This window comes from Aedes aegypti, chromosome 3 (genome assembly GCF_002204515.2).
Source record: "Aedes aegypti strain LVP_AGWG chromosome 3, AaegL5.0 Primary Assembly, whole genome shotgun sequence".
NCBI classification, from domain to species: Eukaryota; Metazoa; Arthropoda; class Insecta; order Diptera; family Culicidae; genus Aedes; species Aedes aegypti.
The window spans coordinates 70,012,565-70,156,743 of record NC_035109.1 but is presented as its reverse complement, the minus strand read 5'-3'; the positions used below and the strand labels follow the sequence as shown (position 1 = coordinate 70,156,743).

The window sequence follows — 144,179 nt, the reverse complement described above, 5'->3', positions numbered from 1 at the left end:
AGTAAACACAGAATCGTATAAAAGTTCAAATCTGGAGGCGATATACGCACATTTTCCATAAGGCTGCCTTCCAAATGCATGTATACGGTCTCCAATTGTGTACTACTAAATGCTATAATATACGATCGTGGGGTTACTTTGTGCATGACTTGGGGTCGCTTTGACCCTGAATTCAAATCAGGATAACCTCTCCAAATTTAAATGGTTTATCTTTATTGCAGTTTTGGAAATACAATTTAATTCAGTTTTACCAAGTCAATTCAAAATTCAGGGAGAAGTTATTGTGAAAAATGTGTAGAATGGAGATCCGTTTGAGACTGAAAGCCGAAATCTACAGTGAAGGAATAAACAATTACTTGCACAAAATTCATATTCGAGCTCTTTACTACATTTGACCATTACAACACAACTTTGAAACCATTTTTACTCAGCATTTTGCTTTCAATCCTATTTCACGACTTCAATGTGAAAATGCTGATTTGTAATTCTACTAATTCAGCCAATTTCACCGGTTTTAAACGTACACCATATGAAAAAAAAGCTTTGAAAAGACGAACCATAACAGCTATCACAAAATTGCGCTTGGAAAATCAATCTATATTGTATGTAAGTTCGAATATCCGCCATAGTGAAACATTTCATGTTTGATAATAGCGCTAGCGAGTAGATCGAAACGCTACCTGAAAACTAAAGAGCATATTCAACAATAAATCATGGGTGGCATTGAGTTCCATGTACATGGATAAACATCTGATTGCCAAAACTTGATTTACAAGCCATGAGATTCATAAGTTGGTTTAAAGGGCAGGAACCGTCATCAATTCGAGAATTTTCAAAAGCAGATTTTACGTTCGAAATCATGAAAGTTTACATGAAAATGTGTTCATTGTATTCTATTCTCCAACCGGAACACAGTGAACGCATTTTTGTCGAAAAAATGACAGTTACACGCTATGTCGTCCAAACCAGCAGCAAATTGAACGTATCTCGGATTTTTTTCCGCTAGAGTTCAGTATGTGGGTATTATTTTCATAATCGGAAGGTTTTAAAATATTTCATCGATGAAATTTTGATTGTTTCCACTTTTGAATTCATGATTCGCCATAAGCGTAACATCTAGAATGACAACACTAAGCAGTGCGCTTTGCTTGAATTCATTCACCGTAACAAGCACCCATGTTTTAACACAACATATTAGTAGTGTAGTAAAGTGCGTGGCTATCTTTTAATATAGGGTGTCCCAGAGAGTATGGGCACGACTTTGATAATGAAAATCATAGTACTTTTTGAATAGTTTGGAATTCAACCGCTAGGTGATGCTAATAAAAATTATTCTTCAATCTCCAGTTGCTGAAAAGCTATAAGGTTAATATCTACAGCAAAGTTTTTCAGTCATTTTGCGATGGAATCTTATTGGAGATTGATCCGATAAATGGCGCTACAGAGATCTCTCCATGACTTCGAATTCATACTCTTGATAACAAGTTTTAGAACCATAGTAGATAAATAAAACAACGAAAAAAGATGATATTTAAGTTTTTTTATCTCAGATATAATTTTTTTTTTAGTGATTCGATTATCCGAATGATTCGATTATTCGGAGTGAAAAAAATCGATACTCCGGGTAATTAAGTCCGACCTGTATTTGAAAAAAAAAAATAAAATTTCACTGAAACGCGCCAACGTATGATAAACTCATAAATTGGTCCACAAACAAGTTCCAGCTCTTCAAAGAACTCTGGGGTCATATTAGTTCCATAATACATCCAAATGGTAAAACAAATTAGATATGGCTCAAAACGCCCCAAAAAGGATCTAGCCTTTCTTATGCCTTCCCTAATTGTGTATAGCAACAATTTTCCCACCACCATCCATTTATTGAATTGCAACCACAGCACCACTAAATGCAATCTCTGTCTATGTGGGAGTGGGATACATCAAACTGTGTACACACCTACTAAACGTCCTCTTACGAATCACAGAATTGTCACCTTCCAGTCACCGAAAACCACGTAATTCCGCAAACAATTTGATACAAGTGCAATTAAAATTTCAATTTCTGTTAAATTGCTACAAATTTCCCTCACATCCCAAAGGACGTCGTTCAAGCGAAATATTTGCCTTATGCCGTGCCTTTTCCCTTGAAAACCTTACGACAAGGAAAAACATCCCACTAGAATGGAGTGAAAGTAGAAGAATTGGGGGCATTGTGGACACTGTTATGGTAATAAATCTTCGAGGTGTTTCGTGAAATACGCGTATTTGTAAGAGGATACAAACTATATTGGAATTATACAGTTCTAAATTTGGTTTTCATTTTCTCATTTTTATGATTTGAGAGATGTTTGAACAAACAGATGGTATCGTCTTAAACTCTGTTCAGTCTTTCATTGACCATAATACTCCTTCTTCCCTCCAAGTCACAGAAGGAAACAGTTTTGCAAAAGCTGTCTATACGCTTCGACATCTCGGGAAATATCTATTCTACAAGTTACCTATACCAGTGATTCTCAACCTTTTTGAAGCTGCGACCCCCTTTGAGGTTCTACAAACATCTCGCGGACCCCTAAAATTTAATGATCTTGAAATCATTGTTTATGGAAATCTGTAGAAGATCACACGACGATTCAACAGATAGCCTATGTAAGCAAAGTTCATAAATCACTGTGATCACTTGGATGAGTCCATTGAGAACTGAACTAGAACTCCGAATAAAACCTTCCTTAAAGACACTTATGCAGCTCTATGGCCTTTTTTTCATGGTAAAGTTGACTGAACTTGGAAAAATATGCGCTTTAGGCGGCATCCACAAATTACGTAACGCTCGAAGGGGGGGAGGAGGTGGTAGGCTCAAGCGTTACGACTCATACAAAATTTTAAAAATTTCCGTACAAAAAGCGTTACGGATGGGGGGAGGGGGTCGAAAATTTCCAATTTTAGCGTTACGTAATTAGTGGATGCCGCCTTACAAGACAATTTTCTGCAAAATATTCAGTATAAACTGTTTGAGCGGGAAAGTAATGGTGCGTTAATCCTGGTCACAGCACTAATTAAAATCTATCCTTCATGACTCGATACTGAAGGTACCATCGGTAGAGTGTTAGAACACAAAAACCAGTGCATATGCAGGGACCATCAAGGTAGCCAAGAAAATCAACTTTTACTATGACTCTTTAAATCGATATCGATTAAGGAAGAGTTGATTGTATACTGCCAAAATAAGTCAAGGTGCCTGGAATAAAATACGCTTCCCTACTTGAAGAGAACAAATCTAACAAAAATACGGCCACCAATTAGCAAACAAATTCTCAGGAGTTAATTGAATATATTCTCAAAGTATTTCTCACAGATTTCACAAAAAATCCAAGAAAATCTTGTCAATCAATGTTTCAGATATTGCCAGGTATTCATCAAAAATCATCTTTGAAAACTGCTGAATATTTTAAATGACTTAATAATAAGTTTTTTTAAGAGCCAATTATCGACGGAGATGAACCAGCCATAGGGCTGAAAATCTCCTTAATAAAGATAATAATAATAATAATAATAATAATAATAAAGAGATAATTATTGGTGTTGTGAGGAATTCGTATATAAATTTCATCAGGAACAATTCGATAATGTTGTCGGATATCCGTTAAGAATCTTTGCAAAAATCACTACGTCGTTATTAGTCAAAAATCTCGTAAAAAAATCCTGATGATGAAAATTTCATATTGTTTTAAATCCTGTCAATTATCGCCAGGGTCACGAGAATTTTTTTTAGATCCCGATAGGAAGCTAAGGATTATACCACAGACATTTAAAAAATAATATATGATTACCTCTAAGTACGCGCATTAGGTATATCGGGTAACCCCGTTGGTTTGACCACATTTAATTTGAACAATTTTAAATTTGTACCCCGCTAATTTGCACATCGTTCAGATTAAAAATGGTTCAAACGTCATTTAACTCGTGGAACGGAGTAAAGTGAAAAGGAACGCTGTGGAACGGAACGCAGAATCAAAACAAAACAGCGAAAGAGGTAACCAGAAACACGTTTCTAGGGTGACTAGATGTTCAAATTGAAAACGAACCCCGTTGGTTTGCATGAGGTATCGTTCAAATTAACGGGGGTGTACAGTACATGGCTTTCAAAGTCTTATTTACAAAGTGAAATTGGAAGTATTTTATCAGTAATTGTATGGTTAATATAATATAATAAATATAATATATCAAAAATCTACAGCCCATTTATAATTCTCATTTGAAAAACAAGAGATAGGTATGATATTACTGACATTTATACATCAATCTAGGAAAAACTATCCTTATTGGCAATGGCTTCGCGGACCCCCTGAGAAGTCGTCACGGACCCCTGGGGGTCCGCGGACCACCGGTTGAGAAACCCTGACCTATACAATCGTCGTTCCAGTAGGCATCGACGGCCGGTACCCCTTGACAAGTAAGACGTCGGATAAGCTTTCCTTACGGTATCCATACGGCTCTGCCCTCCCCCTTCTTGGCACGTTTTCATTCTTTGGCGGCTGAGGGCTGCTTTTTGCCAAATGAAACGAATGTTGTCATCGTCAAGCCGAATTCTTTGACGGTCTTCTGTTTGCTTCCACCACCTCCTTTGCCCAATCTATCTATATGTGCATTAGACATGCTGCCTGCCGAACGATTATGTGAGTTCCACAACTGGTTGCGCTATTCTCCATTGGCAATCTACACAATATAGAGATTCGTGATGTGTGTCGTGCAGTTTTGCTACACATCGGTATACGGCGTAGGAAGTAGTAGATACTCTGTGATAGTCGTCAACATCATCGTTCTCGCTGCGGCCCCCGGAAGACAGACTGTGTTCTCCCCCATCGAGGCGAACGGCACGGCACAGCATCCTTCGGAAGCGAAATGACAATCGGCGAAGACACGGTATATCAAGAAATTTATGGCAATGTCACCTTGCTGTCTGTCTATTCGATTGTTTGCCGGCTCTAACCGGATGGTGAACAGTGGGAGATTGTCTCGCAAGTTGATCAAAATTAGTATTATCACTATTCCTCATTTATAACTGATTTATTCTTATTTTGACTTTCTGTTCGATTTATTGTTAACTCCTTCAAGACACTACTTTGCTACTTCAAGACACCATTTTTGCTTTATGCTTTGTGATACTATCACGAGACTTTTTAACTGCTTTTCATTTCATTTTTCCTATTTTTATTTCTTCTCATTTATTTTTTCATTTTTGTTTCTTCTAAATTCCATTTAATTTCTTCTTAATTTCATATGAGATGCACATTTAATAATTTTTGATTCTATCCATTTTTTCCTTTTTGTTTGTTGATTCCTTGACACATTGATTTAATGATTCCTTGATTCCTTGATTCCTTGATTCCTTGATTCCTTGATTCCTTGATTCCTTGATTCCTTGATTCCTTGATTCCTTGATTCCTTGATTCCTTGATTCCTTGATTCCTTGATTTCTTGATTCCTTGATTCCTTGATTCCTTGATTCCTTGATTCCTTGATTCCTTGATTCCTTGATTCCTTGATTCCTTGATTCCTTGATTCCTTGATTCCTTGATTCCTTGATTCCTTGATTCCTTGATTCCTTGATTCCTTGATTCCTTGATTCCTTGATTCCTTGATTCCTTGATTCCTTGATTCCTTGATTCCTTGATTCCTTGATTCCTTGATTCCTTGATTCCTTGATTCCTTGATTCCTTGATTCCTTGATTCCTTGGTTCCTTGATTCCTTGATTCCTTGATTCCTTGATTCCTTGATTCCTTGATTCCTTGATTCCTTGATTCCTTGATTCGTTGATTCGTTGATCCCTTGATTCCTTGATTCCTTGAATCCTTGATCAATCCAATCCAAACCGAAATCCAATCCAAATCCATTCCAAATCCAATCCAAATCCAATCCAAAACCAATCCAAATCCAATCCAAATCAAATCCAATCCAAATCCAATCCAAATCCAATCCAAATCCAATCCAAATCCAATCCAATCCAAATCCAATCCAAATCCAATCCAAATCCAATCCAAATCCAATCCAAATCCAATCCAAATCCAATCCAAATCCAATCCAAATCCAATCCAAATCCAATCCAAATCCAATCCAAATCCAATCCAAATCCAATCCAAATCCAATCCAAATCCAATCCAAATCCAATCCAAATCCAATCCAAATCCAATCCAAATCCAATCCAAATCCAATCCAAATCCAATCCAAATCCAATCCAAATCCAATCCAAATCCAATCCAAATCCAATCCAAATCCAATCCAAATCCAATCCAAATCCAATCCAAATCCAATCCAAATCCAATCCAAATCCAATCCAAATCCAATCCAAATCCAATCCAAATCCAATCCAAATCCAATCCAAACAGCCCTGTCGTCCTGCTTAGTCGCGCTTCGTCGACGACTAAGAAGCTTTTTCAGATATTTTTTTTTTAATTTTCCTCCAAATTCATAAAAAAAATGTAGGTAATGTAATAGAGCTGTAAAGAATCAGTTACAATCTGATGCCTTATAAGACATCAATCAAAATTGTCAAGCTGTATCAACGCCGTGGAGTAATTTTACCTTTTCCAGCTTTGATCTGGCGCATCTTAACGCCCTGTATCACACCAAAAGAAATTGACAAGATGAATCAACGCCCTGGAGTATTTGTGTGACGTAGAACTGCTAGTTCTTAACGCCTTCTAGGACAACAATTGTAACTTAAAAACTGAATCAACGCCCTGGAGTAACTCGACCTTATCCTATTCAGATTAGGTGCATCATAACACCCTGTAGGACATCAATAGAAATTATCAAGATAAATCAACGCCCTAGAATAATTTGACCTTGTGGTCTTTTTAACGCCCTTTATAACATCAGTTGAAAATTCCAAGCTGTATAAAAGCCCTGAAGAAATTTTACTTTATTTTATTAGGATGAAATTGTCAAGATGTATCAGCGCCCGACATTAATTGAAAATTCCAAACTGTGTTAACGCCCTGGAGTAATTTGAGCTTTTTTCACGTAGATCAGACCATCTTAACGCCCTTTGAAATGTAAGCTATATCAACGCCCTGAATAAATTACACCTTACCTCTCTTAGATCTGATGCATTCTAACGCCCTGAATGACATCAATAGAAATTGATAAGATGTATCAACGCCCAGAAGTAATTTAACCTTGTTTCATGTAGGTCAGCTGTATCTGAGCGCCCTATAAAACAGCAATTAAAAATTACAATATGTATCAACGCACTGGAGTAATTTGACCTTGTCTTACGTAGATCAGCTGCTTCTTCACGCTCTCTAAACAACAATTGAAACCTCCAAACTGAACCAACGCCCTGGAGTAACTTAGTCTTGTCTCATGTAGATTAGGATATCTTAATGCCCTTTAGGACATCAATTATAAATTTCAAGCTTTGTTAACGCCCTGGAGAAATTTTACCTTATCAAATTAGATCAGGTTAACGCCCTGTATGACATCAATCGAAATTGTCAAGATATATCAACGTAGAACAGGTCATCTTAACGCCCTTTAGGATAAAAATTGAAAGTCCCAAACTTAATCTATGCTGAAACAGCAGTTTTCTTCCACACCGCTCCTTCATTTTGTCAATTCTGATAAACGGACGTTTGTGTTTTTCTAGATTTCTTGATCGATTCTTACTAGTGCCTTAAGCTGAATCAACGCTAAGGAGTAATTGGACCTGGTGCTGAAATTTTTCTTTATCCCATTGGGATCAGAAATTGTAAAGATGTATCAACGCCATGGACTAATTTGAACTTGTCTCCCGTAGATCAACCGCATCTTAACGCCCTTTAGGATATGATTTGAAAATTCCAAGCTTTATCAACGCCCTAAGAAACCTTGTGTCAAGTAGATTCGGTCATCATAATGCCCTTTAGGATATCAATTGAATATTCCAAACTTCATTAAGGCACCTAACAAAATTTTACCTTATCCTTCTTCAATCAGAGGTGCATCTTAACACTTCAGCCGTCGCGCTGTTGTACATTGTACAACACTGTTGAAAAAACCTCGCTTTTCGTTCACAACAGCAGCGTGGTGATTCTGAAAATCAAACAAAGCCAAACCTCAAATCTTGAAGTACACAAATCTGAAGAACCGATCATCTGTAACTAATATTTTTAGTTTTCAGCTAGAACCGATATTTGGTTCTCCAGATTTGTGATCTTGAACATTTGAGGTCCTGCTTCGATGATCTTCACATTAACGCCCTGTTGACTTCAATAGAAATTGTTAAGCTGTATCAACGCTCTGGAGTAATTCAACCTTGTCTCATGTAGATCAACCTTAACGTTTTATAGGCTATCGATTGAAAATTACAACCTGCCCTGAAATAATTTGATCTTATCTTACGTAGGTCTTTAGAAAGTCAAATACATCTCAACATCATGTAGAATATCAATCGAATTTTTCAAGCTCTACCAACATCTTGAGGTAATTTGCCTTTAACTCACGGAGTTCTTTAAGAGCTTTTAAGCTTGTTTACGCCTCATAAGCTTATAAATGTTTATTGTTATGGTGCTAATTTTCGATTGTTTTACTACAGGGCGTCAACAGTATGCACCATTGATATAAACACGTGGCCATAAAAGGGGGCGAATATAAATATATAAATTAAAAAAAATTTATGGACCAAAAATCACGAATTGGAGGGATGGAGTTGTAAAATTCAAAAATTAAATGATATGGCTAATGGACAGTCCCTTATAACATTGTAGAGTCCTTGGAGATCCACTTGGAAGTCAATGAACGATATGCTTAAATAAATCTTGAAGGCAATTGCAAAATTGCAATCAAAAGGCAATTGATGGAGAATGCTTCGTAAGTATACAAAAGAAGTCCACACAGATTCCAGTGAATTAAATCTAGTATTATCTGAGACAACTCACCTTGGAACTTCTTCAAATGCTAAAAGTTCCAATAGTGGAGGTATTAAGCACGACTCAACTACATTTAACCGCTCGAAATTCAAGAAGCGCAATGAACATACACAGAGCCGTAGCGTGCCCTCATGGCGCCCTTGGCGAACCTTTATATGGGCGCCCCTAAGCCTAATTTTGTTTTATTTGGCAAAATACCTACAAGTTTGTAGAAGGAATAAGTCTTAGTGAAGTATACCAGATATATTTCATAAGAGATACTTTTTTGAATTCTAGAGGAATAAAATCTTCAAAAGATATCAAGGTGCTCCAACTAATCAAGACTCATCCATTGATTTACAGGAATTGAGGCAAATGCCTTTGGGTAAAGAAAGAAGGAAGTCTTGTTTTCCTGGAAAATTGAGAGGAATAAAATCAAGATTTTTTTTAAGGAAATATAATTTTTTTCGGAAGATTGGTTAAAAGCTTTATTTTAAAAGAGTTACAAAAAAGTAAATGGATAATATGGTCATTAGTGAATAGAAATCTCTTAAAATGTTACGCAGAGTTCCTCATTGATGTTTAACCAATTTTCACTCTTAATAGTATAAAATGTTTTTGTAATGTGAATAATTTACGGACGATTGCACTTCCATATGATGTTTCTCTAGAATGACTCAAATCAATTGATCATTGTCATGATAGGAGAGAAGATCCATCAAAAACAATTTTAGTGTGTGTAAAATTATCGACAAAGAATGTTGACAGGCTGTTAAACTTGTTTAGGACTCACTTAAAATATTCTCGAACCTTGTTATCACAGAAATAATATTGTAACCTAAAACTTGTTAGCGTATAATCATCTCAACTATTTAACATTTTCGTAAAAACAAAAACTGACAATTGCGAAACATGCTGATCACATTTCTCATGTTAAGAACAATACCTAAATTTACAGCTTTACTCACGTTTCTCAATATTGCAACTAAATTCTCTAAAAAAATCTGCTTAGGATTGTAAGACAATCTCTAGATTGGATTGATTGAAAATTATACCTTATGAAAATTATGAGCAAAAACTTAAAAATATTCTGCCCAAACCCCTAATTTGGATTTGGAACCCCTAATTACCTTTGATGGGCCTACTCAGGTTTTTCTGTAAAAGTTATGTTTCGTATTCTATGACAATCTTGTAGAGGATTATGTGAATACCATGGCAAAAAATTCGCAAGAATCCTTCCCAAAGTTATGTGAAAATCTGGCTAAAGTTTTCGAGAATCCAATTGCCCATTCAAATTTTGTTAAGTATTCTGTAGAATTCTTTCTTAATTGTTCAAAATTTTTGATCAATTTTATTTGATAATTTCTTCTAGGATTTTATTAAAGTTAAAATTGTGACTAAAGGCCGATTTGCTGCTGACAAGAAAAGTAATCGCCTATCTCGATGCGTGGGAAATTTCTTCTCAGAAATGATCAAAAAAAAATCACGTTTCTTCGATCGCAGTACGCAGTAGAACCATTAGCTGTAGAACACTAATGTCGCGACTGTTCGTGTGACCAACATCTAGTTTGCCACGCTCTGACAGCTTGAGTACCCGGTCTATAAGTGTCAAATCAATTTTTTCGACCAAAATAAAACATTCTCTACAACATGGCACTAAACAATCAATCAAAAACTTCAACAGTTAGTAATAATAAAATAACTCTATTTTTTGATAACAGCGCCACTAGCGTTCTTCTACTCATATTTCTATTCAGTACGCAGATGAGAAGAAATGTCATTTCAAATGGAGCTCTCTGTAGGAAATTTCTTGACCCATTCAGTCAAGGAATCTATTTACTTTCCTTGAGCGAAACAGCATACTTTAGCCACAGACAAACAGACGTAACAGCTTGAACAATTATCAATTTAAAACATAGTCATGTGAACATTTAGGCCCAATGCTAAAAATACTTTGTTTGGCCAACCGTGAACTAGGTGGCGGTAGTGAGCAAACGTCAAACTCGAACAAAAGCGATGCGCGCGCCACGAGTGGCCAGTTGGCCAACTACCAAATATTAGAATTGGGCGCTATTCTGCTGTGCGATGAAAATAATTAGAGTGTTATGTCTGTTTGTCTGTGCTTTAGCTTAAGAATGCAATCTTATTTAAAAGTCCCTTCCGTTTTTTCAAGTCAGTTAAGCATTTTGGCGCCCCCTTAAGGCTGGCGCCCTTGGCGGGTGCCAACCTGGCCAACCGCACGCTACGGCACTGAACATACATACTATTATTTTTTTTTTATTTGTGCTCCTATAGTTGTGGTATCCGTTGGAACATTTTATTTTTAACTACCGCAACAAGTGAGAAACGTTTAAGCAGTTTAGGGGTATTTAATCAATTTTGATGCAATTTGCTTGTTTTTTTTGTATATTTCGTGTAACAACAAGCCAATACCCCAGACAACCAGAAGTCGCATTACATTACATTTATGTAATGACTCGTTTATTCATACAAAATTCATTACATCCGCACTACACGGCCGATGGAACCGTCTGCTGAATGATGAGTATCCACGCATAAAATGCTATTTTTAGAGTTCGTTTGTACATTTCGGTTTCATCCTGTTTACTCGTACAAAGTAAGTTGAATCAATCCACAGCAGCTGTCAAAATGTACCAGTTATGGCTATAGTGGTTCCCTATTTTGACCTAAGCGAATTTTTGAAAACTTTCAAATTTTGAGTATTATTTAATATCTTACTGCTTAAACACACAAAGTGTCTAAAAATTTGAAAATAGTTAAATTATCACGTATGACGAAACAGGGAATCATTATGTCCGTAACTGGTACACCTACCTTATATGTTTGACTGTGAAATTTGTCGTCGCTCCCTAGTCAGGTAACACAAAATTGTCTACGATTCGCACAAATTCGATCACTTCGGGACCAACACATCAGTTTCGTAATCTTATCTCATGCTAGAAAATCTGCTCCTGGGATGATTTATTTCATTTTTTTGCTCCGATTCTGGCCGCCCGAGAGAAAATATTTCTTAAAAATATATGGGAAGCCCTATAAATATGACAAAAACGTTAAATATAAGCTTTCAACCCATATTATGTATGAAAAATATAGAAACATTTGATCGCTTTGATAATCTTATTGGTCAATACAAGCCCACAGAACCTCAGTTTCAGTTAGAGATATAACTTCGGTTCCTAAATTGTCCAATCTCATTGTTTTCTTATGGGAGTGGCCAAACTATGAGTACCCTGGCCAGGTTCCTTTTGCAATTCAGAGGCATTCAGAGTTCTGCAATATGTGACTAAAAACATACAAAACCACATGAGCGATAATTTAACACCTGAAACACGCAACATGAAAAGGTATGAGGTATCAGAAAACTTCATTTATTCAAGGATACACCGAATATAGTTTGTGCTCATAACATGAATATCTCTATTAATCCACATTTTTGGATTATGCGAAGGGAAATCATCGGAAAGCTGTTGATAGTTTGGGAGATTTTTTTATTGTTTTTGCAAATTAAATTTTACCAATAACGTGATGCCACAAAATAATGTTATGAATCTCTTGGCATAGGTTTATTGGTTCAGTCAAAGATGGAATAGTAATGGAAAATTATTTTCACTCATAGTATAATGATTCTAAAATATATTCTCAGACTTCAATTATATTTTAAAGATATACATATAGCTATTTAAAAAGATTCGAGACCTTGAATTTTTCAAATATAATTTGACACAATTCTCATTTTCATCAAAATATTCTTTTGAAAGTGAATTACCGAACATGCGAAAAATTGTGTAATCGGCCCGTCAAGATATTTCAGAATATTCCGGGGACAAGAAGACCAATAACACTGCGGAACACGTTTTTGTCTACAGCATCAAAATACCTCTATTAACTTAATTAAGGGTTGATGAATCCATTGTCGTTTACAGAAATATCATAGCACGTCTAGTTTTTGAGATACTGGTTGTTGAAAATGCAAAAATTGACTATTTCAGCAAACTTGCATGCAAGTTTGCCAGCTTGTATGGTTATTTATTTGCTCAATTTGCCACAGAATTCAAACTTTATGCGTATTACAATGTTTATCATCAAAGTTTATAATACTTTTGATGCGGAAAAGTTATTTTTTGATGGTTTAGAAAAGTATTGTATTTTGCCATATAAGAGAAACGAATAATTTTGTATGGAGACCGCAAGCATGTTAAAAAATCGGTTTCATCTAAATTCAATCGTAAAATTTCAACCAAAATATATCTAAAATGAAAGTTTTAGTCCTCTTTTGCATGCTCGGTGGATGAGATCACAAAAAAAGTTTGATAAAATACACTTTAAATTTTAGGTAAACATCAATAAAACCAATGTTTCATAACACTTTGGCGACGTGTAGCTAAAAACTGTGACGCGCTGGGAAATTTCTGAGAACGGCATCAGATTCAGCGACCCTAAATCTACTAGAGTCACATAATTTGATCCTTGAGACACGCAAAAATGTCATTTTTGTTGCGTTGTGTAATTATATACGACACATATTCTAAATAAAAAGAAAAGACCATTGAGAACTTGTTAAAAAAAAATCTGCAAAAATATCAAAAAACAAAAAAAAAAGTTATCGCAATTCAAACATTTTTTATGTTCAGAAATGAAGCTGCAGGTAGAGGAGTTTATAATTAATTATATTTGATCACCTCTAAGAAAATCCTACGGTAATTCCTAGAGTTATCTCTGCGCAAACCCTATTCAGAAGATGTTTTAGGTCACTTATAATATTTTGATCATGCTTGCAAAAGATAAAATAATGAAAACTGCAATGGTGAGGTATCGTAATGGTGCTTCAATAAAAACTAACAAATTTTGAGTTGTGACCAATCCCAGTTTTTCACTTATAATAGTTTTCGTCATTTATTTGAACGTCAGATGTTGAGAGAATTTTTCGTACAAATCGGTTATTTATTTTCAAAGAAAATTTAAAAGTTAAGTATGATGTTCTAACCATTTCAAGTTATGATCAACAAATTTAGGTGGCCACCAGTAAACACTGGTAACATAGCAGTCATCTAAAATTAATCGGTTTATCCATGCAACCACAAGATTCCATTGAATTTTAAGTTCGATTAACAGCGTTTCATAATTGATCCTTTAAAATTAAAGATAAAAACGTGGCACTGATCTTTTGGAGATTTTTTGCACACGGTAGAGATGATCTCCTACACGGTAGATGTGGTAGATTTTAGGACAAAATTCTTGAACTGAACAATGTTCAAATTTATGTACTTGATCTCTTTGTTTCACATTTCAATTGAATTGGAACACAAACTGAACTCGTGCAATTGCATATTGACTCTAGTGTGTTTGTAAATACCATTCAAGTAAATATTTGTGACAATTTCTCAATAAGATGACCTCATCAACGCCTGGGTGTAGATGCGCCCTATGGATTATAGTAACGCCCCCTCAAGCAGGGACGACTAAGAAGCTCAAATTTTACGACGACAGGGCTGAATCCAAATCCAATCCAAATCCAATCCAAATCCAATCCAAATCCAATCCAAATCCAATCCAAATCCAATCCAAATCCAATCCAAATCCAATCCAAATCCAATCCAAATCCAATCCAAATCATCCAATCCAAATCCAATCCAAATCCAATCCAAATCCAATAAATCCAATCCAAATCCAATCCAAATCCAATCCAAATCCAATCCAAATCCAATCCAAAAATCCAAAAAAATCCAAATCCAATCCAAATCCAATCCAAATCCAATCCAAATCCAATCCAAATCCAATCCAAATCCAATCCAAATCCATTCCAAATCCAATCCCATCCAATCCAATCCAAAATCCAATCCAAATCCAATCCAAATCCAATCCAAATCCGAATCCAAATCCCAATCCCAAATCCAATCCAAATGCCAGATCCAAATCCAATCCAATTCAATCAATCAATCCAAATCCAAATCCAAATCCAAATCCAAATCCAATCCCAAATCCCGATCCCAAACCAATTCCAATATCCAATCCAAATCCAATCCAAATCCCAATCCAAAGTCCAATACCAAATCCCAATCCAAATCCAATCCAAATTCCCCAAATCCAAATCCATCCAAATCCAATCCAAATCCATCCAAATCCAATCCAAATCCAATCCAAATTCCAATCCAAATCCAATCCAAATCCAATCCAAAATCCAATCCAAATCCAATCCAAATCCAATCCAAATCCAATCCAAATCCAATCCAAATCCAATCCAAATCCAAATCCAATCCAATCCAAATCCAAATCCAATCCAAATCCAATCCAAATCCAATCCAAATCCAATCCAAATCCAATCCAAATCCAATCCAAATCCAAATCCAATCCAAATCCAATCCAAATCCAATCCAAATCCAATCCAAATCCAATCCAAATCCAATCCAAATCCAATCCAAATCCAATCCAAATCCAATCCAAATCCAATCCAAATCCAATCCAAATCCAATCCAAATCCAATCCAAATCCAATCCAAATCCAATCCAAATCCAATCCAATCCATCCAAATCCAATCCAAATCCAATCCAAATCCAATCCAAATCCAATCCAAATCCATCCAATCCAAATCCAATCCAAATCCAATCCAAATCCAATCCAATCCAATCCAAATCCAATCCAAATCCAATCCAAATCCAATCCAAATCCAATCCAAATCCAATCCAAATCCAATCCAAATCCAATCCAAATCCAATCCAAATCCAATCCAAATCCAATCCAAATCCAATCCAAATCCAATCCAAATCCAATCCAAATCCAATCCAAATCCAATCCAAATCCAATCCAAATCCAATCCAAATCCAATCCAAATCCAATCCAAATCCAATCCAAATCCAATCCAAATCCAATCCAAATCCAATCCAAATCCAATCCAAATCCAATCCCAAATCCAATCCAAAATCCAATCCAAATCCAATCCAAATCCAATCCAAATCCAATCCAAATCCAATCCAAATCCATCCAAATCCAATCCAAATCCAATCCAAATCCAATCCAAATCCAATCCAAATCCAATCCAAATCCAATCCAAATCCAATCCAAATCCAATCCAATCCAATCCAAATCCAATCCAAATCCAATCCAAATCCAATCCAAATCCAATCCAAATCCATCCAAATCCAATCCAAATCCAATCCAAATCCAATCCAAATCCAATCCAAATCCAATCCAAATCCAATCCAAATCCAATCCAAATCCAATCCAAATCCAATCCAAATCCAATCCAAATCCAATCCAAATCCAATCCAACCAATCCAAATCCAATCCAAATCCAATCCAAATCCAATCCAAATCCAATCCAATCCAATCCAAATCCAATCCAAATCCAATCCAAATCCAATCCAAATCCAATCCAAATCCAATCCAAATCCAATCCAAATCCAATCCAAATCCAATCCAAATCCAATCCAAATCCAATCCAAATCCAATCCAAATCCAATCCAAAATCCAATCCAAATCCAATCCAAATCCAATCCAAATCCAATCCAAATCCAATCCAAATCCAATCCAAATCCAATCCAAATCCAATCCAAATCCAATCCAAATCCAATCCAAATCCAATCCAAATCCAATCCAAATCCAATCCAAATCCAATCCAAATCCAATCCAAATCCAATCCAAATCCAATCCAAATCCAATCCAATCCAATCCAAATCCAATCCAAATCCAATCCAAATCCAATCCAAATCCAATCCAAATCCAATCCAAATCCAATCCAAATCCAATCCAATCCAATCCAAATCCAATCCAAATCCAATCCAAATCCAATCCAAATCCAATCCAATCCAAATCCAATCCAAATCCAATCCAAATCCAATCCAAATCCAATCCAAATCCAATCAAATCCAATCCAAATCCAATCCAAATCCAATCCAAATCCAATCCAATCCAAATCCAATCCAAATCCAATCCAAATCCAATCCAAATCCAATCCAAATCCAATCCAAATCCAATCCAAATCCAATCCAAATCCAATCCAAATCCAATCCAAATCCAATCCAAATCCAATCCAAATCCAATCCAATCAAAATCCAATCCAAATCCAATCCAAATCCAATCCAAATCCAATCCAAATCCAATCCAAATCCAATCCAAATCCAATCCAAATCCAATCCAAATCCAATCCAAATCCAATCCAAATCCAATCCAAATCCAATCCAAATCCAATCCAAATCCAATCCAAATCCAATCCAAATCCAATCCAAATCCAATCCAAATCCAATCCAAATCCATCCAAATCAATCCAAATCCAATCCAAATCCAATCCAAATCCAATCCAAATCCAATCTAAATTCAATTCAACATGACCATCTTGGCATCCACACTTTTCCCACTATACAAGACAAACGAATAGTACGGTTCTGTCGATACCGTTCTGTACGATTGTGACGGCATGGCAAGAATAGACCTTAATGGAAAAGACGGCCGTAGAAGCATCCCAGTGCCTACCTGGAAGACAACCATCGGAGTCGTAAACTACTGGAACCGTACTGCCTGGCATCACGCATAGACTCATTCGCGTCGTTGCATCGAGATTCGAGAGAGAGCCTGTCGTTCCTATGCTGTGGTAGTCTCTATCATCTCGATGTTGTCGTCGTTCGAGACGGAATGAGGCAGCTTAAATTATTGATGGCAATTTTGTGATACGTGTATACATTTTAATTTAATATTTTCGCCAGGAAGGAGGAAAATTGTTTTCTAAATATTTCATGCGGGCCTCATATCCGTTTTCGGTTTATGGTTTTGCGGGTTGGTACGAAACAGAGAGAGAGGTTAGGAAAAGACACAGGACGAATTTCTGAGGACAGGTGGTTCGGCATGCAAAATGGCGATAAGAGCAATTGACAGTCCAGAAACGCCTCGAATTCGAGATGAGCTTGGGAGGGCATGTTCTGACTGTTGACGCATGGCATCATGTGCATTCCATGCGAGAAGTAAGTTCCATTTGTTTCACTTTCATTTATGTGCATCAATATTTCTACTTATGCATTCACCACCAGTAAATGGATGAAAAATGACTGTTTCTTCGTTGCGTCTGGGGTAGCCAACTTCGGCAGCAGAAGTGCGGATGAGAAATGATTGTGTTCAGACGGGCAGCGCTTCTGGACTGGCTAATTTACGCAACTTATCACCATGAAACAAAATAAATGAAGAAGCTGTCGAAAGCCGTATTTTCTCGTTATAGGGGAATTATTGCCGGTCGGTCAATGGTTTCACCGCTTCTGTTAACATCTATTGATCCTTTACGCTAAAGATTTGCGACTGGTTCAACAGGCCCGGATTAGAAAGGAATTGAGGCTGCTAAGTTCAGTTGCAAGATATGTCATAATTTCTCAAAATAATTTATTCATCGATTGCAAAAAGCTTATCGTCCAAGAGAATATTGTATTTTCTTCTGTTATTAATTACCATTTGTTTTACCAAATTAGTAATATATTGTTGCCTAACACAGAATACCTAAATTTTTAAGAAATGAATGTAATGTAATTGAATTATACAGTACGAACCCGATTTTGTCAGCCCCTCGATGAATTTTAGGCTGACAAAATGGGGAACCTGACAAAATCGGGTCATTTTATTTTGACCATGTTTTTCAAATTTTGACGTATTACGTGGTTACCTTTGAGAGGGTGATGGACATGGGCGTAGCCAGGATTTTTTTCAGGGGCTTACCCCCCCCCCCCCCCTCTTTTTATATTGGTAATATCGATTTTTAACACTTAAGGTGAAGATGAATCGAGGCCAAAGTTCAAAATTTCAAGAGCACGGATCTGGAGAACAAAACATCCGTTTGAGCTGAAAACCTAATGATCACCAGCTAGTGACTAATCGATTCAGTTTTCAACTTAAACGAATGCTTGGTTCTCCAGATCCGTGCTTTTGAAAATTTGAAGTTTGGCTTCGATTCACCTTCACCTTAATAAAAGGCATTGCCATTACCCCCTCTGGCTACGCCCATGCGTGCACGACGTTAAACATCATCATCAATTTAGATGTGAACGTGGCAAAATATAACGAAAACAATTTTTTGACAAATTCAAAATAGGCTGACAAAATCGGGTCAAAAAACTAACAAAATCGGGAGTAGACAAAATCGGGGGCAGACAAAATCGGGGGCTGACAAATTCGGGTCAGTACTGTATTCCTATCTTTTAATCCGGCCCTGCCTACCAACTTTTGTAATGTGTATCAATTAAAGCTTCGTTATGCCATGTTCGCCCAAATTTATGCAACCGAAAATCGATTCCCCCACTCACTTGCAGAATCCACCAACGTTCCGATGCCGGGTTCAGCCCCAAGGGAGCAATCACGTTCCACCCTCTTATTTCGGAAGACATCTGACACCCTTCTCTTCGCAGCAACTTCGAGTTGCCCCCAATGATACTTCATTGCACCGGGGGGCTAAAATAAATTTAATATCCCACTAATGGAAACAAGACGGGGACCCATGTTTCGTTCCGGGTGGAAACACATTTTAACTAACTTCCACTCACACGGCACCGATAGTGGACACGAATCCACGGCATAACCCTCAGCCTGAAACTCTCCTATACCAACTGCATCGTTTTGTGGTAAGGGCAACCAGTGCACAGGAACCCTTGCAAAAAACGCCTCGCCTAAAAGGTATCGGAGAGGCATTTAGTGCCTTGAAGTATGCATGAATGCGAGCGAAATGGTTCTCGTTGCACGCACCATATATCGATTCCCACACTTAAAAACTGCCACGGCAAGGTGTCGCTTTCGTATGCTATAGATTTTACCATACAATCAACAAACGAACTGCAGTGAGGGCTTGCAAAGTAGCTGTACTGGAAACAATTGAATAGTGGAGAACGATTTCAGACGGTTAGTAGAGATCCCGCTTTGACGCGGTCTAATATTCTCTCACATGGTGATTGGTTCGACTATATCTAATTGCACGAACGCAAAATGCATGTAAAAATTCAGCACGAGAAAATGCAGAATTTTTAGCGGAAATTTGTTCTTCTATTATATGGTCGGCGTTAAGTCAGAGTGGACCAAGTGACATTTTTCATTTTTTGAGAAAAATGGGTTCAAAGTCTAATGCTCTGTAATTTTTTAACTCGTTAAAATTGTGGTTGAATATTTATACACATCTTTGTGTTACTTTCAAACAATTTAACGTGAAGTGATAATCACGAAAAATCATAATCCAAACCTCTGATATAACGATTTTGCGATGAACTATGCGTACTTGGTCCACTCTGACTGAACTGAAGAACACCGTTCAGTGAGTTGGTTCACTCTGACTGAACAATTTGTTGGAAAATAACAATCATTTAATACTTGCATGGTCAAACTGGGTGCATATCTCTAAAATAAACAGATTATCAAGACCCATCGACACCAATATTGTAAGTTCTTCATTGATCCATATCGTCAATCCCGAAATTAATGGCATTACGATAGCTTGAAAATTAAGATTTTGCAGGGTCAGGGCATTGAAGACCAGAAATATTCAAATATGCGTTCAGTCAGAGCGGACCAAGTGAAAATCTTGAGTACCTACCAAAATATGCTGGTCCAATAAGCGGGTTCTAGGACATTCTTTACATATACCATAGAACTACCATAAACTTCTATCGAACTCTGAAATTGACTCAAAAAAATGCAATAATCAATCAGTTTATTGCTTTTCAACACTTGGTCCGCTCTGTCTGCACAGAAATTGTTGCAATTTCTGACCACCCATCAAAATATGATAAATGGCCAGAAACAAATATCAAATGCATCGAACCAGGTAAAATTTATGAATTCCTATTGAAAGATGAATAGAAGGATCATTCGATGTCGAAAAATCTGACAAATCTCTTGAAATATTTTTAATTTCCTCGCATTCCTCATCGCGCTGATCATTTTCGATGTTATGGTAATAGGCACTTGGTCCACTCTGACTGCACACTTTTATCGATTTTCATTGATCATCCAAAGTAAATTTATTACATATCACTCGCATTTTACGAGATTTATCAAATCTGATCAAAGTGAAATGGAGGTAAGGTAATTTCGCATCTAATGAAAGAAAAATCCAGTTTTCCCAAGTTTTGTACTTGGTCCCCTCTGACTTAACGCCGACCATATTTATATTTCTCAGATATACTAAATTTGGATTGGATTTGGATTGGGATTTGGATTGGATTTGGATTGGATTTGGATTGGATTTGGATTTGGATTTGGATTGGATTTGGGATTTGGATTGGATTTGGATTGGATTTGGATTGGATTTGGATTGGATTTGGATTGGATTTGGATTGGATTTGGATTGGATTTGGATTGGATTGGATTGGATTGGATTTGGATTGGATTTGGATTGGATTTGGATTGGATTTGGATTGGATTTGGATTGGATTTGGATTGGATTTGGATTGGATTTGGATTGGATTTGGATTGGATTTGGATGGATTTGGATTGGATTTGGATTGGATTTGGATTGGATTTGGATTGGATTTGGATTGGATTTGGATTGGATTTGGATTGGATTTGGATTGGATTTGGATTGGATTTGGATTGGATTTGGATTGGATTTGGATTGGATTTGGATTGGATTTGGATTGGATTTGGATTGGATTTGGATTGGATTGGATTGGATTTGGATTGGATTTGGATTGGATTTGGATTGGATTTGGATTGGATTTGGATTGGATTGGATTTGGATTGGATTTGGATTGGATTTGGATTGGATTTGGATTGGATTTGGATTGGATTTGGATTGGATTTGGATTGGATTTGGATTGGATTTGGATTGGATTTGGATTGGATTTGGATTGGATTTGGATTGGATTTGGATTGGATTTGGATTGGATTTGGATTGGATTTGGATTGGATTTGGATTGGATTTGGATTGGATTTGGATTGGATTTGGATTGGATTTGGATTGGATTTGGATTGGATTTGGATTGGATTTGGATTGGATTTGGATTGGATTTGGATTGGATTTGGATTGGATTTGGATTGGATTTGGATTGGATTTGGATTGGATTTGGATTGGATTTGGATTGGATTTGGATTGGATTTGGATTGGATTTGGATTGGATTTGGATTGGATTTGGATTGGATTTGGATTGGATTTGGATTGGATTTGGATTGGATTTGGATTGGATTTGGATTTGGATTTGGATTGGATTTGGATTGGATTTGGATTGGATTTGGATTGGATTTGGATTGGATTTGGATTGGATTTGGATTTGGATTGTATTTGGATTGGATTTGGATTAGATTTGGATTGGATTGGATTTGGATTGGATTTGGATTGGATTTGGATTGGATTTGGATTGGATTTGGATTGGATTTGGATTGGATTTGGATTGGATTTGGATTGGATTTGGATTGGATTTGGATTGGATTTGGATTGGATTTGGATTGGATTTGGATTGGATTTGGATTGGATTTGGATTGGATTTGGATTGGATTTGGATTGGATTTGGATTGGATTTGGATTGGATTTGGATTGGATTTGGATTGGATTTGGATTGGATTTGAATTGGATTTGGATTGGATTTGGATTGGATTTGGATTGGATTTCTATTTCTCCAAATTTTACCATCCTAGTTTCTCCAATCATTCGCTTAATAGCTTAAAATAAATGCTAGGTTTCCTTCCTGATGAAAGCTATACTAAAATCTAAAGCCGTGGGACTTATTCGATATTGAACTGGTAAAGGCTAAAGGCAGTCAATATCGGGTTACCTAGACACCACAAATGAAACAGCCTACTAGTTGGTGTATCGCTTGTCAGATATTGCACCACCAACCTAAAACGAAAACGTCAATGACTGCAGTTGATTGGTACACATAAGCCTGAATCCGGAAGAGGATTTAGTGCACTACACAAAAGAGCGCTACCACGAGCACGCTCTCAATGAACAATAAATGTTGTATAGATTGGACAACAAGAATCGGTGGCTGGCTGTAATATTGCACTCTCTAAAAACCTCTGCATGGAAACAGGTGCGTGTCCAGGAAACAAACCTGGACGGCTGCCAGACAAAAACTGAATTCAAATTAAGTATACTTATACATAATTTCGATTGGTAAATGCTGGGAATATGGCATACCATTGATGCCTCGCGTACCTCGAGAAATAAAATAGACCCCTTTGTGTGGTCCTTAGCGTCCTGCCCAGCAACTCCTATCCCTACCTCCTCGTGGAACTTGCTGTAAACCTGGAGCGTCTGCACTCCATGTTAGGAGCGGCTCACAACAGCGTCTGTTTCCCATATCTGGGACGGCTGATCATCGTCCGAGTGCCAGAGAAGGACTCTAAGCTAAACTGCGCATTATTATTTGTAACATTCGACAAAAGTAGACATTGAGTAAATGGAATACAAAGTGTGCATTTTATGGCAGTATGGGAGGACACTAAATTTTCTAAAAATTACCAGGAACTCAAAAGTGCTTATTTTAGGCTGATATTTTGTACAACTCATATCGCATACTAGGTGAATTGTCAGAAAATAATTCTGATAGAAATTGTTTTGCTATTACAACACGGGGCTAATTTATAATCTCAATGTGCCTGTTATGCGGTTATAATTACCAATGTGACAAAACTACTTGGTATTTTTTTCTAATTTTCTAGACCAATCCCACAAATTTCAGTATGTTGATCGAAAGTATTTATCATTTGATACCTCTCCATGGTATTAACTCCAATTTGTCAAAAATGTCGAATGTGACTGTTTTGCAGTTATGGGCAGTGCAGGCCAGCCGTAAAAATCAAGCAACGAATAATCAACGAGAGAATACGAACCGGGACAATCGGCGAAGACCACAGCGACGTGAAGGGACTAACGATTGAACGTGCTGAAGGACCGCGGATTCTGCATCGTAGCGTTGCAGGAAGTGTGTTGGAAGGGATCAATGATGCGAAGGTGCGAACGTTTAGAGGTAACCATACCGTCTACCAGAGCTGCGGCAACACACACGAGCTGGAAACAGCATTTATAGTGATGGGTGATATGCAGAGCCGCGTGATCAGGTGGTGCCCAATCAATGAGAGAATGTGCAAGTTGAGGCTCAAAGGCCGGTTCTTCAACTTCAGCATAATAAACGCGCACAGCCCTCACTCCGGAAGCATTTATAATGATAAAGACGCTTTTTACACGCAGCTTGAACGACAGTACGACAGCTGCTCAAGCCATGACGTCAAAATCATCATAGGATACCTAAACGGAAACAATCGGATGTCGCAGCGGCATACGCGCAGCACCTCGAGGCTGCATTACAGAAAGAGGGTGAGCTGGATTAAGCCCCTCTTGAGGGCTGCTGGAGAACAGTGAAGGCAGCCATCAACAATGCAGCTGAGAGCAACGTCGGGTACTTCGTGGGACGGAGTCGACGGAACGATTGGTTCGACGAGGAATATAGCCAAATTCTGGAAGAGAAGAATGCAGCGCTGGCGGTCATGATGCAGCAAGGGACCCGGCAGAACGTGGAGCGTTATAGACGGAAACGGCATCAACAGACCCGCCTCTTTCGGGAGAAAAAACGCCGCCTGGAGGAGACGGAGCGCGAGGAGATGGAACAGCTGTGTCGATCTCAAAAAACACGTAAGTTCAATCAGAAGCTCAACGCATCCTGCAACGGCTTCGTGCCGCGAGTCGAGATGTGAAAGGATAAGGATGGGAGCATTTTGACGGACGAGCGTGAGGTGATCCAAAGGTGGAAGTAGCACTTCGACGAGCACCTGAATGGCGCTGAGAGCACAGGCAATGAAGGATGGGGCAACGGAGGAAATGCCAAGAACAATAAAGCTGCTGGTAAGGATGGTATCGGAGCTGAACTAATAAAGATGGGCCCGGAGAGGCTGGCCATTTGTCTGCATCGGCTGATAGGCACAATCTGGGAAACCAAACAGCCACCGGAGGAGTGGAAGGAAGGGATAATATGCCCCATCTACAAGAAAGGCAACAAGTTAGATTGTGAAAACTTTCGAGCGATAACCATTCTAAATGCGGCCAACAAAGTATTACCCCAGATCATCTTCCGTCGTTTGTCACCTGTAGTAAACGAGTTCGTGAGAAGTTATCATGCAGGATTCGTTGCCGGCCGATCGACAACGGACCAGATCTTTACTGTACGACAAATCCTCCAAAAATGTCGTGAATAACCAACGCATTACCTTTCATCGATTTCAAGGCGGCATACGATAGTATCGACCGCGTAGAGCTATGGATCATTTGGATCCCGCCGGGGACTACGACAAGGTGATGGACTTTCGTGCCTATTGTTCAATATTGCGCTAGAAGGTGTTATGCGGAGAGACGGGGTCAACAGCCGAGGTACGATTTTTATAAGATCCAGTCAATTTGTTTGCTTCGCGGATGATATGGACATTGTCGGCCGAACATTTGAAAAGGTGGCAGACCTATACACCCGCCTGAAACGCAAAGGCTATACTGGTGGTGAATGCGACCAAGACAAAGTACATGCTAGCTGGTGGGGCCGAGCGCGACAGGGCTCGCCTAGGTAGCAGTGTTACGATAGACGGGGATACGTTCGAGGTGGTCGACGAATTCGTCTACCTTGGATCCTTGCTGACGGCTGACAATAACGTTAGCCTGAAATACGGTGGCGCATCATCAGTGGAAGTTGAGCGTACTATGACCTCCAGAAGAAGCTGCGGTCAAAAAAGATTCACACCCGCACCAAATGTACCGTGTACAATACGCTCATAAGTCCGGTGTCCTCTACGGGCATGAAACATGGACGATGCTCGAGGAGGACTTGCAAGCACTTGGAGTCTTTGAACGTCGGATGCTTAGGACGATATACGGCGGTGTGCAGGAAAACGGTGTGTGGCGGCGAAGGATGAACCACGAGCACGCCCAACTCTTCGGCGAACCCAGTATCCAGAAGGTGGCCAAAGCTGGAAGGATACGATGGGCAGGGCATGTTGCAAGAATGCCTGACAGCAACCCTGCAAAGATGGTGTTCATGTCAGATCCGGTTGGTACAAGAAGGCGTGGAGCGCAGCGAGCTGGACGGATTGGTGGACGGATCAAGTGCGTATTGATTTGGCGAACGTGGGACAGAACCGAGGATGGAGAGATGCGGCCACGAACCGAGTATTGTGGCGTGAAATTGTTGGTTCAGTGTTATCTGTTTATATGTGAACTAAATAAATGAAATGAATGTAGCAGGCCTAGCCAAATTTGAAATCATCATAGTAGGCCGTGCCTGCAAATTAAAAATAGAATTGTCATTAGTTAGCCGACCACCAACCAAACAAGTTCAATAAAACATTAGCTCGTACCAACATCGTCTTTTGGCCTTGGTTACGGCTAAGATGATTTCCAAAAGAGCTTAGAGACAGGGTCCAATTGAGATATTTTGTTTTCAAATTTTTTGTTTCCCAATTGAGTAAAACGTTTTTTAATTTCTTTTTGCAGATCCTGCCATATAATTTTCATAGCAGGATTGCGGGTACGTTGAAATTGCCTTCTCCTCACTATTTCAAGACGGGTCAAGCGTTTTGGTATTGCAATGCCTCTAGCTTCAACAATGGAATCAGTTAAAGTTTCGAGAGCAGTGCCCAAGTAAACACTAGCTCGCTAATCCGCCTTTTTGGGCTTATAGGGCTTTTATACGGCTAATATAGGGTATGTCAGCTCTATTAAAGCCCTATATTAGCACGGAGGGCGAATTAAAGTGCTAATTGATTACTTGGGTGTCAATATCAAGTTTTGTTTGCAAAGAAATGTTAACATCAAGAGTTCTATCGTATATTTCGTATATATTCCAGTCGGCTCGTAAATAATTGCAAGTGGAGCTAATGGGATTGAGAATCGCTTCAGGTATTATTTGAAATTCCAAAAACAGTGATTCCAAGCAGTGTTGACCAGACTCATTTCCCCGAAATTCGAATTGTGAAACCATGTACTGTTATAACTCTGCATTGTATTCCTGAGATGGAGGGGGAGGTGGTTGGGCTTGAGTGTTGCACATGAGGTCCGACCTTGGGTCCGACAGTTTCGATCTCGGTGGGCCGCAATTCAAGTTTCGGTGAAATGATTCGCACTCACTCACTCACTCATTTCATTTCACCGAAACTTGAATTGTGGCTCTCTGGGATCAAAATTGATCGATTTTGTGTGCAGTACTCGAGCTTAACCATCTGCTTTTCTATCTTAGGAGGATAGAGCATGGTTGTAGTAGTTCGTGTCTTCGTAGTTCGGAAAATGTTATTTTCGGGGAAATGAGTCTGAACTACACTGATTCCAAGTAGAATCATCCCGTGACTACGCCACTGTATAGCAACAGCGCTCGAATCGCGTACAACAGTGAAGGCTTTTTACAGCATCCATCAGATTCGACGATGTGCTTGTTTCGATTTTGATTCCACATCACACAACAACCGAAAGCGATAGGTTACATTCGGGCAGGCCAAAGGATGCATAGAATTTAGTAATGACGGTACCATTTCTCCACTACAGGGTGAGAATGCAACCACGGAAAAGGGTCAATTTGGCCGCACCAGCTAAAACCAACTCGAGGAAGGTCTTGTTTTGAAGCACCTGCAAGCTCTAGCAGCTTTCCCCTTCGTGTTCAGTCGTCGAGAGTAACCTTCCACTATACTGCTAACTGGGATGGAAAAGCATTGTTGCAGGATTCGTGTCCATGTTTCGCCACCAATCGGGGTCTCGTTTTTGTGGCACGATATGACTTTACGGTTGTCGCTGCAGGTCATCAAAGCTGGACATAGTTGCTCTCGATAGTGGTTTGCCAAGCTACCGAGAAGCAATCATAAATTTGGACTCGGACGCAACAAAGTTTAGATTTTGATTTGATTTGTTCCTGGGAAATGTTTTGCGTTGCAGTCAATGGAACAATATATCAATTTGATCCTCTGCATAACAGGGATGCACATTTCAAGGAAAAAATTAATATTGGATCTCTTAGAATACCATTAAATTTAGTAGGATTGTACCTTATCGAAAAATTACAAAACCGATAGTTTTCAATTCAATTTAACCATGAGAACCATTGATTTAATTTTAGATCTTGGTCATTCATCATCACAATGAGTTCCTAAACAATTTCTATGTGCTGCAAGAAAGTGTAAGACGCACAAGCATTTGTGACTTGTATGACTGGTTGACTTTTCCCGCGAAGTAAAAGGACGAATTGCGACAGCAAGTGGGGCCTTTTACGGATTACCAGGTAGATCGGCGACTTCGTGGCGCTGGCTATACTCAGTGGAAAAGGACCTGGCGACACTAAACTTTCGGGGCAACTGGAGAATTATCACTCAAGACCGATGAAGATGGAGCTCTACAATACGCCCGGCAACGGCCTGCATTAGCTATCAAGGATCAAGGTAAATGTCAGAGTTTAATCTTTCAAAAAAAGAACTATAAGAGTTTTTCCTGTAAATTTTTCAATAATTCCATTATAATTTCTCAACGGAGTCAAATTATTATTTGCCTAAATTATTCCCAGGAATCCAACCATGAATTTACATTTAGGAATAATAAAAAACTTGAAAACAAAATTGACACGTTTTGCAAATAGTAGTTCACACAACAACAATATGAGGCAATGTAGTAAATGTACACTCTAAGTAGTGTCAACTTTCAAAAAAAAAAAAAAATGAATCTTGCACTTATAATCGTTTGGAACTCATGCCCCCTTCGTTTATCAATTATTTATGCAAAAGTCTGCGCCAAAAGGATCCGAAAATCTAATCTTCTCATAGCGTCATAATAGTCCCTTTCCATGTCGATCACCATCGAAGCGTGTCAATGCCTGCAACATAGTTTGAGCACCTTCCTTAGCCGTGTGGTTAGAGAGTTCTGTTTGATCTTATGACCTTGACGCTTGCTCCCGCGGGGGGCGAGCGACGAGTACAGGATCAAACATGTCGCGCGTCGGTCTAGTAAAAGAAAAAGTGGCGTGATCGGTTAGTTCTGTTAGGGGTCATGCACAAATTACGTCACGCTCCGAGGGGGGGAGGGGGTCAAGCCAAGCGTAACAAGCCTTACAAAAAAATCGGAGGACTCATACAAAAAACGTGAAATTTGGCGTGACATAATTTGTGTACCATCCCTTAGAGTAAGTGAAAAGTGCCGTGATCGGTTAGTTCTGTTTGATCCTTCGACCTTGACGCTTGCTCCTGCGGGGGTGAGCGACGAGGGCAGGATCAAACATGTCGGGCGTCGTTCTAGTAAGTGAAAAAGTGGCGTGATCGGTAAGTTCGGTTAGAGTAAGTGAAAAAGTGGCGTGATCGGTTAGTTCTTTTTGATCCTTCGACCTTGACGCTTGCTCCTGGGCAGTGCGTCAAGAAAGCCCGAGCAGTCGTCAGTTTATTTTTCTTTTTCGGGTCGTGCGTCAGTTTTTTTCTGAGTGCTTTTATATAGCTGAGCAAACGAGTGAAGCTGAGAGTGGATTGTGGCTGCTCAGACAAGGATAACAGATCAATTGGTGAGTTCGTTTCATGCTACTATTTCTAATCTATAAAATATGTATGACTGCACATTTAATCGTTACAATGGTGGGACGTAAATATGAATTTTCAACAAACTATGAATGGTTCGTCACTGTGAGTGTCGACACAAACTCTGATTCATGAATTGTTTATGTTTAACATGTTTTTTTATTTTCAGAACACCCCTTTTCACCTTTATTTTTGTAATTAAAAAAAATTGAATGGTTCGACACTACAAGTGTAGACTTGCGAAAGGTTCACTTTATTCAACAAACTTTGGATGGTTCGCCACTGTAAGTGTCGGCATGAGAATAAGAGTGTTCTATGATGTTCCAACCAATCGAGTTTTTGTTTCTTTTCAAATAAGTAAAATATAATAACACATGCTTTCGTCCTGACAGCTGTAGGAATATTATATTTAGATGTTTGTTCAACAAACTTTGAATGATTCGTCACCTCAAGTGTCGGCAAAATTTTCCTCTACATAGAAATTGTTCATATCAAATGAAAATATTATATTTACATATAAGCATGTATATATCTCACAAATCATTATTTATCATGGTGAATCCAATGACCCAACGATCCTTCTCATTAATAAACATCCCCAACCTTTGTGGAGATGCAGAGGCAAACACGGTCTCTAAATAGCAAAGGTTACACACTAACATTCCTTCCCCCAAACCCACCTGACTGCAAGGACGTGGCCTGCGCCGTTATTGACACTGTATAAATAAAGGCATTGAATTATGCACATTGAAGAAGATTATGGCCAATCCCAGCCGAACTTCTAGTTGATTCTTTGTGCATTTTCACTGACTTCGGTCAATCACGGAATAGCAACCATTGATATGTGCAGTCAGTCTAAGCTTAGGTAAGCTAAGCTAAGCTATTTATGCAAAATTCTGCGCCAAAAGGTAAGCAAACAAGTAATGTGGCCGTTTTATATCCAATAATTGCTACGACACAGAAGCCTGCATTCCGCATACCAAAACCAACTTTTTCGAAACTAAAAATAATGAAAATGGCACCGACAAAGTTGTAACCATTTCATAAGACTTCGCCGTACAAAGAATTGCTTTTCCCGTAAGAAAATATTGCATAATTGGATTTATTACCAGAGCAAAAATTTTAATTTCCAAATTCACTCCAGCGTTTTTCCTGCGGCGATGAGCGCGCTATGGTGGCGCTTCCTGAGCAGTTCCACTTTTTTTTTTTCTTTATTTGACGAAAAGTTTCCATTCTCCGATAGCGGAATGCAATCGGTTGCAAAAAAATTCGAAGAAAATTAAATTACAATTCGCTGTGCTATGTGCGATGAAAATTCGTCGATCCGCAATTTGTTTTTGATTTCTTTTCCATTTTCAGCGGATCTCCTCGGCCGGAAACCGGGATAGGCCAAAAAAACTTGTCGACTTTTCCCGGCTCACACTGAGAGCGAAACTTTTCTCCGGCAGGGTCACAGTGGTTCATCAGTTCGAAAGCCCCGGTGGTATCTTTTTTTTTTCGGCTGGGATTTTTTCGAGGAGGCAGTGCCAAGTTGAGAATTATTGTCAAGTAAGCTTTAAACATTTATCACTCCCTGTTCTGGCGCCGGCGATAGCTATCAAGTCATCGCCATCAAGAAGTCGCCCGATTGCGTTTGATTTTTTCAGCTCATCGAAATCAGATCGGAAACGGAATGAAACTTTGCGCAAATCTCATCAATAATCATAGGAATTATGTTTTTCTTCGCACACCGAAGCCAGGCCGGAGTTTGAACAAACGGAAACTTTGCTCGTTATCGGATTAACCTTTCAAGGCACAATCGGGATACAGGGAGCGTTTTGCAACAATTGACTAGTCTTTTGTGCTGCCATTTGCGAAAGGGCGGAGCCGTACTAAACGTATACGTGTATGGGTGTGTGGCTGTGAATATGGAAATGGAAGCCGGATAAAAGTTAGACATAAAGTAGCATTGATTGAGGAAGAAGCGATAATTGAGTCAGCAACTCGAATTGAGTTTGTTGGGGATTGCAATGGAGGAATCATTCGTGGTGCTTTTGTAGTGTAAATAATTGAAATATTTTTTTTTTTTTTTCGAAAATCAAATAGCATTTTATATTTATTTTATATTCTCTCGGCTCAAATTTTCACCATAGCTCCACAATGGCATAGCAGTATTAGGTTATAGCAATTTAACTTAAAACTACAAAATGTTGGTACAAACTTCCTTCTTCTTCTTTCTCACAAAACGTTCCAACTAGGACAGAAGGTGCTTCTTAATTTAATGTTCTACGAAAACTTCCGCTATCACGACTGAGAGCTTTTTTAGTAATTGACCTTTTTTTGTCCTACAAAAGAAGATACTAAAACATTCGTATGTGTAATTTTTGGGGCAACCATAAGTCGAAGATTTGAATTGCCTTTCACGCAAACGTATTGCGGAGACTCGTACATACTAGCATATGCACGGGAACGCTTATCGTACCCGTAATTCTGTTGGTAAAATTTCCAACAGTTCTCATTCCTCTGTGGGGTGTTCCAGAGAGTATGAGCACGGTGGTGGTAGGTCATTTGGCATAAATTCGTTTGGCATAAAGCCGTTTGGAATAAAGTCGTTTGGCATAATGGTCATTTGGCATAAAGTCGTTTGGCATAATGGTTGTTTGGCATAATGGTCGTTTGGCATAATGAGTCTGAAACCAAGAATTTCTGAATTTCTCAATTTTCGTTTTTACGTTTCTATTGAATCTTTCTGATGACACAAGGCTTGTTTTGGAGTCAGTTGATACAAAATGGCACTCTATTCAACAATCATTCGCTCTTGAATAAATTTAAGCATATTAGGAAAGTTATAGCCAATAGTATTTTATTATTTATCCAGAAATTACCCTTCTTTCATATATTAATTCTTCTTTTGAGTTTCGCTATTGGAACAAAGTTTTGCACTGAAGATTTTTATATATTTAGCACAAATTACCCTTCTATTAATTGTTCTATTTTTTTTCCTAAATATGATGTAACCATTATTATAGGTATGAAAACTGTTGATTTTAAATTTCAATAAATTTCTCCTTCTTTTATGCATAGGCTGTTCTTTGGAGCTATATTTTTTTAAGTATTTTTGTATACAACTGACAAAAGGGCGGCAATCGATAACATTGATCTGCTCGAATTATCAGCGAAAAGAGAAATTGATTACTGCAGTTACTTTGATGGGTTGTGCTACTTTTCCCTGAATGCCATTTCCCGAATATCCCGTTTCCTCGACTAGCCCACTCCCCCGGAAAATTTTTCGCACCCATAATTGTCGTAACTATATACATTTCAGGGGGGTGAACGAACTGACCATCCAATATGCACCCTTCTTTATTTAATTGGCGGTTCTTTCGAGTTTTACCGTCTTCAGCATTTTTGCCAACATGTGTATAGCCGAGAATGACAGAATACTTCCTTCTTTTGACTGTTTATCGTTCTTTCTCGTCACCACTTTTCGGGGGAACCAGTCATTGCCGCAATAATTTTTGGCGTCAATTCTTGTATTGGTTTAATTGTAAATTTTGCCTTCTTTTAAAAATAGGCTGTTCTTTATGTTAATACTGTTATAAATTTTATTATTTAGTAAAGCTAATTGTGAACCATTTTTATTATCAATTCTTGCCAGATGTGTTGTTAGCATTATAATTATTTCAGAACCTGCCAATATTCAATATATACTTTTTTTGGGGCAAACGCGAGATCTCCTTACGAGATATGCTGGAAAATATATTATTTCAAACACAAATTTTCCCTTTTCTCGATAATAGACGGTGTTTTTGATGTACACTTCCAAAATAAGAATTTATATTGAACCGTTGAAAAGTTCTGCCACAAATATTTTCTTTTAAAGATGTGTTATTCATTTGAGCTGTGCTGTGAAAAGATTTTTTTTGCGTTAGAGTCTGAAACATTTTGAACGAAAAATAATCTGCTCTCGTATAAAGGCTGTTTTTGCATTACGTCGCATTAATAGATCTTTTGATTAGAGCTTTTGATATTTTGCAAAGAAGAAAATCATTCTTTTATCAAGTAATTTTCAGCGAGTGTTACGTCCAAACTGGGACAGAGCTTGATATGCAGCGAAATATTCTATGAGCGTTCCCTTGATGAATAACTGCGAACTTTCCTTGCCAGTTTACTGTTTTCAAATATGTATATCGCAACAAGCTCAAGGGTACCGTAAAACGGGGCAACTTTGATAGTTTTTTCTAAGAAAACTTGAATATTTATGCATGCTGTGTCAAAGAATTATAATTTATATTTTTAAAACAAGTACTGGCATCCTAGCTATCGATTGCAGTCGATAGATTGCCAAAAGATTTATTTTGAATGGATATATAATTTTTCATATAATCCAAAGTTGGTTTTCTGTTTTGGGGTAACTTTGATAATGGAGTATGAGTCGAACAAAATTGAATGAATAACGAACATTTGTAGGGCATTGCATACCTCTAGGCGTTTAACGTTATATGGAAATTTCTGACTTAGATTACAAAAATGGTCCCAGTTTGTGAAAATGCTTTTCGCTAAGAGATTTGAAACCGTATTCAAGTTCTATGATAACTAGGCTGTCAAAGATAAGTGGCCAACTATTCAAAACTACACCAAATAGTGATCGTAGAACAGATTGTTTGTAAGCGTTTCGAAAATGCTTAAATTGTGTCAACTTTTAATATTTGTATAAAAAGCCTCAAATGGTCTTGATTCAAATGAAAACCGCTCTTACATGAAGTGTCATACTAATATTCTTTAGTTTTGCATTCGTTTTGCTTAACTGATTAACAGAAATCATGATATTTCGTTTAGTATGTGGTAGGTTACGCACTATCAAAGTTACCCGCATTATCAAAGATACCCCGTATTACGGTACTCTATATTCTGAGATGTAGAGACCCGTCACGAGTTTTATTTAGTAATGCTCTATAAGGCGTCGTCCGGGGGAGGGGAGGAGTAGGCTCGAGCGTTACGGTTCATACACAAATTTGAAATTTTCCATACAAAAAGCGTTACGGAAGGGGGAGGGGGTCAGAAATTTGCAATTTTAGCGTTACGTAATAAATGGATGCCACCTGATGTCACAACAATTTTTGAAATTCTTAGCTCGGATCATCTCTGAACGAACACCACGCTTGTTTAGAACCTACCAAATATTTTTGCTGTGGGCTCGGTGGTGTTGATCTCGGTAAAAGCTTAAAAAATGCCGATATTTATTTCAAGTCAATCATAATGCCAAACGGCCATTATGCCAAATGACCATTATGCCAAACGGCCATTATGCCAAACGACCATTATGCCAAACGACTTTATGCCAAACGGCTTTATGCCAAACGACCTTATGCCAAACGGGGTACAATCGAGCACGGTAACTAGAATCACAATATTTCAAACTAACAATAATTCTATATTTTTGTATTTTTCCTTGGGGAATTTTGAATACTGCCTGTGAAATTTTTGTTTGAGAAAAATATATTTTATTCAATTGAACTTTTATATTAAAAAAAAAAAACAATTCTTACTTAGCCAGCACAGACCCTACTGTTGTATTTTGTTGGTGCTATACTAGTAATGAATGTTTTAATCAAAATCCATCGATGTGATGAGTTCAAATACATAGTACAGTGGGATTCCGTTTTTGGCAACAAAGTTGAAATTTTCAGTTGCCAAAAACGGAACCGTGCCAAAATCGGAACCCATATTTCAATTTTTTTTTTTCAACTATTGGTTTTGAAAACATCATTACAATGTTAATACATCATTTTTGTGGAATGATAAGGCGTTGAAAAGGTTCACTTCAAAGCATTTTTTCGAAGGATTATACTATGCTATGAATCTATAGCCCCGTAATGTTAAATCTGGCAAACGTTTTTCTGGTGGCGTTTTTACGCCTCAATGTCTTCAATTATTTATTAGAAGCTTTAAGTATAATTTTTGTATAAGAGGGCCTTGTAAAACCAATAATCGCGTAAGTGACCTTTATTCAAGAACTGGACATTTTCTTAAAACTATGAGAGAAAACGAAAAAAAAAAATTTCTCTCAAAGACGTATTTATGAATCAAAAGCGCTGGGTATTGCAAAGTGGCATTAGCTTTTTTTCTAATTGTATGAACATTTAAAATCAGTTTACCTTTGGATTTTAACGTAAAATTTGAAAAATTCGGGCGGTTTAGAATAGTTTCTTCAACTTATGTTTCTGATAATGAATGGTTGACTGCAATCAAAAGGGCAAATATAAACATAAGATGATGCATAAACGTGACTCGTGATTTGTAGAATTTAGTTTTTACTTGAAATAATTTTAAATTGAGCTTGATATATGTTTGACACCTACCTTATGAAATCAACTGAAATTCACAGGATCCTGTTATGAAACCTCAAGAACCTTAAAGGAATCTTCAGGTTCTCATAAGGGATCTACAGAAAAAACGCTTGAGTTCTAAAGCATCTTGCCAAGCACCCGTAGGATCTCGAATAGAGTTCTCAGGATCTTGCTAAGGATTTTGCTAGGAGTAAACATCTTGGAATTCCGCTGCGATGTTGCTGAAAATTCTCAAGTCTCCGATGAAAAAAACATTTAAAGTTTATTATTATTAGGCTACCACTAGCGCACCTCAAATTCCTCTGGGAACCTTTTCAACTCCCGAAGCTTTTGACATAAATTTTAAAAATACTACTAGGAATTTACATTATCCCGCTTAAAAATTACAGGACGCCCTAGAGTTTATTAGGAATTACTAGATTTTGAATAAATTCTTGGATCCCTCAAGAAGCCCTCAGTGTCCACTTGGAATCTGCAGATATCCTCATGATTTCGATCAAATTTCTGAAAAGTCCCACAAGAACCAAGAATTCCTTAAGGATTCTCCAGGGTAAAGTTAGGGAACTCATAGACTCAGCTCGTAAGGAACATTTTGATGTTGTTGAGACCCGTATCCTTGATTAACAATCTTGTACAGAATTCTGGATCATCCTTAACAAATCTAACGCCGTACGGAGCCTATAGAAAAGAAGGAACGTAGATTTAAATAGTTGACACAGAACGATCAATATACACACCAATACCACCGTAGCTATCGCACGCTTCAATGATATTATTAAGAGTAAATTGTAGTTTGGACCGTACTCGCATTTGTCATGTTAATTTATTTTTTTAAAATTTATTAAAAGTTATGATACACGACATTTTGCTGTACATATTTGTATCTATTATTGCGGTGTTTTTTTTGCATGTGCAATGTATGTGAATGCATAATAATAAAGACAGTGAGCCAAGAAGATGAGACAAGATTTATGATTGTAACTCTGTGTGAGTCATAGATTTTTTGTTGCTCTTATGTCGGTGCTGGTGCCATGTTCAAACAAGCTGTTCCGAATCTGAAGAAAAGTGTTTTTCATTGTATCACCTATTGGCAGACTCAAGTGGGCTGGTCACTAGATATGAATGTCTAAGAAAAAAGATTGGTCTTTAGTTGAGATACTGGTGGAGATTATTGGTCTCATGAAACGTTGTCAATGTACGACCAATGACCATTCTGAAGTAAATAAGCGGGTACCAGAGTCCTTAGTAGTTGGTGAGATTTGGGATAATATCGACGAAAATGGAGCTCTGGAATGTAATTGGTGTGGAGTTGAAATGTTATTCAAATGACTAAAGCAACAGACAGGATAATATTTACAAAAAAATTACAAATTTTAATGGTATTGAAAAATGTTGCCAAAAACGGATCCATTTTGTTGCCAAAATCGGGGGGTGCCAAAATCGGAGCATGCCAAAAACGGAGCATGCCAAAAACGGAATCCCACTGTATCAGCAGAAATTTAAATTGTTTGATTGCACTCAAAAATTTCCTTCAATGTGATTTACAAACGATCTAGCTCTGGAAATACGTTTTTGTGTAGTTTTCTTGGTAAAATTTAAAAATGCAATATAAACTTTATTTTCTACTCAAATATATTTCATTGACTTCTTCAAGCAAATTCATTACCGAAAAAGTGCACGTGGAGTGTAATCGAATATTTATTTTTTTAATCAAACATGTTCACTTGACTTTCACAATCAATCAACCTCAAAAAACCTAAATGTCATCACATTGAATTTTGACGGGTTCATAAAATAGAGGTTTTCCTTAAATTTTGGGTAGAATTTGTTTTGAGTGTAATCAAAAATTTTAATTTCTACTCAAAAATGTTCATGCCGAAAAAACTACATGTAGCCTTGAGTTTTTATTTAAAGACGAACAAACTCGGGAGATATATTGTTTATGTTGTTTTGTAGATAAAACAATTTTTAGTGGAGTCAAAACATATTTTTCTACTCTACAGTTTTCACTTGACCTATGCAAGTAAATACGTGTCGAAAAAACTGCATGTCAAGCCTTTAATTTTATCTTCTTCTTTATGGCATTACGTCCCCACTGGGACAGAGCCTGCTTCTCAGCTCAGTGTTCTTATGAGCACTTCCACAGTTATTAACTGAGAGCTTACTGTGCCAATGACCATTTTTGCATGCGTATATCGTGTGGCAGGTACGAAGATACTCTATGCCCTGGGAGTAGAGAAAATCTCCAACCCGAAAAGATCCTCGACTGGTGGGATTCGAACCCACGACCCTCAGCTTGGTCTTGCTGAATAGCTGCGCGTTTACCGCTACGGCTATCTGGGCCCCTTCAATTTTATATTATAGATAAAAAAAAGCTCAAGAAATACGTTTTTCATAAGGATTCTGGGTAAAAAAACTTAGAGTGCTATCGGAAATTAATCTTTTACTAAAACATGTTCACTTGACTTTCACAATCAATTTCATGTCAAAAAAAAACTGTATGTCATCGCTTTGAATTTTAAGTTACAGGCAAACGTAATTTTTCGTAATATTTTGGACAATAGAATTTTTAAGTGTAATCGAAAATTTCAATTTCTGCTCCAACATGTGGCGGCGTCCACAAATAACGAAACGCTCTAGGGGGACGGGGAGTAGGCTCAAGCGTTACGCTCATACAATTTTTTTACAAACAGTGTTACGGAGGGGGGAGGGGGTTAAACAATTTAAATTTAAGCGTTACGCCTGTTCACTTGACTTCTACAAGTAAATTCATGCTGAAAAAACTACATGTCATAGCCTTGAGTTTTTATATACAAACGAACAAACTCGGAATATAAGTTGTTTATGTTGTTTTGTAGATAAAAACAATTTTGAGTGAAGACAAAAATTTATTTTTTTTTCACTTAACCTTTGCAAGTAACTGCGTGTCGAAAAAACTACATGTCATTGCCTTTATTTTGATTTACAGACAGAAAAGCTCAGAAAATACGTTTTTTTGTGGTTTTCTGGGTAAAATAAAGTTTTAGTGTCCTCGGAAATTATTTTTTTTTAATGAAACTCCTTCACTTGACTTTCACAATCAATTTCATATCGAAAAAACTATATGTAATCGCTTTGAACTTTGAGTTACAGGCAAACGGGTCCAAAAATATAGGGTTTTTTTCGTAATGTTTTGGGTCAAAGAAATTTTATGAGTAATCAAAAATTAATATTTCTGCTCAAACCTGTTCACTATACTCAATCAAAAAAAAATAATGTCGAAAAAACCAGATGTCATCGCTCTAAATTTTGCTTTATTGTTGACTTTGTGAAAAAAATGCGTTTCTCATAAAAACAGGAAGTGCCTTTTGTTTAATAACTTTGTGTAGACACATCTATTTCAAAAACCCAAAAATGAACATCAATCTTGAATAGTGTCCGGTTCCATTACTGAAAATCGCTTCGAGAACTGCATGGTCAAAGTTGCACTTCCGACTCTCTGAGGGGGGTTGGGAGTACAGGTGTTAATAGCAACACCGAGCTATTGAAACGAAACAAAAAAAATGGTCTACATAATTATGAAGTAACTTTAGAGAAAAATGGTACTCTATAAAATTGCAGCTGTATTTTACAGAGCTTCGAGAATTGATTACAAAACATTGACTTTTTAAAACCAACCTATCCAATATTTGAATTATATCAGATCAGAAAATATAATTTTTGAAAAACTGTATTTTTTTAAGTGAACATTTTTTTCAAAAGCATTACCTTTTAATCGTTTACCGTTTGATATAAATGTGTGCAATACAAATAATCAAACCTTCAGAAGACACTTAAAAATGTAATTTTGTTGAACACTTTGTTTCTTATGCTGTGTAAACCTTGTTATTCTTCTTTTTCTTCTTTCTGGCACTGGGACAGAACGTGCTTCTCAGATAATTGTTCATGTTGCTGCCAGCACTGTCTTCTTCTTCTTGGCATTAGCGTCCCCACTGGGACAGAGCCGGCTACTCAGCTTAGTGTTCTTATGAGCACTTCCACAGTTATAAACTGAGAGCTTTCTTTGCCAAAGTTGCCATTTTCGCATTCGTATATCGTGTGGCAGGTACGATGATACTCTATTATGCCCAGAGAAGTCAAGGAAATTTCCATTACGAAAAGATCCTGGACCGACCGGGAATCGAACCCAGACACCTTCAGCATGGCTTTGCTTTGTAGCCGCGGACTCTAACCACAAGGCTAAGGAAGGCCAGCACTGTCTGCAACCGCTAAGCATGATGACTAATTTAACGTCGAAGAGCAAGATAGAAGGTTAATTATTTCTGATTGAATGAATTCAAAGACTATTTGGAGTTAAATCTTAAACTTATATGATAGAATGAACTAAAACAAAGTGTGAGTCACAGATATAATCACAGATCGTTAGTTAATCTTAAAACTAAATGGAATATATTGAAAACTGAAACTAAGTCCCAAATAAAAGAACAAGCTTCGGAATGAGCATAGCACAATAACGGAACAAGTTTACACAAGGATAAAACCGAAACTTATAAGTAAAATTGTTATATTCTTTTCACTGAAAAATAATGACATACATTTGCTAGCTTAAAGCAGTGCTTTCCAAACTTTTTCATATTTCGCCCCCTTGAGGCCAATATTTATCTGGAATCGCCCCCCTGATATATTATACAAATATTTTAATTGTACGTTGTACGTCAAAAAAATATCCTCGACTCGTATATCCATAGATTAATAATACAATATCTAATATGTATATTTAAAAATATTTTCTTAAATATCGATAACTCACAATATGGAATGATTTTTGGGCTGTAATTTATAATAACAATTTCTTGCGTGTTTTATAGACTGCTGAATCAGTTTTCGATATCAGTTCGGCCCAGTTCCAACTATTCAAATGCAATGTATGCATAGGCACCAACTTGTGAAGTAGTTGGAGGCGAAGCTCTTCAAAACTGAACCAAATATTTTCCGAGCAAACGCACATGAATTTGTCATATTTGGGTGAACTGCATTGATTTTGTTGGCAATTGTGCGTTTTTGAAATGTCTCGCCCTCTCCCCAAATACGTCACAATTTGGCACACATATGTAAAAAAAAAGAAATTGTCTACAGTGAGCTTCATTTGAAGAGATCAAGGATGGAAAAAAATCAGCTCTAACGACAAACAACACGGTATTTGAATGGTCTAAGAGGGCCGTTGCTCTTGCAGCAACATGATTTCAACACCTCACCACGCGCGCTAATCATAGATATATGGAGCATCCGATGAACTGTTTGTCGTAGGACAAAGGGTTTGTCGGATATTGTAACACGTTGCGATTACTGTGAATTAATTTAAATTTCACGGATAAACTTTCTCACATACCATGCACGATTGACTTTTAGATTAAAACCGACAAACCAGGAGACAAATCGTGGAATTAAATCGGAAAAATCCTCCAAAATTATGACTTTGATTCGCGAACAATTGATCTCACAGGCCGAGCGATTCATTTTTCGGTTGTTGCTATGATCGCATGATAAGGAACAACCACGATGCATCATTTATTTTACCATGATCACTAGATTTCCATCCTTGGAAGAGATATTTCTTTTCAACCGCATACTGCGATCAAAGAAAACTGTTCTTCTTGACCATTTCCTGCAAGATATTTTCCACGCATCGAGATCGAAGATTACTTTTTTGTTGAAATGCATACTTCCCATAATAAATGTTTGACGTTTCTGCGAACGCTTTTTTTTATCCAATCCGAAAACCCTAAAAACATATCAAAATCCAAAGTGTTTTCAAACTCATTTTTTCAATACAACATTTAAAAAGGGTATTTTTTTCAACGACACAAATTCGAATTTTTTCGGACGTTGTGAAAGTTCAAATCCAACGCATCCAACGAAATTCTCAAATACCGTCCATTCTCACATGATTTTCACAAACATTTTGTGTTTGACAATATGTATATCATAATTACCATAATTAAAGATGTAACGATCTAAGGTAAAATAGTCTTAGATATATTTAAATTTGGAATTCATTAACCTTCAGAAGTGTGTCCTCTAAAGGCGATTAGTAATTATTTTCAAATGCTCCCGTGTTAGCTTTTTCGCCCCCTTTCTGAATTTTTCGCCCCCCAAATTCTGTTTTACAAATTTCCGCCCCATTGAGCCTGAAAAGCGCCCCCAGGGGGGCGAAGTCACCCACTTTGGGAATCACTGGCTTAAAGCGTACTCGCACCTAAACCTGAGTTTGCGATCTGCTCATAGAAATCGGCTACGAACTCCTTGTTCCCGCGCAACAGTTCATATGAGCACTTCCTCAGTTATGAACCTTCATCCAGCCAACATACTTTTACATGCTGACAAATACACTAATACTTGCATAACTTTTTTTTTTCTTGATGGATTTTGCAGAAATTTTAAGAAGTTCTTGAAAAACTCTTCTAGTATGAGGTCTAAAAGTTTTGAAAATTTGGTCCAGGTGGTTCCGGAGTTATTCCTTATTTTAGGGTATCAAAATTGGCCACAACGGATATCTGAGGACCCTGATGAGCTAGACAATTGGGGTCTTGGGCAAAGTTGTTCAGTAGACCGAGGGCTATCTGGCAGTGAAAATGTGTTTGAGAAAATTACCTTCTTGTGGAATCATTATAATTTAAAATACCTTTTTATTGTGGTCTTTTCTTTTATGTTTATTGGAGCACTGTGCAATTTTTGAGTTTAAAAATATATGAATCAGATTATCCATAAATGAATTATATGATGGACCAAAAATTTTTAAACTCAATGAGAGCAGAAACGAAAACAACCGTATCGATCGTTTGATAACAAGAATATATGAAATATTAATGCTCTTTACTGCATAGGTTTTTTTTTTGGTGAAAGAAAGATAATTCTCTCTCAAGTTGAATTATATCAATCATAACAAGCAAAATACTCGATGAGTGCAATTCATATGCATAATAAAGAATAATACTTATTAAAAACTAACTGTCTCAGACAAATTTCCATCAAAAATCCTTCCAAAAATCAAACAATCTATAAGCGTTCACATAGAGCCAACACAAACGACTTCATGTAACGTACTACATACAAAACAGCCAGTTGATTAGTCAAGAAAAAATGTCTAGAACTGGATAACACAGCTCCGTATCACTTATGGATATGCCCCCCGTTTCAAGTTGAACCGTTAATAAGTTGATTGAATTTCTGTCACCGCACTATGGGTCATGGACGCAATCTGGCGAGACAAAATTAATAACCAGGAAACGGAGCATTTCCGGAGTTTGGTGTCTTCGGCAACGTTTATTATAACAACGAGGACCATCTACTGACATATACGGAAAGTTCATGAATCGTTCGCATAGGTGGTACCACAATCTAACTTTTAAGAGACTTCGGCATGTTGAGCAAAGTTATTCATTTTGATAAAATGAACAACTCTCTCGAAGAAGTCAAAATTTATTTATTGTTTTACATTGCCTGAAAATTTGAACTTGCGGTTTTTTGCGCTTTAAGAAATAGGGGAAGTGATGGCAAAATGAACAGGGGTAGTAAAATGGACACCATGCGTTTTACCGACAAAAAACAAATTTGATTAAATTTATATCACGCACGGACGATTTAGAACATAAAACGGAGTGTTCGGGTTGATACGGAGGTCAATTGAAGTGAAAATATCAACGAAAACTAAGATTTTAGAAAACCACGTTTGAAAATTAGAACTGACGTAACTTTCAGCTCGGGAGTCTTGAGGTTTTTCAGTGAGGTAAATATCTTATGATATGATGTCAAATCTGATACCTTTAGATTTCTTCATGGATGGGTTACAATCATTATCGGATATATTTTCGGGAAAGCAATGAAAATTTCCAAAAATATTTGTTTTGCTCACGTTTTTTGCATGATGTTCATTTTACCACCAACAGCTGTTCATTTTACCCACAAAGTGCAGGTAAAATGAACATCTTCTTCTTCTTTCTGGCGTTACGTCCCAACTGGGACAAAGCCTGCTTCTCAGATTAGTGTTCTTATGAGCACTTCCACAGTTATTAACTGAGAGCTTTCTTTGCCGATTGACCATTTTTGCATGTGTATATCGTGTGGCAGGTACGAAGATACTCTATGCCCTGGGAATCGAGAAAATTTCCTTTACGAAAAGATCCTCGACCAGCGGGATTCGAACCCACGACCCTCAGCATGGTCATGCTGAATAGCTGCGCGTTTACCGCTACGGCTATCTGGGCCCCTGTAAAATGAACATTTACATCGTTATTTGCTAGCAATAAATATATGTAAAAATTCAGCTATTTCAGTCTGAATTAGTGTCGCTGCTATAGATAACATCCCTTTGATGTTGTGCTATAGAACCATACAAATTACTCATTTCTATCAGAAACAAAATGATATCCTTAAGGTGTTCATTTTACCACCCCTTCCCCTATTAAAGTTAAAAAATTGACCTGTTTTTCAAATTGTTTGAAATTTCTTAATTTTTATGCGTCGTTCATCAGCGAAAAAAAAGTTAAACTCTTAGGAAAAATGTCAAACTCGGTGAAAACTCGTTTTTTCACTAATTTGGTCTTATTTTGACAATAACTTGAAAACAGTAGGCTGAAGAATTTTGAATTCTTCGAGAGAGTTGTTCATTTTATCAAAATGAACAACTTTGCCAAACATGCCAAGACAGTAGAACGTCACAGTAAAAAAAGATTGTGGCGCCACCTATGCGGATTATTTACGGACTATCCTGCCCTTCAACGCATAATTGTCCCATGTGAATAGGAAATCCAGCAAACATGGGACTGACATGCATTTATGGGCAGTATCCGTGTAACTTTGCCGAAGACACCAAACGCCGGAAATGCTTCGTTACATAGTGCATTGCTGGTGTTTGCTAGACGAAAGAAAACATTTTCTTGTATTGAGACATGCTGTTTTCGTGAAGATGATTTTGATTGCAATTGCTCTAAGAGTTGGGTTTGTTCGTTTGTATTGCTAGTCAAAGAGCATACTATTTGATAAAACAGTCTCTCTCAGTAGAGAATACTTTTCCCTGTTAAACAAATATCACGAATACATTATACAACACGTTAGATAATTCAAACTACGTATTAAACATCATCCTAGTACCGATAGCTGCACAAAAAAGTGGTTTCAGTATCAACTTTCTATAGGTAGATCCCCAACTCGTACCGCAAAGTACAATTTTGTTCGCAAACATTAGTTCATGAAATGCTTATTATACATACTTGCCTTGCTTATGCTCTCGTCAAGCCAGGATGCGGCCCACATAGTTAGTGGTGGATTTCGCTACTGACGAGTCCATGTCCAGTGTCCACGCCTCGCATACATCCAAAAAGGGCCCTTGTTGTCCGGAAAGATTTAATTAAATGAGCAATTTACACATCAGCGTATATTTATTGGGCATAATCGCGATAAAATTTACCAAGCATCCTTCGTTCTCTGAGGCTCGTCCTGAGCAGTAGGGGAGACTTGATCCCTTTTTTTTTCTTAATGCAGCTATAACTCTGCAGGGATTAATTTGATGACAATTGTGCACATGCTTTGAAGTTAATATGTTTTGCATATATGAACACATGCAATATGGATGTTTTGATTTTTGCGCTTTTACTTATTTAAATCTCCAAGTTCCAAAAATCTGAGACGATTTGATAAAATATACTCGAAATTCTTCAGATGTTTCAGGCCTGTTCAGGCCTGTTGAATTTTATTTTAGCTAATTCAAACAAACTTCCCTAAGAACATTATTTTTTAAACCATTTGATGTATTTCAAGCTCTGTCATAGTCTTTCGTATAGTATAATATTGGATAAAATTCTAAGAAAAACTGTTTTATATTCATAGAAAATAGGGTGACTTCAAGTCTTCCGGAGATAGAGTCAACCCAGCCTCCCCTATAGTCACGACTGTCACTGGTGTACGGTATGCTGGAGAGGTTGAGGACTGCCGTGCCGAATCAGCAACATCGAGCACCGGAAACATTGTTGCTGACCATATCGAGAGGGACATGAAACGCGTTATAAAACTGGGCGACAGGAACCAGCCAGGAGAGGTCATTCCAATTTTGCGCGAGATAAAATAATCGGAAAACGAGGAGGATAGATATGTACCCTTTGGTTAGCGTACCAAAAGTCCACACTGCAGTACGTCAAATCTGTACGATTCAGAATGACCTGATAACTTTTGCTACTTAAGTTTGCTTGGAAACCCGAGCGAGTCAGTAGTGTTTGATCCTTTGGCCGCGTCACTGTTGAGCATAAAAAGCATAATAAAAATTTGTTGCTGACTATTGTTTAACACATGAAGTTTGAAATGTATGATAAATCAAGCGTCCCTTTAAAGGGTTTCTTCTGAGAAAACAGTACAAATTTATTGATAGAGATTTAATATACAGTGCATTTACATAGTCAATCAAATCGTCGATTTTCTGTTAATAAGTGGATACAGACATTTTATATAGTTGTTACATTTGGCTTGAATTCCAATGTGATTTTTGAATGTAAATTTTTTATCTAGCATTAACCCTAGATACTTAACTTCATCTGATCAATTTATTGGAACCCTTCTCATCGTGACAACATGTCTACTAGAAGGTTTCAAATAAAGAGTTTTTGGTTTATGTGGGAATATTATTAGTTGAGTTTTGGAACCATCAGAAGAAATCTTCGAGCTTTGCAAGTATGAAGCAAAAATATCCAAACTTTTTTTGCAATCTACTTCAGATGACACGCAGATTTCGTCCTTTGGCGGAGAGACCTGTGTCATCCAAAAACAAAGATTTTTGACATCCCTGAGGTAACTCAAGTAAGTCAGATGTGAAAATATTGTATAATACTGGTCCCAAAATACTACCTTAAGGAACCCCAGCTCTTACATGAAGTCTTTCAGACCTGGAGTTCTGATAATTAACCTGAAATGTACGATTTGACAGATAACTTTGGATAATTCTAACCAAGAACATGTTGAAGAACACAACATTCTTCCTTCTATTATCCACTTGAAGATTCCGAAGCGCACAAATTTAGAACCATCCTGCGTGAGCTTTAATTTTGTTGCCGCAGGGATATTGTGATGTGCTGATGATCTAGAGGCGCTGAAGCGAATTATTTAGTGCTACGAACGACGCAGGTAAATGGCGGGAAGGCAGTTTCAACTACCGTCGCGAATTTCGATTGTACACGTTCGATTCGCGCTGCGGTATAAAATTGCAAGCATTTTCTATGATAAATAAGTTTGGCAGATGGCACGTGGCAACGGAGAACGGATGGGGATGGGGCCGAAATAGATGTATTTGCTTTGTTTCGATAAAACAAGACCTGAAATGTTCCAAATCATGCCGCCTAATATTTGCATAGCGTGCTTGAAACGACACTTTTTGAAGCATGGTAGCGTATCCCTGCATTTGACCGACAGACATAGCAATAGCAAATAAAATAATTGAGCATCAATTTATTGAATAAATACGACAATAACCGGTGCTTGTTCAAGTTTTCTCTACATGCTCTACAAAATGACGAGTTAATCCAATGTATTTATTTGTATTCGTTTGATTGTCATATATTTTTCCATGATTTTCCCTTTCATATTATTTACAGCGTTCCAGTTCTCAAATTCCTAAGTACCGTTGTTTTCAATTATTGAATCCTTTCTTCTTCTTCTTCTTCTTCTTCTTCTTCTTCTTCTTCTTCTTCTTCTTCTTCTTCTTCTTCTTCTTCTTCTTCTTCTTCTTCTTCTTCTTCTTCTTCTTCTTCTTCTTCTCTTTCTTCTTCTTCTTCTTCTTCTTCTTCTTCTTCTTCTTCTTCTTCTTCTTATCCTTCTTCTTCTTCTTCTTCTTCTTCTTCGTCTTCGTCTCCTGCTTCTTCTTCTTCTTCTTCTGCTTGGAATTACGCCCCCACTGAGACAGAGCCTGCTTCTAAGCTTAGTGTTCTATAAGTATTAATAATAAATAAAATTTCTTAGCCAAAGATGACAGTTTTGCATCGTGCATTACGTGTGGGAGGTACGATAGCACTCTATGCCCAGAGAAGTCAAGGAAATTTCCATTACTAAAAGATCATAGGTCGACCGGGAATCAAACCAAGATACGTTCAGCTTTATTTAGAGCCATGAAATTTAGTTAAAGTTGTATTTATGTTTGTTAATTTAGTAGTATGTAAGAGTTTTGAGAGATGTGCGAATATAAAGTAGGGTGAATTTCAGACTCAAGGTAACTACTTTTTCAATTTTATTTAAAAATGACAGTAAAAGGATATTGTTGATGGTTGTCAAATTATAGATAGCACCTACGGCATTCATTATTGTAAATTATTCTTAATTTGATACATTGTTTCATAGTTTTATTTACCAATTTTATATGAAAACATTGCCTTGTACGAATATAAATTTGAGTCACTGTAATTACAACTTGAATATAATTCAAACAATAATGATGAAAATCAAATCAATTCAAATGGGGAAGTTAGTCATCAATCAAATAAAGCCATTCATTAGCTCATTCCGGCAAATAGAATATCATACCCTTCTTCATATCCAGACACAAAGAGCTTCACATAGAGATGGCAGCACAGTTGAATACAACCATATCCATGATGCAAGTTCTTGCATGCAACGACCATGCAAGCAATACACACTCATAAATTTCCAGCCAAAGCTATTCCACACCTAACCAACCGTTGGCGATTTCACTCAATTTGGCTTCAAGTATACGACTGTTCCTCACTCAATATGCCGGCAACTATCAGATTTTGAATTGCTTTTGCTGGTCGTATGGAACTGATTCACAAGTTTCATAACCTTGAAGAATTTTTATGAATGTTCTCTATATGATACTCATCACAGAATTTTGAAAATATTCATACAAAATGTTGTTGTTGTTGTTTTTGTTTGGGAGGGACTTTAACCCGAAAGTCATTCGTCCTTTATCGCAGGTCATACAAAATCGTTAAGAGCAGTGGGTATCAAAATAGCTAATCCTGCGTTTGCGTTATAAAATTTGTTTGTAAACCTTTAAAATGTTTGCCTTTTACCAGGTCATAGGCTGGAGATAACTTATCTCCATCGCGAGATAACATCTTCTATGTTGACAAAGGACCGGAGAAAGTTTAGAAGATTTTGTGATTTTAAATGCATAAATATTTGATATTGACGAATTCCATGAGTCGAAAAAAATTAAAATCATGCTCGATGGTCTTCGATTTGGATTAAATTTTGCACATGTTTTTGGTATGATAGAATAAGTGTTTTGCATAGAAAAAATGATTATTTTGACTCAAGAATAACTTTTGAAAATGGCGTATAAATGTTTGCATGCAACTTATTTGAAAAATCCAACTTCGAAACTGTTGATTTTAGAGAAAAATGTTCTATGAAGAAGTTGCAGCAATCCGTTTGGCCTACAAAAAAAATATACACTGAAAAAATATTTGATTTATTTTCATAAAAAAATCAATAATAAAACTTAAATTTTGAATGACACAAAAACCCTATTTTTGATTTTTTTTAATTTTCACCACAGAATCTTGATAGTAAACAGATGTTTGAGACAATGTTTCATGATGGAGAAATTTTTAATAAAAAAGTTTTTCCAAGAACAACTTTTGGTCGATTTTCAAAATTTTGCTTTTTTTGTCTAAATAAATACGTTCTGATGATATAGTAAGCATCTTGAAATGATTCTTAGCCATAACGATTATATGAATAATTTCTCTAGAAGTAGCCACTTTCAAATTATATCGAGTTTAATGCAAAAAATATTACAGTGATACCTCCATGTGTCGATATTCCATGACTCGATATCGACTCATGGAATCATACTTAAAACAAAATGTCATGGTTACTATGATGGTCCCTTGTTGCAGCTTTCCAAAGGATTGCTGTTCCATGATTCGATATTTCCATGAGTCGATGGTCCTTTCAATATCGACTCATGGAGGTTTCACTGTATTTAAATATCAAAATAGGCCATTTTCATTAGTTATTTGCGATTTTCCATCAAGGAAAATAAGTAAGTGGTAAGAAATATGGTCTTTACTGTCACAAACGAGAGAGAAACGCGAATAACTTATATATAATAACTTAGCTATTTTAATATATAAACAATATTTTTGCATTAAACTCGATATAGTTCGAAAATGGCTACTTCTAGAGAAATTATTCATATAATCATTATGGCTAAGAATCATTTCAAGATGCTTACTGTATCATCAGAACGAATTTTTTTAGACAAAAAATCAAAATTTTGAAAACCGACTAAAAGTTGTTCTTAGAAAAACATTTTATTAAAAATTTCTCCATCATGAAACTTTGTCTCAAACATCTGTTTACTATCAAGATTCTATGGTAAAAATTTGAAAATTATTAAAAATGGGATTTTTGTGTAATTTATCATTTAAGTTTTATTTTTAAATTTTTTATGAAAAAAAATATATTTGTTCAGCGTATATTTTTTTCTTATATTCCTAACGGTTCATTACAACTTCTTCATAGAACATTTTTCTCTGAAATCAACAGTTCCGGAGTTAGAATTTTTCAAATAAGGTGCATGCAAAATATTATAGGCCATTTTCAAAAGCCATGCTTTAGTCAAAATGATCAATTTTTCTATGGAAAACACTTATTCTACCATACCAAAAACATGTGCAAAATTTAATCCAAATCGAAGATGGATTCGAAGTTCTGTGACTGATCGATTTGACATGGAATTCGTCAGTTGGTTTTGCACTGACACCATACTTTTTGCATATAAGCGTACATAGTGATACATTTCCGCATCGATATCATCTATGACGATTGAGTTTTATTATTCTGGAATTGTGAGTGCAACATCAACTTGGCTGCCAAAACAAATGATTGATTAATCATCTAAAAAAAATAATGTATGAATTGATTTTTTGTCACTCTAGTGTTTGTTGCAAACCCCTTGTAGCTATGCATTACATTGTTGGTTTTCTCCGGGACTCCGGATCCAACGTATAACCTACTGACACACCTTTTCTTCTCTTCACAGACCTGTTGATATTTGTTGTGGGCAGTTTTGGGTGATTGTAGCATCTATCGGAATTGGAAATAAACACACTGGTTGCACTTTTATTTTCTAGCAACCGCCTTTCCGTCCACGTGGCAAAAAGTTTGTAAACACTAACAATAAATCACCTGTTGAATGTGGTTGCACCTGTTGATCACAACGGTAGTCAACACGTGTCACAACACACCTGTGCGAATGTGCTAATGATAACCCACTTTCCAGCAGCTTCAACAGGTCCTCGGAACACTGACCTATTTTCCATCTATTGCCATCGGTAACGATTGTCCTGGCTACTGTGATTCCGTTTACACTTGGTACACAAAATGATAAAATTTTCACTCGTCAGTTTGGAAAATGTGAAAAAGGAGGATTAGATTAATTTTCCCGAAAAATGTTGAGAAAAGTTAGAAAACCCAAACCAAAAGCTAAAAGACACATCGAAGATGTTCCGTTCTACAAGTTTGTGTATCGGAGGGACGAACTTCCTCTCGATCCCGCCAGGAATTTCATCGAAGAACAGATTTGTAAATTTTGACACTTTCAGCATAACTTATGAACTAAATAAATGTTCTCAATTATATTTTACTAAAAGCAAAAATCAACGTCATCAAACCGGCCTGTTTCAACAAGGACTACAGTCTCTACCGCTACCCCCGGGGTGACGGTCAAGGCCTGCGAGAGCTCCTACTTCCGGAAAAGTTAGCATCCATCGAAACAGCAGAATATCTCCCATCCGGTGTTGGTTCCCATTCTCCGCTAGAGAAACGCCTTTCGGACGTTACCACCGAGCTTATAAAACTTTACAAAGATTTGCGACTGAAAATTTTCCACGACCTGGCCCTCACCCGGCCGGTCCTGCTGGGGAACGAGTTCTTCCGCCGTTACGGTCGGGTAAATCAAGATGGCCGCCGCAAACTGCCTGCAATACGCCGCAAGAGGCGACCACCGAAAAAGTTTCACTTCGATGAGTTTGCCTACCGCACGCCGGAGGAAAATGACGAAGCCTTGCTGCGCATCCAGCGCCATCTGGATCGGATGATTGCGAAAAGCATTCGCGAGGCGGAAAAACGCCGGCAGCAGAAGGAGGAACAGGCGCGCCGGCCGCAGTTTGTGAGTAGAATTTTTGCAGGCTTCGGGTTTGATTGCCGTAAATTGGGGTAATTTTGATACAGTCACGCCTCCATTAGTCGATATTTGGAAATATGCCTAGGAAAGCTGTTTGAGGGGTGCAACCATGTTTTTTTTTTACAGTCAACTCTCCATAACTTGATATTGAAGGGATCATGGGACCAAGGTAGCCATGAAAATCAATTATTAATGTGGTTCTCTTATTCGATATCGAGTTCCATTCATTCCAGATTTATTTTTGAATTCAATTTCGAATTTGCATTGACGATAAAATTTTATTTCTAGACGAAGAATTGTTTTTTCGTGAACAGATTGTCACTTTCAATGAAAATAGCATAGCTTTACGCGTTTAATGTGGTTCATTTTGTAAATTACAAAATTCAATTTTTAAATTAACTGATTTCTCAACAAGTTGTTATATTGTTCACGTTTAGTTCAGATTCAGTGGCCCCAATCTATTTATTTTTTGAAACCTATCGCAGTAATTGATAAACTTGACCCCGGAATCAAAAACATCAATTTTTCATTTCTAATAATTAAAATTTATTCAATTCTAAAAATAATATTTCGTTTACATAATTCGATAAACTTCCAATCAGCACAGGTTTAAAAGAATGTTTGGATTGTAATACATGAATCCAACTTCTGAAACAGATTCGTTAAAGTAATCATTTTTTCCATTTTACTAATATACCATCTTTGGGGGTGAGAATGGATCGTAAATAGTTATTTATGCAACAAGTTGCAAAATGATGATTTTTTCAGCACGAGCTGTATGAGTTTTGCAACGAGTTGCATACAACATTTTTTGCTATTTCAAAAAATGCCGTCTCAGCTGGATTAACTCTAAAAGCACAGACAAACACTTCAAGAGAACCCACATGGGCATACATCCATACGTAGTATCAATTCAGTATTTCTCAATCACGTAGGCTGTGATACAGTAGGGTGCCGGTACCAATGGTTGTAATGTACCAGTAGATTGGACTATGGAATAAAACGTACATTTTTTGATAAAAACGACATGTGCTATTTTTGGTGGATAGATCGCCTCTAGTTTAGTCGATTTGCCAAATTTCAGCTTTTTATTTCATCAAAGAGTCATATAAATAATTAAGTTTACGCAAAAAAAATTGCTCCCTTGCACCAATAGTTGCCGTCGTGTTCCAGTAGTGGATCAACGGATGGAAGCATTTTTTAAAATGGATGTATAAAAATGAAGAAAAGTCCCAGAGATGTTCTTAATGCTTCTATCGAAAGATAATAGTTGCTGATCGAAGGGAAAAATGTTAAACCTGTGTAAAAATTTGCCTTTTTGTTTAAAATTCCTTGTATAATTCCCAAACGTCTACTACTGGAGCACTAGCGCAACTACTGGAACACGTGTACCAATAGTGGCTCAAGCGATTTTATGTTAAAAAATTAGTTTTATCACTATTTTTATATTTTTCCCATATAGAAGAGGTTGAAATCTTTCTGTTGACGCCAAAAGATCTCTGCTAAGGCTTTTCGTTATTTTGTTATGATTTTTTATAGCTTAGGTAGTCCACTAATGGCACCGGCACCCTAGTACCTATGAATGTCACAAGTTTTCTCGCTCCCATCGGTATCATGCTGGACAATCCGATCCAAAATCAGAATCGCCAGCATTTGTCGGAACAAGATAGTTACCGAGATACCGTAATTTCGGGTGAAACTGATCATTTTTTACGGTTTTTCTTGTCTGTTTTCTATAATGTTGACAATGCCAAACAACTGAATGCAGGAAAACAAGTACGAATGGGAGCCTCATCGACTCATGTACCGAAATTTTGTAACAAATGTAATTTTAGTGTTAACAAATATCTCTAAAATAAAAAATCAGGGGATCTCATATCGGGGTGAAATTGATCACTTGTCAATGTCATTATTGTTAGTTTTCAAAACAACTCTACATGATAAATTTGAGCTCCCTGAATCCTAATATGCTTGTCAAATTCTTAACAATGCAATATTTATATAAAGAAAAAATATTTAAATTTTAAGAATTACGCGGAAAACGCCTAAATGTATGCAATTTCCTAAGGAATTCAATGGTATCTAACAGAAATTCGATTATTTCAACCATATGAGCTAATTGGTACGAGTTTTGGTGATTAAACCTGGTTTGGGGATATATCTCAAGCATCCTCACAAACTTTCAGGTTTATACCATGTTCGAATCCTTGTTTAGAACTAGAAGTTCATGGATGTTTGTCAATACTGCACCGTCCATGATTTTGAAATTTTACATTATTTTCATAGTAATAAACATTCTTTAACGCAAAAACTTAAGAACATACAATTCGACAATAGTTACGACAAACAACGTTCATTTACTGCAGGCTACATTGATATTTGTGCTCCATTAGGAATAAATAAAATCGTGAGATACGATGATCAATTTCACCCTTCTGATCAATTACACCCGATTTTACGGTACCTAACTTTGGAATTCGTGCATTCTATTCGCATCCGGATGCGCTCGAATGCGCCCTACTTCCGAAGGAGGGTATCTTGCATGGGTTCCGCGAAAAATCCAACTTCGGTGAAATGCATTTTCTAACAATTAGCCGATTTTACAATAACCAGATGCAAATGTGCTTATTCTGCACGGCGTGTGAGGAGGCGAGACGAGTCGAATGAAGTGAAAAGTCGCCTCCCGTCACCTGAGGTGAGAACGACTCTTTTCGACTCACACGCCGCCCAGAATAAGCACGAATGTTATAAAGAGACTAGGTTATTCGATTGATTCCTACCAAAACAGTACTGAAAAGTGCTACTTTTCAGCACCGAAAAGAGTGCTGACAAGTAGCACTTTTCAGCACTGTTTCCTTCGATAGGAAAAGTAGGCCGTTATGTTGGCCAACTTCTCAATGAAAAGTTGATTGATTTGCAACGGAATTGCAAAAAGGATATGTACGATCGTTTATTGAATAGCTTTTGCAATTTAACTCCAATAAACTTAAAATTTGGTGTGTATGTACTTTGATAGTACTTTAACAACTGTCCAAAAAATTATGGAAAAATATTTATTCACTGCGGCGCTATACTGCCCAAAAACGCATGTCAGTCCAATGCTTGCTGGATTTCCTATTCACATGGGACAATTATGTGTTTATGGGCAGTATAAGTGAATGAAAAATGACCCAATCTCACCCCACAGAGGGGCACGCTATGTCTAAACCAGCAGATTATAAAGATCGAATGTACCTCGATTTTTTTCCCGATAGATATCAATATTTGGTCTATAATTTCATAATTGAAAAGTTACCAAATATTCTATCGGTGAAATTTTTCCATACATTTTGTATAAGCTGAATTGTGTAGGAAAACTTGATTTTATTGATTTTCGTAGTCTGTATGTGAAAAAATAGTTAAAAAGTGGGAAAAATCTAAATTTCACCGATGGAATATTTTAAAACCTTCCGATTATGAAAATATAACCCACTTACTGAACTCTAGCGGAAAAAAATCCGAGGTACATTCGATTTGCATAATCTGCTGGTTTAGACATAGCGTGAAGGGGTTACATTGGGTCTCTGTAATTGAAATAACTTGTTTTTGAGAATATGATTACAAAACCATTCACAGCTGAAAAATATTGATGAGATACGATGCAAAAAAGACATCTAAGATGTTTAGCAAGTATGATGAATCCACTTAAAATAACGATTTTAGCAAAATAAAATTGAAGAGCTATGAGACAAAATATGTGAACCCAGCCTTTATCGTAAAGTTTACACAAATTTTCCTGTTTTTCCCCTCAAATTGAGCATGAGCATGAGCATGATTGACCACCCGTAGTTGCTACTCCGTTATTGCAAGAACGACTGTACACAGGGAACCAACAGACACTATTCGGAATCAGTAGCATCCTGAATGGTGCTCTCATTATTATAATAATCAATACCGGCGCCGGCTGCGTCCGAATGCAGGTCAATTTGGGAATGGGAGGGAAATGTTGACGAGTTACTTACTTTACAGAAGCCGAAGAGTCCTCTGCACTTCCACAAGAAAACACTGGGAGTTTGGACATGGAAAAGGATTCGTTTTGGTAAACGATAAATATACGCAAACCGGATACGATACTTTTTCGTTGCTCGCACGGCAGGTTCAACGTATCAAACACTACTGACGCGTTTTTTTTTTTCACCGGCGCACTTCGTTTTTTTTCCGCGCAACGTGAACCGGACACAATACACTGAAAACGTCTCTTCGTATTTTATCCAAAATCCATTTCGTAAAACAAGATTTCGTACATATAACGCTATTTTCATTCATTGTACGAATTATTTGTACTCGACAGAATTTCACAATTCAGTGACTTTACGAAATAATCGTAAGATGTACGATATACCATTCGTAGATGTGCGTTATCGTGTTGTTCGTATTACGAATTGTTTAGTATTACGAAACTGATAGTTTAATCTACGAAATCATTCGTTGTTTTCTGCAACGAAAGGTTTCGTAGATACATTTCGTAAAATACAACATGACACGACCGCAGCCGAGGGAGGTAAGAAGAAGCGCGTATAAATGTTCGTTCTGAATACGAAACAAACGAATTTCGATTACGAAATGTTTAGTACATTATAACAATCATTGTTTGTTTTGATTTCGAGCTTGAACCATATTACGAAGCTGGTTGCATACATTTTACGAAACTGTTTCGTTGCAGAAAACAACGAATAATTTCGTAGTTCAAACGAACGATTTCGTATTATAAAACAATATATATTTTACAATATATATATATATATATATATATATATATATATATATATATATATATATATATATATATATATATATATATATATATATATATATATATATATATATATATATATATATATATATATATATATATATATATATATATATATATATATATATATATATATGTATATATATATATATATATATATATATATATATATATATATATATATATATATATATATATATGTATATATATATATATATATATATATATATATATATATATATATATATATATATATATATATATATATATATACCGTAAAACGGGGTATCTTTGATAATGCGGGTAACTTTGATAGTGCGAGACCCACCACATACTAAACGAAATATCATAATTTCTGTTAATCAGTTAAGCAAAACGAATGCAAAACTAAAGTATATAAGTATGACACTTCATGTAAGAGCGGTTTTCATTTGAATCAAGAACATTTGAGGCTTTTTATACGAATATTAATAATTGACACAATTTTAGCATTTTCGAAACGCTTACAAACAATCTGTCCTACGATCACTATTTGATGTAGTTTTGAATAGTTGGCCACTTATCTTTGATAGCCTAGTTATCATAGAACTTGAATACGGTTTCAAATCTCTTAGCGAAAAGCATTTTCACAAACTGGGATCATTTTTGTAATCTAAGTCAGAAATTTCCATATAACGTTAAACGCCTAGAGGTATGCAATGCCCTACAAATGTTAGTTATTCATTCAATTTTGTTTGAATTATGCTCCATTATCAAAGTTACCCCAAAATCGAAAACCAACTTTCGATTATATGAAAAATTATATATCCATTCAAAATAAATCTTTTGGCAATTTATCGACTGCAATCGATAGCTAGGACACCAGTACTTGTTTTAAAAATATAAATAATAATTCTATGAAACAGCATCCATAAATATTAAAGTTTTCTTCGAAAAAACTATCAAAGTTACCCCGTTTTACGGTATATATATATATAACAGGTAGGGTAACGACTGTTTATTTCGCTCTTAAACGCTAACAGTTGGCGCCAGCGGCAAAAAGTACAGGCAACAACATTCAGTTTCTTTCACTGGCCGCCGAGTGACGACACTGTTGTTTTTATTCCTCCCACTGATCGCGCTACGCTGGATTCTCAAATTTCTCAAACTTTCAACACAAGCGCATGAAAGAATGGTAGTCGGAGAACTGTCAAAACGTATGGAAAATAATGAAAAACGCAAATTATTTGCAATAAGGAAACTGAATCAAAAAAGTAGTGATTAGAAATCAAGTGTAAAGTAAATACATAACTTTTTGTGTTTGGTTCATCTTCCGTGGTGCTTTCTTTGCTTCAGGATTTCGTTTTTACTACCACTGAAAAAGAGCCATCTATTGCCTTTTTAGTTTTGAATATCGCCCTATTGATCCGGATTCCGTCACTCGCCAACAAAGGAGCATGATTAAAAATTACTGACGCGTTTTTCTTTCTTGTGTTTCCCCTCAAATTGTCTTCAAAGTCTTATTTCCATTGCCATAAAGCCTATTCGATTTCCCCAAAAGTTTACAGGAACAGTAATTATTTTAAACTTTCCCAAGTAGTTAAATTTTGGTGCGACATTCCACGATCAATACATTTAAGGCAGATGTTGACGTCATAATCCCGGTATTTCAGCGATCCAACTCATTTATACTTCCGTGAGTTGTTTCTAAAATATAAAAACACTAATAAATAATTAAATAAAAAAAAACCTTTGATCAAATATTACGATGTTGTTGCGCACGAAAAACAGTTGCTGGTTTTAGAAGTTGTCAAAATGCATTGCATTGTTATTCAATGCACGGAATCCTCAACTTGACTTGTTTGATGTTTCAGCGATGCTGTATTTAAAAAGAATTAACACATATTAATGAAAAAAGAGTACACATGGCACCATAAAACCATTTTCAATGTTTTAGACACCATCCTGAAAAAATTGAATTTTTTGTGGAAAAATCAAATAGATTCCGGAAAATACGTGCGAAGTGTATTGAAAAGACTTTCAACCTTCTACTAATATAACAAAATAGAATAAAGTAAGTGCGTTATAGTTTGCACAGGAGAAATTTAATGTTGTAAATTTTGTCTAGTTTCAACATACAAGTTTGTTGGTATATTAAACAAAAACTACTACATATTTCTTAACACTTAAGTCGTCGCGCTGTTGTATTTTGTACAACACTGTTGAAAAAACCTCGCTCTTCGTTCACAACAGCTTACTTACCTTACCAGTCAGGCTTAGGCCTGGGTGGCCTCTGCTGTACGTAGGAGACGTCTCCATTCGACTCGGTCCATGGCTGCCCGTCGCCAGCCACGCATTCTGCGAAGGGTCCGCAGATCGTCCTCAACTTGATCGACCCATCTTGCTCGCTGCGCACCACGTCGTCTTGTGCCGATCGGATTGTTTTCGAGAACCATTTTCACCGGGTTGGTATTTAACATTCTGGTGACATGCCCGGCCCACCGCAGCCTCCCAATTTTTGCGAGGTGGACAATGGTTCGTTCTCCCAGCAGCTGGTGCAATTCATGGTTCATCCGCCTTCTCCACGTTCCGTCTTCCATCTGCACTCCGCCGTAGATGGTCCGCAACACCTTCCGTTCGAAAACACCAAGGACGCGTTGATCCTCTGCACGTAGGGTCCATGTTTCGTGCCCATAGAGGAGTACCGGTCTAATCAGCGTCTTGTAGATGGTCAACTTCGTGCGATGGCGAACTTAGCTCGATCGGAGCGTTCTGCGGAGTCGAAAGTAGCCACGATTTCCAGCAACGATGCGTCTCTGGATTTCTCTGCTGGTGTCGTTGTCGGCGGTCACCAGTGAGCCCAAGTACACGAATTCTTCGACAACCTCGATTTCATCACCGTCAATATGAACTCGAGGTAGGGGGCGTGCCGTGTCTTCTCTTGAGCCCCTCGCTATCATGTACTTCGTCTTTGACACATTGATGTTCAGTCCGATTCGCCTAGCTTCAGCCCTTAGTCGGATGTACGTGTCCGCCATCGTCTCAAAGTTGCGTGCAACAATATCAATGTCGTCGGCGAAACCAAGTAACTGAACGGACTTTCTGAAAATCGTGCCACTCGTGTCTATCCCCATTCTTCTTATCACACCCTCTAAAGCAATGTTGAACAGTAAACACGAAAGGCCATCACCTTGCCGTAACCCTCTGCGAGATTCGAAGGGACTCGAGAGTGTCCCTGATACTCGGACTACGCACATCACTCGCTCCATCGTCGCCTTGATCAATCTTATCAGTTTGTCCGGGAAACCGTATTCGTGCATAATCTGCCATAGCTGTTCTCAATCGATTGTATCATAGGCCGATTAAAAATCGATGAATAAATGATGTGTGGGTACATTGCATTTGCGGCATTTCTGTAACACCTGGCGGATGGCGAATATCTGGTGCGTTGTTGCTCGTTCGCCCATAAATCCTACCTGATATTGTCCAACGAATTCTCTAGCAATTGGTGATAGACGGCGGCATAGAATTTGGGAGAGTACCTAGTAGGCGGCGCTCAAAATTGTGATCGCACGATAATTGGCGCAATCCAACTTGTCGCCCTTTTTGTAGATGGGACACACGACACCTTCCATCCATTCCTCCGGCAATACTGCCTCCTCCCAAATCTTGGAAATAATCCAGCGCTCTTGCCAGTGCATCACCACCGTATTTTAGCAACTCGCTCGGAAGTTAGTCCACTCCAGCGGCTTTGTTGTTTTTCAACCGTCTAATCTCCATTTCTATCTCTTGGAGATCTGGAGGCGGAAGTCTTTCGTCGTCCGCGCGTGCTCCCAAAGTTATTTCCGTGCCACAGGCCACATCACCATTAAGGTGCTCGTCGTAGTGCTGCCGCCACCTTTCGACCACCTCACGTTCGTTCGTGAGAAGATTTCCGTCACAGTCTCTGCACATGTCGGCTTGTGGCACAAAGCCTTTGCGCGAACGGTTAAGCTTCTCGTAGAACTTCCGTGTGTCTTTAGCGCGGAACAGCTCTTCCATCGCTTCGCGATCTCGTTCTGCTTGATGGCGCTTTTTTCTTCGGAAGATCGAGTTTTGTCTGTTCCGCGCCTGTTTATACCGTGCCTCGTTCGCTCTCGTGCGGTGTTGCAGCATTCTCGCCCATGCTGCATTCTTCTCATTCTTCAACTGCTCGCATTCGCCGTCGTACCAGTCGTTTCCCTGATTCGGGGCCGCTGGACCTAGTGCTGCTGTTGCGGTGCTACCTATGGCGGATCTTATTTGCCTCCAGCCATCTTCAAAAGTGGCGGCGTTCACAACAGCAGCGTGGTGGTTCTGACGGCGGCAAACCGCGCGACGAGTGGAAGGTTAAAATGTAAATTGTGATTGATTATGTGTAATAATATGTTCCATAACATATGAATTATAAATTTTAGTAATACCAGCGTTATTTGCTGAAATATTTCATAAATCATATTTTTCCGTTTAGACCCAATCTCACCCCCCACACCCATCGACGGTAATCTAGAAATAGTACTACTATAGCGATATTAGGTTCAAGCGAGCATAACAATATGATTTTTCGTTGTTTTCATCTTCTTCGTACAAAATCAAGATATAAAACTTTCAGATCACGTAGAAATAATACAGACGGCTACATTATTCGATTTTTTACAAATATTTGATCTTAGCTGATCGACCATTGGCTCCCTAATCGAGAGTATATGTGACATATGGGGACATATGTATCGTCAATTGTCGTTGTGTAACGTTGTGCGCGATATAACGCTGCCTTTAACTGCTGATTTATTCGTTACGACGCTAAAGAATTTGTATGTTTTGATATATGTTGTAAAGTTTCTGATCGCTCATCTTCTGTACTACATCATTTACTGATTTGGACGTTGGGAAGCTGGAAATCTTCAGAAAACCCGTGGGTGTAATTGCTAAAGTCAAGGTGCACAACAATGGAAGACAAGTGCAAGAAATGTTTCGCAGACATCGACACCATGGAGCATCTCTATACTGTGTGCGAAGGAAAATGTGCCGGGAAGTTTCATGCATCTTGCGTTGGTGTGAGTGAAGATCAGCTATGTGCGCTATCCAAAAACATAATTTGGATATGCGACAGCTGCATGGTCGATTTTTGTAGAGCAAGAGATGATATGTCGGGATCGTGTAACACTCCTTCCCCCGCTGGAACCTCGATCAACGCTGAACTGGAAGAGATGAAATCGCAAATAGCAAGTTTGACCAGTGCGGTAGCCAAATTGAATCTTTCCATTGCGCCGTTTGAGTCTGCAAAACAACACTCAACTCCAATCACATCGCCGAAGCTAGTGAACAATGCAAGTGTGTGTATGAGCGACTGCACGACTGGACTCAATTCAAACGATTCTTTCTCGTTACTCCTAACAAACATCGATACACACGTCACTGAGAATGATATTGTTTGTTTAGTGTCTGAATCTCTTTGCGTGCCTAGACCCGAATGCATGACGGTGACAAAATTGGTTCCTAGTTGGAAAAGCTGCGAGGATTTAGATTTCATTTCCTTCAAAATTGTTTTGCACGAAAGATGGAAGCAATCAGCTTTGAATGCAAACAGCTGGCCACGTGGGATGAAATTTCGGGAGTTCACTCGAAGAAGCAGCTCTCCTTGGAAACCATCAGCGAGTATAAATGCAAGTGCATAGGCAATGTACCGAAAATATTTGCACTTTTGTAAAATAGTAAATTGTAGTTGTCTGTTAAGAGTCGTAAATTGTTTTGTAGAACTTCTGTTTCAGTATATTCTGTTTCTTTTTTTGTTTTTGGATGTAATTGAAGCCATTGATTGAAAACGTAGATTCAGATAGTTAAATTGTGAATGAAGTTATCTGCGTAATAAGTGTTTGATTATGTTTTGTAATATGTGATATATTAATTTAAGCATTTACAGTCTGTACAGTAAACTGAAGACGGTGAAATAAATAAATAAATAAATAAACATATTTTGGGGTTGATAATGGGTATTAGATTGGCCCACCTTAGTATGGGAGAAAAATAAAGTTGTATAATTCCACGGGGCACCCACCAGGATTATTCTTTAGGGTTAGAGGAAGACTTCCTGAAAGTTTCAGCTCATTTGGTGGTTCCATGAGCTGGCGCAATTGAATTGAAGTTAAGGCCGCACGGGACGTCATCATAATCACCCTATCCATTTCAAGAAGCAAATCTCAAGAACCACTCCATATATCGATGCGAAAAATGTATCACTATGATTCTATAAATGTAGTGCACAACCCGATACATTTTCAGCTTCATCGGTTCACTAAAACTCGAGATTTGCTTCCACAAAGTTTTGATGATAATTGTTAGAGTGAGACGAAAGATAGGGAAAATAACACGGTCTCCCGTGTCCCCTTAATATGGGATTTTCCGCTCCAACATATAGGAAACAGCACATCATCTCCTGTTTGAGTCAGGAAAATTGTTGATCGCGTTCAATTGAACCCAGAATGTCAAAAACACTACTAGTATAGTATCTAACAATATTGTAGAAGGTTGTATGATGATTAAAATTGATAAAGTTGGTGTTTTGACTATCTGAAGTAGATTTGCAATAATGCTTAGTATTTCTTCAACTTAGCTGGTTGGTAGCCACTAAGCGCATCATAGCCGCCTATGACGCTGGGCGAGCTGCGGCACAAGGTGCATGCATATGTGTGATTGTACGGGAGTGCTGATCTAAGCCTAACTTTCAACAACTGAAAGCTTAATGAAAATGAGCTTAAATCCAGATACAACCTTCGGTAACTATGTTCATTAGCGTATCAACTAGTGAATTTGTCATTCTGGGCTCAACTGAACGCGATTAACTAGTGTACGAGACGAAACAGTGACATAGGGTCAATATAGGGTTTTCAATATATTTGAGACGAATATTCCATATAAACTGCGCCAGCTGGGGGAGCTAATGGGTATGTAAACAATGGAAATCTACAGCCAAACTACTGTTTGGCATGATTGCAAATGGAACTAAATTCGAGAATGTCAATAGAGAACGGGGACAAGATATTGAACGTTAAAGTACAGAATTTATAGAAAAATAATCGTTTACAAAAATGTTTTGTAGCAGAGCTTTAGTCTATTGGAATTTGTATAAAATTGGATTTCTGCATAGATATAGACTGATTTTAATGTATCGATATTGAAGTCAACATAAATCAATCGTACTTAGAGTATAAATAAGTAAAAAACATCTGTACTAGTGATAAGGATCATTACTAAATAAAGACAGCTCGTTTTTCTTATCTTAACTGCCGTTATACACATTGTGGTACTCCCAATTACGGTCCACGCTCACTCAGCTGAACACCGAGATTCCGGAATTGGGTCCTAAAATGTTTAATGAATTCTTGTTTTTATTCAATAATACGAATGAGCATGTTTTTGCAACTACTTTAGCAATTTTTCTAGCTCAAATAACGGCTATAACCTATTTAAAATTCAATTTTAAAAATAGTTCCAAATATGAACCTTGACACTTGTGATCATGTTTGACATTCACTTTTTCGACAAAATTGCCACAGGGCTTATAGTTTTAACACTGGGGTTGTTCCTATCTGACATTTCGGAAGGGACACGGAAAACAAAATATACCCAAAATTTGAGTTTAAACCAAGGGGCGTGACAAAATCTCAAAAATCATAGAAAAATGTTTTTTGTACTTAAATCAGATTCTACCCCATTACCCCGAATGCCATCACCCCGAATTCCATTACCCTGAATGTACCATTACCCCGAATTCCATTACCCCGAATGGTATATCCCCGAATTTACAATTATCTTGACATGATGATATTGATGACATTTCCCCACGAAATTGGAATTCGGGGTAATGTCATTCGGGGTGATGGGTCGTTCGGGGATGGATCGTAGCGCCGCAGTGCGCATCGTACCTTCGTGCTGTGCGTACACGAATTCTCTCTGCTCTTGGAAGTTTTCTTAAAAACTACCTAAAGCAATAAAACAGTACTTTTCAGTGCTAAAAAAACAGTACTTTTCAGTGCTAAAATTATAAACGGTACTTTTCAGTGCTACTACAACAGTACTTTTCAGTACTATTTTTTCTACTATTGATCCCTTTACGATCCTTCTTTGGACCCGTGCCTTCGATTTTTCGTTGGACCCGTTGGCGAAAGCTAGCGGTGGTAATCCTTCTTGGACACCGTCTTGGGAAAAAAACCTTTCGAAGGTCACGTCTTCTTTCGTTTATTAATTAAACATGGCATCAACAACTAACAAAAGGAAGGGTGAATCTCTGAATTCACTACTTCCTTCCAAAAAAGTGGGTTTTAAAACTGTCACTACACGTGGCAAGAATGGAAGAAAGGACGTTTCCCCGGAATGCGAACTTTCTTCCAAGGGTGAAATGAATAATTGTATCGAAATGAGCAATCAGTTCGATGCTCTAGACAAATTTTCCGAACACCAAATCGAAGCAGCCTCTAGCCCAGGCTCTTTGATTCAAGTGAGGAAGCAAAGAGTGCCGCCTATCGTGGTCAGTTGTTCCGAATTTGGGGGATTTAGGCAGGAGATCTTGAACTCCATTAGGGGAATCAAGGTTTCCTTCCAAATCGCAAAGAAAGGAGACTGTCGCGTTTTGCCGGAAACTCTTAAAGATCGTGAACTTCTTCTCAAACATCTTGAAGAGAAAAAGCACAATTTTTTTACTTATGACGACAAAACTGAACGTTTGTTCAAAGTTGTCTTGAAAGGTCTCTCAAGTGACTATAAATCACCTGAAGAGATCAAAAATGGAATAAATGATTTACTTGGATTTTCCCCTGTTCAAGTAATCATTATGAAAAAGAGAACCCAATCTGGCATTGTTCGGAAAGGGCTTTCTCAAGAATTTTATTTAGTTCACTTTAACAAAAAAGAACTAAATAATATTAAAGCTTTAGAAAAAGCAAAACTTTTGTTTGATGTCCGTGTGACATGGGAACATTTCCAGAAACCTGGAGGAAATTACCAGAACCCCACTCAGTGCCGTCGGTGCCAAAAGTGGGGTCATGGTACAAAAAATTGTCGCATGGATGCTAAATGCATGATTTGCGGAGGTTCTTCTCACGCCAAAGACGTCTGTCCAGTGAAGGAAGATACCACCAAATTCATATGTTGTAATTGCGGGGCTAACCATAAGTCCAATTATTGGAATTGTCCTTCACGCAAAAAGGTCATTGTGGCTCGTGCCAGGCAGATGAAAGATAATATCCGTTACGATAACGGTCGTTTCCGGAATTTGCCTGGTAGTGTATCGAACAATGTTCATTTTTCAGTTAACGATCGCTTGATCATGAATCATACCCATCAGGAAGATCATAATCATGCTCATTCACAAACTAATTTTATTCCGTCGGGTAGCCGTTCGAATCTTTCTATTTCGAATGTATCTACCCACGGTAAATCCTTTGCCGATATCGTAGCAGGAAATTCGAACTCCTCCCCTGTTCGATCCATGGGTACCCATTCTACTTGTTTCAAATCAAATGGAAAAAAACCCTACCGCCACAGGTAACTCCGCTTCTTCGTCTACCGGATATTCCAATGGGAAATCACATGACATGTCTGCCTCTGATTTTAATTTTCTAACTGAACAATTGAATCTAATGATTGATGCAATGTTCAAAGCCACCACTATGACTGAAGCAGTCCAAGTAGGTGTAAAATTTACTAATCAAATTGTTATTGGATTACGTTTTTCTAATGGATCCAAATAATAATTTAAATATTTTAAATTGGAATGCTCGTTCTCTGAATGGTAAAGAGGACGAGCTGTTTAATTTTCTTACGGTTAATAACGTGCATATAGCAGTTATTACCGAAACGTATTTAAAACCTGGATCTAAACTCAAAAGAGATCCTAACTTTTTTGTTTATCGTAATGATCGACTTGATGGGGCATGTGGGGGAGTTGCAATCATCATTCATAGGCGTATAAAACATCAACTGTTTTCATCATTTGAAACTAAAGTTTTTGAAACTTTAGGTGTTTCTGTTGAAACACAGTTTGGTAAATATACTTTCATAGCTGCCTATTTGCCTTTTCAATGCTCTGGACAGCAAGTTAATTTGCTCCAGACTGACTTGCGAAAATTGACTCGCATTGGTGACTTTAATGCCAAACATCGGTCAATGAATAAGTCTCAAAGTAATTCCAACGGCAGAATTTTATTTGATGAGTGCTCTTCAGGATATTTCTCAATTCAATACCCTGATAGCCCCACATGTTTTTCCTCTTCTAGAAATCCATCTACGATTGATTTGGTCTTAACCGACTCTAGTCATCTTTGTAGCCAAATGATTACTCATGCTGATTTTGATTCTGATCATGTCCCTGTTACATTTCAAATATCCCAAGAAGCGATTCTCAATCCTATCAGCTCCACTTTCAATTATTTACGAGCCGACTGGAATATATATAAAACGTATGTTGACTCCAATCTTGATGTTAACATTTCTTTAGAAACTATACTTGATATTGACAATGCTCTTGAAACTTTAACAAATTCCATTGTTGAAGCCCGGAGCATTGCAATTCCAAAATGTGAAGTAAAATTTGAATCCGTGATTATAGACGATGATCTTAAACTCTTGATCCGTCTTAAAAACGTGAGGAGAAGGCAATTTCAACGCACTCGCGATCCTGTTATGAAAATTATATGGCAGGATTTGCAGAAAGAAACGTTTTGCTCAATTAAGAAACAAAAATTTTGAAAATAAAATTTCTCAATTGGACCCTGGCTCTGAGCCCTTTTGGAAATTATCGAAAATCTTGAAAAAACCTCAGAAGCCAATACCGGCATTGAAAGAGGAAAACAAATTATTACTGACTAATTGCGAAAAAGCTCAAAAACTTGCTATGCAGTTTGAAAGTGCGCACATTTTTAATTTAGGACTTACTAGTCCAATTGAAAATGAAGTTACTCAGGAGTTTGAAAATATTCTCAATCAAGAGAACGTTTTCGAAAATGCCTGGGAGACTGATTTGGAAGAAGTGAGAACTATTATTAAAAAATTCAAAAACATGAAAGCTCCTGGCGATGATGGAATTTTCTACATCCTCATCAAGAAACTTCCAGAAAGTAGCTTATCATTTTTAGTTGATATATTTAACAAATGTTTTCAATTAGCATATTTTCCTGACAAATGGAATATTCTAAACGTTGTTCCAATTTTAAAACCAGACAAAAATCCTGCAGAAGCTTCTAGCTATCGTCCAATCAGTTTGCTTTCCTCCATCAGTAAACTTTTTGAAAAGGTTATTTTGAACAGAATGATGGCCCACATCAACGAAAATTCAATTTTTGCCAATGAACAGTTCGGATTCCGCCATGGACATTCGACCACTCATCAACTTTTACGTGTAACAAATTTGATCCGTTCCAACAAATCTGAAGGCTATTCTACTGGTCTTGCTCTTCTAGACATAGAAAAAGCATTCGACAGTGTTTGGCATGAAGGTTTGATTGTAAAATTAAAAACTTTAATTTTCCAACATACATTGTTAGAATTATTCAAAGTTATCTGTCAAATCGTACACTTCAGGTTAATTATCAAAACTCCAGATCTGAAAGACTTCCTGTAAGAGCTGGTGTTCCTCAAGGCAGCATTTTGGGACCAATATTATACAATATTTTCACATCTGACTTACCTGAGTTACCTCAGGGATGTCAAAAATCTTTATTTGCGGATGACACAGGCCTCTCCGCCAAAGGACGAAGCCTGCGTGTCATCTGTAGTCGATTGCAAAAAAGTTTGGATACTTTTTCTTCATACTTGCAAAAATGGAAGATTTCTCCTAATGCTTCCAAAACTCAACTAATAATATTCCCACATAAACCAAAAGCTCTTTATTTGAAACCTTCAAGTAGACATGTCACGATGAGAGGGGTTCCAATAAATCGGTCAGATGAAGTTAAGTATCTAGGGCTCATGCTAGATAAGAATTTAACTTTCAAAAATCACATTGAGGGCATTCAAGCCAAATGTAATAAATATGTAAAATGTCTCTATCCCCTTATTAATAGAAAATCAAAACTTTGTCTTAAGAACAAGCTGTTGATATTCAAACAAATTTTCAGGCCAGCCATGTTGTATGCTGTACCAATATGGACTAGCTGTTGTAATACCAGGAAGAAAGCTCTGCAGAGAATTCAAAATAAAATTTTGAAAATGATTCTGAGGTTTCCTCCCTGGTATAGTACCAATGAGTTACATAGAATATCCAATGTTGAAACATTGGAACAAATGTCAAATACAATCATTAATAATTTCAGGCAAAAATCGTTACAATCTTCTATTGCCACGATTAATGCGTTATATGTTTAGGTTAAGTTAGGTTAAGTATATTAAAAACGTTTTTTTTTTCTCTTATAAGCAGGTGAAATCAACTCACCTGTAAAAAAACTGAACTGCTACGGCAAATGAAATGTAATATGTTGTTAACAAAATGTTAATTAAATCTTAAATTTGTTTTACCAAATTAGGATGATAGTGTTGTCAAATAACACAGAACACCTAGATATAAGAAATGAATGTAATGTTTGGAATGATACTAATAAAGAAATAAAAAAAAAAAAAAAATCGTAGCGCCGCTGCCTGCTGCAGAAAATTTTAGTGGCATCCCTCAACACATTATCATTAGAGAATAAGAAAATGATCAACAACCAAAATATTGTTAATACGTTTGTTTTTTATGTACAAATCCAAGATACTTGCATATGGGACTCGTTATCCGAGTACTTTTCTCATCATATTCAAATACACCCGCATACCAGTCCCATTACTTATGACTCACTTACTTTGTTATCGCGCACCTTGACACATTTAAAGCCAAGTTTACTATAGATTCCAAGGCACTTTTACTTTTGCTACTATTAGTGCTCTCATCTTCTAGTTACAATACTTCTTGTAAAATATTAAACTTAACGGTGGATAGTGACAGTACTGAGGACATTCCTAAATTTGATGAAAGCTTTGCTGCCGGCCGATAGGAAAGGTACCGTCAAACGGGGTAACTTGCAACACTTTTCAACTTCAAATCTATTTGGACGAAAATTTTAAGCACTTAGATGAACCAAATACAATCTGGTATCCTAATCGCTACGTAAAGAATGCCATGTGGTATTTATTGTATTAAAATTTGTTTTCCTGGGATCAGGAGAGGCTGAAAATATGCTTTTTTCATGCTACCCCTGATGTGGGGTAACATGCAACATACAATACAGACTGAAGTTTACTATCAAAAATGTTATCAATACCGTTTTTTAAATCATTAAATAATTAACTGCAGTAAAAACATGACAATAAACAGAAACTAGGTACCATCATTTTTGAAAAATCATTATTTTCGATTTAACTATGAGTATTGACCATATACGGTTAAAAAAACGATTGATTTTGTATTTTATATGTTCCACAAGAGGAAATTTTTAGCAAATCACAAGTCTTGACGGCTAGTAGAAAGCCATTTAAAAGTTTTAGTGCTACTTTTCATTCAACTGCAATGGTTTTGAGGTTTTGCTTCACATAAGATATTTTTCATACATGTTTTAACTAAAGCAACGTATCATATATTGATCGCATGTCTTGAAATGGCCTCTGTTGGTCATTGAAAAAAGCTATATTTATATTTCATGCAAAAAGTTCATAATGACAGATCTGCAAGTTACATTTAAAACATATTTTAAGAAATAAACATAGTTTTCACGAATAAAATATAATAAATTCCAATAATAATGCGATTAATGTAACTTTTTTCTACCAAACGCGTAATAAGTTGGTTGAGGTTTAACAATTTTAATGTAATTCTACAAATAAATGCTCAATCTTGCTTTTTCATGTGTTTTTGATGACAAGCGGCAGAAAACATCTTGCCATTGAGATTAAAATTGCTGTTGCAAGTTACCCCACAAGGGTAGTCAAAAACGTTTTCAATTATTTTCAGTGTATAAACGTGAAATTAACAAAACTTTTTTATAGTGCTTTTGTACACTATTAAATACTGTAGTGAAAAGCAAATACCTAGAATAATATTTATAACCCGTTTGTATGGTACTAGGAACGATTTTCCGCCTTGTTTTAATACGATCAAACGTGTGATATGATTTTCTCCTCCAGCAAACCAACCAAAGTAGAAATAATACCAAAATCCTCACCAAAACCTCTCTTTTTATACCTAAGGTCATTGACCGGTGTAACAAATTAGAACAATTTAACTTGATGCTTTAGAAAACGTCAATTCAGTTACATGTCGTTGTGTTGCAAGTTTCACCCCTGTTGCAAGTTACCCCGTTTGACGGTACTCTGGATTCTTTTGCAGCACGTTTATATTGGATTTGAAACACAGGTACCCAGGCGGGCAAATTCAGCTAGATTTCGGCAGAGCTATTTGACATTTCTTAGACTCATAATGCTGCCTTATTTATTGGATCTTTTCATTTTTTAGCATTGGATATGGCTCATGCATAGTTTGACCAGTTGACGATACCAGTGTGCTGCAGTGGTAGGTAATTTGCGTATTCCCATGTTGACCCAAAAAGCCTTCCCCTCCATGTCGTTGGAAGCTGAACCGAAGATTTCGTTAATAATTGGTCAGAAGACGAGGGCAATGGCAGCTGTAGGTTTGACTTGGTGGAGGGTAGCTATTTATCTTATTTTTAGTTTAGACTCTAATTAGGATTAACATTTAGATATTATTCTATCACTTATCGCACCATAAGTTATTTCAAGCAATAACAATATTTGTTATGGAATAAAGATGGTTTAAAATACTGTAATTTGCAGAATTGATTCTTCTTATGGGATGAAAATAACGAGCCAAAATTATAGAAATCATAACAGGAAGAGGTTTGCTTGAATGTCATCTTAAACTACCAGTGGGACTGTTATTCGGGTATTTTCAATATGGTACGCACCTGATTTGATATTTTTTTCACATTTCGTTCATACAAAAATACAATTTTAGGTATGATACCTAGAAGTACACTAATAATAAACATGATTCACGAAGAAATCTTAAAAGTGATGAAAATTCAAATGGGACTGTTATACGAGTATGAGAGATAATGAAAAAAAAAGTATGAGTGAGTGGAAGATAGAGTGGAGTAATAAGTAAGAGGTAAGATTTAGTAAAGGTGATAAAATACTATATCTACTAGCTAAAGGCTGGACATAAACTCATCGGCGATAGAGTTCACGACACAAATCTTCACATGATCTGATCTTTCTTTGTACTTGGTATTCGCCACTTGTACCGGGGATCAGTTATCCGGAATAACTCAGTATGTGGCCAGGTCATACAAAACATCTTGAACTGTTTCTTTTAAAACTTGATTAACAATTTGTAACTACCGTTGACGCCCACGCGTCTATGGCATGGACGTCCTCTCGTCCCGAGCCTGCTCACCTGTAATTTTTCCTCTCAGGGTCGGCACACGTGTTTGGCAAAAACTCATCGTAACAGACTTCTAGCACAGACAAACAGATGTAACACTTAGAACACATTTCTTTAAAATCCATCGCCCAGCTTCCACTATCATCATCTGGTGAGCATTTTACACGAAAGACTGTTTTGTGCAACAAGACCTGCAAATGGCGATAGCGTGAAACATTAAACACGAACAAAAACGATGCGCGCGCCACTGGTTGTGAGGTTGATAACATATCGTATTTGAAATGACCGTTAAATGAGTGGTCGATGGAAAGTTCGCCAATGTTACGTCTGTTTGTCTGTGCTTCTATCGTTCTCAACCACCTGTAAATCTTTCTTTCGGTTTTACAAATTCTAAACACCAAGTTTTTTAATTTTTATTACAATCTAGCTCATCTATTATACAGTGATACCTCCATGAGTCGATGTTCCATGACTCGATATCGACTCATGGAACCATACTACAAGCAAAATTTCATGGTTACTATGATGGTCCCTAGAAGCAGCTTTTCAAAGGATTGCTGTTTCATGACTCGATATTTCCATAAGTCGATGGTCCCTTCAATATCGACTCATGGTGGTTTCACTGTAAGTATTGTTGGGCTTCAATATAATCTGATATTCGTTATTCTTGGCCTAGTTCAGTGCTCAAGTTACTTTGACGTTGAGTGCTGGAACCGATGACTGTCGGATCTTTCTGAAGCACTTTACCCGTACCAAGGCTTATTTGATGTTCATCATTTTACTAGGAACTAGAACTAATTGCCGAATGCTGGTGGACGCACAAAGATTCGTTGGAAAACTTTCGAAATATGACCATTTCTGTGATTCTGTGGTTCCGGAATATAGGGTCTGTCATGTTTGCACTTCCAGTCATGTTTATATTATTAGGGACCATTTCAAACATAGATTTTCATAATCATACTTGTGGAAGCCTATTTAGAAAAGTAAGATGCACAGGTCATGCCGTAGTAGGTTCCATGTGCCCCTCAGGAAATGATCAATATGGAATATGTGCGGAACCATATCAATATTTGTGTCAAACTTCAAGATCTCCTCCTATCATCGGCTTTGGATTGACTTGCGCTCTTATTGCCCCATCAAACGCAGCAAAATGAAAATTAAAATGAAATAGACCCTTCAACGAAAATAGCTCTTACATGAAGTGACATATTGATACGCTTTACTATTGCATTCCCTTTTTAACTTAGTATTTATTATACATTATGTTGTTTCGTTAATAAGTTGTGAGTTCCGCTCTATCGAAGCTACCCGCAATACCAAAGATACCCCGTTTAACGATACTAAGTATAAGTGGAGCCTGTATATCTGTGGTGCTAAAATGATTTTTCTTTCTGTTCTAGTGCACATCGTCATCGTCATCGTCCTCATCGTCCCAAAAAAGCAACAGAAATGTTTATCCCACTAAAGTGAAACGGAAACGGCTGACTAATGAGCAGTACATCAAAAAGCTCAAAGTGGATGAAAGCGTGTAAGTATGGTTTGCACTAAGTATGGTTACGCTTCAATACTTCTGCTAAAAGCTCACTTTATTAAGCCGCAGTAAAGAAAATAAAAGTGAAATGCAAATACAGTCGACTCTTAATAATAATAGCATCTGGCCAATTGTTTGAAACATCGTTTATGGAGAGCATGATGTATGAGAATTTGAAGGGACCGCAAAATCCATCGAGTTATAGAATACATCGAGTTTGTTATATAACTCGATATATTCTATAACTCGATGGATTTTGCGGTCCCTTCAAATTCTCATACATCATGCTCCCCATAAAACGATGTTTCTATAACTCGATGTCTCCACTAGTCGATGCCACGTGGGAAGAAAATTTCCCTTCATAACTCGATATCCATCTGAAAACCCATTTTCATATAGGGAGACATGGATCATTTCTGGTTTGGCAGTGAATAAAGGACTTGCAAGGTGCGATAAAAGTTTAAAAAGATAAAAACAAAAAAAATAAATTTTTAGTAAAAATATGGGATTTTTCAAATATTTTGAAAAAAGGGTCCAAAGATATTTTTCAAAATGCTATCAACAAAATGATATTGTCTCCTTGCCAGAGTTGCACAATATCAGTTATCCCAGTGAACATTTTGGTTGGTATAACTTTTGCTGTACATCATTCTATACGAATCAATTCAATCGTATAGAATGCACGAAAAGGCTATATACCTACCAAAGTGGAGGCTATATGCGTACTTGGCACGACTTTTTCGGACTTTCTTCAATCAGATATACGATGCCACAAAATTTGGAAGAAAATAAAAAAAAGTTTGCAGCGAGTCTCGAACACGGGACCTCTGGATCCGGAATCGTGCACCTTACCACTGTACCACCAAGGGTTACTTGTTTGAAGAGCGATTATTTGCCAATCTTAATACATGTTTCATGTACAGCGACACATTTTGTTGTTCTTTGAGGCAAATCGTCAGCAGATGGTTGGGTGGTAATTTTTGCTAAGTTATTGCGATTTCATACGATGCTTACTGGATTGATATATGATCTGTCAAATTATATAACATAACGTGATTCTATGTTGCACTATTTACGACATGTTTTGTTGTCAACACAGATTGTTGTTTATGAATCGTATTGGGGATTTATATACAACTTGTATTGACATTGATAACGCTTAATATGGCATCTTGTGCAATTCTGATTTTGGACGCATGAATATGTGATTTTGGATGCACATTCTTATACGATACGTGGTTCACTGGGATATCAGCTGATGACTGATGGACTAAAACTATCAATATCAATTGCGAACTATCAATATCACTTTGATCTGACAACTAACAGCGGTGATGCGACATCGCACTCTAGATCACAATCACTGCAGAATGAGTGATCACGAGGTAATTACCCACGCTATTAATGTTTTTCAGTGACCAACACACAGTTTTAATCCGTCTGCAGCACTATCAAGAATATCATACCGATAAATTGCCATTTCATTTGCTAAATTTAAGGCTAAACTTGACCCATCAGTGACATCCATAGTCTATCGCCATCAATGCACTGGTGATTGAGTAGACAGCATGATGTTGATGTGATACGGAATGATTCGAATTGTATTGCAGTCGGCCTGTACAAATCAGCAAATTTCAAGCTTTGATAGTGACAGCAAGCAACTCTGCTCCTTGCATAAGTGATCATAAAAGTCGAGTTGTGGAGAGTCGACTGTAATTTTTTTTTTTGCGATCTGCTACAAATGACGCGCAGGCTTCGTCCTTTAGTGGAGAGGACTGTGTCTTCCACAAAAGATTTTTGACATACCTGAGGTAACTCAGGTAAGTAAAATGTAAAAATATTGTAAATATGTATTGGTTCCAAAATGCTGCCTTGAAGAACACCAGCCCTTACTGGACATTATTCAGACTAGGAGTTCTGATAATTAACCTGAATGTTAGATTCGACAGATAACTTGGGATTATTCTAACAATGTATGTTGGAAAATTATAGTTTTTAATATTACTCCATGTCAAACACTGTCGAATACTTTTTCTACTTATGGAAGAGCAAGAACAGCTGAAAAGCCTTCAGATTGGTTGGAACGAATCAAAGCTGTAACACGTATGTAAAAGTTGATGAGTGGTCGAATGTCCATGCTAGTATTCAAACTGTTCATTGGCAAAAAATGAATTTTCGTTGATGTGGTCAAGATTTTTTTTTAATTAATCACTTGGAAATCCTTCTCAACTTGTACAATATCGCTTTTTGAATTTTTCTAACCTTATCTATTGGTCCTAGGAAACTAAGATACCTTCAAGCGCTGCTTCCAGTTCATCCGGATGATCAGAAGCGCAAAATTCTTGAAAAATTCGAAAAACGCTACGCAGAAGCCATCGGAAATTTCGACGAAAATATGCGTCAGCGAACGCTCAACCTACTGGAGGAATTGGCCGTCGAAAAAATTGAACACTATCCATCGCACTTGATCAAAAAGATCATTCCCCGCATCGACACCAGAATAAGCTACTTGAAGCAAGCTCACAAATTCATTCTGGAGGAGGAAAAACTATGGCCCAACATCTACCCGGAGGTGATCCTACTAGATTACATTTTCGACCCCGAGCACAACGTCCCCAGAGATCAGGCCGTCTATTTGACTATCCTACTGATGGACCTACAAGAAGACTATCGCTATCATGTTAAGCGATCATTCGTCCGGTACATCCTTCGATCGGAGGAAGAACGAAAACGCCTACAACTTGCTGTTGAACCACCCGAGTTTCCGATCGCCACTCTGATTGCTCCAGTTCCGTGGAAGTGCTCGATACAGGTCGCCAAGAATCGCCTCGAGGAGGTTCTTATGGTGAACCATCCTGTTCTGCAGGCTATCAACTTGTTGTGGCATAAACTGTACGGGAACCTGTTGGTGGTAGATGCAGCCAAATTCTACAGTACAGACATCCCAATGCACGCCGACAAGATCACCGAAACGATTCACAATAGTTGCCGCATTACTCGTGACGTAAGTTATTTGGTTGAATGTTGATTCCGGGAAGGTAAGTATTAATAGATTATTGTTTTCAGATACTGATCAATGACTGGATGCCCCGAGTTGCCGATTTGGTCGATGTCATGCGTAAGTACTGGAAAGATCTGGTGCCGCGTAGCTCGATCCATGGTGGTCGAGGAACGATCTTTTTCAATTGTATTCACGCCTTGACGTCGTACCATTTGCAAGGCATGATCAAAAAAAGCTTGGATCATCTCGTCGATGCACTGGAAGCTTATCGCGGTGGAGATACGCCATCCGGAGCGCAGTCCTGCAAGCTCAAAATAAAACCTTTCATGACTTTGACAGTATCGGTCGTTGGCAAACCGGATACGGAGATTGAGAAGAATACGGAAAAGAGTGACATGTCCCTCTACGAAGCGGACGATGATGATCCGAGTTTGCTGACATCAGAATCGACAGATGATCCAATGACAACAGCGGTGGAAGAGCGGAGGACATCATTCATAATGGGAAGTAGCGGCAAGATCATCATATATCCCTACATGGAAGAACTCCCCGACCTCTTCAAAAGCTATTTTGTGAAGATTTTGAAAGTGGGATACAAGATACCTCGTTTGGAGTATTACCTAACGCAAGATAAGAAGCAACTCGGGTATTTACACTACATTCGAGAAGATAATGCAGATATGCACAAGCTATACGAAAAAGTTAAAAGCATTGTGATCGCCAACCAAACAGGTCCAACCATATATCTATATCCCATGTATGAGTACTATTTCCCAGTCCTGGCCAACCAGATGAAGGTCATCACAGAAAGCATTTTTTCACAAAGAGAACTACCGTCTTTGGATATATTCAAAGACCTCGTCGATAAGTTTACCGAGCTCCTTCATGGAATTTATTTCTTGAGAGATTTTATTCCGTTGAATTTGTTCATGTTAGACAACAGTCGACTCAACCGAGTTCTGGAAAATCTGGTCAAAGAATTAAAAGCTTTTGTTATCAATTATTTCATTACATTGAATCAGGTTGAAAACCGAAGGTGAGTTGCTTTGAATTCATAATCCGAACCCGCTACGTAATGAACTCAATATTCGATTCCAGAATATCCGACGAGTTTGAAGACATGTCTCTGCAGGCTGGTGAGCGTCCGAAAGAAACTCCGGAAGTGGTCGCCCTTCAAAATTATCTTACGCAGTGCCGCGAAGAGCGAATGTACCAGCTGAAGACCGAGATCAAGCAAGTTGCGCAACGTGTTCTCTTCCTCCTGACCTACGCCATACTAGATCGTAATATGCGGGATCCTCGATTGGTTCGTGAAAAGTACACTCTTCTGATGCTAGGCTTTATATTTCCAGCCGAAGACATCAACCTGAATTCGCGTCTATTTCTATGGCCCCAGGAGCTGGAGAAAGTGCTTGATCTCAGCGGCGCCCGTCTGTCGGTGGTACGTGAAAATCTGGAAACGGCACTACGTGAAAGACGCGGCCGATTCGAGATGTATTTGAACACGGAAAAGAAAAAAATGGACCACTTCCGGACACGCGAGATTCGCGAAATGCTCTCGCTGGACGACCTGCGGGAGAAGGTCGATACGGTTGATGGTTTGATGGAGATCCTGGAGGTATTCCTATTACTGCGCGTTTGATGACCTCGACTCAATGTTTCCGAAATTCTGTTTTGTTTTATATTTTTCAGAAATGTAGCAAAGAAGCCAGAGAGATTAACGAAGAAGAGAATCTCCTTCAAATTGACCTGTCCTTCTTCCCGGCCTTGAACGAAATGATCGAAAAAATGGCGCCAATCGAAAAGCTTTGGCACACGGCATATAAATTTGATACATGCCATGAAGTGTGGTACTTTGGCCCATTCAAAGAGTTGGATGCTACCGTTATTAGCAATGCGGTTGATGAAATGTTCAACGCAATCAGTGTTCTGCTGAAAGAGTTATCTGGAAGTCCTCAAGCGAAACGGGTCGCTGAACAGATTCGCATGAAAATTGATAAATTCAAAATCTATCTCCCCATACTGGAAGCTATATGCCGGCAAGGGCTTTGCGAGCGCCACTGGGCGCAGATATCTGAGGAACTAGGTCAAGAGGTAAATCCAGCGGTACAGAATTCCCTTGGTCTGATGGTCGACATCGACGTGATGAAGATTCAGAACCGGTTGGAGGAAATTTCCAATGCAGCCGGTAAAGAGTACGAGCTGAACATACAGCTGGTGAATATGCAAGAGGAATGGGTTGACGTTAAATTTGTGTGCGTCCAGTATCGCGATTCGGATATGTCCATACTGTCTTCGGTAGACGATATCCAAACCCTGCTTGACGATCACATTTTAAAGGCGCAAGCGATGCGAGGTTCACCCTACATTGCGGCGCTTGGCCCGAAGGCCACCAATTGGGAGGACAAACTCATTTCTATGCAAGATATCATTGATACGTGGCTGCAAGTTCAAGCTACCTGGATGTACCTTGAGCCGATCTTCAGTTCCGAGGATATCATGCGTCAGATGCCCACCGAAGGGCGGCACTTCAAGTCCGTGGATAAGATTTTCCGCAAACTGATGCGTCATACGATCGCTGATCCACACGTGATCCAAGCGACGGACTTCCCTGATCTGTTGAACGTACTGAGGACTGCCTTGAAAGACCTGGAAGATATTCAACGAGGCTTGAATCTGTACCTGGAAAAGAAGCGACTCTATTTTGCACGATTTTTCTTCCTCTCCAATGATGAACTGTTGGAAATTCTGTCCGAGACCAAAGATCCGATGCGTGTACAACCACATATGAAGAAATGTTTCGAAGGAATCAATGCTTTGCAATTTGACACGCAAATGGAAATCACAGCATTCACCTCGGTCGAACAGGAGCAGATCCCCTGCACCAGGAAAATCAACCCAGCTTTGGCTAATGTTGGAGGCACCGTATTAATTGTAAGAGTTTCTGGTATTAACAGTTATCTGCATTTTAGGGATTGGTCGAAAAATGGCTCAAAGAGGTCGAGGTCGTAATGTTGGAAAGTGTCAAGGAGCAGATTTGGCAATCGTACGAGTCATACTTCAAAGATCCTCGTAAAATTTGGGTGCTGCACTGGCCTGGTCAAGTGGTGCAGGTAGTTTCCTGTTTGAAATGGACCGAAGAGGCAGAGGAAGCAATCAAAGACGATAAGCTAGCCGAATACTCTAAGAAATGCACAGCCCAGATAGGTGATCTGGTTGACCTAGTCCGAGGAGATCTTAGTACAGGAGCAACCATTACAATTGAAGCATTGATTGTGGTTGATGTTCATGGTTCTGAGTTTTGTGATCTTTGAATTCTGTTCTTAGTTTAACATTAGATTTCTCTTCACAGCTCGTGACATAATAGACCTTTTGGTACAGAAGAACATTACGGATCCGGGAGACTTTAATTGGTTTTCGCAACTTCGCTATTACTGGAAAATCGATGACGATGACAAGCAGAGCTATGTTGCTTGCAGTATGGTGACAACGGATTTGAAATACGGCATGGAATATCTAGGAAACACGGGTCGTTTAGTAACCACACCATTGACCGATCGCTGTTTCCGAACACTGATGGGAGCGTTCAAGCTAAATCTAGGTGGAGCACCAGAAGGCCCTGCTGGAACCGGTAAAACCGAAACCTGCAAAGATCTAGCAAAGGCTGTAGCTAAAAAGTGTGTGGTTTTCAACTGCTCCGATGGCTTGGACTACAAGGCGCTCGGAAAGTTCTTCAAGGGCTTGGCACAGTCCGGTTCATGGGCTTGTTTTGATGAGTTCAATAGAATTGAACTGGAAGTACTTTCAGTAGTTGCTCAACAGATCCTGACCATTCAGCGCGCGATTGCTGGGAAGGTCGTTAAATTTGTTTTCGAGGAGACTTCTCTGAAATTGGACCCTACTTGTAACATTTTCATTACCATGAATCCAGGCTATGCCGGTCGTACAGAGTTACCGGATAATTTGAAGGTACTTTTCCGAACGGTGGCCATGATGGTACCGGACTACGCAATGATCGGCGAAATTACGCTCTATTCGAACGGATTTGATGACGCCCGAATTCTGGCACAGAAAATAGTCCATACATATAAACTCTGCTCCGAGCAACTGTCGTCTCAATCGCACTACGACTACGGAATGCGAGCAGTGAAATCGGTGTTAACAGCAGCCGGAGCACTCCGTAGAGCTCAACCAGAGCTTTCCGAATCTCAGATTGTTCTGAGAGCCATCATAGATGTGAATCTTCCGAAGTTCCTGCAACAGGATATACCACTCTTCGAAGGCATATACAAAGATCTTTTCCCTGGCGTAGAGCTGCCACCGGTAAGTATAATTGACTACGCTATAGAATTAAAGAAATATTTTGGAGTTCCCTATTGCAGCCGGCACGCGAGGATATCGTCCGATTGCTTCTGATCGAGCTTGTCAAACGCAAACTGCAACCTACACCGTGGTTCATCGATAAAGTAATGCAGATCTACGAAATGCTGCTGGTCCGCCATGGTCTTATGATTGTGGGAGATTCTATGGGTGGCAAGACAACTGCTTATCAGATCCTTGCCGAAACACTTCGAGAGCTGCGTAGAGAGAAGGGACATCTCTCGGAAGAGCATGGTGTCGCCTATAGAATCATCAATCCCAAGGCAGTTTCCATGGGACAGTTGTACGGTAGTTTCGATCCCGCATCGCATGAATGGTCCGACGGTGTCTTGGCCAATACGTTCCGAGAAATGGTTTACACGAGCAGCTTGGAGCGGCAGTGGATCATATTCGACGGACCAGTGGACGCGGTTTGGATTGAAAATTTGAACACTGTATTGGGTAGGGATATTCCTGACAGAATTTTTTGTATGTAATTTCTATAACAATGTGTTTCAGATGACAATCGAAAACTTTGTTTGATGTCTGGAGAGATCATCCAGATGACCAAGCTGATGAATTTGGTATTCGAACCCGTTGATTTGGAACAGGCTTCTCCCGCAACGGTTTCGCGGTATGCTCTGAAATCTAAATTGAGGAGAGGTTTGTTCGATTTTAAGTTCGTTTCAGATGCGGCATGATCTACATGGAGCCGTCACAGCTAGGATGGGTTGCTCTTCACAAATCCTACTTATTGTGCCTTGAAGAGAAGGGAGTTAGCGAACTAAATGTAGGACTATTCGAGCAGCTCACTGAATGGCTTATCCCTCCAGCACTTCATTGGTTGCAAACCGTAGACACTGTACTGAAGATTTCCGAAATGCATCACTACTCTGTCGGTGAAAGTAATGTTCAATTTTTCAATACTCTGATAGTTTTCTTTTACAGATATTCTCGTCATTCTTTTCAATATTCCTATCGCGTACAAACAACTACAACCAAGTGTGGTTCCAACAGATTTTCCTATTCTGCTACGCCTGGGCCTACTTTTCAACCGTTACGATCGAAGGCAGAAGAACGATTGATCCGCTGTTAAGGAAAATCCTTTACGGTGCCAACGAAGACCACCCAAAGCCCAAACATTTCTCACTGAACCGAGGCCAGATGTATCCGGAAAAGATGAACTTCTTAGACTACCGTTTCGACGAGCACGAAACCTGGTGGCCTTGGTTGAAATCGGAGGAACTTAGCCTTCCCGAAAGTTGCATCGTTTCTGAGCTCATGATTCCCACCAAGGAAACCGGGTACATTCTCTATTGGACGGAAATGTGTGTCTCCGCCGGTATGCCAATTCTTTTGGTAGGTCCAACGGGTACCGGCAAGAGTGCCACCATTGCGAACTACATTCGCGAGTTACCAAAAGCAAAGTTCATCTCCAACATAATCAATTGTTCGGCTCGGAGCACTGCTCAACAGATGCAAGATACGATCATGTCAAAATTAGATCGCCGTAGAAAGGGAGTTTATGGACCTCCCGTTGGAAAGGAATGTGTCAACTTCATCGATGACGTAGCCATGCCCGCTCGAGACGATTACGGTTCCCAACCTCCCCTTGAACTGATCCGCCAATGGTTGGATCATAGAATATGGTCCGATCTGCGAGATACCTCCAAGATCGAGCTGATTGATTTGCTTTTCGTAGGCGCAATGGGCCTAGTCGGAGGCAGCAACTATATTCCCCAACGATTGTATCGACACACCCTAGTTCTTTCTGTAGATTCATTTGAAGACACCACACTTTTCAGAATATTTAGCGAAATAGGTGAATGGCACTTTTCTAAAGGATTCCCAGAACCAGTTTCCAGGTTGTGTAAGAATCTTTGTCAAGCGGTCATATCGGTTTACCGAGGAGCGATTGCTAACTTCCTACCAACTCCAGCAAAATCACATTACTTGTTCTCACTGCGTGATGTCACAAGAATCTATCAGGGGATTGTAATGGTTCCGGCAAAGCGGCTTCCAGATCCGGAAAAACTTGTACGTCTTTGGGCTCATGAAACATACCGAGTATTCTACGATCGACTGATCGATGACAACGATAAACAAACCCTGCTACGTTTGGTTGACGAAGCGGCCAATGGACAGCTACGAATGAAGCTCGAGACTGCGTTCGGAAGTCGTATAGAGAGCGGTAAAAGAGTCAGTGATAGACACATGCGTGATTTGTTGTTCGGTAACTATATGGAACCAGATGCAGTAAGTCGAGTTTACGATGAAGTCGACAGCTGGATGAAGCTAGAGAAGAATATGAACTTCTATCTCAGCGAATACAATGCTCAATCTAAATCCCCTATGAATCTCGTACTATTCAGATTTGCAATCGAGCATATATCACGAATCTCGCGAGTACTGCAGATGCCACGAGGGCATTTGCTGTTGGTAGGACTCGGTGGAGCAGGCAGACGAAGTTCTGTAAAGTTAGCCGCTAATATGGCAGATGCATCTGTATTTCAAGTCGAAGTTACTAGAAGCTACTCCATGAACGAGTGGCGTGAAGACATGAAAAAACTGCTCATGAATGCGGGGAATGAAGGCAAGCCAACCGTATTTCTGTTCAACGATTCACAAGCCAAAGAAGAAGCATTTGTGGAGGATATCAACTCCCTACTCAACACTGCCGATATTCCGAACTTGTTCCAATCGGAAGAAAAAGCAGTCATTCTTGAACAGATGCAAACCATCGTCAGACAGACCAACAAGCCTATTGATTCAACGGCATTGTCTCTTTACAACTTCTTCGTTGAAAGAGTTCGTGAGAATCTACATATCGCCTTGGCCTTCTCTCCTATTGGGGAGTCGTTCAAAAAACGGGTTCGCATTTACCCATCCCTGATAAACTGTTGCACTATCGATTGGTTCACTTCATGGCCAGATGATGCCTTACAAAAGGTTGCCGAAAACTTTATTCGATCAATGGAGCTGGATCAAGAAGCTCCTTCATCCACCGAGCCATCAGCAACTTCGCTACAGAAAGAAGAAGAGGAAGCGGATAAACTGAAAACCCGTCAGCTTAATCGTCTCGAGAGGAAGCTCGTGGAGCTGGTAATGGTGTTCAACCGCGGAGTCGTTGAAAACTCCGAACGCTTTTTCCTGGAACAGGGAAGAAAGAATTACGTTACCCCTACGTCATACTTGGAGATGCTGCGATCCTTCAGTACGTTATACCGCAAAAAGTACACGGAAATTATATCCCAACGGGACCGTTATACCGTTGGGTTGGAAAAGTTGGACTTTGCCGCTGGCCAGGTGTCGGTAATGCAGGATCAACTTAAAGGCTTGCAGCCACAGCTGAAACAAACTTCGGACGAAACTGAGAAGATCATGGTGAACATTGAGCGCGAAACGGCCGACGCTGAGAAGAAAAAGGAAATTGTCGGAGCGGATGAAACAGCGGCTAACGAGGCAGCTGCATCAGCACAAGCCATCAAAGACGACTGCGAAAGCGATCTACAGGAAGCGGTTCCAGCACTTGAAGCAGCACTCACGGCGCTGGATACGCTCAAACCGGCTGACATTACCGTTGTCAAGTCGATGAAGAATCCACCGTCTGGAGTGAAACTGGTGCTGGAAGCGGTTTGTGTTATCAAGGGCATCAAACCCGATCGCAAAACTGAACCATGTAAGTTTGGTTTGGTAGGATAATCCGTATTCAATGGAGTTTAAATCGGAATCGGATAAAGTAAGTATTGTAATTTCGATTGTCATTTTCGATATTTTCAGCCGGAAAAGTGACTGAAGATTTCTGGGGTCCCTCCCAGAAGATGCTTGGTGATCTCAAGTTCTTGGACAGTTTGAAAACCTTCGACAAGGACAATATACCCATTCCAGTTATGAAGAGAATTCGTGATGTGTGAGTATAACTGAAGTCAGTTTCAGAATTTCCTCCTAACCGTATGCTTTGCGACCAGGTACATTGCCGATCGGGAGTTCGTCCCGGAGAAGATCAAAAACATCTCGATGGCCTGTGAGGGTCTTTGCCGATGGGTACGGGCGATGGAGATCTACGACCGAGTGGCCAAAATCGTAGCCCCCAAGAAGGTCGCCCTGGCCGGGGCCGAAGCGGAGCTCGCTGCACAGATGGAAAAGCTCAATGCCAAACGGGCCGAACTGCAGGAAATTTTGGACAAGCTGCAGAAATTGAATGATTTCTTCGCAGAGAAGTCCCGGGAGAAAAAACGATTGGAGGACGAGATTGATAGTTGCGAGAAGAAATTGATCCGCGCCGAACAGCTGATCGGTGGACTAGGAGGCGAGAAGAAGCGTTGGTCGGAGTGTGCGGAGAACCTACACAAGTCACTGAAGAACGTCATCGGGGATGTACTGTTGGCAGCTGGTTGCATTGCTTATCTGGGATGCTTCTCGACGGAATTCCGTAGCAGCATCATAGAAGAGTGGAACGAAATCACAAAACAGAGCGAGATTTCCTGTTCTGATAAGTTTTCTCTGTTGACGACCCTAGGAAACCCAATGGAGATTCGTAGCTGGTCACAATGGGGACTACCTACCGACAACTTTTCGGTGGAGAACGGAATAATTGTTAAAAATGCTCGTCGTTGGCCGTTGATGATAGATCCGGAAGGACAAGCTAACAAATGGGTTAAGAATATGGAAAAAGAAAACAATCTGAAGATTATTCAGCAAATGGATCCGAATTATATGCGAATCGTAGAAAATGCATTGATCAATGGATATCCCGTGTTGCTGGAAAATGTTGGCGAAACTATTGATTCTGGTCTGAATTCGATTCTTGAGAAAAACGTAATTCGTCAAAAAGGTGCCAACCTTATCAAATTTGGAGACGGTTTGGTTGAGTACAATGAGAATTTCCGTTTTTACATCACAACCAATTTGAGAAACCCGCATTACCTACCGGAAACGGCTGTTATGGTAACACTAATGAATTTTATGATAACGGAACAAGGCCTACGTTCACAACTATTGGGAACCGTCATCATACAAGAACGACCAGATCTACAGGAGAAGAAAGAATCACTCATCATCGAATCCGCGCAGAATCAAGAAGAACTGTACAATGCTGAAGCGAAGATATTGCAGGTCCTTTCTTCATCTGAGGGTAACATCTTGGATGACGAGAATGCGATCAACATACTAACCTCCAGCAAACAGCTTTCTGGAGAGATTCAAGCCAAACAGCTGGTGGCTGTGGCTACTGAAGCGGAAATAGATGCTGCAAGACAACTCTACATTCCAGTTGCGCGCCACTCAGCGGTTATTTTCTTCTGCACAACCGAGCTGGCAAACATTGATCCCATGTACCAGTTCAATCTGACCTGGTTCCTCAACATATTTGTGCAAACTATTCTCAAAGCCCCAAAATCGGACAATCTTGATGAACGTCTGCAACTATTGATTGAATACTTCACCAAGGCGATCTACAACAATGTCTGTCGGTCACTGTTCGAAAAGGACAAGCTCATGTTTTCCTTCGTTCTTTGCTCGGGAATCCTACGCGGAGAGGGCGAAATGGACGGTCACGAGCTCTCTTTCCTATTGACAGGAGGGCTTGCGCTAGATAACCCCTATCCAAATCCAGCACCAGATTGGCTCACCGAAAAAGCGTGGACCGAACTTGTCCGAGCTTCTTCACTCAAGTCTTTGAACAAACTACGTGAAACTTTCACCGATAATCTTGACAAATGGCAAGCATTCTACAACTTGAGTGAACCGGAAAACAGTGAATTACCGGAACCATATCGAGGACAAGATGATCTGGTGAAACTGATCATTTTGAAGTGTCTACGCCCGGATAAGGTCGTGCCAGCGCTACAGAGATTTATCATCATGAAAATTGGACCATCCTATATCGAACCTCCTCAGTTCAATCTTCGAACGTCCTACGAAGACAGCTCTCCTCGGATTCCGCTCATCTTTATGCTGTCCCCAGGATCTGACCCAATGGACAGTTTGTTGGCATTTGCCAGCGAGAAGTACATGGGCGACGACTGTCGCGTAATTTCTCTTGGTCAAGGACAAGGCCCGAAGGCTACCAAAACTATTCTCGATGCCATAAAGCTTGGCCAGTGGGTCATATTGCAGAACTGTCATGTTGCGGAGTCCTACATGGATGAACTGGAGAAGTTGGTCACGGATGGAAGCCTGTATGAACACGTCCATCCCAAGTACCGCCTATGGTGTACGTCATATCCCAGCAAAAAGTTCCCCGTATCGATCCTTCAGAACAGTGTCAAGATGACCAATGAAGCACCGAAGGGATTGAAGCTCAATATGATGCGAGTGTATCAATCAGAACCACTCAGCAGTGAAGCTTTCCTGGACGAGTCATTCCAGGGTGACGTTACACGGGTATGGACGAGGGGTGTCTTCTCATTGGTGTTTTTCCACGCGGTCGTTCAGGAGCGCTGTAAGTTCGGTCCGCTCGGCTGGAACATATCGTACGAGTTCAACGAGTCTGACCTGAAGATTTCACTGATGCAGTTGAAGCTGTTCCTACATCAGAGCTCGTACATTCCGTTCGAAGGGCACATCTATCTGACGGGCGAGTGCAACTACGGTGGACGAGTGACGGACGACAAAGACCGTCGTCTGTTGATGGCACTGCTGAATCGTATCTACAATCAGGATACGATCGACCAGGATGGATACAAACTTTCCGAATCCGGTAACTACCGGGTCCCGATCAACCCCGTCAAGGAGGTGACCTTGGAGTACCTATCGACATTGCCACTAGCAGCCCATCCGGAGGTGTTCGGTTTGCACGAGAACGCAGACATTACCAGGAACATCGAGGAAACCAATTCGGTAAGTGTTCGGTTGATAGGACCAGTTTGAACCAGTTATAACCATAGTGGTTCCCTATTTGGCCATATGTAAAACTTCGCATGTTTTCACATTCTGAATGATTAGCTACTCTACCAACTTGATTTTTGAACATTCTACAACGAATGATTTCAACTAAAGATTTTACAAGTTTATGCTTTTTTTATCCTTACATTATTGTACAGCATAATTCTCACACAATTTCGGGCAAGATTGTCGCAGAATGCGTAGTAGGATTCCACATAAAGAATTTCATACAGGACAAACTCCTTTAAAAATAAGTCTGACAAAAAAAAATCCTTAGGAAAGTTTTTAAAGAATTCTGCGGTGAATTCTCGCAATATCCGGGACTTCGTTTTAATAAAACCATGTGCAGGATTTTCAAAAATACTAGAAGAAATCCTGAAAAAAAATCCCATATAAATTTTTGACAGAATTATATGAATTATTTTCATAAAATCATAAAGAATATTAATACTATGTAATACTCACAGAATTTATGAAAAAAAAAATAAAAAATCTGAATTCTTACGAAATCCTGAGCGAAATTTGCACAAAATCTTCAAAAAAATATCAGAGAAGTAAAAATCTATTTTAAATCCCTCTAAAAGAATTTTGATATCGAATTTATTTGATTTTACCATACATTTTAGAATTGCCATGCTAATATTTGGTTCTTAATCAGGCTAGAATGTGGGCAAATTTCAAGTCCCATCTGCATTTTCGTCAAAATTGAGTTGTGTTCAGTTTTCACCATATCTTCCAAAACTCTTTCAGCTGCACTAATGAGATGATATGATTTGTTCGGAAAAATTAGGAAAACAAACAGCAAGTCAAATTGTCCCAAAATAAAAGGTACCCGCATGTCAGTCCCACTACAGATTTCCGCACTGTGTAACACAAAAATGAACCGTGTTTCATTCATCTTTAAATTTTTATCGGGAAGATATCGTAGTGAAAAGCAAATTGTGAAAGTTTCATTGAGATTTGAACATGTTCCAATCTTCTGGAATTTTTTGAATATTTGTATGGAAAACGAGTTTGGAAACTTCAAAGCCCATTTTCTCAATGCCTACTTTTAACGGATGGGACTGACTTGCGATTCACGGTAGTACAAGCGTGATGAATGGTCTATCGATAGTTTTTCAATATGGTACAGTCTCTTAGCTATTCATTTAAGTTATCGGAATATTTTGTTGGTTTGTACGGATGATTTTGGTCCTTCAAGGATATATATAGGCCTATATATAATATATATAGGCCTTGGTATCTACGACCGTAATAATTGATTAGAGATTAGTTTTCAAATACTCCAAAAGTCCCTAACTATTCATGTGAGTAAAAGGTGTATTGTATTGATTTGTGTGGATGTTCTTGGTCCTCCAAGATCTCTATCGAATATAGGCCTTAGGATCTACAAGCGTAACCAATTATCAATTGATAGTTCTTTAATATTGCGCTGGCCCCTATCTATCTATATTAGTGAACGAAGTATTATATTGAGTTGTTTTTGGATGGTCCTTGAATTCCAAAACGGAGTCGGACATCAATTTGCGTCATCCCCTCGTCATGCCCGTTCCAAAAGTACCCATATTGCATGGGTTTTCAATGATAAATTCCAACCGGAGGTAGCCATCTTGAATTTCAAAATGGCGTCGGATATTGGTTTTTGTCATCCCCTCTTCGTTCCCGTTCCAAAAAACTCATATCGCATGTGTTTTCAACGATTTTCTCCAACCAGAGGTTATTTCTTTAAATAATTTCCTATATAATTTTCTGAATTCAATTTACGCACTTAGTAATAAAAAGTGACGTAAATTAAATTTACTTCGGAAAAAAGTAACGTAAATTGAGTTCGCGTAAAATAAGACTGCGTAAATTGATGGTTTTAGTGTACAAGAAAAAATATAAACACTGAAAAAATATTTTATATTTTGTCAAGAAAAATTCAAAAACAAAAATTAAGTATACAAAAATCTCATTTTTGAACTTTTTGAATGTACACAAAGAGTCACATTAAAAAAATTTCTAAGAACAACTTTTTGTAAATTATCAGAATTTTAATAAAAGTTGGTTTTCAATGCTAACTTGATGGTCCTTTGGGGCGCAGTTGTACTGGTTTTATGTTCTGTAACTCGATACCTCCCTAACTCGATGATCCCTTCAATATCGAGTTATGGAGAGTAGACTGTACAATCTTCTTCTTCTTTCTGGCGTTACGTCCCAACTGGGACAAAGCCTGCTTCTCAGATTAGTGTTTTTATGAGCACTTCCACAGTTATTAACTGAGAGCTTTCTTTGCCGATTGACCATTTTTGCATGTGTATATCGTGTGGCAGGTACGAAGATACTCTATGCCCTGGGAATCGAGAAAATTTCCTTTACGAAAAGATCCTCGACCAGCGGGATTCGAACCCACGACCCTCAGCATGGTCATGCTGAATAGCTGCGCGTTTACCGCTACGGCTATCTGGGCCCTGTACAATAAGAATCTTGAAATTATTCGAAACCATAATGATTATCATGATCACTTCTCTAGAAGTAGCCATTTTAGAGTTAATTCAAGTTCAATTAAACACAATTAAACAAGGACTGTTCATTTTATAAAGTGGACACTTTATTTTTGCCATATATTTTTTATTTATTGATATAATCGCACAGTTTCTGTGCATTATTCAACTATTATTCAACAATGTTATGAAAAAAAAATCAAAATCTTGCAAAATGTTTTTGGTTGAAGAACTAAATAGTTTTTCCAAAAACTCCTAAGAAATTCGTCAAAGTTAAGCTTTTTTCGCATAACAAAAATCCTCATTTTTATGAACAAATAGTATGTTGGTATCCTTTATCATTCGCGCTTTAAAAAATATCAAAAATATTCCATCGTTCTCTGACACTAGGTCATTCCAGTGATTGATACTTTATGACCAAATTTGCTATAACATCATCCTTTTACTCCCAGCAAAAAAGTTAAGTAGAAATAGTGTTAAAAATCGGTTTATATTACTCAAGAAAATATATTTATATAAAATAGATCTATATCGCGAGTCTTAATCGCATTTTTTTTTTTTTTTTTTTTTTTTTTTTTTTTTTTTTTTTTTTTTTTTTTTTTAAGGCACTCTGTGCTCGTGGCCACTACTGTGCCGGAATCAGTTTATCTGTATCTTCCTTACCGATACAGTTCTATTTTTTAGCTAATCTATATTTACATCTGCTTTCACTCTCTTCTGCTCTTTAGTTCTCACACCGAGCAGGTAGGAGAGTGCTTTGCTGTTGGTCCAATCGATTTCCATAAGCCATAGTCCATTACTCTCTTGCGGTGGTTCGTTTTGCCGTGTTCCTGAGTCGTTTGAGGCTAGCTGCCTGCGAAGTGGGTCAGTTTGTCTCAGTCACCATCTGATACTGACGGAGAATGGATGTGCTCCCCTAAGCACGGTCCTCCGTGCGGCGTCTTCTGGTGGCTGGACGGGTTATTTTTTTGGAGGGGCTGGGAATTGAATCCATGACCTTCCGCTTATGGAGCGAAAGCGTAACCTCAAGGCTACGGACCCCCCCTCTTAATCGCATTGTTAGGTATAAATTTATCTCTTTATGGTCGTTTTATTGAAAAATCTCATACTTTTGCACGCATATTCATTGATCTACTGCAAATTGTAAGCGTTTTTCTAATAGAAATATTAGTAGTAGAACGCTAATGACGCTGTTGTCACAAAACTGATTTAACTAATTATTACCTTTGATTGCCATTTTTCATTGATTGATCGATCCCACACAATAGAGAATGTTTTGTTTTGGCCTTTGACACTTTGAGGCCCGGTGCTCACGCTGTCACATCGCAGCAAACTAGATGTTGGTCACACGAACAGCAGCGACATTAGCATTCTTAGGTTAATGCTTCTACTGTTTTTCTCCAAATATTTTGATGGGTAATCTCAAAATAACACATTATGAAAACAATACATGGAAAATAAATTCGATTTCATTACAGCAGTGTTCCCAACTTTGATGATTGTCATTGTGCTTTGGAATGTTTTCTTGAAATAAAGCATTTGTTTTTCTATTGTGCTTTTGATGTGACGTGGGAACCAGATTTGCAACTCAATTAAGACGTAGATTATTTTCCTTACTAATACTATATAAGTACTTCCATCAGGACGTACTTTAAACCTAAAAATTCTAATCATATCAGTTCCATTGAAATTTAAAATATATTTCCCCAAAAAAATCAGTGAAAAATGATTTTATGATACCTGGAAAATTGGGGAAGGGGCAGGCCTGAGATTTCTATCGCGCCATACAATTTATTTTATACATGGAAATTTTGGGGAGGGGGCAGGGCTGAGATTTCTTTCGCGCCATACAATTTATTTTTATTTTCATAGAAAAAATCTTACCATAGGGGAAGGGGGGTTTAATGGATCGCCCCTTACATATGTTCCTTGATCGAAAATCGCGAATAACTAATGAAAATGGCCTATTAAATTGATAAACTTTGCATAAAATTTGAAAAAAAAATCCAAAAATCCAAAGTTTTAGAGAAGTGATCATGATAATCATTAAGGCTCAAAATAATTTGATGATTCTTATTTGTTATAAAATTTGTTAATTGTCATTAAAACGTATTTATTTTCACAAAAACCAAAATTTTCAAAATCCACCAAAAGCTGTCATAAAAAAATTTAACAAATTTCGCACAAAAAACAGAACTTTATCACAGACTTGTTGTTTTTTTAAATCACATTTCATCAAACCCTCCAAGAAACTGTCTAGTAATCGCCAAAATAAAAAATTTACTGTATTTACTCAAAGATTGAAGACATTATTTTAATCAAATACACTGTTTTTGACAAAATAAACATCGTTGTATTTGATAGACCCTTTTTAAAACAATCTAGCAAAACCCACCAAACATACATCTTACCTCTGACCTTTTTTCACCAAAAGTTAACCTTGGTAGTTAAATAAAGCTTACGGCATATTAAACAACTTCACATTTCTGGAGGACTCAGTTTTAAAACAGACATAACAATTGCATCTACTTTAAAGTTTCTCTATCGAGATTCTGCTCAGACGATTCGAACATTAATTAAAGAGTATCTTTTTAGTGGTAAAAAATGAAGCTGCCGGTAGAGGGGTTAATGATGTTAGATTTTAGAAAATGCACCTAATTAGCAACTGCAAGATTTCAGTACAGATCTGCATAAAAACTTAACAAGTATTGAAAAGCATTGTACATTTTCTTTATATGTAATGCTATTTTACAATATTTGCATGAGCTTTAGTTTTGGACGCAGACTTAGCTACAGTATAAAGCTCTGCGTAAAAATCTTCCTCTATCGTTCACTCCTTCAAAAAATTGTGAAAAAACAACGTTAATTCATTCGTTATCAAGATATGTCAAATTGGTCTTTAAGTTGTAGAAATTCATCTACATTAGTGTGACTCTAATATTCTCCTATGATCCCATACATGGAGAAGATCATATTGCATATCCCCGAATACCTCATTACATGGAATAATCCGTTACCCCAAATTTTCTTGCCACAAAAAAATTGATATAAAGATTGGACAAATGTTTTTTTTTTTTTTTTTACACGTTTTATTTATACACGGCTTTTGGAATTTACATGACACTTTTTCTGCACGGATTTTGGAATCAACACAGATTTTTTTTTTCTTATTTACATGGATTTCAGAATTATCAGCTTTTTTCTTATTTATACACAAATTCCAAAAATAGCACGGTTTTGTTCTGCGCGTTTTTTTTTTTGTACGACATGTCCCCCGTGTAAAAAAAAACTTAGTGTAAGTAATCAATAGAGGTTAAGCAAACCTTCTCTTGTTTGTTGGCGGTCATTGTCAATCAAATTGTCTCTAAGTCTCTAACACATATGACAAAGAGAATCCAAAGTTCCGGAAATAGAAAACTTTTCTTCAGTTGGGCCGGTACTAGCGTGGAAGTCGCTAACGTGAATATTTTATTTTGTTTGATTTTTATTTGAATTCATGTTCTTGTTATCAAAGATGTATCCTTCTTTTAATCAATAGCTATTCTTCAAGTGCCAAGTGAGAACCAAAATCACACGCACACGCGAGCACTTGATTTTTCAAGAATGGCTGTCATCTTCTTCTTGACATTACGTCCTCACTGGGACAGAGCCTGCTTCTCAGCTTAGTGTTATTATGAGCACTTCCACAGTTATTAACTGAGAGCTTTCTTTGCCAAACTTGCCAATTCCGCATTCGTTTATCGTGTTGCAGGTACGATGATACTCTATGCCCAGGGAAGTCAAGGAAATTTCCATTACGAAGAGATTCTGGACCTACCGGGAATCGAACCCAGACACCTTCAGCATGGCTGTCCTTTGTAGCCGCGAACTCTAACCACTCGGCTAAAATAGGCCCCAAAAAAATGGCTGTGTTCACAGCAATAAATCATTTTTCAAACTGATGATCTATAATGCTGATATTGATTTCGTTCTCCCGTTAGAGACCTTTTCCGCCCTCCCTCAAAAGCGTTATATTATTTGATGGTAATGCATAATTTTATTCTTATATTCCTGGAGACAATGCGAGTTCAATATAGTCTGAAATGGCACTAGACCATATATTCCCAAGCTTTTCGAGTGCGCGACCCACCTAGCCGTCCGGCATATTCCTCGCGACCCACCAGGTGAAAAATGTAAAGAACTTAGTTTTCTATTAGTAAAACTGTTAAAAAATTAGTTTAAGCAAGAGAAAAAGACTGAAAAAGTTATCAATTTTGTGATATTTTCGGTAGTTACCAGCAATATTCAGCAAATTTTAGGTGAGCTGAAAATTTTAGCATTGAGAGTGCTGTTTATCACTGCGCTTCCAGTGTATGTGAAAAAAATTTTGGAACAAATATTTCACATTTAGTTTTTGGCTAAATTTGGTGTATGTTTCATAAGTTTGACACAGTAATATAGTATGTTAATCTCGACATCTATCACACTTCGTTACCAACGGCTTTTAGGGCGAGATCATAATTTAAGCGAGAAATGAGAACAATTTCAAACCGTTTGCTTTCGAGAAAACATTTGAAAATGTAAAACAAAATTCTAAGAAAATTAAAATACATTGAGACTTTATTTCGCGACCCACCAGATAGCAGCTTACGACCCCTCTGGCGGTCGCGATCCACAGTTTGGGAAACTATGCACTAGACTATGGCTCTATGAATCTCTATCTGATTTGATAGCCGATAGTTGAAAGAAGGACACATCTCCTGTTGGAAATTATAATACTGACAAAATGTGATATAGGCAAGTAGTGCAGGGGCTTATTTTCAAGGTTACTCGTCTGAAGTCACTGTCAACTTTGAGTTTTGCGCGAGACAATTATATCAGTCGAAATTTCTGACAAAAATATGTTTGCCCTACTCTGTTCGATAGTAACTATAAACGAGTCGCATTTATCGACTGGACTTCAACCCAAACAGTACAACTCGAAAAAACAGCCTATAACTCAATTTTTTCACACCTATAGCTTATAACCTCGAAAGAATATAGCTATAGCTTATAACCTTGAAAGATTATTGAAAGAAGAAAAAACCACTCATTGGAATGTTAGTAGATATCAGTGCTGGGAATGGTAATAGTAGTAGGCTTGAATTTTGCGAAAATCACGAGGCTCTTCCCAGTACAGTTTATAGTTTAAGAATCTCATCATGTAGCCTATGATAGGTGCATGAATTTTCTACATCATTAGTGTCAATGAAGGTTCTAAATGCGGAAAATGCAGCGGGAAATAGAACATTTTTCTACAGTAATTTTGGGTTATGCTTTGCTATTTTCAAGGCTTTTTGCCTACAGCAGCGATGGGCATGAATTTCACTGGCTTCACTGTCTGTGATTTGCTCTACTAGGCTACTGTAGAGTGAATTTCAAGATTGTTCCCAACCCTGGTAGATATTACGCCGGCAACTATTTTTAACACTACCAGGAAAACATCGCTTGTTGTACACAGTACGAGAAAGATGGATATCTAGACTCAAATTCGCGAACGTGGTTGAATTTCGGGGAAGTGGCGCATTTTTGGGGTCATTTTTCATTCGTGGTAATGGTTTTCAGTGTAATGATGTGCGGGAAGTTTTATAAGACCGATTTATGCCTATCATTGCATTTGAAGTCGATTTTTTGCCTTAAGTGTTCGGAGTATGAGTCAACACAGAATCGAAGAAATAAATAAATTTCTGGATGAGACTATATTTAGGGTAGATTGCCAATTATTACACACCACCCAATTATTGCACACTTGTCAATACTCGGGGAATGTTGGCAATGAATGGAAACCCTAATATCAATACGAAACACTAATGAATACTGCATTCCAACTACCAGCAGTATGTTGCTCATTAAAATGTTCAAAATCATGCACTTTAAGCGGAATTAAACTACCATGTATTTAAGTAGCACCCAAAATATTATGTCATGACTCAAATATTTCCTGCAATGAAATAGCTTCTACCAAAGTCGAACCGAAATGGATTTCAATTTTTATTTTAACGAAAATGTAGATTTATGTTATGGTTTCATAATGCGAGGAGAACTTATTAGAAAAATATGGTTTTTCTTTGTAAATATTAAAGCGATCAAAAATTGGCGCACCGCCAGCATCTGTAGCATAATTTTTTGGCTATGAAGTAAACGCTACGAGATATGCAATGCCCATTGGTATAGAATAAAAACAAAACTGACAAAACAAAGTGCAGTTTTGCACTCCTTCTGGCTTTTTCTTTGATAAAATCATTATTTCATTCATGCAAACTCATCGTAATTCGTTAAATATATTGTTTGGAATATTGTATCACGCCGTCTTCAATAACAATAGCTAAAAGCAAAATTTAAGATGTGTGCAATAATTGGGCCCAAAGTATGGAACAATAGGATGCTGATGTTTTCAAAGTGTGAAAAAATTGGGTTTTGGCAAGGGTTCATAAATGTGGAAAAAAGTCAATCAAATCAATTAAAAAGCACAAACATCGATGGAAAATATGATGGCCGAATATATTTGCTGGTTTTGAGCGAAATTTGGTTTAAGTTTAAGATTCTGACATATTTGACAGCCAAATTACTAACGCAGCTTCCTTAACCATGCAATAATTGGCAATTTACCCTATCACATGATTATTTTTGAATATTGTTTAACAATAAACATTTTTATTTCCCAGCTTCTCGACCGAGTCCTGCGCACCCAAACGCAGCTCAATGCCAGCAAAGCGAATGGAAGCCGCGATGAGCAATCCATCGATCCAGTTCTTTTGATATGTTCGGAAATAATGAAGAAGCTTCCGGAACCATTTGACGTGGAAGCAACCGCCGAGAAATTCCCAATTCTCTACATGAACTCGATGAACACCGTCTTGCGACAGGAGCTGACCCGCTTTAACCGGCTTCTAAGTTTCATTAAAATGAGCCTTGTAGATGTCCAGCGCGCAATTCAGGGACAAATTAGTATGATTCCGGAGCTGGAGCGGGTTTATCGTTCTATGAGTATCGGAAGAGTTCCGCAAGCATGGCTTTCAAAGAGTTATCCTTCATTGAAGCCACTGGGAAGCTATGTAAACGATTTCATCCAACGATTGTCATTTTTCCAACACTGGATTGAGGATGGTGAACCGAAGGTTTATTGGATGAGTGGTTTCTATTTCACGCAATCGTTTTTGACTGGCGTTATGCAGAACCACTCTCGGAAAAACAAACTACGTATCGATGACTTGGTAATGTCATTTGAAGTAACAACGTTTGAATCGGAGGATAAAATTCAAAAACGATCGGAAGTCGGTTGCTTCGTAAGGGTAAGTCAGCTAATCATCTTTGTTTAGGTTTTTTTTTTCAACATGCTCCACTTAATCACTGAAAACAATTTCAATGTCATATACATTGCACACTTTACCAAGGATCGCCGGGGTAAAAATGAGGATTTCGTCACATTCGACGTGAGTACAAAGTGCAGAACTCAAACAATTCCAGACAAAACAATTACTCTATTATTCAAATCACATAAAATATTAATCAACTCAAACAACATTTCAAACACAGGGATTGTTCCTGGAAGGCGCACGTTGGAATCGAGAACTGAATTGTCTGGATGAACCGCTGCCGCGAGTGCTGTTCGATACTTTGCCTATCGTTTCGATGACACCAACGCTGAAGTCACGCAAATCCACCCCGGAGCACTACCAATACGAATGTCCCATCTACAAGACCAGCGAACGTCGTGGAATCCTCTCAACGACCGGGCACTCAACCAATTTCGTAATGTTCCTTGATTTGAACAGCGAACAGTCGCCGGAGCACTGGACGCTTCGAGGAACCGCTTGTCTTTGTCAACTTGATGATTAATTTTTACTCACTACGTGTAGTCACAGATATAGAGCGATGTCATTTACATTCATATTTTTGAACAGTTTGAGAGTGCCTTTCAATACATATTTCACTTATACACCTGTAACACTCATATTCTGAAGACTGTGTGATTTTTTTGCTACAAAAAAGATTTTCCCCTCCCAAATTGCTAAACAATAATACGAAACCAACGCTACTTCAAACATTTCATCATTGCGATATCACCATTCCCCTGGGCCACCATGTGGAACATGTCTCTTATCTTATCGCACTGAGCGATTGCTAACCACAACTCGGGCACAAGATACAACTAGCGGACCTCAGAGGGTTCGCTGCCAATGCTTATGGCTTATCTTATCAGATTCCTCGATTCACCTGAAACTGTGAAGCGAATAGGTCCCACCTTAGTCAGTTTGCCTTGCAAGGTCTAGTCTTTAGACAACTTTAGAAAGAACTTCCCCCGGAATTCCTAACGCACATCTTCAAACTAAGTGAATCTAAGTTCTAGGATAAATCAGATTAAACGTTGCAACATCCGGTCAACATGCAGCTGTTCAAGAGGAAAGCATTCTACTTCGCATTGCTTCTAGGTGCGTGAGTGAAAATAAAAGTGGGAATATGCGTTCCGTAGAGGGAACGCCCTTGCGGTGATGAATCATCGTCGTTCATGAGAAAGACTATTGCGAAACAATTGTGAATCAGTGCGAGCTGAATGGATTTTGAGGAACTCTGTGACTATAGTTATAGTGGCTTGTGAGAATTTCGGAAATGTAACATACTCAAATTCAGTAACTAACTTTAGTTTAACTCGTGGGCTAACTTGAATTTAATCTAAGAAGTTACTTCCAATGTGTGTGAGTGGTTGATGATTTGAGTGTTATCGTAGATCGCTCGAAAAGAAATAGCTTCATAGTGCACAGAAACTTTTACTGTTATGTTGAGTATTTTGAAATAATAGGTTGTTGATAAAAAAATGTAGTAAATGTAGAATTTTCACTCAGAAAATTACTCAAAGTGGAATCCGTTATATTACATCTTTCTGATTCGAATTCCAGAAAGCGATTTCAGTACTCTACTTTGTAAGGGAAATGTTTCATTTAAAATCCCTCAACATTTGCTGCTCAGAAGTTCTTTGTAGACTTGTTTCCATAAGCATGTTCCATACATCAAAATATACAATACGCAACTCCTTTTTTTTTGTGAGTTTTGACAACTTTTTATTTTTCTAGTATCATTTCAAACATTACTTTCATTTTAGATGTCAGGGAATACTATTAGGGGAAAAACGCAAATTTTCGTCGAACAAGATATCTGTGCCAATTTTCAGATTTTCATACAAAGTTCACCAAAATCGTGTAAATAGTTTAAGAATTTGTACTAGGTCAAACACCATTTATTCCCACTATACTTATTTTGTAAAATGTGTCAGTGAATCATCGATTTGTTTTTTGGCGGGAGATAACGTACAAATGAATTTCCAGATTGTCCGGACGTTTCGGTCGTTTTACTGGCCTACGACCATCTTCTGCGGACTCTAAAATACATTTTTTAACATTTAGAACACAACTTACAATCTTCTAGCCGTTTGTTTACGGTTGGACGGCCATAATTCTTACAAACATCATAATACATACATTTCTACAAACAACATACATACATCTTCTGGTCATGTGTTGGTAATAGATTTAAGCTTAGTTATAATAGAGTTGTACCAGGTCCGTCCCAATCGGGCTCAGATTGGGTACCACTTCTAGTACTGCATTTGGTCCCTCGGTAGTGCAAAAGGTACCCAAGTTTGACAGATCGCAGTACACTTTTCACCGCATTCTAGATTACCTTATGAGCCATAAAATTTTAGGCAACTGCAAGGGACATGGAGGTCTTTAATTTGTCTTTTGTTTGACCTAGTACAAATTCTTAAACTATTTATACGAATTTGGTCTACTTTGTCTTTGGTTGTACGCCGCCTCAAAATTGGCAGAGTCTTTCTGTTTGTTAACAACATTATCATCGCCTCGTATTTCAATGTGAAAAGTTTCTGTTATTGATCTAGTGTAGCTATTCGTAACTTTGCCAAGTTTTTTTGTCTTGTCAAAGTCGAAAATATGTCCTTCTTCTATAGTGTGTTGTGACAATCCTGTACCAGGTATGTTTTTTGTTTTTACATTATACTTTGACGTTTACACAAAAATTGACTTTTTCATTAACGTACGATTTTTCACATGCACCACAAGGAATATCATATACTACATTTATGTTTTTGTCTTTAGATATTTTGTCTTTAGTTTTTGTAAATAGTACATCTTTAACTGAGAGAGAGGAGACAGCTGGCTTCGATTGTGAACTCCCAAAAGTCAAGGGAACCTGTCATCAACTGTCACTGGAAAACCGCACATTCGAAGGGAAGAGCGTGAAAAATCATCAAACTTGGCCAAACTAAAACTGGATGTGACTGAAAATTCAAGTTGTTTTCCTGATGAGTTGATTTTTATTATTTTATGATTTTTTTTTTGATAACAAATGGGATGTGAAAATGGTTTTGACCCAGTTTGTGCGCTCTGAACCATTGTGCACAACCCAAACATGAGAAGAATAAATCGAAGAAGCCAAGAAAACAATCCAGTTGTCAGTGAGCTGTCTCCTCTCTCTCAGATCTTCAATTTTGTCAATTTGTGTGTCAATTTGTTTAAGCCACCTTAAAATCGTGTTGTCTTAGATATTACGGTTCTTTTGAAAATTTTCCGTTCTGCGGTAGCCGCCAAGTTCTACCGCAGCTGTCAAAGTTCTACCGCAGGCTTGAAAATCATTGTATCATTGAATGCAACCATCTAATCAAAGTATGCTTGTAGAGACCCAAGCTTTGGAACGCGGTAGAAAACAACAGTCATTAGTGTGGTTTCCAAGGTATCATAGTAGCCGATCGATGATGCTTTGTGAAAATCAGTAATGTGACGGCTGCGGTAGCTTTCTGTTCAACCGTAGAATGGAAAGTTATCTCTGAAATTGCAATATCTAGCTAGCTTTTCACCTAGTCCTTCAATATATGGTATCGTTATAAAATTGTTCGTAGCGTTTTCCTTGTCTTGTAGTGTATTGTACATTTTGTGTAGTCTTTCCCTAATAACTTTTTCTACAAGGAAACACGGGTAGTTGTTTCCTGTGAGAATTTGTTTAACGTGTTTACCCGATAATTAGCATCAGTTAACTTTAAGGCTCTATCTACTAGTGCTATTATTGAATTGTTTTTATGAATGAAAGGACTAACAGAGGAAAAATCTAAATATACACCGTCTGCATCTTTCGAGAACCACTCCGTTGTGATCGTGTTGTCTTCGCGCCGCAGAATCATGTCCAGAAATTTCAGTTTTCCTTCTACTTCTAATTCAACAGTGAACTGCAGCCGTTGATGGAAGCCATTGAATACGTTCAAAATTGCCTCCACTTCCTCCTTTCGCGCACACAACAAACAACCATCCACGTACCGCTTGAAGAAACGAGGTACAATTCCCCGAATAGGGTAACCAATATATTTTGGACCTCTATATATTTTTTTGACCCCCTGGGCCATTTTCCTGCAAATTTTCCAGTTAAAATCGAAAGACCAACACAATCCGCATGCCATTTGGAAAGATAGGACCATTCCGCCCTTGCATCAAGCGTTTGTGCATGGAAAATGTGTTTATTTTATCTGAAATTATTTCAATTTAATCGGTTCATCCATGCAACCGTTACACACAGAAATTTAAGACGTCAGTAATTTTTCAAATGTAAACAAAAACTTTTTTCTAATTTCTGAACTAAAAGCGTAGAATTTCTTCGCTTTTCCATTGTCAATCGTTTGATTAGACTATGGGCAAGCATATTATACAACCAGTGCCGTGGACTTAGTCGCCAAACGATAAAAAAATGCCGGGGTCCAAAATATATACTATGAGGGTCCAAAATGTATTGGTGTGTCCAAAATAATGAAAAACAGTGCATCACAATTCAATTATTTTCGACGTCTTTTGGATCCTACATGACCGTATGGGCATTTTTATCTCGTAGAGGAAGTGTTTTCTCTACATTTTGGTATGTTCTTTGACATGGTTACGCTGTTCTTCTTCTTTTCTGGCGTTACGTCCCCACTGGGACAAAGCCTGCATCTCAGCTTAGTGTTCATATGAGCACTTCCACAGTTATTAACTGAGAGCTTATTATGCCAATGACCATTTTTGCATGCGTATATCGTGTGGCAGGTACGAAGATACTCTATGCCCTGGAAAGTCGAGAAAATTTCCAACCCGAAAAGATCCTCGATCGGTGGGATTCGAACCCACGACCCTCAGCTTGGTCTTGCTGAATAGCTGCGCGTTTACCGCTACGGCTATCTGGGCCCCTAAGACGCTGGGTTACGCGGTGCAATTAATTAATTGGGACAAAAATCTAAAATCACTTCCTTAGGGGTACCAAAATACGACCGTTACCCTACGCAGCTTCTCCAACGCATCTTTCTCTATTCGCTCTAGTACGATGTTTTTTCGTTACTTCACTACAGAACCATGGCGGACCTGAACTTTTCTTTGTGTTCGCAAACTTGTTCTTCAGACAAAGTTTCGATGTTCTATTATTGAGTGAATACCTACAGACATTCAAGATATTTTTACATATACTTAAAACCAATGTATTAATTGTTAACCAACATGCAGCAACATTATCGAATAAAGCAAAGTATGCACTTCAACAGAAAAGTAATCTCCTATCTCGATGCGTGAGAAATTTCTTGCAAGAAATGCTAAAAAAAAAAGCAATTTTCTTTGATCGCAGTATGCAGTTGAAAAGAAATGTCAATTCAAATGCAGCTCACTATAAGAAATTTTTACTTTTCTTGAGCGGAACAGCATACTTAGTTTAACAACCATAAAACAAAGTTGATTTTTTGTTCAAAATGACAGATTAATCACGAGTTGTAAAGGTTGCAGCATTGATGCCCTCTGTGTTTGTCATGACTATTTTTCCTGAGATTGTATTCCAGTCTAGGACGTGTCAGGTCAAAATACACAAACGAAACTAATTGCCTGTCAAAAAAGACCACTTCTCATTGGTCGATTTAGGAAAGGCCTACTTTCATATCGTTGAGTTTAATTGCAACAGGGCACTTTGTTGCTAGCCCGGCCGTGTTGGTAGTCCATAAATTAAAGTTTTTATGAAAAGTTGGGAAAATTTTCATGAATTCTTTTTGTTTTTAATCCATTTATATTCGATATTAGGTATACCGCATGTGCTCCTACAAAAAGTAAAAGGAATAAAAAATACTTAATTGAAAGCAATATAATGGAGATTGTGTAAAATTTCTCTAACAATATCGCTGATTTTGAATATAAACCTGATTTTTTGATTAGCTAGCATCCTCTATTGCAATGATTGAAATGTGCAATAAACATACAAATTATGAGACTTGGTATTTAAGATTTGTTCACAAGATTTGCTTAAAAAGGATGCTGGCAGTACTGGCTTTTGTATTGTCAAGGTTATCGACTGAAAAACAACGGGGCAGTCTTAGTTAAGCTGTCACGTCCTGTCCTAGGGTGAGGTCAGCTGCGGGGTAGATGACAATGACAGAATTGGTCAACTTCAAATTGATGTGTTGAGAAAGCATTAAAAAAAACTTGAAATGCTGCATTTGAACGTTGAGTGTACACTGTAACCTCAATTTACGAACTAGATCGGGGGTGCGTAAATTGAGTTGGTGCGTAAATTGAATCAGTGCGTAGAACGAGGGAGCTCAGTTCGTAAAACGTTAAGTTTTGCAGTTTGGAGTCTACTTGTATGAAAATAATTTATATTATTTAGAAAAATATGCTCTTTTAGTAACATTAACATATTATTAATACATTGGGTTCTTGATCAGGCCAGAATGTGTGCAAGTTAAGGTCTTCCAAGAACTCTTTGGAGTTTGGGTATATGATTCAACATGGGTTAACGGAGATCAATTTACAATTTCTATGTAGAAGACAACAACACTCCATTGAATATAGGCCTATGGATCTACGACCGAAATAAGAGATTAGAGGTTAGTTTTCAAATACTCCACAGGCCCCTAACCATCCATATGAGCAAACGGTGTACTGTAATAATTTGTGCGGATGTCCTAGGTCCTCCAAGGACTCCATTGAATATAGGCCTTGGGATCTATAACCGTAATAAGAGATTAGAGGTTAGTTTTCAAATACTCCACAGGCCTTTAACCATCCATGTGAGTAAACGCTGTATTGTAATAATTTGTGCGGATGTCCTAGGTCCTCCAAGGACTCCATTGAATATAAACCTAGGAATCTACGACCGAAATAAGAGATTAGAGGTTAGTTTTCAAATACTCCACAGGCCCCTAACCATTCATGTGAGTAAACGGTGTATTGTGATCATTTGTACGGATGTCCAAGCTACTCCAAGGACTCCATTGAATATAGGCCTAGGGATCTACGACCGAAATAAGAGATTAGAGGTTAATTTTCAAAAACTCCACAGGCCCCTAACCATCTATGTGAGTAAACGGTGTACTGTAATAATTTGTGCGGATGTCCTAGGTCCTCCAAAGACTTCATTGAATATAGGCCTTGGGATCTATGACCGTAATAAGAGATTAGAGGCTAGTTTTCAAATACTCCACAGGCCCCTAACCATCCATGTGAGTAAACGGTGTACTGTAATAATTTGTGCGGATGTCCTAGGTCCTCCAAGGACTCCATTGAATATAGGCCTAGGGATACCCATATTTCATGAGTTTCCAAAGATTTTTCCAAACCAGAGGTCGCCATCTTGGATTCCAAAATAGCGTCGGACATCAATTTTCGTCATTCCCTCGTCGTGCCCGTTCCGAAAATACCCATATTGCATGAATTTTCTAACGATTTTCTCCTACCGGAGGTCGCCATCTTGGATTTCAAAATGGCGTCGGGCATCGATTTATGTCATCCTCTCGTCGACAGAAACGCAGTACACTTTTCACATCATTCTAGATTTTGCTCTATTACCTTATGTGCCATAAAATGTAAGGCGTTTGCAAGGGACATGGGGGTCTCTATTTGTCTCTGTTTATATCGTATCAGGAAAAGGGAAGGTGGCTGAAATTTTCAAAATCATCAAACTATCGAAATTTCCGAAACAATACGTCGTCTGGCATGACATATGCACGTGTGATCTAAAAAGCGACATTTTCATCACTACGCGAACTGTCAATCAAGAGATCTACGTCTAGGAGTGCCTCGAAAAACGGCTGCTACCATTTCTGAAGCAACATAATAGATGTGTGCTGTTCTGGCCAGACTTGTCAAGCAGCCACTATGAGAACAAGGCAATCGAGTGGTACGATTCGATTAACGTGGTTTTGGTACCCAAAGACCACAACCCACCCGAGCAAAGCATGAGATCATATTGAAAGCTAATTTTGATGTTGTGATGTCGCGATTTTGCTGTCATTTTGGTCGTTTTAACGATTAAAACAAAGACAAATTAAAATATCCAAACTGAGAGCAGAAAAATGTTCCCATGAAATCAAATTCAAAACTATTTTTGCTATCAGTTACCTGTTTCTGCTTTCATGGAGGGTAAATTGAGAACTCATTGAGATGTACATATTTTTATTTTTGTATTTTCGATTGATATTGAAATGAGTCTGCGACAAAATTAGTGCTTCATTTTTATATTCTCCTAGTGTTTTTAGACATGTAGCACGAATAAATTCAAAATTATATAACATGAAAACATTACCAATAATTTAAAATTATAGCAGAATGAAAACAAAGAATGACATCAAATATTTCAATGACAAATTGATATCAAATTACGATATCAACTTGATGTTGAAAAAAGAATATGTTTTCGACTTGCTTTCTTTTTGATGTTGGAATTTGTTCGGGCACCCTATAACCCAGAACTTCACCCTATCGAACGGTATTTGGCCTTGATCAGATGAAATTTCAGACACAACGGGTATCAAAGGGAATAACCGATTATTATGCGATAATCTGGACAAGCCCGTGCTTTATAGAATATATGTAGATTCAACAAATACAACAAATAGGAAAAGAATTTAGACTTTCATTAACACATAATATTACAAAAACAGTTAGCTATGTGCTAACTGTTCAAACCATTAGCGTACCGATACTCAAATCAAACTCAATTCTATTTTCAGTCGTACTAAGCATGTGCTTAGAAGAAACCGAAGCCAGACGTAAAATCCTTCGAGGACGGCGTACCATCACCCGCACTCACAAACGTAAGTTTCAATTTACAATTGTAAAATCCCAATTCTAATATCCCTTTTGTCCACAGGTGGAACCGCAATCCCGGCATGGGCCATCGTTACCCTGGTTGGAATTGCCAACATTTTACTCGGAGGACTTGCCTATCTTGCGTTCCGGAAACTTGTCCTGCAAACACCGATCGAGAACGTCAATTCCTACACGCCAGCGATGATGCAGGACGACTCGTAACTTTGTTCTGAGATGCAATCCACTGCAAAACAATAGGTTAAGATTCGTTTTAAGAAATACAGAGCATCTCAGTTGCGTCCGTGAAAGGTTCGATATCTTTTGAGAAACAACATGTAGGCATATTGTCTGTAACTTTTCAGAATCCAGTCAATAAACCCTGATAACACAATTTCATGAAAGTAGAACGTCGATCAAATGATGTTTTTCCTCATAGTGTTGGCATCGCCCATCCCCACGTTTGGCTTTCGCCCCATAAATCAACCTCTTTCTCCAAACGATTCCCTTGATACGATTGAACCAATTTCAGGGACCAACAACGAAGAAATTTCAATTGCTACTCCACCCGTCCATCGTTGAGGAGGCGGATTAAAAATGGATGTGCTGCTCGTCGTTTAAATCAATTGAACTGACCAATCCATTCGTCAGAGTCAATATGCGCCTCTATGTGATATGTGTTTGAGCAACAAATTGCTGCGGAGGAACTTTAATGTTTTATCAGCAAACGGGTATTCCATCAGAGGCGTGCAAATGGAAGAGGTAGCTCATTCATTTGCAGGCCTCTGAGTAATATGCAAGCTACTTAAATGTGTGCGACCATAATCTAATAATGTAAATATAATTTCCCAACTTAAAAATAACCTTATATTGTCCAACGCCTTTTCATGGTATTCAAAAAGATTCAAACGAACTACATTGTACACCAGAGATCTTCATCCATTTTTAATCTAGTGGGCTTTCTGGCGAACGGAATACATGCAAGGTTGGTGTCCAGCACTCTTGCAACATAACCAGCCTACCCACCCGTTCCAGCTTACATCACATGCAGAATACTGGGTTCGTCGTGAAGTTGTGCAAACTCGTGGTTCGCCACCACACTTACTTAATTAGTTATTAAATTTCATCTGACCAATTTATTGGAACCCCTCTCATCGTGACAACATTCCTACTTATAGGTTCCAATTAAAAGGTTCTGGTTTGTGTGGGGAAATTATAAGTTGAGTTTTGGGAGGAGAAATCTTTTATTTTTGCAAGTATGAAGAAAAAATATCCAAACTTTTACGCAATTGTTTTACTACAGATGACACGCAGGCTTCGTCCTTTGGCGGAGAGGCCTGTGCCATCCGCAAACAATGATTTTTGACATTCTTGAGGTAAATCAGGTAAGTTAGATGTGAAAATATTGTATAATATTGATCCCAATATGCTATCTTGAGGAACACCAGCTCTTACAAGAAGTCTTTCAGACTTGGAGTTCTGATAATTAACCTGAAGTATACGATTGACAGATAACTGTGGATTATTCTAACAATGTATGTTGTTACTTGAAAGTTTTGAATTTTACAATCAAGCCTTCATGCCAAACGCTAACGAATAAAATATCATCAATCTTTATAAAGAACTTATGAGAGGAAATAATATCCTACTGCACGCCTATGTAAATCTTATGCTCGTTCCTCAAGGGCCTGTCTGACTTTCTTATCATGCAACAATTTAAACCAAATGAAGGTAGTTTCACCAAAAGGCGGCACCAACCTCTAGCAAAAAAAGGCCATAGGTTCTATCATCTACCGCATAAACTAGTTCCCCGGTGCCAAGTAATATTCAATTTTAGATTGCAAGTGCGAAGTCCCATTCCCCTTGAACCCCCTCCCGTCGAACTGCGTCCAATATCATGATGGTAACTGATTTACGGGCTGAAGCGGTTTGCATAATCTATTTACCGGAACATTTTCACCTCCTGCTATATTCGCTTCACTCCGACGAAAGATAACACAGCCTCTCGGATGGCAATGAATTTTTGCTCTGCTCACAACAGTTCTAGTCGCACCGCGTCCACAAAAGGGGTTGCTTACCGTACAATTTAGACCTAATTTATCACCACACTAGGCAAAGCCTGTCGGTTAACAGTGAGAGCGATACACCCTCACGGTGTGTCTGAAGCCGTTAATAACGAAAAAAGACGACCATCTGTGCTGCAGTCGGATTGAATTTCTCTTTTCAGCAACCTGTTTCATTGTGGTTTGAAGAAAATGTTTCCACTTTGATATAAGTATAAAACATTCAAATCTAGCATTAATAATATTCGAAGGTATTTCTTAACAGTTATTAAAAATTGAAGCGATTTTTATCACATAAGGAACATGTGTATCTCTAGAGGGGAATGGGGAACATGTGTAACATCTAGAGTTCATAAACCCACCTACATCGTGCTTATAAATATTGCACATAAAAATCTTCAAAACTTGATGTCTAGATCTTAGAATAACTGAAGTGAAATTATGTGTACAGTGAAGATTGTACACTACCCACCGAAAGTATGGAATTGTTGTAATACTGAATATTGCATTGTGAAGTATCGACTGTATAGTTTAATCTTAAGTTTCCAGCAGCGCAGCACATAACATAAGTGGAACTCTAGTTCAGAAAGCGGTACCCACTTTAATATTTGTTTGCTGGTATAAGGACATCGAAATGTCAAAAGAGTTATACCAACAATACATCAATCGACATTGTATTGATAAGATAACATGTATTCAGAGTGGCAACTAAGGGAATGGAAGTAAATATTTTTGCTTAAACTTTATAATTAGATATACGCCTTGGCGCATCACTCATATACGAGATAATTGAGTCGATGTATAAGGTATTTATGTTATTTCTTGCATATGGTATTTTGTAGGTGAATGAATGGAAGGATTTTGGAAGACAAAAGCTTTTCCACGTTATGGAACAGGAAGTATTTTGGTAGGAAATAATATTTTCGTAACGATAACATTATGTGGTTATGAAACATGAATATTGGAGAGTATGCCAGAAAACATTTACCTTTAATGAAAAAATAAATCTGTTTTATATTCAGACATTGCTTCCCAACGATATCGAACGTCTGCAATCTCTGCAGCACCTGATCGACTGCTCGAATCATATGGTTTTTGTTTACCATTTGCAATGACAGTTCGATATCTTCTATACCAGATATACCACTTGCCAGCAATGTGTTAAAATATTCACTATGAGTGTTGCAATACGCGATTCCATACTTCTGTTGGGTAGTGTTTATGAAAGAAAATGACAGAGTTACATCGCATTATACAGTCAGTGACAAAAGTTAGTAACCGAATGCTGTTTTGCCAAACAAAATACCCATGTTATTCACAATTTTCACATATTTCGTAATTTTCAGTTACATAAATTTGTATTGATTATATGTATTTGTATCTGGTTTTGTCTCATATTGCTGCACATCAAAGATATTTGTTAAGGGAAGATTCAAATATGACGTTCATCGTTTTTCGAGATTTCAAGACCCCCTCCCCCTCTGTCACGCTTGGGGTGGGACATTTTGCATAAAGACGTTTCGCATAAGAACGATTCGCATAAGGACGTTTGGCATTAAAAATATTCATTCTTTGTCTAACAGAGTAAAAAAATCCTTCTTGCAAAATCTCACGAGGAATATGATTTTACGATTTTTACTCGATTTTTTAGGTATTCAATCAAGTGATATTTAGAAATTCCTCTGAGACCACATTCCGTACGTTTCAGTGCTTTCTCCAAAAGAGCCTTAACCAGTTTGCACTGAGTTCATTCCGGGATTCTCACGGAAAACCATTCTCGGGATTAGTAGTTATTATTTTACAGATTTTTCATGCCATTTCTTTAGGCATTCTTATTTTACCAGAAAGTTTCGCGAAGCATATTTATCAAATTGCTTAGAAATCTGCCAGAGAATGGCTAATTACATATAAAATCCAATTGATAGGTCAAAATATCATCCAGTTGCCCATTAAAAACATGTTAGGGATTTTCTTAGAATTTCTTAGGATTCCTTAGAATTGCTTAGAACGTTTTCAAGTAATAGTACGTTAAATTTTAGGAGTCTTACAAAAATTGTCTTCAAGCTCACCAAGCAATAAATCTTTCCACAAATTCTTCAGAGAGTTTCCAACTTTGCCTTTGAGGTTCTTTCTTCCTTTCAGGATTGCTTGAAAAATTTGCAGCAAAAATTATCCAGGACTTCCTGCAAAAAAATGATTTTTCTAGGTTTTGCATTCGAGATTCCTAGTGTTATTCACAAGATTTCAATGAACAATTGAACAGGATTCAAATGGGAACATGTGCATGGCGATATCTCCATAGATCAATATGCTTTTTTTACAGGAAGGTCTGTAGGGGCTGTCCATTAATTACGTAAGGGTTTATGGGGGGAGGGGGGGTCTGAGATTTCTTACGCGCCATACAATTTATTTTTGATTTTCATACAAAAAATCTTACCATGGGGGGAAGGGGGGTTGAAAAACCCCGAAATTTGTCTTACGTAATTAATGGACCGCCCCATAAGTGTTTCCTTAGATCAATTTAATGTTGCTCCTCACAATCTTTTAAAACCAGGCTATAGAAAATTTAACGATACGATAACATAACGCGCATGATATGTATCTTTCGTGGAAGATAAGGAGCCACTATCTCAGTCCTTATGTTACAAACGATTTTATTTAATTGTACTCAACTTTTCGGCAATGGATTTTGTCTCTGTTCAAGAGTAAAATTGTCTATCGTTTAGTTCACAAAATCCGTGGCTGAAACGTCGGACAAAATTAAACAAAATCGTTAAGACATTTAGACTAAGATAGCTATTCAAATTCGTAGCAACAAGTACCAGTCGAACTTTCCAACAAATTATGTTTATTACGTAACGCTTAAATTGACAATTTTCGACCACTATTCGTAACGCTTTTTGTATAAACAAGTATTAGCCATAACGTCTGAGCCTACTTCCTCCTTTTCCATAGAGCTTGAAATAATCTGTGGACGGCGCCAAAGAGAATGATTACAACATAATTGAATCTTCCCCAATGAATGAAAAAAAAAAGAATCAATAGGGTAATGACTGTTTATTTCGTTCATAACCGCTAACAGTTGGCGCCAGTGGCAAAAAGTACAGACAACAACCTTTCGAACATAGGGGGGTCCCGTAGCCTCGAGGTTACGCTTTCGCTTCGTAAGCGGAAGGTCATGGGTTCGATTCCCAATCCTCCCTCACAAAAAACTCTGTCCAGTCACCAGAAGACGCCGCACGAAGGACAGTGTATTGGGGAAACACATCCATCCTCCGTCAGTATCAGATGGTGACTGAGACAAACTGACCCTCTTTGTAGGCTGTTGCCTCACACGACACGGAAACATGGCAAAATGAACCACCGCACACCAATGGACTACGGCTATATGGATATGGATTGGACCAACGGCAGCTCTCTCCTCTACCTGCTCGGTATGAGAGAAATAGCAATAAGGATATAAATAGATATGATAATCGGCATAGTAGTGGCCAAGTGCACGGAGTGCCTTAAACAAAAAAAACCTTTCGAACATTCAGTTTCTTTCACTGGCCGCCGAGCGACGACACTGTTGTTTGTATTCCTCCCACTGATCGCGCTACGCTGGATTCTCAAATTTTTCAAACTTTCAACACAAGCGCATGGAAGAATGGTAGTCGGAGAACTGTCAAAACGTATGGAAAATAATGAAAAACGTAAATTACTTGCAATTAGGAGCCTGGATGAAAAAAGTAGTGATAAGAAATCAAGTGTAAAGTGAGTACATAACTTTTTGTGTTTAGTTAATCTTTGCTTCAGGATTTCGTTTTTACTACCACTGAAAAAGAGCCATCTATTGGCTTTTCAGTTTTGAATATCGCCCTATTCTTAAGTAGTCTTATCAATATCTTTTTAGAAATTATCCTATATGTATAGCAGAATTCTTTCCTTGACTTATGCATTGCCCAGAATTCTGTCAGAAAGTCTCTAGGAATTTCGCCCTGACACAACTGCACACGAGATTGATCACAGAATATGGAATTTGCCAATAATTATAAAAACCTTTTTAAAATTTCTAAAATGTTTTAAAGAAGATACTTGCAAATTTCTTTATGATTACCTTAATAAATCCCTTCCCATCCCAGTCATTTTGCTTACCGCTACCATCGTGCGGGATGACATTGGGCCATTTTTACAGCAAACTAAACTCACAATTAGAGTTACTGTGCACGTGCTGTAGCCTTAGGTGCAGGAGCCTCATTGCTTGTAAGCGCATGGGAGCGCTGTACATCGTGAGACCTTTTTTGGTGCGCCTCATTTTTCTTGAGATGTGTCTCACTGCGGTCTCATGCGCTCCGTCGCATGTGCTGTTTAAAATTCAGCGCAATAATTGAAGTGATTACAAAAGTTTTCAACGAGGATCGAAATTGTAACTTTTGAATCGCGAGTCTTCGATCATATCATGTAGGCCATCTAGACTTGCATGATGAGGCAAAAATAGCTGTAGAGTAGAGGCTCTTCGTTACTAAGCAGTTGTTTCACAACTTGGATACCGATGGCGAGCCATAGCGCCGAGCAGCGCATGTGACGAGTCTCCCCGAGAGCACATCACCTAGCGCGCGCTTTTAGAATTTTCGTGAGCCTCCATCTAGCGCAGCACACTAGGATTCCGATGAGCTGAGAGACGGTTTGGTTGGAGGCTCGTCAGTACATTTATGTGCTCCTGAGAAATATGTAACTCTACTCACAATAATGAACACAATGTGGCAAGCTTCAAGAATATGTTCTAAATAACCACTGGATAGCCATGGATTAGTTTTTTGACTCCCGTACTAGCCATGAGATACATCGAAAAGAGCGGTCAAAGTCACCCCCTAGATTTCGGAAGCAAAAGTATTCCTGGAGCAAGAGACATTTGAAAAACATTATAAGATTTTACAGAATCAGTGATTTTTAGAGGGATTGCGTGGAAAATCTTTGAACTTTTAAAATGTTAATGTCCAGGAAGAATTCACATTAAAAGTATGAACGAATCTCGCAATAGGTTGGTTGGTTGGTTTGACTTTATTAACGAGATTTTTAGCCCTGGGCTAGTTCATCTCGGGACCAACGGCTTTACTTCCCTTCCGAAGGAAGTCGTCACTATAACTTTTTATGTCATAAGTGACTATGTCGGGGATGGGATTCGATCCCAGGTCCTCGGCGTGAGAGGCGAGTGTTCTAACCACTACACCAGGTCCGTCCCCTAGTCAACCCAACCGAAGTGCAATGGAAGGGCCTCGCCCTGGGGGAACCGCCTTAGTGATCATGGTAACCCCTATGCCAGCAATATCATTTGACTTATTTCCAAAAGATTTATGGCAAAAGTTGTGAAGTCACCCTTTGATATTCCTTAAGGCTTAAGGAATATGATTATACTAAAATTCTTCATGGAATATCGAAGCGTGGCTTCAAAAATTTTTCCGCAAATCTGTAGGAAATCAGTAATTTTTTTAAGATTTATTTAGCATTTAAAACATATTTTTTTTTTTCGAAATATGAACCTAATATGATCGATTTTGTTGGATTTTCTCACATAAGCATTATTTTTTGCCAAAAATGCCCACTATCTGTTGTCTTTGAAATTTTTTTTAGTAATTTTGCCGATCTTTTCATTTGTTTTGCAGAGAAATTTGTAAGGGAAATTATCATAAGCGGACATCTATAGCAGGAAATCCTCCAAAAACATGGGAAATCATACTGCTTCATGCTGAAACATTTTTAACAGCATTTCGAGGATATTAACGCTTTTCTGAACCACAGTAATTTTTGCAACGAAGATGTTGAATCGTAACCAACCGCGTGGCAGCCATACCAGAGACAAATTAAAGACCTCCATGTCCCTTGCAGTTGCCCAAAATTTTCTAGAATGCCGTGAAAAGTGTACTGCAATCTGTCAAACTTGGGTACCTTTTGTTCTACCGAGGGTGGTGGTACCCAATCTGAGCCCGAGTGGGACGGACCTGGCCATACGGTTAATCTCGCAGTATTTTTATCTTCGAACAACCGTCTGAATTTTTTTTACAAATGAATACCATAAGTTGATATACAGAGCCCCAGCCTTGAGCATTTTGTATGAGAAAACTGCATTTGGTACTTTTGTCATTGGCTGTAGTTTCAGATTAGATTCTTTGGTTTTAACTTAAAGCTTTCAGTTTATTTTGTTTGATTTACTAACAACAACAAATCAAAGTTTCCACCATCTTGCTAAAAACACTTATTCGGTATGAAATCTAATCGAAACAATTCTACCATAACTTGTGATTTCGCCCTAACAGCCATTGGTAACCGAGTGTGTAGCTTGTTGTTACCGAGCAAATGAATGGATTCACACATTATTCAACAATGTTACAATGAAGAGAAGATCCTCTTCTATCTCTCAGTGGTGATAGTTTTCATCCTGGATCATTAATTTGCTTAGAAACAAGGAGCTACACACTCGGTTACCAATGGCTTTTAGGGCGAGATTACAAGTTATGTGAGAATTGGTACCGTAATTCAGAGCGTAGTTGATCAGTGGGTTGTAAGAATTTTGAGACTTGATTCAGATTCAGTGATCCCATATTTAGTGAATAGCATATGCCTTTAGTTTATTAAACCTATCACAGTAATTGATCAACTTTAAACCTCGGCGTGAGAGGCGAGTGTTCTAACCACTACACCAGGTCCGTCCCCTAGTCAACCCAACCGAAGTGCAATGGAAGGGCCTCGCCCTGGGGGAACCGCCTTAGTGATCACGGTAACCCCTATGCCAGCAATATCATTTGACTTATTTCCCCTATGCTCGCAATATCATTTGACTTATTTCCAAAAGATTTATGGCAAAAGTTGTGAAGTCACCCTTTGATATTCCTTAAGGCTTAAGGAATATGATTATACTAAAATTCTTCATGGAATATCGAAGCGTGGCTTCAAAAATTTTTCCGCAAATCTGTAGGAAATCAGTAATTTTTTTAAGATTTATTTAGCATTTAAAACATATTTTTTTTTTCGAAATATGAACCTAATATGATCGATTTTGTTGGATTTTCTCACATAAGCATTATTTTTTGCCAAAAATGCCCACTATCTGTTGTCTTTGAAATTTTTTTTAGTAATTTTGCCGATCTTTTCAATTGTTTTGCAGAGAAATTTGTAAGGGAAATTATCATAAGCGGACACCTCTAGCCAGAGTTGCTCGCTGTCACTATCAACGCTTAAAATTTGCTGATTTGTACAGGCCGACTGCGATACAATTCGGATCAATCTATATCACATCAACATCATGCTGTCTACTCCATCACTAGTGCATTGATGGCGATAGACTATGGATATCACTGATGGGTTAAGTTTAGCCTTAAATTAAGCAGATAAAAGGGCAATTGATCAGTACGATATTTTTGACAGTGTTACAGATAGATTGAATCTATTTGTTGGTCACTGAAAAACATTAATAGCATGGATAATAACCACGTGATCACTCATTCCGCAGTGATTATGATCTAGAGTGCGATGTCGCATCACTGCTGTTGGTTGTCAAATCAAAGTGATATTGATAGCTCGCAAGTGATATTGATAGTTTTAGACCATCATCCATCAGCTGATTTGATTGATATTAAGCAACTCTGCCTCTAGCAGGAAATCCTCCAAAAACATGGGAAATCATACTGCTTCATGCTGAAACATTTTTAACAGCATTTCGAGGATATTAACGCTTTTCTGAACCACAGTAATTTTTGCAACGAAGATGTTGAATCGTAACCAACCGCGTGGCAGCCATACCAGAGACAAATTAAAGACCTCCATGTCCCTTGCAGTTGCCCAAAATTTTCTAGAATGCCGTGAAAAGTGTACTGCAATCTGTCAAACTTGGGTACCTTTTGTTCTACCGAGGGTGGTGGTACCCAATCTGAGCCCGAGTGGGACGGACCTGGCCATACGGTTAATCTCGCAGTATTTTTATCTTCGAACAACCGTCTGAAATTTTTTTACAAATGAATACCATAAGTTGATATACAGACAGTGTTGGGAAACTCGTGAGTACTCACTGAAAACTGCAAACTCACTCGCGAGTATGAGTTGTACAGCTTGAACTCTCGCGTGAGTATACTCAGTCGTGAGTTTCAGTTGTACAGCTCATACTCGTGAGTGAGTTTTCGACTAACATTTACTCACTCGTGAGTAATTTTACTCACTTAAAATATTGTAAATATTCTAAAAGCTTGCGAATGGCTCAATTAAATAATAAGTAATAAGTAAGGCTATTCTTGGGGTGACCTTATTCAAATGATAACATGAAAATTTTATTCTGAAAACTATTCGATGCACGCAAAACGTTATTATAATATGAATTTTTAACACAAGCTGTAATTTATGTTTGGTGTTTCGCTGCGCATGTTGCATCGTAAATGCTCTTTTCTTCTGACGTTACACCTCTACTGTGCCCGATTCTGCTTTTTAGCTTAATTTACTTATGATATGAGCATTTCCACATTTATCAACTATGAGCTTTATTTATTTGCCAATTGACTATTTTTTTATTCTCTACTTTACGATATGCAGCAATACTGCAATAATAAAAACCTGAAATAGAGACTAGACAAAACGTATCTGAGTTTCGTGCCAAAACTAATAAGCCGCTGATTGGTCTGCCAAACAGCGTTGCCAGCAATATTTTGTGCGACAACTTCAGCACCAGCTTTTCAATTTTCATTTTTTTCCGGTTCTCTGACAACACATAGATCATAAAAGAGTACCACAAATCTAACAATAAGTCAGGTGCCATATGTCTTAGATAGAATCAAACAAAAGAAGTTAAAAAAATCAGAAAATTATTTTTAATTTATTTTTTATTCATTATGGGACTAGATTAAACGTTTAAAATGATACATTTTTAAATGTCTGTTCCTTGAACAGCGCTATTAAAAATTCTATATTGAAAAATTATGCAAAATTGCTATTACCACATAACAGTGATGACCAAACAATAATCAGAGGCCCGTATAATGGTTTAATGAGGATAAACTTATCATTCAGTATCTATATAGAAACCAAGCAAAATATAATAAATTCCGAACATTTTTCTGATCAGAAATCTTTATTCGGCAACGTTGCATACAAGTTTTCTAGAACAAACTTGCAAATTACATAAGGTTTGCTGAAAATATTCAAAAGCGAAATTACATATGAAATGGGCAAGATGCCAATCGCAAACCAAATTTATGTGAGGTATCCCGCGGCAAGTGGGTAAATGGGGTAAGTGAAAATAATTTGTATATGTTACTGAATATATGTATTCACGTTTCAAACTTATGCGTAAACCTTTAAGGCCATTCAGAGCATTTTCTAATCACGTGGGGCAAGTAAAAAGTTTCTCATTAGAGATTGAATTTGTGTTTTTTTTAGGTAGCTATTAGTAAACAAGGTTCGCAATTTCAAGAAACACAATACTCAAAGCGATAAAAGCTATTACTAATCATGGAACTTCTCTAAAAGAGATTGCCAGACGATATTGATGTGTCTACTTCGGACAGCCGATTGAAAGGAAAACGTTGATTGAAAAGCTTCAATATAAGAGAACGCACGGGAATCTCATGGAATGTATATGTAAAGCGCTAGTCGAAAACATAAAAATGGGGTATGGGTCTATCCACACAAAAAAGAATCCGAATACTATTGAAGGATTCCGTTCCAAAAAATAATTTCTCCCGAAGAGTTATCTTATGTCATATCCGACTTTCTTAGAAACACCGGTGAAAATTCTACAGAGCCGAAACTGAACAGAAGAAAATTGAATTGACAAGAATAAAATTTTCTTTGTTTACATGTTACTTACCTAAGGAACAAGACGCCTTAACTAATGTTGAAGTTAATAGAAATCGTGAATATAACTAAATTTCAATTTATTGTTCAAAATCTTGTAGAGCAAGTGAAAAAGGACATTTTGCAAAAACTTTTTCTGTATTTTTTTTTCATTTTTACATAAAAATCAATTTTAGCATACTGTTTATATTTGGTGGGAGTCAAGTTGAAAAATAAAGACGACCTCATTTATTTCATTTTAAAGTCTTTAGAATTTGAGTAATCTCTACTATACGATTTCCATTACCCACTTGCCCCACGGTACCTTATTCCATTTTTACTAATACATATTTCAATTCAACTTTCCATTTTGAAAAACTGGCTCTGAATACGGTAAAGTTTAAACAACCATACTATAAAACTGCACATCACAATACACACTGAAGTCGATAGCAGCTGTAAACACTTTGAATTATTAACATTTACAGTCTTCCACCTAGTATAGAACATACTAATGTACAATTTTATTTTGCTATGGAAATTGGTTACTCACCATACTCACAAAGAGTAACTTACTCACTCACCGAGAGTAATGACGTCATACTCACTACGAGTATTACTCTTTACGTGAGTAATACTCGCAGTGAGTTATGACGTCATACTCTCGCGTGAGTTAGAGTAAGGAATGAGTGACTCACAGCGTGAGTATTACTCGCAAACGAGTACGTGAGTGAGTATTTATTTACTCGCGAGCACGAGTTTCCCAACACTGTATACAGAGCCCCAACCTTGAGCATTTTGTATGAGAAAACTGCATTTGGTACTTTTGTCATTGGCTGTAGTTTCAGATTAGATTCTTTGGTTTTAACTTAAAGCTTTCAGTTTATTTTGTTTGATTTACTAACAACAACAAATCAAAGTTTCCACCATCTTGCTAAAAACACTTATTCGGTATGAAATCTAATCGAAACAATTCTACCATAACCTGTGATTTCGCCCTAACAGCCATTGGTAACCGAGTGTGTTGTTGTGTAGCTTGTTGTTACCGAGCAAATGAATGGATTCACACATTATTCAACAATGTTACAATGAAGAGAAGATCCTCTTCTATCTCTCAGTGGTGATAGTTTTCATCCTGGATCATTAATTTGCTTAGAAACAAGGAGCTACACACTCGGTTACCAATGGCTTTTAGGGCGAGATTACAAGTTATGTGAGAATTGGTACCGTAATTCAGAGCGTAGTTGATCAGTGGGTTGTAAGAATTTTGAGACTTGATTCAGATTCAGTGATCCCATATTTAGTGAATAGCATATGCCTTTAGTTTATTAAACCTATCACAGTAATTGATCAACTTTACCCCAAATCCGAAAATTTCATTTTTTGACTTCTAAAAATTATTTATGATATTTTTATAGGATTCTATCAAAATTTCCTTTACATAATTCGGTAAATATCCTATAAGTACTGGTTTAAAAAATACCTGGATGATAATAGTTGCATCCCACTAAATTTTTTTGAACAAAATAACTCAATAGTGATCAACTTCACCCCCATTTTACGGTAAACTTTTGTGAAGAAAAATTGCAACATTTTTTTTAATAATTGACATTAGTACATGGCGTTTGAATGAATTTTCAGTTCATTATCTTACTCAACATATTATGATTTAAAAATTAATGTCCAAATTTACCATTAAAACATAGATAGCTTTGAGTGTTGCAAAAGTGAAAAGTTATATGAGCTTTAGTTGAACTTTTTTTTTTGGTAGCAAAATTTAAAAGCAAAAGTAATAACCTTATATAATTATCATATCTTCAATCAAATTCTTCTTAACTCATAAATAAAATATTTGAATAGCATACATTATCTTCCTCATTGAAAATAAAAATCAGACATTTTATAATTAAGTCAAATCATGATGTGCTGCCATGCATAATCAAATGTATAAAAAGCCCATGGATTTAAGTCTACAGTTACAAATCACTGTACTTTTTCTGTTTCTCAAAAGTCGAAGACTAGAGAAAAATCTACGCATATTACAAACAAAACGCTATCGTTAAAAAAGATACAAATTTAACGAACATCTATTTGACCTTTAATTTTGTAACTCTAAGCACTGATTTAGAATCAAGGTATAAATATTCTTGAAAATAGGCCCAATACTTCAAATTTGGTGATTTTGATTTTATGCTATAAACTATTGTAGAATTTTCAAAGAACATGTTCAAATACTGTATCATTTGAATACCGAGTGAAAATCTTATATAAACTAAATTTTTGAAGATGTTGGATATCACAGTTTTGAATGGTAAATTATGTACAGGAGGAGTACAGGATTTATTTTTTTTTTTTTTTCAAAACACGATAATATGAAAATGGCCCTAAATTTCTAATCACCATAACGTACACTTTTATCGATGAACTACAGGCGACTCACCACATCTCGATATCGAAGGGACCATCGAGATAGGGAGAGATCGAGGCTTAAAACATTTTTTTTAATGAATACTAGATTGAAAATCACTCCGTTACCAAGAAAATTAAAACAAACAGACGTCATTTCGTCTATCCAAATTGTTATGAATCCCTAAAATCTAGTCTAGTGACCTTTTAAAATGGGCAAATCAACATACGGAGAGAACATCGGGAATGAAAATCACCTCGAGAGAGGGAGGTATCGAGATAAGGAGGATTTTGAGATATGGAGGGTAAAATTGTATGCAGAATGATGGGGACCGAAAATATCATCGACATAGGGAGAGATATCGAGATGTAGAACATCGAGACGTGGAGAGTCGACTGTAATAGAAAGGATGCTTGGATACTTTCAAATGGTAGGTGTAGAATTTATGGTCATTATTTCTTTAATAACGGTTTTAGACACACCGTGCCTCCTACACCCGTCTGCAGATTGGGTGGAGGGGGAGCCTGGATACAGCCAGAGATAATCCACTTCAGAAATTTGTTTGCTGTCCATCAAAATAATCGCCGTAATCGTAATGCTGCCGTACGCGAATCCCGTGTCGCGTACCATCAGCATGGTTTGAGTCAGTTTCGACCAACCATCCAATTTGGCAAGAACGATCTTCGGGATTAGTCTACCGCGAGCGGTCGAACGGATAGGCTAGGCACGGTGAAGACAATTCTGGCGAACAGTTGCTGTTGAACTTCCGTCGGTAGCGCTGATTTTCGGTGTTAACATTGATCTTTCCGAGCGGTGAACACGTGATCGGAAAAATGCATTCTCCTGGATCGTCTGTATCCGGATATGTGCTGCTGCTGTTGGTGCAGATAGTGTTCATTATCGTGTTTGGGTTTTTCACGGATTACTCAAAGGATCTGCTGCCGAAAAATGCAACCGTATCCGCTGCGATGGAGGAAGCCCATGAGGAGCAACCGTTACCGAAGTACCCACGTGAGTATTGGCAGGTGTGGTAGGATTAAAATATGGGTGTTGAATTGAAGACAAGATGTGATTCCTGAGGGGCCCAGATGCAACGTGCAGCTATTCAGCTGAGGGTCGTGCGTTCGAATACCGCTGGTTGAGGATGTTTTAGGGTTGGAAATTTTCTCGACTTGCTTGCCACAAATGACAAAGAAAGCTCTCATTGAATAACTGTGGAAGTGTTCATAAAAACACTAAGCTTAGTAGCATGCTCTATCTCAGCTTGGACGGGAACTCCAGTGCAAAAGTTTGGGTTCACCCCCTAAAAGCATACAAAAGTGTTTTGTGCATATCTCTGTGATTACACGTCCAATTGAAACTCTCTATGGCGCATTCGAAAGGCAACGTATATTAACTTTTTAGTTGAAGTTGTGACATTTTTCAAAAAAAAAACAATAAGAATCGCAAGAATCATCTTTAGTAGAATTGAATATTAGCGTAGGATATAATTATATGGAAAGTTAAAATTCTCGCTTCAGTTCACTTTTAGATTCCAGAACAATTGTACTAGATTTTATCTCGATCGGTGAAACTATAATTTAGCGTAAGCTTTTTAATGTTCAAAGTTATTCAAAGAGTTCACCTATTAAAAAAATCTATTTAACGATGAAAAAAAATCCAAAGATCATGAAACAATCTAATGCTTGTGAAAACAAGTTATTAAAAGTTAACCATTCGGATTTTTTGGACAATTTTATTATTTCACAAAAACATCGAATAACAAGCGCAAAAATAAAGTTTCAGAAAACGAGCTGCACTGTTATTTTGGGACTCAAATAGAACTTGAAAAGTGGACTGAAAGTGAGCATCTGATTTTAATCCCACATAAATGAATATAGCACAAAACAAAGCTGATTTCAAGTTGTCGACAGTTGTCGATAGTTGCCGATAGAATAGAAAACGAACAACAGATTCACTTACAGTTCTTATGGAAAAGCTGCCAACAATAGTACCACTCACATGAAAAATTCAAGTATTGAAAAAACGTTTCAAAAAAGTTTTGGAAAATTCTTCTGAAGTTCTACTAAGGAATCCATAAAAAGTTCCTCAAAAAATGTTTAAAAACTTTGTGATAGATCATGAAGGATTCATAAAGTAATTGGTCATTTTTCTAGCAAAATAGCCCGGTTTAGAGATCTAGATCTCGTTTTCTGAAGTTCCGATTGACCTGAAATTTTCATCCCAGCTTAGAAATTACTTGAATTTTGCTCAGTCGAAAAACAAACAAAATATTGCACAAACAAACTGGCAAGTTATCCAAAACACCTCTTTTTTTAGTTCAATTTCTTTCGCCGTTCCCTCACGGCACCTATTTTAATTTCTATTGCTTTCATCTACATTTTTCCTCTTACTTTGAGCAAAAATCGGTATGTCAATAAACACAACAAAAATAAAAGTACTAAAAAATATCTTGTGGATATCTCAAGACAAGAACTAAGTCGAATTCATGAGTAAATATAATATTGATTTCTGAAAAATGAGATAAATGGCGAGTGTGAGACCAAGAAAAAATCAAGAGTAAATATCTGAAGGGATTGGTTGAGAAATGTTAGGGGATGATTGTTTTTTTAATTTTAGATGAATAGGTACTTGGTATATTTGTTCGACAATTTCTGGAGAAATTCTTAAGACAGTTTATTTTGGAATCTTTGTTAGAATTCATGGAAAATGTATTAATTAATTTTTAGTAAGGGTAATCACTTAACGGCGTAAACCCTCGCGTATATCGTAATAAACTGAGTAACTAGAATCTTTCACGTAATTGCGTAAACTGTGAAGGAAACATTTCAAATGGTTGAGATTCGTTAGTTTTCCAATCTAGGAAGGCGTTATTAATCGTAACAACTATCGTCATGTACCTAAATAACAAACAAACATTTTTCCAATTTGGAAAATGAAGTCAGCAAAAAATGGATTGAGATTCAGGAGATTCACGAGTAAAAATGTTGATCACTAGGTGATCCAAAAATACCTGAAACGGTCTGAAATGCCAGGAGAGCAACCATGAGAATAAATTTTGCCAGTAATTTGAAGGGCCTTTGTACAGGGTGTCCGCAAATTATCCGAACAGCAAAATATTGGAAATATGATCTCGCATTGAAAACAATGAAAATTCAATGTCCATGTACCTTTTATAATACATCTATATGTTAACACAAAATACAACTTAAAAAAAATCGAAATAATTGATTGTTACTGAGATAGGCAAATTTAAATTTTTCGAAGTCGTTTTTCCTGAGGGCCGGTAGTCATACTGGCGATGTGTTATTCCTAAAACCTAAAAGAGATGAATCCAAATGTCCTATCATTATTTGAAGTAATCTACAGGTTAGTGGCTTTAGGTTAGACTGGAAATAGAAAATTGTACGGTTCAAATCCAGTGAGTTCTATGGACATTTCTCTTCCGTCATAAAGCTCAGAAAACAGCTCTCTTTAAGACACCTCAATACATTTGGGTTGGTTTTGAAATTATTTGAAATCGGAACTGTGTCAAACTTACTTCTTAAGAATATAATAAGTCAATGTTTAAATCCATGCAAGAAAATTGAATTTATTTTGCTTGATTGAATAGAGCCATGTCTTCAAAGTTAGTACGGATAATTTGCGGACATCCTGTAGGAGGTGGCCCCAGGGGAGAAGAGAGTGATGCAACTGACGGCGGTGATTGCGTTTCAAGCACGAGGTGTGCGTTAAATTCCTTATATTCCTTGATAAATGCTCGACCCAATTCATGCAACCCAATTGTTATCGAAGCCCATTATTTTAATCGGATTCAGTTTAAATTTTCTTGCACCTTATTATTTGAATATTGTGCAACACAACTATAGAACTTAACAACACTTCATCTTGCGACATTATATTTTTCATCTCTAAAATGTACCTATCACAATTACATCAAAGACAAATTACATTAATGAAACAGCAGCCAAATCTACGCAGAAACCTTCCATTTTACCATTCATTCCATTCCATTTTTTCAAGTTCAAACGTTTAAACAACAACAATTGTTGAACAAAAATGGCATACGTTTGCAGTAGGTAACTAGATTTTTAATTACTCTTTTGACATCGCACTGAGTCAAATGAGGAATATTTCATTTGAAATATTTCTTCGCTATAATTACGCAAAATCTCAAGTTACGCAGCTTTAAGTGAATCCCCCTAGTGTTTTTTAAAGCAATAATTTTGATTTGAGTAGATTTCCCTGAAAAAAAAACTACAAGAATTTCCACATGAATTTCATGAGAAATTCCTGACAGATTTAAAGGAAAACATGAAGAAGTTCATGAATTATTACTGCATTTATACTAATTATTTAGTTAATACTAAACCTTTACCCAAGAATTTGATCTTTAACAACGCCAGGCAGAAATACGTTAAAATATAAAAAAAAGTCTCTCGTGCATTGAACACATTTTATCGTATTTTGTTATCATTATCTGTTCGATTACCATCATAGCAGATGCTCTCCATCTGCGTGATTGTTTTCTGAATAATAACGATTGCGTATCTTGAACTACCAAAAAATGTGATAACATCACTTATCGAAGCGTATGCTTCTAGGAGATTCGAAATATTTTTGCTCATCTTACTGTCTGTGTTTGATTGGACTATGTCAGCAACTAAAAACAGAAACCTACAGCTTCTTTGCTACATTGTCACAGATGTTACAACAAGACAGTTGATAATTAAGTGTTAATCACATTAATTACAACATTTGCCTCACCACAACCAAATAATGGTGACTCAAAGGCGTTTAAAAAATCGCGACTAATCCATACAACTGTGAATCTATGTGATGCGTCAAATAACATGTGCTTCGTTGCAACACTGGATGCGTCAGAGAAGAAAGCTGTTCAAGTTTATAACATAGCCGTAGTAAAGATAATACGATGCGCAATGTGACGAACAGATGAATAGAGCTTGATCACACAGCACAGCAAAAAATCAAGTAATATCAAGTCTTTTTAGCTGTACATTAAGCCTGATACAAATGTTGTGTACAATTAAATCTTTTTAAAAAAAAAAAGTCAGCGGTGACTGAAACTTGACCTTGTATTCGATTTCCATCGGCTTGAAAAAATAGGAAGCAAGATTCAAACACCGATCTAGCGAGCGAGAACCGTGACCGTTACCTCTCGGTCATCTCTCCACGCTGAGGAAAGAATGTTCATAATAGAACTAGTTTTGTGTAACTGATCGAAAAGAGCTTTTAGAAAGGATATTGTTCCTGGAACGGGTTTGTTGATATTTTTAACGAAATTTTGTTGAAAACTTAATCACCGTTCTCCCCAGAACTTAAAGTAATGGTCGTATTTTGAATCCTCAAACGAAATGATTTTGGGTTTTTGTACCAATGAATTATTTAGCATATCAAGCGTAACCAAGTCAATGAACATATCAAAATGTGGAGAAAACTTTACTCCGTAAAATAAAAATGCTCACACTGGTATATAGTCCAAAATACATTAGGTAAGAAATTAAGTCAATCACGAAGCATTGGTTTTTAATATTTTGGACCCTACATTTTTTTACATTTTGGGCCATAAAAGTATATATTTTGGACCTCAGGCATTTTTTTAATGGAGCTAAGTCAAAGAAACTGTTGGTTCATAGGCACATAGTCTAATCTTTAAATTAACAAAGGAAAACGGAAAGAATCTACGCTTTTTAGTCCAGAAATATGAAAAAAGTGTTGTTTACATTGAAAAAAATTATAACACCTTAAATATCTGCGTAAAACGTTTTGTAAAGGTAGCATAGATGACCCGATTGAATTATATTATTTTCAGTCAAATTAAAGACATCTTCTGTGTAGAAACGGTTGACACAACTATGAAACAGTCCCATTTTTCTAAGTGTTTTGTGAGTCCACAAATTAAAATAACCAAAACGGCCACTATGAAAAGCATAGATAGCGTCACCGTAGCCTTGTGTGTTTGACAGAACAGCAATGCTGTCACAATGCTAAATCCCATATACAGTGGCGCCTTTGTTTTGAAGCGGTGAGCCCTGGCGAAAACTATATTCAATGATCTATTCATAGAAAATTCAAAGATAAGACTTTTAATTTACAATATTACAGGGGATAGGCAAAATGATTGAGATAGGCAAAATTTTGCCTAAATTCAAATGCTCATAACTTTATGAAAAATTGATGAAATTGGATGCATCTGGAAGCAGTCGACGGCTAATTTGGTCTAGTTTCAGGAACTTGCTTGGCCATGCATATTGGCCACTGGACACCGGAGATTGTATTTTTGTGCGGTGTAAAGTTGGATAAATTTTTACTGTTTTCCTAGAAACTAGAACTAATAGGAAGTTGAATGCCGCCGGACGCATCAAGATTGGTTCGAAATCTTCAGAAATATGACCATTTCCGTAAAATGGTTCCGGAAAACATGGTCAGTCATGTGTGTATTTCCAATTATGTAAATATTAGCCAGAACTATATCCAAGTGAGTACCAACCTTAGAAAAAATGTTTCCAGCAGCATATTCAGAACCATTAGATACATAGACCACTCTATAGAAGGTTCCAGGTGCCCTGGGGGAAGTGGTCTATTAGGAATCTGGATTAATCTGGAACCATATCAATATGGGCATTAAACTTCATGGTTTTCAAAGCTTATGCTATCCGAAGAATTTCCAGCACCACCGGCTGCCATGATTACTTTATAGTAGGTTCCAGGTGCCCGGGGGATTTGGCCAATTTGGCCGTTCCCATGTTAAGAATCACCTTCTACCATGAACAATAGAATCCATGTGACTTGGAGGATGAGGAGCATTTTCAGAACCACAAGATGAAATAACCACACTATAGTAGATTCCATGGGCTCCTAGAGATGTGGCCAATTTGGAACATAACCACATCCCCCCAGAGCCCATGGAAACTATTATACAGTGGTTATATAAAAGTGAAGAAGGGTGTCACCCAGACTAAGTTTTAAAAAAAGAACTTATTCGATCTACTGCCTAAAACGGACTGAACTTTTATTCAATTATTAATTACGATCAAACCTCACTACCTATTGCAATGCTTATGCTGTTGCTGTGGAAGAACTGCTGATGCCGCGGGTCCAAAGGGCTGTGGCTTCGTTTAGTGGTCTCGTTCGGTGGTTGTTCACGTAAATGCTACCTATGTTGTCGGGTGATGAAATGCTGATGCTAGACTACTGTTTCCGTTCTACTAGCTGGGCTATCGTCGTCGGTGTGGTGGACGTCGTCGTTGTTGTTGTTGTTGCCGGGAATGATGAAAATGATGATACACCAATAAAGCGATTGGTGTATGGATGATTGTTGAGGATCGGTAAGGGTTCGATCTTAACTACTCCCCCTTTTGGAGACGATTCGTCCCGAATTGTACTGGTCTCAGGTTTAATTTCTGGTTTGCTTTTAGACTCCATGGATGCTCCAATATGAAGAGATATCTGTCTGCGTTTTCTCGAAATCCATGAAAGACCTGCAACGATACTTAGGAGAAAACATACGGTCGACATACTTAGAGATGTGTATGTCTGAATTTTGTGTTCCTTAGTTAATGCTTCAATCCGATGTCTATTATGGATGTGAATTTCTTCTATATTATTCTGGATTTCCAGGGTCTGTTCATTGATATGTAAACCATCTAATGGCATAACAAATGTCGGTTCTGATTTGTTTGCTTCGACATTTGAGAACTTGGTGCCATTTATTATGACAGAGCAATTGTGGAACTCTATCAAATACGTTCCAGATAAGTTTCGTTTTGAAAGACCACAATTCGATTCGATTTCTGTGTTATTGATGTTTTTAGCGACAAGGTAATTGTCCATGATCGCTTTGATCTCCGTTGATTGATAGCATTTTACGAAAGTACAGTTTCCTGATAGTCCTCTTAGTAGGTTTGAGTAGCATAGGTCGCCGGTAATGTCCTCTAGGCTGCTTAGATTGCACAGCCTTGTCCTTTCGATTCGCAGGCAATCCTTCTTGATGAAATATGTTCTGTTGTCGCTTTGCAAAGCAGCATTAGCAGGAAGTTTTAAAATTTTATCTACTACTGGAAGAGGTTCTAGGATAAAATGTGTGTGCATAGCTTTTTCTATTTTTGGAATTGACACAACAAATATTAGTTTTGAATGGTTATAAAATGCTGACAATTCTAAATATTCATAAATTTGATCTAAACTGTTCGTCCTAATGTTTTGTTCTTCTAATATATCTGAAACAAATCCTAACTCTTCAATTGAAAGTATTTGTTTGGGAATAATGTTAGTTCTTGCTAACTGAATTGATTCAAAAATGTCTTCTAAATGTGATTTAAGGTTGTCTAAGTTGTAATTGATTTTCAAAATTTCTCTAAATAATTTAAAGTTTTTGTTGGTTTCGTTTTCAAATCTAGCTGATATAATGTTTTTAGTTATTTCACTCTGTAGTTGATTTAAACGGTTGATAATGGAATTGATTCTATTTTGGAGTTGTAGATTAATTTTAAGCTGTTCGTTATTTTCGTTAATAAGTCTTTTGTTCTTGATCTGCAGTTCAAAAATATTTTTCGAAATTTGTTCATAGTCGTTATGGTCCATATTTCCTGTAATTCTTTTTATTCGAGTTCCGAGAAAATTAAATAATCCTCTTTTATTTCTTTGCTTTGGCCGAAGATTATTGAATAAACTGTGAACGGTTCCATATTTCGATTCTAAGATTTCAAACATATCAGTAAAATTTGAGAATGTCCGTATTCCTTGGATATTAGCAAGCAATTTTCTAAAAATAGGTTCGTAATTATCCAGTTCTAGGATATGAAACAATCTGTGATTGCCTATTTTTATAAAACTGTTGCCAGTTTCTATGGTTAAAAGACCGGGGTTTTGTTTGAGATTAATGACGTGGATGGATTGTGGTTGGGATAGCTGAGTAAGGAATGTGGTTGTTATCAGGATATTCCAAATAAACGTCATCTAAAAAGAGAAAACAAATGAAAAAACACATTAGAGATTCTGTGGTGTTACTTTCGGATTCGTCGCAGTTTTTCTTTATGCAATTTTCGACTTAGGATATCTTTGTACGTGTGTTTCCGGTTAGATCGTACTCGCACTTGTTGGTAGCGGTCCTTAATTTTCGACTTCACTCCTTGGATGCGGTTGTATGCCAATTCGTTTTGTTTTAGTTTTGGCGGATCCTCTCGCTTCCTGTTGTGGTACGGATTCTGTGAGTTTTGTGTCTTGGTTAGTTGTACTTGAACTTCGTCGTACAACTTGTCACGAAGTTCAACAAGGCGTTCCATTTCTATCGGTCTCTCCTGTCCATTTTTGGCTGCATATAAAATTTCCCGTGGTTTCATGTTGGTAGCTGTATGGATGCTGTTATTGTATAAAGAACATGCGATTAAAAATTTTTCTTTGTTTGACACTTCACCGTATTTGTGTTTATTAGCGTTAAAAATTTCGGTTATTGTCGAATGAAATCTTTCGACTATTCCGTTTGTTTGACTGTGGTTCGAAGGAGTAAAATATTGTTGTATATTGAGATCTGAGAGTAGTCCTCGAATTTCGATGGACTTAATTGCTGGTTCGTTATCCGAGACAATCAAGCTTGGAGTGCCGTACAGTGTTATGTATTTTATTATCGCCTTTCGTATATCCGCAATTGATCTTGATTTTATTGGGATTAATGTTCCATACCTTGTGAACTTGTCTACTACAGATAAAAACAAATTTGGTTGAGCGATGTAGATATCTATGTGAATAATTTCAATGGGTTGTTTCGGTATAGGGGTTTCACCAAATTTAATTTTGTAAGGTTTTCTCTCGTATTTTGCTTTATTACAAGTATCACATAGGATGATGTACTTCCTAACTTTCCTTTTCATATTAGGAAAAAAGAATCTCCTTTTTATCTCCTCCAGATTTTCACGAATACCTCTGTGAGCTGTTTCGTGGGTATCCTCGATAATTGAGTTTTGATCTTCTAAGTTTGGTAGATCAATGAGAATTTTTTGTGATATGCAGAGTTTGAAAGTTTTGCATCTACTAAAATAGTTTTTGTATACAATTTGTAAGGATTGTATCACGTTTTCAGGACACATAATGCAGTTTGATCGTCTGGGATCCATGTATTCTTTCAAAATTCGAATTAAAAGTGGTACACCAAATGTTATTTTCGTAATAGTTCTTCGGTACACACGAGGGAAAATTTCTTCGTATGTCTCAGATTCGTTAGGGTCAATTTTTAAAATAATTTGGTTGTGAAAAAAATTTATTGGTTTTTCTGTACATTTGATGAATTCAGAGTCATCTGTATCAGCAGAATGCACTGAACAGTCGTCTGAGTCGGAATCATCTTCGTTCACGTTGATATCATGTGTTATCCTCGATAGAGCATCAGCGACAACGTTTTGCTTACCGGGTCGGTGTTTTATTTCAAAATCATATTCTAATAACTGTAGACGCCATTTAACTAGTTTTGTATTGGGTGTTTTGAGGTTTAGTGCGTATGTTAAAGGTTGGTGATCCGTGTATAATGTAAATTTTCTACCAAAAAGGTAGGGTCTAAAATATTGAGTTGCCCATACGATCGCTAATAATTCTTTTTCTATTGCTGAATATCTTTCTTCGGTTTTCGTCAATGTTCTAGACGCATATGCTACGGGTCTGTCTTGTCCAATAGCACCTTGGGATAGAACGGCACCTAGAGCAAAATTACTAGCATCTGTGGTTAACACGAATGGTTTTTCGAAATCTGGATATTGAAGGATATCGCTTTGAGTTAAAAGTTTTTTGCATGCAGCGAATGTTTTTAAAAAAATATCTGTGTGCTCTACGTTTTCACCTTTCCTCAGTTGAGCAGTGAGAGGTTTTGTTATTCTGGCGAAATCGCGAACGAATCTACGATAATATCCTAAAATTCCTAGAAAGCCTCTTAGTTCTTTCTGGTTTTTGGGGATAGGCCAATTTTGAATTGCTTCGATTTTGCTTGGATTTGGTTTAACGCCATTATCTGTCACAATATGGCCTAGAAATGCCACTTCTTTCTTAAGGAATTCACTTTTATCTAGCTGTATTTTGAGGTTTACTTTTTCCAATGCCATAAATATTTTTGTCAAATTTTCAATATGTTCTTGAAGAGAAACAGAAAAAATAATAATGTCATCCATATAAACAAGACAACATTTTCCAATTAGGTCACGGAGTACGTGATCCATGACACGCTGAAAAGTTGCTGGAGCATTTTTCAGTCCAAATGGCATTCTTAAGTATTCGTATAATCCATGTTCTACGGAAAAGGCTGTTTTCTGGATATCATCTGGGTGAACTTCGATCTGGTGAAAGCCAGATGCTAGGTCCAATGTTGTGAAATATTGGCATTTTCCTAGTTTGTCTAATATTTCGGTTATGTTGGGTAGTGGGTATTTGTCATCTATAGTCTTTTCATTAAGTTTTCTATAGTCGACTACTAATCTCCACTTCTGTTGTCCAGATGCATCTAATTTCTTTGGTACGATCCAAATTGGAGAGCACCAAGGAGACGTGCTGGGACGTATGATGCCTTGAGACAGCATCTTAGAAACTTGTTTTTGTACCTCCTCTTTATGACAATAGGGGTACCTGTAGCTTTTTGCATGAACGGGTAGATCGTCTTTGGTTTCTATTCTATGTTTAATGACGTTCGTAAAGCTTAGATTGTCACCTTCCAAATAGAAAACACTTGGAAATTTCGAAATCAAATTGATCAATTTTCGCTTCTCTTCTATGTTTAAATGGTCGATTCGAAGCTGATTTTTCAATCTAGGATCTATTGATGTGTTATCAAATACGTATCCAGGTTCATAATTTTCAACTTTTTGCACTACTTCAAAATTATTCAATTCAGAGAAAATGAGTCGATTAGGGCTGATTTTCACTGGAACTTCACAGCAATTTTTCAAAAGAACTGTAGCTTTGTTGTCTTTTGCTGTGTAGAGTCCTGGTAGAATCATTACTTCGTTTGTTAGAGGAAGTGGATGTTCGACGAAAAAGTCGCCATTCGGGACATTCGTTTTAAGAGGTAATGGAATTTCTTCATATGCATTTAGATTGCGACTAAATTAATCGGGGTATTTTCGAAGCATGTTAACTGATGTAGTAGGGAGTTTGAGAGTATTAGATGAGGTTAAAATTTCTGCTTTTAGATTTCTGAGTGATTCGTATCCAATCAGTCCGTCGAAGTATGGATGGAATTTCAAAGCGTAAAAGGTTAGTGGTTGGTTAAACATTTCGATTTCAACACATTTGTTAATGTTGTGTTTCCCATTGATATTTTTGACTCCTGTAGGTGTACAGTTTTTCAGAAAACATGTACTAATTTTGTCAGGATCCACGTAGTTCTTGTTGGCACCAGTGTCAACTAAAAACTTTAGTTCGCCAAATTTAGTTTTCATTTTTATATAGGGTAGAAAATTATTACTGTTCATGTTTCTGGTGTTTCGGGCAATTCCATCTGAAAATTTAAGGTATCACCCTCTGGTTCAGTAACGGGTTGTTCTTCGGAACTATTATTGATATTAACTTGCTCATAATTAGTTGCATCATATTGGTAACAGTTAGATGGCTCACTATATTGACCGTAGTAATCGATTGGTTCTGTCCAATTTACTTCATGAAAATTTGGTCTATTCATATAATTTACTTTTAAACTTCTCAATGACTGGTCGATTTCCATTGGAGTGGGTTTTGGAGGACGATAGGTTCCGGAAGGAGGTTTACTAAATTGGTTAGGATTTCGGTTGAATGGATTGGATGGGCCAGGTTGTTGTGGTCTTTGAGAATGATTTGGTTGACTGGGAGAAAATGTACGTTGAAATGGTACTTGAGGTTGGAATGGAGAGAACTGTTGAGGGGTGTGCTGTAGTTGTTGTGGACGTTGGATTGGTGCAACGCGTTGGAATGGATTAGTTTGGATTGGGTAACTTGGAAACGAATTTTGTGTTACTGGAGTTTGCTGAAATCTTGAAAATGGGTTTGAAAATTTGTTTTGAAATTTGTTCCTAGTAGGGACAGGTGGGGTATAAGATTTTTGTTTGTGATAATAAAAGTTTCTTTCTTCAATACATCGTCTTAAAGCGTCTTTCAACGATGTGGGACATTGAGCACGGATGACAGTGCCTACCGGTTCATTGAGCCCTGCAAGAAACACTTTCAGGCCTATTTCCTGGTAAAATAGATTTTTCGCGGCTCTTACGTCACTGTTGTGTTCGTTTAAATTTAATTGATTTACCATAAGGGACAACATAAAAGTTATTTCCTTATAGAAATCTTCAATCTCCTTATCCGCTTGTGTAATTTTAAACAGGTCCTTTGTGAGAGATACTTCATCTCTTTTGTCGCTGTAGTGTGTAATCAGACTGTTTTTAATTTCGTCCCAGTCTGTGCTAGTGCCATAAAATTCTAGAACATTGTCAGCGTCTCCTATAATTTTGGATCTGATGGCAAGAAGCCATACAGTGTAAGCTGGAGTGTTCTTGACCTTTGAAATTTCAGGCATAAGATCATCAATAGATCTTATGAATGAGTGTAACTTAATGGGGTTACCATCAAATGGTGGCAACATCCTGATAATTTGGGGGGTCTGAAGGGCTCGCAAGGCGCCTTCTACCGAGTTTTGTTGCTGAACAACAGCGGCTTCTTTTGCAATTGATTGTTGGTGCGTAGCGAACGCTTCCAACTCTGCTATTCTAGAGTCGCGTTGTTGCATTATGCCTATTAATTCTCTGATCTGGGTTTCTAACTCCCCGACTTGGATAGTGATCAAGTCGCGGTTCTCGTCAAACTTTGCCATTTTTCACACTTGAAGTTAAAATTGATAAAAAAAAAATCCTTTCAAAAAATGGTAAAAAAGAAAAAATACAGGTGAAGAGAATTTATGTTTTCTAGGATTTAAAAAAAAATCCTTTCAAAAAATGGTAAAAAAAAATACAGGTGAAGAGAATTTATGTTTTCTAAGATTTTTGTTTTAAATAAAAAAAGCTAAATTAATTATTTTTCTATCACTGTAATGGATATTTTTTTCTTATATTTTGTTATTTTGATCATTCACTTAAATCACTCTGATAATCACTTATATAAAAAAGCTTAATTCTACTTACGGTTTTATCCGATGTTCCCTCGGATGGTTAAATTGTCCGATATTCCCTCGGATGGTTCGATTGTCCGATATTCCCTCGGATGGTTCGATGTCCGATATTCCCTCGGATGGTTCGATGTCTTCTAGCAGGTGTGAAGCTTCGTTAAAGATGATTTTGGTGTCTCGGTAAACCGCCGGTGCACTAAAATCTGTAGTTTAGGTGTTTCCTCCTTTGCTCTTCGGTAAGCCGCCGATGATTTCGGATAAGAACACTTTTCACTACACTTTAACTACTCCACGCTAGAACTGCCGACTGCGCCAGTGAAGAAGGGTGTCACCCAGACTAAGTTTTAAAAAAAGAACTTATTCGATCTACTGCCTAAAACGGACTGAACTTTTATTCAATTATTAATTACGATCAAACCTCACTACCTATTGCAATGCTTATGCTGTTGCTGTGGAAGAACTGCTGATGCCGCGGGTCCAAAGGGCTGTGGCTTCGTTTAGTGGTCTCGTTCGGTGGTTGTTCACGTAAATGCTACCTATGTTGTCGGGTGATGAAATGCTGATGCTAGACTACTGTTTCCGTTCTACTAGCTGGGCTATCGTCGTCGGTGTGGTGGACGTCGTCGTTGTTGTTGTTGTTGCCGGGAATGATGAAAATGATGATACACCAATAAAGCGATTGGTGTATGGATGATTGTTGAGGATCGGTAAGGGTTCGATCTTAACTTAAATATGTTGCTCTGTAAATGCTTCTTGTAGCATAGCCTTCAAAAATCTTGCTGTTTATACTCATACTGATGTGTTTTCGGGCATGTTTTGAATTGGCCACATCCCCGGGGGCACCTGGAACCTACTATAGAGTCGTCATGGCAGCCGGTGATGCTGGAAATGCTTCGGAAAGAATAACCTTTGAAAATCATGAAGTTTGATGCGCATATTGATATGGTTCCAGATATGTTCCTAATTGACCACTTCCCCCAATTGAACCTAATTGAACCTTCTATAAAGTGGACTATACATCTAATGGTTCTGGATATGTTGCTGGAAACATCATTTTTAAGGTTAGCGCCCACTTGGATATAGTTCCGGATAGTATTTACATAATTGGGAATACAAACATGACTGACCATGTTTTCCGGAACCATTTTACGGAAATGGTCATATTTCTGAAGATTTCGAACCAATCTTGATGCGTCCGGCGGCATTCAACCTCCTATTAGTTCTAGTTTCTAGGAAAATAGTAAACATCTATCCAACTTTACACCGCTCAAAAATACAAGCGAAAGAAAAAATGACATTTAGACATGACCTTGGAAAATCCGGAACATCTCCGGTATCCAGTGGCCAATATGCATGGCCAAGTTCCTAAAAGTAGACCAAATTTGCCGTCGGATGCTTCCGGATGCATCCAATTTCATCAATTTTTCATAAAGTTATGAGCATTTGAATTTAGGCAAAATTTTGCCTATCTCAATCATTTTGCCTATCCCCTGTATTAGAACAGAACAAATCATCAAAAAAAGCTTAAAATTGGATTGTTTAGGTATTTTCAACTTCTGCGCGGATTTCTGACAAAATCCGGTGATTGGCATTCCAGGTAACCAACAAGCATTTAAATGAGGCGTAAATCAGTCTTCTAATTGCATTCGATATGCTCACTACCCTAATTTAGCAAGCTGATTACTAAGGTGGCTTGAAATAACAAAAGCTTTAAAAGCGTTAATCAGCATCTCGAATACACAACATGCTTTGATTTCCGAGCATCTCAATTGCCCTCATACTGCCACTAAACCGCTAAAAGAGACGAATATTTTTGTAAGCTGCCAAACTGTCATCTCTCTCGCTGGAAACTAGGGTTGAAACATTGAAGTCTGTTTTTTTAAATATCTGTATTTTTGTATCCCGGAGCAAAATATCCGTATTTAAAATCTGTATCCCTGAAAATTGAATAAGAAACAAAAATTCTACAATAGGTTCAAAGCAATACCAATCATTTATAACTGCAATTCAAAATTTTCACTCTTCAGTTCAAAATTAAAGGTTTCCAAAAATGTATATTCTCATTTTTGCTCAAAAATCTGTATAAATTTGTTTTGGCAAAATTCTTCTGTACACCTGTAAGATTTAAAAAAAAAAATCTGTAATCTGTACATACAGATTCTTGGTAACAGAATACTTCTGAAAATCTGTAAAATACAAATAGATTTGTATATGTGGCAACCCTGAATGAATCCTTTCCTGCCTTTTAAAAGAACTCACGGGAACATAACGTTATTATGGAAAATAAATCAAAATTCGAAATACCTTTCTCTTGTTTCTAAGTTATGTAGCTTATTTAAAGAATAAACAATAGCAAACTAAAATACGTCAGCCATTACATATAAACTTTAAAGGGCTTGTGCAGTTTGAGTTTTTATCCAAATGAGCTCAAATTTTGGGAGGACACTCAGAATTTGATCTAGAATCTAATGAGCGGTGTGGAGCAAACACAATTTTTTGAACCACTCTAATAGCCAGCCCAGATATCCGTAGTCGTAAACGCAGCAGGACCAAGCTGATGGTAAAGTAAAAAAAAAAACCAGAACCAGAACCAGAAAACCAAAATAAAATGGTGCACCGTTGTTTATTTTTTATGTAAACGCTTGTCTAGTAGGCTCAAGCGCCGTCAAGCATAACGGAACCGAGTTTATTAGATTTGTTCTACAAATTTATATCGCGTCATAATGTAATATGTTAGTTTTTTAAAATCGTGAAACTCACGGATTGGTCGGGATTAGGGAACATAATTTTGTTTGGAATTGAATTTGAATGATCGACAGCGAATGATGCTGCTTGTCAGTCAAATAGCGGACTTTGACCACCTGTACTGCTCATAACTGCATATATGTAACATTCAAAAAAGTAGTCATTGAGTTAGTAGGATTACCAAGTATGCAATTTCGCCAGTATGGGAAGAAATTAAAATTTCTAAAAAATATCAAGAGCTCAACAATACTTATTTTACGCTGTAACTGTGTACAATATAGCGTATTTAGTGAGAAGACAGAAAATTAAACTGATAGAAATTTCATTACTACAACATTATGAGGCCCATGTATAATCCCAATGTGATTGTTATAGGGTATTCCAGAAAACATGGGCACGACTTTGATAATGAAAATCATAGTACTTTTCCAAACAATCAAATGTTTCTATATTTTTGTATTTTTCTAAATGCTATTTCAACCAGCGTCTGTGATATACCGTTTTGAATCATATTACGGACAGCTTCAAATTCCGGACACTCTACTTTGTATGGGAAACATTTCACTCGAAATGTTTCAATTTTTTTCTGTTCAAAAGTTCTCACTTTCGAGGCTCGTTTTAATAAGCTTTTTCCATAGAAATCTATGCAAACTTATAATGTCCAACTGCCTAAGATGACTCTTTAGTGGTTTGACGACTTCAACTGATAGTTTGACTTTTCTATTACCGATTTCCATGAGCTGTCCGGAATTCGAATCAAGGTGTCCGGAATATGAGGCAAAAACGACGAAGCGTCCGAAATAAAAATCATGAAAATGCAACACATTTCGATTTATTTAAAATTATTCAAGTTGCGGAAGCGTATTCTTTACCCACCATTCGAAAGTTAAGGGTTTCCGATGCTCGATAACACTGTGAAATCATACAGAATGATTTATTTTGTATACTCTATGCTGAGTTATACTTCACTAAGGCCTTAAGTGTCCGTAATATGAATCAAAACGGTATTTGCTTGATTTAATAATCGTTTACATTGAAAATTTTGATCCTAGGAAATCAATCCTTATCTGGTAAAGACACAGACCCTACATTCTGTATTTGATGAAAAATAATCAGTAATATATGTTTTTATAAAAGTAATTTAGCCGTGGTGAGTGCAAGTACATTGTATAAATAATGTTTTACATAAATTTTTGTTTGAAATTTTATTTGGCTTTGTTAGAGAAGTATTGGAAAAATGGTAAAATTCGAGAAATCTCGTATTTTTCTTTCCACATAAGACAACATCACGAAGTTATAACTCTTCACGTATTTTAAATAGTAATAAAAATCATACATTTCAGATTTACGTGAGGTTAATCTCTATTCTCTTGGATAGGCAACTTTATTTTTTATTTATTCATGTTTTTACGTAACTATAATTATATGGTTTTCGACCATTTTCAAATCGACCACGGACGAAATCGGATTTTCACATCCTTAAGTTTAAAATTTCAATTTGAATAAGTGATATTCTGATCAATTATCATATGGTCGCTAATTAATATATTTTTTTCAGATTTTTAAAATACGCACTTTCTGACACAGAACAAATTTTATAAAACAAAGTCGCTCAAAAATAACGCGATTTGTGCAAGACTGATAGGAGAAGCTTCAAAGAAATGTTACGTAATCAACACAATAATAATTAAATTATTCATAAAAAAATAGCAATCTGCTCTTGTTGGGCACAGTAATAAAATGTGTAAAAATCAGATTTATATCTTCACTAGTTTTTAAAGACACCGACATGTTAATGCTTCCAGTGGACGATTTGCCCTTTTAAGGAAGCACCGCTCTAGACATTTTCTGGTAGACAACGGACTAGCGTGAAACGCCCAGTGGCACAGTCGAAATACTTTCCTGACGAAAAGTTTTCCGGACTTAAGCGGGAATCGAACTCACACTCCTTGACACGATGCGACTAAATGCTTGGTAACACTACCCGCACGGCCACGAAACCCGCAAATTGAAATGGCAGTATGGTGAACTCGTGCCCATATTTGCGGTTATATTTAGCAATGTGACAAAACAACTTGGTATTTCGTTCGAAATTTCTAGAATAATCTCAAACTCGAAACTATTTGCGATTTGATGACGTTCCACGGTATTAACTCAAAATCGTCAAAAATGTCGAATGTGACAAATGTGCATACAACGATTCAACAAAAACTAGAGGGGTTGACGAGGTGGACAAGTAAAACGATATACAGGAAGGGTCAAACGAAAACGACAATTGTCTTTACAAGTTTCAAGATGAGGCACGTGTAATCGAATTCCAACACATCTCTTATGCCTTCCTGATCTGGTTTTCCTCGGGCCCTACGAGCCTAAAGAGTGAAGATTTGACGTCAGGCGACATATTACCTTGATAAAATCTCAACGACTCATTCGATCCGAGAATAGAATGTTAATCACCTGCTCAAATCCCCTCCATACCATTTTTGTTGCCAACTGATCATGACTTACTGGCGAGCAATTGTGGAAAATTCATTGAAGGCGATACAATCTGCACTTTTGTACGCAAGATTAGTGCCTTTGAAGGTTAGGTTTAAGTTTAATCCGACTTAGAAGTTATTTTTCCTTAAGAATTAATGTGCTGCATCAGAAAACCCAGAAAAAATGGCTAAAATTAAAGCTTACATCTTGTAATTGCTCATTCCTTTCTATTCCATACAGACTTCCAAGACATCCACGTGATGATCTTCATCGGTTTCGGATTCCTGATGACGTTCCTCAAGCGCTACGGATTCAGCGCTTCTGGGCTGAACCTACTAGTCGCGGCCCTCGCAATCCAGTGGGCCATCATCATGCGCGGTTGCTACGAAATGGAAGACGGAAAAATTCCGCTGTCACTGGACAACCTAATCGGTGCGGATATTGCCGCCGCTGCTGTGCTGATCAGTATGGGTGCCCTGCTGGGTCGTACAACTCCGATGCAGCTATTGGTGATGGCCATTATCGAAATCGCTATCTTCGCAGCTAATGAATTCCTGCAAATCGAACTGATGAGAATCGCGGATGTTGGAGGATCGATTACCGTACATGCTTTTGGAGCTTACTTTGGATTGGCGGTGAGCTTCATGCTGCGACCGAACAAGGAGAATGCCAAAACAGGACCCATGGAGTGTTCGTCGTATAGCTCCGACATCACTGCAATGATTGGAACGATTTTCCTGTGGATCTTTTGGCCTAGCTTCAACTCGGCGCTGGTAGATGGAGCCGAACAGGAACGTGCTATCATCAATACCTACCTCTCGTTGGCAGGCGCTACCGTCACAACATTTGTATTTTCGGCTTTAGTGGCCCATGAGAAGAAGTTCGATATGGTTCACGTGCAGAATTCAACCCTGGCTGGAGGTGTTGCCGTTGGATCGATTTGTAATCTTCTGATCCATCCTTTCGGAGCGATCATGGTAGGAGTTATTGCTGGAGTAATCTCGGTCCTTGGATATCGATTCCTAACGGTAATAATTGGTTGCTTAAACTTAGAAACCTCGTGATTATTCTGAAATCTGCTTTACAGCCAGCAATGCTGTCCAGCTTACGTATTTCTGATACTTGTGGAGTTAACAACCTACACGGAATGCCAGCTCTGCTTTCGGCTGTATTCTCCGCCATCTATGCTTCCCTGGCCACAACGGAAACTTACGGAAATACGCTAACCACAATATTCCCAGCGATGAAGCAGAATTCGACACTGAGCGAGGAAGATATGCACGAAATGGTCATTGGGGTAAGATCGTTGGGATATTTAGAAATGAAATTCCTAAAACCAAATCTAAATTTGCAGGGCTACGGTCGAAGTGCTGCCAAACAAGGGGCTTTCCAGTTGTTTGCAATCCTACTCACGGTTGTGATTGCCATCGTAGGCGGTCTCTTCACAGGTACTTAGATTCATGAGTAGTCGTCAGTTCTCAACTAAACAAACTAACCCAACTACATTATTACGAACTAACCTAACACTAACCCAGGTCTGGTGCTGCGGCATCGCTTCTTCGGAGGCATACTAAAACCGCCGGAGCATTTCCTAGACGACATCTGGTGGAGCGTAGAACCGCCGGAATCCGGTACTGTTGCGATCCAGAACGTTATGGATACACCGCGAGTCGCTCACCCAACTGTACGATTAGCCAGTTCATCACAGGTTCCGTTCATTATCCTAAAAGCGGATATCATATTCAAACGAGCAAAGAAAAAGTTTAACAAGTAATTCGGCCTTCACCCCCTCAAAAACTGTGTACACGTTTGGTGTGCTTTTTGTTCACTCAGTGTGTTTATGTAATCATTTAGTTTATTTGTTGTTTCTTCTTATTTATCGTTTCTAATTAAATGAGACCAACATCTGCTATTCTACTTCAACAGGCCTAGTCCTGAAGTCGCCGACCATGCGCCAACTGGAAAAGGATGAGCACCACAAGGATGATGCCTACTGGGAGACGCCTGCTGAAAGCAACACTACGGCTTCAACGAACGCAAGTTAAATTATTTGCCGAATGAAACACCTAGGCTCGAGCGAAGAGCACCCAGTCAGTATTTACTAAAACGAAAAAAAAAACTATAATTTGTTGTGTAAAATAAAAATGAGCTTGATGTGAGTACAATGCAAACTAATACCTATTGTGGTAATGAAAACAGAGAATAAAGGATTTACTAACCTTTGAAACAGAGTTTTACATTCATTTTATGAAGTATTTGACATCTCTAGTTCTCTGAGTGGATATGAACTGCGCGATACTTAATTGGTTAAGTTAAGTTTAAGATGAATCGAAGCCAAAGTTCAAATTTTCAAGAGCACGGATCTGGAGAATCAGACATCCGTTTAAGCTGAAAACCTAATCGATTGGTCACCACCAGCCAGTGACCAATCGATTAGGTTTTCAGCTTAAACGGATGTTTGGTTCTCCAGATCCGTGCTCTTGAAAATTTGAACTTTGGCTTCCATTTATCTTCACCTTAAGTACCATCTGTCTTGTAAAATAGAATCCTCGTCAAATAATTTATGCAAGGTTCAAAACCGCGACTATGACTTGTATTTACCAATAAAATTGGAATTAGATAACGTTTCTCTAATGGACCCAAACAAATGTTTGAACTTTTGAAATGATAATGTTTAATGAAGCCGTTAATTGCTTCAACAACTTATAACGTGGGGTGGGGCCTGCCTTAGCCGAGTGGTTAGAGTCCACGGCTACAAAGCAAAGCCACGCTAAAGATGTCTGGGTTCGAGTCCCGATTGGTCTAGGATCTTTTCGTAATAGAAATTTCCTTGACTTCGCTGGGCATAAAGTATCATTGTACCTGTCACACGATATACCAATGCGAAAATGACAACTTCGGCAAAGAAAGCTCTCAGTTAATAACTGTGGAAGTGCTCATAAGAACACTAAGGGGTCTATTCTGTAAATCGAGTGGATTCATGTAATTCGTCTGTACTCATTGTCGATCAAAGTAAGCATGCATATTTCAGATGTCACCCGTCGAATCTCATAGTAATCCAGTCACATAGAGTGACAACGGTCGAGAGGCTCGAGTGACAGAGTCGAGTCGAGCAATATTTTTGTATTTGTATTTGTATTTGTATTTGTATTTGTATTGAAGATTCATCCGACATCATGGTCTTAATGAATAAAATTAAAACTAAACTAAACTAAGCATCAACTCTTGGACAACACTTAACAGGATACATTAGACCTGGCGATTGCGTAACCGATTTTTGAAGGTATTAGTTGAGATGTTAAAATCGAACAAATTGTAATTATCTTGGAATCTCCGGCTTATCGTGTCAATGGGATTATTGGATCCATACATAGTTCGCCTCGGTGGTTGATATAGTAGTTGTCTAGAACGCAGCACACGTTGAAGAGCGTATATATTAAGCTGGCGAAGCAATGCTGGGCTGTCTATTTCGGAGCGAAGAACTTTAGCACCAAAGACGGCTCGGTTAATCTTTCGCCTCTCCTCTAGCGTTTCGATACCCAGCAGTGCGCATCGATGCTCGTAGGGCGGTAGCCGTAATGGGTCAGACCAGGGTAAGCTACGTAATGCGCATCTCACGAATCTACGCTGAATCGATTCGATTCTAGCAATCCACACTGCATCATATGGCGACCAGATTACAGAAGCAAACTCTAGAATTGATCTGACTAACGAGCAGTACAATGATTTTAGACACAGAGGGTCATCGAATTCACTTGCTATTTTGAAGATGAATCCAAGTTGACGATTGGCTTTGTCGACTGTTTCTGAATAGTGCATTTTGAATGTCAATTGATGGTCTAGTAAAACACCCAAATCTTTAACATTATCCACACGATTCAGTATGGTACCATTAATGGCATAATTGTACAGAACAGGACTTTTCATTCTACGAAAGGATATGATGCAGCACTTAGACACACTAATACTCAAATGATTCAACGTACCGTAATCCGGGGTAACATTGATCAGCGGGGTAACATTGATCGGGATGACTCATCTTGTTAAACGTTGAAATAAAGATTCATTGATGAAACATTTTCGAACCATGAATGGTGCCTCTC

The 144,179-nt window shown here is 37.8% G+C and overlaps 3 protein-coding genes and 1 long non-coding RNA gene across 9 annotated transcripts; 3 read left to right on the top strand and 1 right to left on the bottom strand.

The window, feature by feature from the left end:
- Positions 1 to 51,075: 51,075 nt before the first annotated feature.
- On the top strand, positions 51,076 to 98,404 carry LOC5569948 (dynein heavy chain 3, axonemal). 4 transcript variants are annotated; one of them, XM_021848439.1, is made up of 19 exons: positions 51,076 to 51,272; positions 51,341 to 51,858; positions 73,490 to 73,617; positions 75,901 to 76,624; positions 76,687 to 77,657; positions 77,720 to 77,904; positions 77,974 to 78,239; positions 78,314 to 79,534; positions 79,594 to 79,912; positions 79,974 to 80,944; positions 81,004 to 81,442; positions 81,500 to 81,614; positions 81,671 to 81,875; positions 81,929 to 84,659; positions 84,761 to 84,890; positions 84,949 to 87,820; positions 97,032 to 97,658; positions 97,761 to 97,799; positions 97,903 to 98,404. In XM_021848439.1, the coding sequence occupies exons 1-19, from the start codon at positions 51,140 to 51,142 to the stop codon at positions 98,203 to 98,205; spliced, it is 12,897 nt and encodes a 4,298-aa protein (XP_021704131.1). In that variant the 5' UTR covers positions 51,076 to 51,139; the 3' UTR covers positions 98,206 to 98,404. The 4 variants fall into 4 exon arrangements, with proteins under 4 accessions (XP_021704131.1, XP_001658849.2, XP_021704129.1 ...); XM_001658799.2 differs by lacking the exon at positions 97,761 to 97,799; XM_021848437.1 differs by having other exon boundaries at positions 77,720 to 78,239.
- A 203-nt stretch (positions 98,405 to 98,607) lies between these two features.
- On the top strand, positions 98,608 to 106,870 carry LOC5569950. The gene is made up of 3 exons (XM_001658800.2): positions 98,608 to 98,798; positions 106,385 to 106,468; positions 106,525 to 106,870. The coding sequence occupies exons 1-3, from the start codon at positions 98,753 to 98,755 to the stop codon at positions 106,683 to 106,685; spliced, it is 291 nt and encodes a 96-aa protein (XP_001658850.1). The 5' UTR covers positions 98,608 to 98,752; the 3' UTR covers positions 106,686 to 106,870.
- A 14,458-nt stretch (positions 106,871 to 121,328) lies between these two features.
- On the top strand, positions 121,329 to 142,303 carry LOC5569951 (ammonium transporter Rh type A). 3 transcript variants are annotated; one of them, XM_021849689.1, is made up of 6 exons: positions 121,329 to 121,739; positions 140,317 to 141,104; positions 141,164 to 141,373; positions 141,431 to 141,524; positions 141,612 to 141,846; positions 142,003 to 142,303. In XM_021849689.1, exons 1-6 carry the CDS (start codon positions 121,562 to 121,564, stop codon positions 142,046 to 142,048), a joined length of 1,551 nt encoding a protein of 516 aa, XP_021705381.1. In that variant the 5' UTR covers positions 121,329 to 121,561; the 3' UTR covers positions 142,049 to 142,303. The 3 variants fall into 3 exon arrangements, with proteins under 3 accessions (XP_021705381.1, XP_021705382.1, XP_001658851.2); XM_021849690.1 differs by having other exon boundaries at positions 121,331 to 121,739; positions 141,612 to 141,784; XM_001658801.2 differs by lacking the exon at positions 141,612 to 141,846 and having other exon boundaries at positions 121,544 to 121,739; positions 142,003 to 142,299.
- Positions 129,262 to 130,103, bottom strand: LOC110677891. Its single transcript, XR_002501261.1, has 2 exons — positions 130,002 to 130,103; positions 129,262 to 129,938 (listed from the first exon to the last, which is right to left on the bottom strand). It is a non-coding gene; the product is annotated as an uncharacterized LOC110677891 (long non-coding RNA).
- Positions 142,304 to 144,179: the final 1,876 nt, after the last annotated feature.

Coding starts and splice junctions, on each gene's coding strand:
- LOC5569948 (XM_021848437.1), top strand. CDS start 51,140: ATGTTGAGAAAAGTTAGAAAACCCAAACCAAAAGCTAAAAGACACATC. Junction 76,625..76,686: donor GTTGCCGCATTACTCGTGAC/GTAAGTTATTTG, acceptor TATTGTTTTCAG/ATACTGATCAATGACTGGAT. Junction 81,615..81,670: donor TCTCCCGCAACGGTTTCGCG/GTATGCTCTGAA, acceptor AGTTCGTTTCAG/ATGCGGCATGATCTACATGG.
- LOC5569950 (XM_001658800.2), top strand. CDS start 98,753: ATGCAGCTGTTCAAGAGGAAAGCATTCTACTTCGCATTGCTTCTAG. Junction 98,799..106,384: donor CTACTTCGCATTGCTTCTAG/GTGCGTGAGTGA, acceptor TTCTATTTTCAG/TCGTACTAAGCATGTGCTTA. Junction 106,469..106,524: donor CATCACCCGCACTCACAAAC/GTAAGTTTCAAT, acceptor TTTTGTCCACAG/GTGGAACCGCAATCCCGGCA.
- LOC5569951 (XM_021849689.1), top strand. CDS start 121,562: ATGCATTCTCCTGGATCGTCTGTATCCGGATATGTGCTGCTGCTGTTG. Junction 141,374..141,430: donor TGCACGAAATGGTCATTGGG/GTAAGATCGTTG, acceptor CTAAATTTGCAG/GGCTACGGTCGAAGTGCTGC. Junction 141,525..141,611: donor CGTAGGCGGTCTCTTCACAG/GTACTTAGATTC, acceptor ACACTAACCCAG/GTCTGGTGCTGCGGCATCGC.